Source organism: Lissotriton helveticus, chromosome 1_1 (assembly GCF_964261635.1).
Source record: "Lissotriton helveticus chromosome 1_1, aLisHel1.1, whole genome shotgun sequence".
NCBI classification, from domain to species: Eukaryota; Metazoa; Chordata; class Amphibia; order Caudata; family Salamandridae; genus Lissotriton; species Lissotriton helveticus.
This window is the reverse complement of record NC_136057.1, coordinates 1,867,058,291-1,867,202,469: the sequence shown is the minus strand read 5'-3', so window position 1 is coordinate 1,867,202,469 and position 144,179 is coordinate 1,867,058,291. Positions and strand designations below refer to the sequence as shown.

Here is a 144,179-nt window from a genome sequence, read left to right as displayed (position 1 = left end):
ATAGCCTCTGCCACCCTTTTATCACCATGGGCAAAGATCTGAGACTGTATAGGAACTGAAAAGCAAAAGCCCCCCAGTCCAATGATTACACCTTAAAACTCCGGCACAAGGAGTTGGTCTGGGGACCTAAGTCACCGCAGTTGGCCGGAGGGAGCCAAGGTTCAAAACACGGACGTAACACTCTGCACAGTGCTTAAAGGTGAGATGAGGACACAAAAAAACCACAAAAAAAACCTTCACTTGTTTCACCGTTGTTTTAGTGTGGCAACGCCCAATCCCATACTCCTACGAGTAGTGCACCGCTTCTACCGTTGCAGCGTCTTCATTTCGAGGTTAACAATTCTTTATGCTCCAGCTCTGGCCTGGCTCACCCAGAGAATGCTGCATCACCTTCTCAGAAGAGCTGGCCCCCTGGCATGCGGAGGGCATTCACACTCTAGGGAACCTGCACCGAGACAGTCTTCTCTCAATTGCGATCCTGATAGAAGAAGAGGGCTTACCGCCTGACCACCTTCTCTAAAATTCACTACATGGGACGCTGGGGAGCAAGTGGGGTGATATGGTACAAGAACACCAGATACATCTCAATATTCAGAATCTTCATGTGATGGGAACAGGCAGACACCTAACCTACTGACTAACTGCGTACACACGCTGCACTGCTGCTCACACTTTTGCACTGGTGCAGGTAGACCGACCTTACTCGCCCTACAAGAAATGGGCTGCCCTACTAGAGAGCTCTATCCAAGTTCCACGTAACACTCATTTCAGACTCATTCAATTTTACATTACCCACAGAGGCTGCCTTCCCCCGATAAGATTCATAGTTATTTTTACCGCACGGATGACACCTGCCTCCTTGCAATCTGGCAGGTTTATTTCACATGCGGTGGGTCTGCCCGTCCCTCCATCAGTACTGGCAGGGGGACTGCCCGACATCACATGCCTCTTACAATACAATGCAATACATTTATAGAGCGGAAAGCTACCTAAAAAGGTGTACCAGCGCCAAAGGTAACAGAGGCCACCGAGTTCAGGGTCTGAGACTAGCTCTAGATCGAATTATTAAAGTGTTGAAGAGAAGTGTTTTCATCTTTTTCCTGATATCCGTTTTTAGATGGACAGCTTCTCAAAGCCGCAGGTAAGGCATTCCAAAGTCGGGCTGTCAGATAGACAAAGGTACGACCACCTCTTCTTGATTTAAAAATGCAAGGGGTTTGAAAACGCTTAAGATTATTAGAGCGAAGAGATCATATCTGGGAAGAGAGTTTGAACTGACACCTAATCCTTTTACTGATCGGCAACCAGGGAAACTGGCGCAGGTGAGTGGAGGGAGGCAGTTTAAGAATCAGTCGTGCAACAGTGTTTTGAATGATCCGTAGACTATGGGCCTTATTTATGAAGGCCTTGCGCCGCCGGTGCGTCACTTTTTCCCATTTTAAAAGTGGCGCACCGGCGGCGCAAGGCCTTCATAAATAAGGCCCTATGTATATATATGGCCATGAGATTTCAATCTAATCAGCAGCTCGTTAGGAAGGACTTGAAAAATCATGGCTGATCGCCTACTTCTAGCCCCCCTGGTAACAGAGGCCGTACTTTCTCTCTCATATACTAGCGCTAAGACGCCATGGCATTCGAGCGCTCTATAAACATATATCCTATCCTATAAGAAAGGAAGGGAGTCCATGATATAGGCTTCTAGAATAGTCCATTCTGGAAGTGATCAAAGCATGTACGATTGCTCTCTGCTGAACTACAGGGATAAAATGCCATATGTAAAAAACAAGAACTTGACAGCGATTTAATCGGAGATTCAAAGGTGAGCTCGGCATCAAATTTAATCCCCAGATTTCAGACCACAGTACAAGGACAAGGATGATTGCCCAGCTCAGATGGCCACCAGAGGTTGAAGTCAGGTACGGTTTTAGAGCCAAAAAATAGAACTTCAGTCTTGTCTCTGTTTAATTTCAAAAAGTTGTTAGTCATCCAAACTACTATTAATTTGAGCTAAGTTTTAAAAGATATCAATGTGAAGGGAGCATTTTCATGGAAGGACAAGAATAGCGGAGTATCATCAGCGTAGGAAACCACTAATTCCACAGGACTCCACAATATTGTTCAAGGATGCCATGTATATATTAAAAACAAGCATTTACAATGCAACGGTCTCGGCTTTGCAAAAGTTAGAGCTATTGGCATTGTAAATGACAAACTTTTTAATATATGTTGGTTTTGAAAACAGATAATTAAATGGCATTGTTATTTACAATGAAATTGGTATCACTGGGCAACGGTTGTATGCCAACCCTCTTATAATGGATTTAGTTTATGGGCTGCAAGATCAGCACACGTCCTTATGCCATTTCTGTGCCAGCACATGCCATGTTAGGCTGTCAAGCAACAGCTCAAGGTAAGTAAGATAGTCTTTGTGCTATCTGTATCTCTGTTGCAGGTGCTTAAACCCACCATGTGCTTGGAGGCTGGTTGCTTATAAAACAAAAGCGGGAAAGAAGCTACCTGATGCCGGCAAGTGCAGTATTTACATTTTTTAAAAGCAGTGAAATATTCTGAAGGCAACACGTCCGAGCTCTGCAGAGCAGAGACTTGTGCTCTTAATCCTTCACGCACGAAGCTCTGGCAATAAGCAAATGAAGCTGGAGCTACCAGTTGGCTAACGGTGTATGTAAAAATGCGTACAACATTTGTTTTATTGCAGTAAACAGAAACTTCCCGGTTTGTTTACTGGGGGTGGAATCTTCAGTTAGTGAGTACCCACAGGTCTGTTAGCAGACAACGACACCCCCTAGCCTGCTTTCTTTGTTACCATGTTAGAGATGGTGCTGCATGCAACGTGGCTTAATAGGTACAGCTATAGCGGCCGACTTTTAAGCTGGAGAACAACCAAGTTCTACTCTGGCGCAACACTTAAGCATTCGTCGACTTTGGATAAATCTCCCCGCGCCAAAAAATATTAAGATTCCCTGTGTAATGCAACTGGTAATCACTTTAAAAAGGCTTTAGAAAGCTAAAGCGCTTTAAAGCTGCTGTTCTAGTTAGCGCTATATAAAACTGCAACAACCAAAAATAATAATAATGAAAAGGTCCTTGACTAATCGACATACAGCTCAACAAAATTGGGGGGCAGGTAATTGCAGTACTCCATAAATTAGCACTCTTCGTGTTTCAGAAGTCAGTAAGTCTATAACTTCAGTTGATTTATAAACATGACAACATCAGACAAAGAGACGCTATGGCTGTGTGGCTTCATTTCTATTCAGAAAGTTTAAGGCCTGTTTGCCTATCTGACATCAAGCTGTGTCTGATAATCGCTGGTGTTAGTGCGTTCACTCTGGCACAGCTTAGTTATTTTTTAAGGCGTGTGATAAGCCTACGCCTACCTCCGCCTGCACCAGCTGCTACTTGCTTTGATATGCTTATAAGGAGAGCGAAGGTGAGTGTGTGGGGGGGCCTGTAGGTGCGTGCATGGGCGCTTGTGTGTGTGTGAGAGAATGCAGCGTGGGGGGGCCTGTATGTGCGTGCATGGGAGCTTGTGTGTGATTCTGAAAGAATGCAGCTAGCGCGTTCGCGCGCGCGTGCTCGTTTCGAATCGCCTCCAAGGCGATGCGCGCGGCCAGGAATGTCTCCTGGAAAGGAGACACGGCCACAATAAGTTCTCGGCGGAGACGCGCTTCCGCGCGTTCAGCCGAGCCCTAAAAAGGGTAGGGCTAAGAGCTGAACTCTGAGGAACACAACAGTTTAAAGTCATAGCTTCAGATGTAAAAGGCAGGAGGAAGACAGACTGTATGGTTATAGATAAAAGACCTAAACAAAGAAAGCATGATCTGTAATGCCTATGCCTTACAGCAGAGGTCTTCAAACTTTTGTAGGTTGAGCCCCCCAGCTCACTTTTTTTCAGCTGTTGGCCCCCCCCCCAAAACTTGACAGAAATTTCTGGAATCTGGTACACTACATAATTTACCGCCGCGCCAAATCCGGGGCCATATCCAGAATATAATGTCCAACATAATAAGAGTGTTTAGTTAAGTGCAGGTTTGTGAGTGGGTGTGCTGAAATGACAGATTATTACATAGCTCAAACCACGATTTTCCTAGATAAAATGTGCGCAAATTGTTTTTACTAGGATGCTTTGTTTTACACATGACATTGATTGATAACACCACCAACATAAATGTGACGGGTGTGCCCGTTTTTCGTCACAGACGCTCAATCTGTGGATGGATTTTTGAGAATGAGAAGCGAGTTGTCTGAATGCAAGGTGCATTCCAAGACACTTGAAGTAACTCAGAATGTTATTGAGGGCAGAGTAGGGTTTCACATGTGTTAAACCATGGGTAGTCACAAACTTTCTCTCTGGCCAAATTTACAGTGTGGTTTGTGTCCGAGGGCCGCACCGGTGGGGGCAGGGTAAGTGGGGGAGGGGGCAGAGCTAGAGCAAACAAAAAAAAACTGAGGTTGAACAGAGGTCCCTGCAGCAGACGCCTTTGTCCACTGAGCCACCAGACCAGGCATACCCACATCTCTCTCTCTCTCTCTCTCTCTCTCTCTCTCTCTCTCTCTTTCTCTCTCTCTCTCCATCTCTCTCCCTCTCTCCCTCCTTCTGTCTCACTCAGACTGTCTCACTCCCTCTCACTCCCTCTCTCTCCCTCCCTGTCTCACTCACTCTGTCTGTCTCACTCCCTTTCTCTCTGTGTCTCCCTCTCTCTGTGTCTCCCTCTCTCTGTGTCCCCCTCTCTCTCTGTCTCCCTCTCTCTCTCTGTCTCCCTCTCTCTCTGTCTCCCTCTCTCTCTATCTCCCTCTGCCTCTCTCTCTGTCTCCCTCTCTCCTTCCCTATCCCTCTCTGTCTCCCTCTCTCTCCTACCCTCCTCACTCTGTCGCCCTCCCCCCTCCCTCCCTCTGTCTGTCACCCTCTGTCTTCCTCTCTCTCCCTTTCTCTGTCTCCCTCTCCCTTTCTCTGTCTCCCTCCCTCTCCTTGTCTCCCTGTCTGTCTCCCTTTCTCTGTCTCCCTCCCTCTTCCTCTCTTTGTCTCCCTCTGTCTGTTTCCCTGTTCCCCTCCCTCTCCCTCAGTTTCCCTCCCTCTCCCTCTCTTTGTCTCCCTCTGTCTCCCTCCATCTCCCTCTCTTCGTCTCCCTCTTTCTGTCTCACTTTCTCTGTCTCCCTCTCTCTGTCTCCCTTTCCCGCCCTCCCTCGCTCTCACTCTGTTTGCCTCCCATTCCCTCCCTCCTTTCCTTCCCTCCCTCGCTCTCCCTCTGTCTGCCTTCCTTTCCCTCCTTCCTTTCCCTCCCTCTCCCTCCCTCGCTCTCCCTCTGTCTGCCTCCCTTTCTCTCCCTCCCTCTCCCTCCCTTTCCCTCCCTCGCTCTCCCTCCCTTTCCATCCCTCCCTCGCTCTCCCTCTGTTGCCTCCATTTCCCTCCATCCTTCTCCCTCCCTTTCCCTCCCTCGCTCTCTCTCTGTCTGCCTCCCTTTACCACTCCTCTACTTAAGCACACACAAGCAAGCATTTGCAAACATTTGTTCCAACGGAGAAACTTCGGTGAATTGGAAAGCTGAAAGCCTTGCTACATTTAGTACGTAAATATACGGTAAGGTACTTTTAATATTATAATTTAAGAACGCATACTTGTAGCTTCCTTAACGTTTTTAGGTCTCGCCTGTCGATGCGCATGCGCATCGAGCAAGGCGAGAGTATTGGGACTTATCCACTCTTTATCCACACTGCAAGGAATCGTGGCGATTCCTTGCAGTGCCCGTGACTTTTAAGCTCAATGCGCATGCGCATTGAGCTTAAAAGCGCGTGCACGTCCGTCTTTGTTTACCCGCTCCGCCCCCTCCCCTTCCCGCTGTGTCGCATTTCTCCTCCCCCCTCCCCTCTCTTCCCTCCGTCTTGTTTATTTTACCCGCTCCGCCCCCTCGCATTTCTCCTCCCCCCTCCCCTCTCTTCCCTCCGTCTTGTTTATTTTACCCGCTCCGCCCCCTCCCCTTCCCGCCGTGTCGCATTTCTCCTCCCCCCTCCCCTCTCTTCCCTCCGTCTTGTTGCCTATGGGCGGCTGTGCTGGCAAGCAGCGCTGCTTCCTCTCCTCTTTCTGTTGAAACAAACAGCAGGGAGGGGAGGCGTTTCCAGGGCCAGCTCACTCTCGCTCTCTTCGTCTTGTTAGGGTTTTCACCACCAGAATCAAGGAGTGACAAACCAGCCAGTATGTACATTTTCAATTCAGAACGCCACCTTTTTTATGCACACTGATTTACACAATATTTCTGCGCAGTGTCCCGTTATTATTTCAAGGCGCTACATTTGCTCGTGACAAACATCTCGCAAACCATTTCAGCGAGCAAAGACGCGCCTCGCGCTGCCTGCGTCTATGTGACAGCGCGAGACGCTTCTTAAAATAGAGCAGCGGTCGCTGAGCTCCGGTTCAAGCCCTCGTAAACTTTATTTTTTCAATGCAATACGTCTGTTCCAAAACAAGCAGGCCCTCGGCCCGCCGCTGCCGCTGCACACAGGCTCCGTTGTGCCGCCGCGGTGAATCACTCCTCCTGCAGGCGGCTGATCTCCTGGGGCTGGCGGGAGGCCAGGGCGGCTGCAGCTGGGCCTTGCTGTCTGTTCTCCAGGCCTGGGGGGCAGGAAGGCTTGGCGCTCACCAGCGCGCCCTGTTATGAATGCTGCCTGTACCCAATGTGCCCTCGTTCCTCGCCTGTGCCCGGACCCCGTCTTTTGCCTCTGGCTGTGGAGCGCTTCTCTCTGTTTCCACCTCGTTTCCCCGAGCGGGGGCCGCACCTGGTACCCCCTCCAGCCTCACACCCTTTACGCTTCCTGTCTAATGAACTGTGTTTCCATCACTGCTCTCTCTCCCTGCCAATGTCGCCTTTCTCTCCCATTGCCCTCTGTCTATGACCCTTCACCAGTCGCTGTCTCTTCTTCTCTGCCCGTCACCTCTGCAAGGGGGTCTCCTTTCTTCATGCCCTCCCGTCCTTTGTTGACATTGTCACTCTCAGCTCTCCTCACGCGCCCTCTCTCCTGAAGTGTCAGTAATCGCGGCCGCCGTTTCTCCCTCCCCTCACCTCTCTCCCTACTTCCCTCGATCTGTCTGTAACAGAGTCACTGCTCCTCCCACTCTCTCTCTCTGTCTGCCTGACGCCCTCTCGCCTATCCTCCTATCCTGCCATCTCTCTCACATCCTGACATCTCTCTCACATCCTGACATTTCTCTCACACTCTCTCCCATCCGGCCATCTCTCTCTCCCATCCTGCCATCTCTCTCCCTTCCTGACATCTCTCTCTCATCCTGCCATTTCTCTCACACTCTCTCCCATCCTGGCTGCTCTCTCCCATCGGGCCACCACCCTCACCCTCACTCACCCTCACTCACTCACCCTCAACCCCTCACCCTCAACCCCTCAACCCCTCACCCCCTCACCCTCAACCCCTCACCCTCACCCCCTCACCCTCAACCCCTCACCCTCAACCCCTCACCCTCACTCACCCTCAACCCCTCACCCTCAACCCCTCACCCTCACTCACTCACCCTCAACCCCTCACCCTCAACCCCTCACCCCCTCACCCTCAACCCCTCACCCTCAACCCCTCAACCCCTCACCCTCAACCCCTCACTCACCCTCACTCACCCTCACTCTCACTCACTCTCACTCACCCTCACTCACCCTCACTCACCCTCACTCACCCTCACTCACCCTCAACCCCTCACTCACCCTCACTCATCCTCACTCACCCTCAACCCCTCACCCTCACCCTCACCCACCCTCAACCCCTCACCCTAACTCACACTCACCCTCACTCACTCTCACTCACCCTCAACCCCTCACTCACCCTCAACCCCTCACTCACCCTCAACCCCTCACTCACCCTCAACCCCTCACTCACCCTCAACCCCTCACTCACCCTCACTCACCCTCACTCACCCTCACCCACCCTCACCCTCACTCACCCTCAACCCCTCACCCTCACACAGTGCAATAGGTCTCGGAGCATTTGAGTTAGAGCTTTTAGAATTGTTTATGGCTTTTTTTATTTGTAATTCTTTAGCATTGGCTACAGGAAACAAAAATGCTAAAGATTTACAAAAAAAAACCCATAAACAATTCTAAAAGCACTAACTCTAATGCTGCGAGACCTATTGCATTTCCAATGCTTGTTAAAAATATATTTGTATATTTATCAAAAGTACACTAAAAAGTACATCTATCATTGAGATGCGGGAATTGTTACAGTACTTAGCTGCAACCCTCCAAATAGAGGTGTCCTCAAGGCAGTTAAATACAGCTTTGTTATTGTGCCCATTCAAATGGTGGCCTCTCAGCTGATGCTCCTATTCTGCGGGAGTCAAGCAGCACGGAATGTGTAAATTCGCCCCTAATGCATCTGGACTAGCTTGCCTCAACAGTCAGATGTATACACCTTGTAGCACTATCATGGACCCTTGACTTGCTTTAGCATTTCTCACTCTTTTAAGATGGGACTTTGCCTGAAAGCACCTCAAGGTCATCGTGATTTGTGTGTGCTATAGCCCAGCTGACCCCTCGTAACTTCTGCCAGAGTGCATGATGGTGGTAGGAGGAAACTGAGCGGGTTCACACATCTGCTGGAGAAACGTCCTCGCAGGCTGCAGAGTGTTAGTTTGAACCCTAGCAGGGCCGGCTGCGCACCGTCCTCCCACTGTCTGGAAAATTACTATCATGGAGATGCGGGAATTGTTACAATACTTAGCCACAACCCTTCAAAAAGAGGTGTCCTCAAGGCAGTTAAATACAGCTTTGTTATTGTGCCCATTCAAATGGTGGCCTCTCAGCTGATGCTCCTATTCTGCGGGAGTCAAGCAGCACGGAATGTGTAAATTCGCCCCTAATGCATCTGGACTAGCTTGCCTCAACAGTCAGATGTACACCTTGTAGCACTATCATGGACCCTTGACTTGCTTTAGCATTTCTCACTCTTTTAAGATGGAACTTTGCCTGAAAGCGACTCATGGTCATTGTGATTCGTGTGCGCTATAGCCCAGCTGACCCCTCGTAACTTCTGCCAGAGTGCATGATGGTGGTAGGAGGTAACTGAGCGGGTTCACACATCTGCTGGAGAAACGTCCTCGCAGGCTGCAGAGTGTTAGTTTGAACCCTAGCAGGGCCGGCTGCGCACCGTCCTCCCACTGTCAGGAAAATTACTATCATGGAGATGCGGGAATTGTTACAGTACTTAGCCGCAACCCTCCAAATAGAGGTGTCCTCAAGGCAGTTAAATACAGCTTTGTTATTGTGCTCATTCGAATAGTGGCCTCTCAGCTGATGCTCCTATTGTGCGGGAGTCAAGCAGCACGGAATGTGTTAATTCGCCCCTAATGCAATGTTAGAACATAGTGCTACATAAAACTATAATAAATAAATGCACCACGGACGCTTTTAAAAACAAATAGATAAAAAACAATGCCATTTAAAATACCAACAACTTCAAACTTTGCTAATGCGAGACCTATTGCATTGCAAATGCTTGTTCCTTCTTCCCTCTGTCTCCCTCCCTCTACCTCCCTCTACCTCCCTCTATCACCCTCTTCATCTCATCCTGCCTGTCTGTGCCCAGGATGAGACAGCTTCAGGGCACACACACACACCCGCACCCAAGCACTTCACAGGTCTTTAAAAGACCATTTGTATGTTAATGAGGCTTCTGTATTTCACCTCTGGGGACAGACAATCAGGAATGTGGGTTAAGGGACCATTGGCAAGCACCACAAATCAATTGCTTTAAATGTGTCAAAATGAGGCTGCAACAATATATCCTGTTTCATGGTCTGAATGTTGTGACTTTGCCCAATTTCTGGATGATTTTGTTCTTTACGATTTTGTGCTCTTGGTATGGATTCACTTCATTTCAAAGGGGGGCCGGGCTCCGTGTCAACTTTAAATGCTTCCTGTTTGCAATTGGCGCTGTTCCCATTTTTTCACAAACCATAATTTGCATTTGGGCTCAGTCATCTAAAGCAGCGCCTCCCACGTCACCACAGACCTCTTTTCCTAAATTAAATGTCCTCGAAAGGCAGTTTTCGGTTTAGCAGAGGAGACTTCCTGCCTCCTTGCTGAAGCTGAATGAATTAACCCCCTCCTGGGAGGGTAAACAGAATAAAAGCATGGGCACTTCGTGCCTCGTCGATTTCCCTTCCCGCCTCCCTCGACTTGCCACAGGGAACAAAGGTGAAAATAGAGAGTAGGTGTGAAATTAGAGAGGAGAGCGCGCCCCCCCAAGGATGGTGTCGCGCCCCCCTAGGGGAGCCCGCCCCACAGTTTGAAGAACTCTGCCTTACAGTCTCTCGAGCAAGGTAGCATGAGAGACTGTATCGAAATCCGTCGAGAGATCCAGCAGAACAAGCATAGCTGGGGAATGAAAGTCAATATTAATTTTAATATACCCAGAAACCCCCAAGAGAGCAGTCTCAGTACTGCAGCCAAGTCGAAAGCCAGATTGCAAGTCGTAGCAGAAGGTTTACTCAGAGGAAATAAATGAGCTGTCTGTTCACATTTTTTTCCACCAGCTTTGCCATGATACGAAGATAGGCCTAAAGTTATTCAAAATTGTAGGGTCAGTGGAAGGCTTCTTAAGTAAGAGGAGTAGCAAGGCCTGTTTCCATTCAGCAGGGACCATTGCCTGGGCAAGAGACTTATTTAGCAAGTTTTGCACCCAGGGATTAATCACTGATGTAGCCTTCTTAAGAATCGTTGAAGGGCAAGAATCAAGTGGAGATCCAGATATTCAATTGGCAAGATCTGTGGCCAATGTTTCAGGAGCGATGATATGTAAAATATTTGTAGAGAGCATGGCTGTCCTAGCAATGGGACATCCCAGCGCTAAGCACGTGGAGGAGAGTAATGATCAGCGAAGAGCCAAGTCTTAACTGCCCTTCTGAAGGCCAAGTGGTTGGGGATGCTTCTGGTATAGAGGGGTTGGGAGTTCCAAAGGGACAGCACTATCACCAGGAAAGAATGCCCTCCAGCTCTGGCTCTGCGGACCCAAGCCTGATGGAGATCAGCAGAGCGTAGAGCACACGTGGGGGCATAGGGAAGACACAGATTGCTCAGGATCGCTGGACAAGTGCCAGAGAGCATCTTATGAGTGAAGCAAAGGACTTTAAAGTGGATTCTCTGCGCTATTGGCAGCCAATTTAGGCGGCAAAGGAGACCAGAGGCCAAACAATACCTAGGGAGGGCAGAGTTCTTGCGGCAGCATTATGGGCACGCTGGAACCTTTTAATCACTGACTTAATGGAGCCAATGAACAATGTGTTACAGTAGTCCAGCCTTGCCAAGACAGTAGCCTCGACTATCATCTGACGGGTGTAAGCATCAAAAAGTCCCAATATGGGGTTTATCCCCTGGAGCAGGCCAAAGCAAGCACCTGCCACTAACTTTGCATGAGCATCAAAGGAGAGGGCGCTATCCATCCAAACGCCCAAGTTCTTGACAACAGTTTTTGGCAGGGTCGGTGCGCCAAGCTCAGCGGGCCACCAGTTGCTACCCCAGAGACGATGGTCTCTTCCTAGGAGAAGGATCTCTGATTAGTGGGATTCAGTTGGCTGACATCAATCAGAGAAGGCAGTCAGGTCCTCCTGAAATTTTTCAGAGTCCTGGCTAGGATCATTAGTAAAGGGAACCACCAGCTGAGTGTCAGTATATGAAACCAAGGAAATATTTCAAGCTTTAGCTAGCTGAGCCATCGGCTGGATGTAGACTTTGAACAAGGAAGGGCTCACCGCTGAACCCCAGGGAATGCAGCAGCGTAAAGGAAGCGAATGGGAGTAAAAAGGGGAAGAAATTACTTGAAAAGTCCTGTCAGACACAAAGGAGGAAAACCAGGAGTGCTTTGCCGGCGATCCCGATCTCTAGCAGCCCTTGCAGTAGGAGGTTATGGGAGACCGTATCAAAAGCTGCACTTAGGGCGAGTAGAATCAGTGCAGAGGTTCTGCCCTCATCCAGGGAGGCTCGTAATTGTTCAGTGACTGCCAACAGAGCTGACTCGGTGCTATGAAGGGCCTAAATCCATTTTGGGAAGGATCCGATATAGAATGAGATTCCAGTTACTGAGTCAAGGTAGTACTGACATGAACTTCTGTTATTTTGGCTAGAAATGGGAGTAGGGAAATCAGGCGAAAAATACTCTTGCGGCATCTAGGGAAGGTTTTTTAAGCAAAGGAATGACTTTGGCATGTTTCCAATATTCCAGGATAACTGCCGAAGATAAGGATAGGTTGGTAAGTTCCAAGCATCCAGGTAACACAGTCTAGGAACTTTATTAAAAGTTGGGGTTTAAGAGGATCATCTGGGGACCCGGATTTTACCGTATTAAACAAGATTTGAAGTACTTCAGAGTAAAGTGGAGGAAAAGATGACAGGGAGTGGTTAGTAGTTCCTGAGTGGTGGACCCCCAATGGGTCCGGATCAGTAATCTCCTGGGAGAAACTGTCATAAATGCATTCAACCTTATTTATGAAGTGGGTGGCCAATGCCTCACATTGACAGTTGGATGATATGGTGCTTTCAGGAACCGAAGGGGATTTCACCATGTCTTTTAAAAGGGAAAAGATCGTTTTGTGGGGTTGTTACTCATGTTGATTTTATTGGCGTAGTAGGTGGCCGAAGTCTTCTGAACCAGTTTATGGTAGGTTTTAATAAAAGTTCTGTACTGAATTTTGGGGATGGGGTCGTAAGAGCGCCTCCAAGAGCGTTCGCACTGCTGGGGTTTTGTCAAATCAAGCGTTAGCCAGTGCTTTCTTAGGATAGGTCAACTTGGCAGGGATGCACTTCTCCAGTGCCTGATTGACCCACCCCCTGAAGGGCTCACTGGCCACCTCTATATTAGAAGGCAATGCTGGTGTCAGAGTACTGAGAGTGGCTCGGAAGGTGGTATAATCCAATTTATGCCACAGACATTTGATTATAGGCTTGCGGTGGGGCTGAGCTTTAGAGCCTGCTAGGTAAATGGAGAAATACACAAGGAAGTGGTCAGTCTATGTCATGGGTAAAGGGGCCTGGACCTCTAGGGACGGGATGTGGGGGGGGGGGGGAGAACAGGATCAAGAAGATGACCTATCAGCTGTGTAGGTCTTGGAACCCATTGTGACAGTTAGCACGCTACCATGTCACCTAAAAAACAATATGAATATCAAGAACATCGTGGGACTCCAGATGGAGATTCAAATCACCTGGGATGGTACAATTGGCTATTTTGAGTGCCAGTGTGGTGACAACATTGGCTAGGTCTTCTCTAAATCTTTCAGATGGACCTAGTGGCCGGTACATAAGCAATCCAGAGAACATAAAATTATCCGTGCAATTTTAAAGAGTGCACTTTTGCAGTCCAGGAGGTTTTCCAGGGTGAGAGTGCAGGCGTAGATGGTTTTATATATCATTGCAATGCCCCCGCCTCTCCCCCCCATTCAGAATGTTCATGGTGTATCCGGTGGGTAGGACCAGGACCGCAACAGAGTCCTGAGAAAGCCAGGTCCCCGTGAGAAATAAAATATCAGGGGACTACTCAAATAGAAGGTCAAACACCTCTGCACGGTGTTTTGCCAAAGAGTGGCAATTTAGGCTGCACATTTTGAATTCCTTTGTGCGAGGGGAGGGACTTGGGCAGGGGCTGAGCCTAACAGCACACTGATTGCAGCACAGGGGACCGGCCAGATGGAGACCAGCTGTGACTTTTACAAGGAGGGACTCCCGATTGCAGGGCGAGCAGAGACTCACGCGAATTGTGGTTTCGCTGAATAATTTCACATGCTGCTCGGAGGGGGGGGGGGGGGGGTTTAATAGGCCCAAGTTTCTTTAGGTACTCTTAGAGATTAGAATCTTCTGTTTTCTCGATTTGTATAATATTCAAATGTATCTCTTGATATGTATTATCAAATCGACTTTTATTTCCTCTGAAATCGCTCCTAGAATGGACAATTGACATGGACAGGTGTAATGACCTATTCATTGGGTATCGCCTTATGCTGTTGGACACAACCTGCTGTACTCATTTGCTATACATCTTTGTGAGTGATCACAAATACGTAAGCGTTACATGGATTGCTTAATGTGATTTGCTAAAAATAAAAATTTACAAGATTTCAACAAACCAATTCAAACAAAAACGAGGTGTGGACACTTTCCAGAAATACAATAAAATAGATCAAGTCAAAAATGCACATGTTTGGAATAAAAGGTCAGTCTTTCCCATCATACTGGGGTGTAATGATCATCTCAGTAAGCATGACGTTTCCAGATTTTATCCGCTCATCACTGTAAATATCAAGGAAGGATGCAAATTCCTTTGGTTATCCCAGAGAATGTGTGAGGGCAGATTCCCTTACCTGCTCTATGCAAGTTAACTAGTCCACTATGCTGCAGTAGGGCTCGGAGTGGGAAAAAACAAAAAGCAAAACAGCTTGGCCCAGTAAACAGATCAAGAGCAACACTGACCAGAGCAATTGGATCGCCAAGAGGAGACCACCAAAAACAGCAGATATTAAACAGCATGTTAAATGAGAATGGCATCACAAGTACTGCTGGGAAAAAGAAAACAAGCATTTGTAATGCAATCGATCTCACATTTGTGAAAGTTAGAGATATTGGTAATGTAAATTATATTGTTTTTTTACTTCGTTCTTTTTGTATTGGAGTGGATGTATGTTGTCTGTATTGGAATTATGTTGTTTGAACTGGAATTGTTAGTTGTGGAACAGTGTGTAGTGTATTGGAAGTATGTGGTATGGTGAATAGATAGAAAGTAAGATTGAGAGGGATAGGTCATTTGTATATGAAGTGGTGAATAAACTTGAGATGGAGTAGTAGAAAGAGTATGTGAGAATGAAGGGGAGAGAAGGTTTTAGACGTATGAAGAGGCTGCGCTTGTGTTCGCAGAAGACATTGAAAGAAGAGGAGTGTGAGTTTGCAGTTTAGATTTTTTGAAAAGTTATGGCAAAGAAACTGTGCTGAAAAACCTGAAGTGAGCCAATATGAGAAATGCTGGATCGGTGCAATTATATGGATAGAAATTATGTGGGATTAAGTGTAATGGAATTGTGTAGTGGTATTTTGTGTCATGGAGTGGCATGTATTGAGCGGAATTATGTGGTGTGGTGCTTAACTAAATAGCATGATGTGGAATTGTGTGGTGTGGATTGGATGTATGCGGTGTGTAGTAGAATTATGTGTAATAGAGGTGAATTTTGTGAGGTGGAATGGAATTGTGTTGTGTAGAATCGTCTGGCCCTATTATGTTGGGGGGAATTGTGTGCCATGGTGTGGAGTGCATTCATGTGGAGTGTTGCTATGTGGCATTGAGTAGATTTATGTGGAGTGTAATGTGCTGTGGAGTGTAATAATGTTGTATGGCATTGTGTGCAACTATGTGGAGAGTAAATATGGGGCAAGTTGCAAAGTAGAATTTTGCTGCGTGTAATTGTGTTTTGGAGCTGAGTGGATATACGTGAAGTGGAATGAAGTGTAATTGTGTAGTTTGAAGTGTAATTATGTGTAGTGGAATTATATGGAGTTGAATTATGTTGCATGAAGTAGTGTTATGTGAAGTGAAATTATGTGGTATGGAGTGGAAATTTGTGGAGTTGAATTTGATGGATTATTATGTGGCATGTAGTGGAACGATGGGGATTTGAATTGTGCGGTGTGGAATTATGAGATGTTAAAATGTGGTGTGTAATGGAATTATGTAGTTTGCAATTGTCTGTTGTGGAATTGCATGGCACTTAATTGTGTGGTGTTGTGTTGAATTATATGGAATCGAATGCTTGTCTTCATAAACCATCTGAGCGTGAGTGCTGTCTGCACAAGCCGGCTATATTGTCAATTGATCTCTGCGGACCTTAGATTGCTGTTGACTTTGAGTGCGCTAGGGCCAGAGTTACCAACTGTAAGTGGTGAACCAGGTTGGAGTCTTAGCTTCAGCTCAACATCCTCTGAATCCCCTAGGAGTGCATGTGGTCACTGTATGGTGGACTGTGTATCCCTAACAGTGAAGTGCCCTCTTTTTCAGCTGTTTTCAAGCAACCAAAGCTGAACGTACAGGAGAGGCAAGTTACTGCAGAAAAGCCTTTCACCTGGGACCATGAAATGTAGTCACTGCCAATAGGAATGACACTGCACCAAGCCTCACACAAACGTGTATACATTAAATACATCTCATCCAAATAATATTGTATAAGGCACCTTTTTTTTTTAGCAAACATTCATCCAACTTCAAACTGTTGTGGTATTGTTTTCCATTTTAGCTTTTATTTTAAACTATTTAAGTGCTATGTCTAGCGGTTGATGGTCACATATTTTTAATTGATATGTTTTTTATCACTCCTCTCAGACTCAGAAAAGCACAGCTTAGTCGGAACACTGTAAACAGTCAAATAAGTGCACATTTTCCGTTTCCGGGTAAATAATGTTGATTTCCTATTAAACATTATTACTAAGTACGGAAACGTAATTCTGCAGATAAAGTATACTCTTCTCTGCATAAGCAATCTACACTGCTTACATTCAAAATGCACAAACACGTTAGTGAAAAACACTTTCACGCAGCTCATAACTCAGGGGTACCCTCTAGGATTACCTCTTTCGTAATCCTGAGCAAGGAGGGAGGTACAGAGTGTATCTCTCTCTGCTCACATCCATGGCTGAGCACTTCACGCTTCTCTTCCCTAGCCATTATATCGCGCTGGACGGGGAGACAATTCCCCAATTCGTGAATTTGTAGCCGATTTAAGCGTTCCACATTGATGTGGGCCTGCCATAAAGATCGGTGACATTCCACAGGTTGTTGTGAGACAGGCCTGGCTTGCTTTGAATTTGGATCACTAACCCAGGAGAAAAGCTCATCTAACCCCAGACACTAATAAAAATAACTGATCACAGGCAAAAGCCACGTTAAATGTTTTTAAATGGCACAATAAATACAAGTATTTACCTTGCAGTTCACTCCCAACTGGGCACTGCTCTTATATCTACTGATTGTAACCTTTGATCGGGTTTATGAAGAGTTAAACAGTCAGCATCCTGTGAATCCTACATGTGTACACATGTTCGCTGTGGGGTGGACTGTCCATTTCCCCAACTGTGTAGTCCTGGACAGCGACAGGGATGGGGGCGGGCAGGCAATAAAATACAGGCAAAAGCGGAGGGAGTAAGCGTTCTCATATGTGAGGTTCACCAGTTCAAAATAACAAGCATTTACAATGTAACGGTCTCGCCTTTGCAAAAGTTAGAGCTATTGGCATTGTAAACGACAATTTTTTTTATGTATGTTTGTTTTTAAAACAGATAAATGAATGGCATTGTCATTTATAATGCCAATAGCTTAATTTCTCGCAAATGTGAGAACGAATTGCATTTGCAACCACACACACACACACAGCCACACACACACACAGAGCCACACACACATAGATGTGGTGGATGTGGTGGTGGATGATGTGGTGGATGTGGATCTGGTGGATGTGGTGGTGGATGATGTGGTGGTGGTGGATGATGATGTGGTGGTGGTGGTGGATGTGGATGTGGATGTGGATGTGGTTATGGTGGATGTGGATGTGGATGTGGTTATGGTGGATGTGGATGTGGATGTGGATGTGGTGGTGGTGGATGTGGATGTGGTGGTGGTGGTGGATGTGGATGTGGTGGTGGTGGATGTGGATGTGGTGGTGGTGGATGTGGATGTGGTGGTGGTGGATGTGGATGTGGTGGTGGTGGCGGATGTGGTGGTGGTGGATGAGGTGGTGGTGGTGGATGAGGTGGTGGTGGTGGATGAGGTGGTGGTGGTGGATGAGGTGGTGGTGGTGGATGAGGTGGTGGTGGTGGATGAGGTGGTGGTGGTGGTGGATGAGGTGGTGGTGGTGGATGTGGTGGTGGTGGATGTGGTGGTGGTGGATGTGGTGGCGGTGGATGTGGTGGCGGTGGATGTGGTGGCGGTGGATGTGGTGGCGGTGGATGTGGTGGCGGTGGATGTGGTGGCGGTGGATGTGGTGGCGGTGGATGTGGTGGCGGTGGTGGATGTGGATTTGGATGTGGTGGTGGTGGATGTGGTGGTGGATGTAGTGGATGTGGTGGATGAGGTGGTGGTGATGAATGAGGTGGTGGTGATGAATGAGGTGGTGGTGATGGATGAGGTGGTGGTGATGGATGAGGTGGTGGTGATGGATGAGGTGGTGGTGATGGATGAGGTGGTGGTGATGGATGAGGTGGTGGTGATGGATGAGGTGGTGGTGATGGATGAGGTGGTGGTGATGGATGAGGTGGTGGTGATGGATGGGGTGGTGGTGATGGATGGGGTGGTGGTGATGGATGAGGTGGTGGTGATGGATGAGGTGGTGGTGATGGATGAGGTGGTGGTGATGGATGAGGTGGTGGTGATGGATGAGGTGGTGGTGATGGATGAGGTGGTGGTGATGGATGAGGTGGTGGTGGTGGATGAGGTGGTGGTGGTGGTGGTGGATGAGGTGGTGGTGGATGAGGTGGTGGTGGTGGTGGATGAGGTGGTGGTGGTGGATGTGGTGGTGGTGGTGGATGTGGTGGTGGTGGTGGATGTGGTGGTGGTGGTGGATGTGGTGGTGGTGGTGGATGTGGTGGTGGTGGTGGATGTGGTGGTGGTGGTGGATGTGGTGGTGGTGGATGTGGTGGTGGATGTGGTGGTGGATGTGGTGGTGGATGTGGTGGTGGTGGTGGATGTGCTGGTGGTGAATGTGGTGGTGGTGGATGTGGTGGTGGTGGTGGATGTGGTGGTGGTGGTGGATGTGGTGGTGGTGGTGGATGTGGTGGTGGTGGTGGATGTGGTGGTGGTGGTGGATGTAGTGGTGGTGGTGGATGTAGTGGTGGTGGTGGATGTGGTGGTGGTGGTGGATGTGGTGGTGGTGGTGGATGTGGTGGTGGTGGATGTGGTGGTGGTGGATGTGGTGGTGGTGGATGTGGTGGTGGTGGATGTGGTGGTGGTGGATGTGGTGGTGGATGTGGTGGTGGATGTGGTGGATGTGGTGGTGGATGTGGTGGATGTGGTGGTGGATGTGGTGGATGTGGTGGTGAATGTGGTGGTGGTGGATGTAGTGGATGTGGTGGTCGATGTAGTGGATGTGGTGGTCGATGTGGTGGATGTGGTGGTGGTGGATGTGGTGGCGGTGGATGTGGTGGTGGTGGATGTGGTGGTGGTGGTGGATGTGGTGGTGGTGGATGTGGTGGTGGTGGATGTGGTGGTGGTGGTGGATGTGGTGGTGGTGGATGTGGTGGTGGTGGATGTGGTGGTGGTGGATGTGGTGGTGGTGGATGTGGTGGATGTGGTGGATGTGGTGGTGGTAGTGGATGTGGTGGTGGTAGTGGATGTGGTGGTGGTAGTGGATGTGGTGGTGGTAGTGGATGTGGTGGTGGATGTGGTGGTGGTGGTGGATGTGGTGGTGGTGGTGGATGTGGTGGTGGATGTGGTGGGGGTGGTGGATGTGGTGGTGGTGGTGGTGGTGGATGTGGTGGTGGATGTGGTGGATGTGGTGGTGGATGTGGTGGATGTGGTGGATGTGGTGGTGGAGGTGGTGGTGGATGTGGTGGTGGTGGACGTGGACGTGGTGGACGTGGTGGTGGTGGACGTGGTGGTGGTGGACGTGGTGGTGGTGGACGTGGTGGTGGTGGACGTGGTGGTGGTGGACGTGGTGGTGGACGTGGTGGTGGACGTGGTGGTGGACGTGGTGGTGGTGGTGGACGTGGTGGTGGACGTGGTGGTGGTGGACGCGGTGGTGGTGGACGTGGTGGTGGTGGACGTGGTGGTGGTGGTGGACGTGGTGGTGGTGGTGGACGTGGTGGTGGTGGTGGACGTGGTGGTGGTGGTGGACGTGGTGGTGGTGGTGGACGTGGTGGTGGTGGACGTGGTGGTGGTGGACGTGGTGGTGGTGGTGGACGTGGTGGATGATGTGGTGGTGGATGATGTGGTGGTGGATGATGTGGTGGTGGATGATGTGGTGGTGGATGATGTGGTGGTGTATGTGGTGGTGTATGTGGTGGTGGATGTGGTGGTGGTGGTGGATGTGGTGGTGGATGTGATGGTGGATGTGGTGGTGGTGGTGGATGTGGTGGTGGTGGATGTGGTGGTGGTGGATGTGGTGGTGGTGGTGGTGGATGTGGTGGTGGTGGTGGATGTGGTGGTCTTGGATGTAGTGGATGTTGTAGTGGATGTGGTGGTGGATGTGGTGGTGGATGTGGTGGTGGATGTGGTGGTGGATGTGGTGGTTGTGGTCTTTTCGTTACTTAAAGTTCCGCCATACATTGACAACAATGTGCGTGTCGAGTGGGAAGTCCGCTGAAAGTTTACTTCCCAGACCATTAACAATAACAGAGCCTGTCGCCCTCATTGAAATAGGCACGTGCTGCTGGCAGTAACAAAGCCACCCCTCCGTAAACACTGAAAGCACCTGGTTTTAAACCCACCCCATATTTAACCTCCCAGACACCTACAGCCATTAAACGTGCAGCAGCCTATTTTTCCATGATCTCAAGTGAGGGTTTGCCACAGAAAAGATTGTTTGTTTTCCCTATTAGTTTTCACCGGGTTGAGCAGTGAGCTAAGATGGGCCAAACGAGAAATACAAACGTTTGACCCAAGGGGCCATTAGGAACAGCTGGTTGTTGAAAAATACCTTTGCTCTGCAAAAAAAAACCACGAGACTTTTAATTTTCACAGCTGTGAGAGCAGGGTGGAACTCGCCGCAGATCTTGGGGTAAAACTAATGGAGCTGACGAGACCAGGCAGTGAGTGTTCAGCACTTCGAGCCAAGCTAGCCGCACACTGCTCTTGGGGTGAAAGCACGGAGGATGGCAATAGCGGGTGCCTATAAAATGAAGACATCCATCAAGCAGAGACTGTGCTAACTAAAATGTATACTTACTTGTGCCAGCCTGGCAGACTGAAGGCTCTGAAGCAGGGGAGGGCCAGGGATCCTCCAGGGGCCAGGACTCTCGCAGATCACCCCCACCGTGCCACGTGCAGAGTCTGGACACCTAACTCCCCGGTTAAATTGGTCCGTGTAAGCAACCCAGAGGAGGGGAGAGTCGTGGCTGCCTGCAGCCAGCGCTGCTCTGCTGTTACTGCCCGAGATCAGGTTTCCCGCAGCCTGCCTGCCTGCCTGCCTGCTGCAGGAGCTCTCACAGGACAAACCTGCAAAAACTTGTTTAGAGCGGCGCTGAAGAGGGGGCGCATAGTAATGCATAAAATGAGTTTGTAGAAAAGTGACGGGTAGGAAGAGCAGTCGATGTTACCAACAAGTCGGCCTGGATCGAGCCTTGGAAGAGACACGGGAGGGCAGGAGCGTGACGCCGTGAGCGTGCACGTTGGCGTTCCCTGCGGCTCACGCGTTCACAGACCGGTGTCTGCTCGTGCACCGGTCTGTACCACTTGGGGAGGCAACACAGCGACAATAAGGCTCACTAGCGGCAGCGCTTCGCGCTGCAACGCCAGGCGAGCCCTAAATATGGGGAAAGATGGAGCCAAGGGCGCTCTTGACAGAGGGTACGGATCTTAGTAGGAGGCCACGGGAGCGCACCGGCTTCAGCTCCTGCGTTTCTGTTGCTCGTGCATGTCCACTGAGAATAGCTGGACGGGGAGGTTCGCATTGGATATTTACATTAAGGGTTGTGTCAGTGGAATGGGGTTGGCCAGGAGGGGTGCTTTTGCTGCAACACGTAATGCAAAAAAAGAGAGATAGGAGGAGCAGGAGACTGAGGACCTGAGCGTCCCACTCACGGCTTCTTGGTCTCGACCGACTCTGCCTCAGCCGATATTGCTAGACTGGACCAGAAAGAAGCAGCCTTCTGATTGGATGGTTCCTACTCCTGGATGCAGAGGGGAGGTGCATCGTGGGAAGCTCCCAAGCTCAGAGCATCCTTACTGGCAAGGTGGGACCGGGGCAGGAGCAGCATCCTGGAGAGAGCAGGTAGGGAACCTCAGAAAGAGGAGGAACGAAGTGAGTGCTGGGAAGGACTACATAAAGGCGAGGGAGGGGAGATGGGGGCAGGGCTGCATCAGGGGGGAAATAATGGATGTACTGGAGCTGAGGAGAGCAGTTATGGTCGTCATTTAAGGCCACTGGGAAAGAAGAATAGTGTGAAGCGGCGGGAGCGATAAGTGCAGCCCAGGGAAGGTATTATATGCGCTACAGGAAGGAGTATATAGAGGGAGTGGGAAGGGCGCCCACTGCAACCTGGAGAGGAGCAGGTATGCGCCACAGCACGGGAAGGAGGGGGTGGACGCGAGGACTGCTGGGCAGGGAGGAGGAAGATGCTGGGGGACTGCAGTTTAAAAAGCTGAGGGGAGGCGGGGGAAGGGGCTAGAATAGACGGAAAGCATCCAGGGGGGAAGCAGGAACTGACTGATGAAGTGATGTCTTAAAGGGCGGGGAGGGGTCGGGGTTACTACAGGTGTAGATAGTGGCCTGGGGGAAGTGACTGACATGGACAGTAGTTAAGGAGGGCATGAGCACGGAGCGATGTAGTGCAGTGTGGGAGAGTGGAGTGCAGTATGGGAGAGTGGAGTGCAGTGTGGGAGAGAGTGGAGTGCAGTGTGGGAGAGAGTGGAGTGCAGTGTGGGAGAGAGTGGAGTGCAGTGTGGGAGAGAGTGGAGTGCAGTGTGGGAGAGAGTGGAGTGCAGTGTGGGAGAGAGTGGAGTGCAGGGGAAAGTGGAGTACAGTGTGAGGGAGAGTGGAGTGCAGTGTGAGGGAGAGTAGAGTGCAGTGTGGGGGAGAGTGGAGTGCAGTGTGGGAGAGAGTGGAGTGGAGTGCAGTGTGGTGAGAGTGGAGTGGAGTGTAGTGTGGAGAGAGGAGTGCAGTGGGGGAGATTGGAGTGCAGTGTAGAGAGAGTGCAGTGTGGGGTAGAGTGGAGTGCAGTGTGGGAGAGAGTGGAGTGCAGTGTGGGGGAGAGTGGAGTGCAGCGTGGGGGAGAGTGGAGTGCAGCGTGGGGGAGAGTGGAGTGCAGCGTGGGGGAGAGAGTGGAGTGGAGAGAGTGGAGTGTGGAGAGAGTGGAGTGCAGTGGGGGAGATTGGAGTGCAGTGTAGAGAGAGTGCAGTGTGGGGTAGAGTGGAGTGCAGTGTGGGAGAGTGGAGTGCAGTGTGGGGAGAGTGGAGTGCAGTGTGGGGAGAGTGGAGTGCAGTGTGGGGAGAGTGGAGTGCAGTGTGGGGAGAGTGGAGTGCAGTGTGGGGAGAGTGGAGTGCAGTGTGGGGAGAGTGGAGTGCAGTGTGGGGAGAGTGGAGTGCAGTGTGGGGGAGAGTGGAGTGCAGTGTGGGGGAGAGTGGAGTGCGGTGTGGGGGAGAGTGCAGTATGGGAGACTGGAGTGCAGTGTGGGAGAGAGTGGAGTGCAGTGTGGGAGAGAGTGGAGTGCAGTGTGGGGGAGAGTGGAGTGCAGTGTGGGGGAGAGTGGAGTGCAGTGTGGGGGAGAGTGGAGTGCAGTGAGGGGGAGAGTGGAGTGCAGTGTGGGGGAGAGCGGAGTGCGGTGGGGGAGATTGGAGTGCAGTGTAGAGAGAGTGCAGTATGGGGTAGAGTGGATTGCAGTATGGGGTAGAGTGGATTGCAGTGTGGAGAGAGTGGACAGGGCCGGACTGGCTACCGGGCAGTTTGGAATGCTGCCGAGCTGCTGGCTGATTTCACTGCGAAATAATTAAAGCAAAACGAATTTAGTTTAAAACACGCAGGTCTCCATGAACGAAATGAGCCCCCAGCTCAGCAGCATTCCAAACTGCCCGGTAGCCAGTCCGGCCCTGGGAGTGGATTGCAGTGTGGAGAGAGTGGAGTGCAGTGTAGAGAGAGTGGAGTGCAGTGTAGAGAGAGTGGAGTGCAGTGTGGAGAGAGTGGAGTGCAGTGTGGGAGAGAGTGGAGTGCAGTGTGGGAGAGAGTGGAGTGCAGTGTGGGAGAGAGTGGAGTGCAGTGTGGGAGAGAGTGGAGTGCAGTGTGGGAGAGAGTGGAGTGCAGTGTGGGAGAGAGTGGAGTGCAGTGTGGGAGAGAGTGCAGTGTGGTTTGGGGAAAATTGGGTTGCAGTCTTGGACAAGCATTTACAATGCAATGGTTTCGCCTTTGGAAAAGTTCGAGCTATTGGCATTGCTTATGACATTTTTTTTAACTTATAAATAAATAGCATTGTTGCTACAAAAAAAACTAACAAGGGATGGTCCTTTGTCCGTTTGTATGAACATCTCTTTCTGTCTGATGATATGCTGAGTGCTATAGGGCCTGTGTTTTGCAGTGTCTTGTCCTTTCTTTGTGGGTTGCAGTGGCTTGAGGTGAGTGGTCCTTTCTTTATGTTACCCCTACCGCTAATTGGGTGGTCTTGGGTTCCTTAGTTTGATAAAATCATAAAATGGTGGGGCTTGTGCTATATATCGATGTTTGACCGTCTAGGTCCCTTTTATGATCCCCTTCCTCAGCCTATCCCGGAGCGCTGCTCTGGGTGCCCCTCCACCGCCAGCTCATGAGTGAAGATCATATCAATGAACAAATGTTAAAGAGCAGCGCGAAAGTTGAATAAACCGAGTGCTACACCACATCGGTTATTCAGCGTGTTGACCTCCTCGTGCAAGCGGGGGCACAGCAGACCTATAATTGCAGCTCAGAAGTATGTGTGGGGCCAGGGAATGGAAGGGGTCGCTAGAGCAGTGTCATTCGTGACGGTAGCCCGCACTGATGTTGCATGCAGCTGGGTCCTCGGCGACGGTCGGGACTGCTCCTGTGTTACGATCCTCTGTGCGGGGGGGGGGTCACCCAGGTGCTTTGGGGAACGGATGCGCGGGCAGTGGTGTAAAGTGACCCTCATCCTCGTGCCAAGCAGCCGTGGCTGGCATCTCGGGCAGGGTGGGCACGGGGGCTTCTGTGCGGCCCGTGCAGTGAGCACCACACAGTGGTGTTTTCTTTAATGGGTTTATTTGTTGTTTTCATCAAGAGCGGCGCCTCGGTGCTCTTGTGACACCGGATACACAGGGGTGAAAGATTTTCACCTCTGCTGGAGACCCTTGTGAGCTGGGACTGCAGCGCCCTCTAGAGTCCTGGCACAGATGGCAGCTGTGTGCAGGGAGGGTGCGGGTCAGGGCGTCGAGGCGCCCTCTCTCTGCTCGGCAGGTTGGCACCCCGGGGCGCGCCGCCGGACTCTAACTGACCAATATGAAACTCAGAGCGGGCTCCACTGGACACTGGTTTCTAGGAGCTACATCGTCCTATGGCCTCTGGCTGGACAGTGCGAGCGTCCCCCGGACCCTTCCTCGGGGTAAAGTGTTCAACGGAGGACAACAGTTTGTACCCCCTCCCGCCAAAAAATCCACCCCAGACGACGCTGGTTAGACACTTAAGAAGCGTCGACTTAGGACCCCCCCCCCACCCCCGCCCACCCCCACCCTCGCTGTGACCCCCTCCCAGCCGCGGGTCGCTGCCAATCACCAGCATCGGGCACTCTTATGTCGCTCTGTTTGATGACGGGTTTAGCAGCTACTGTGACATTATTCACCGGACGCCCCCTTTATCATAAGGACAATATGTCGAGGCCTGCGCCCCCTCCCACACCAGCTCGTTTCTGCAGGGGGGCTGCGCCCACTGGGCGAAGATGGCGAGGTGTATTTGCCATGCTGATGGCTGGCAGAGACGGGCACATTCCGCAGGCCTGGCACCCGGAGCGGACTCTCCCGGGAGGCCAGGCCTGTCCACGAGACCTAGTTTCGGGTGTGGCTACCACCGGTGCGGCAGGTGCAGTGCACCGGGGCCCTGAGGGGCCCCTTGAACCGCGATAGTTGCCATATTTCACTGGTCCAACAGAGGCCACAGGGCTCACTTTCCTTGCTTGCACTGAGGCCCTCGCTTCCTTGCTTTGCCACTGTCTGGTTCTTGTATGTGCAGTGTCCACACACGGAGGTATCATGCTACACGCGAGAGGGCCTGTACGACCTGCTGCCGTCCTTCCGCCTTGCCAGGGCGAGCTGGCATATGAGCATGCGCACTTCAGAAGGGGTGCCAGCTGCTTGTGCAGAGGTGCAGCCGCCCGTGCCAGCCTAGCACATCACGAGAGGCGCGAGATCAGAAGGGGTGGGGGATGTGTAAGCCGGAAGTGCTGCCTCAGCTTAAAAAGTACAAATCCTGCAAAACTAAAGTGTGTGTGTGACACTCCTGGCTCTGTTTAAGCCTGCCTTAGGACGTCTCAATAAATATACACAAATACTTTTATGATTACATGCACCGAGTTTATTTGCACATGTGTGTGTGTGTGTGTGTGTTTGTGCATGTATGTGCCCCTTGCATATGTTCATGTGCTTCCGTGTGTGTGCTTGTTTTTGGGTATATGTTGAGTGGGATTGTGTGTTTAGTATGGGCGTCCACGTTTGTATGTGTCTGAACACTTTTTAGTCTGTGTGTGCAAGGAGCGTGTATGTGTTTGTGCCTGTATGTATGTTTGTTTGTACGCATGTGTCTGTGTGCACACTTTCTTTTGTGTGTCTGTGAGCACGTGTTTGTGTTCTTGTGTGTTTGGGCGCGTGTGTTTGTGTGGGGGAGCAGGTGTGTGTATTGCCCCCACACTCCAAGTAGCACAATATTGCTTACACCCGCACACTGAGGCTAGAAGTTGTGAGTGTTTCTACCTCCGCCATCTTCTCCTCACGCCCTAGCGCTTCGTCTGAGGGGAGCGCTCGGGCAGCGCTGCCTGCCGCCTGTGAACCAATATTCAGCCTTAAAAGTCTCCTGTCTGCAGATGAAATATTAAATACCCGAGCTGTGTGTCATGGCGCTTTTATTCCTACCTGGCTTGATGTGCGAGCAGGGCCTGTTAGTGCCACATGGACAGGCCGAGGGAAAGACACGGAAGCGGGAGGGGGGGGCGGGAAAGACACGGAAGCGGGAGGGGGGGCTGCGGGAAAGACCACCCGCACACTGAGGCTAGAAGTTGTGAGTGTTTCTACCTCCGCCATCTTCTCCTCACGCCCTAGCGCTTCGTCTGAGGGGAGCGCTCAGGCAGCGCTGCCTGCCGCCTGTGAACCAATATTCAGCCTTAAAAGTCTCCTGTCTGCAGATGAAATATTAAATACCCGAGCTGTGTGTCATGGCGCTTTTATTCCTACCTGGCTTGATGTGCGAGCAGGGCCTGTTAGTGCCACATGGACAGGCCGAGGGAAAGACACGGAAGCGGGGGGGGGGGGGACGACATCCCAGCGAAGACTCCTCTCTGACTCACGGAGAGGACAATCGCGCAGCCCATTCCTAAAAAATACACTTCGAAACTGACCAAAACAAGGCGACCAAAAAAAATAAAAATAGGAACCGCCCACCGCCGCAATGACGACGTGAAAGAGGCGGAGAGGGAAAAAATGTCGGGAACGCCCCCGAATCTGGTCCGTGAATGACGGACAGATCTCTGTTCCAATGGCTAGCCTCCATTTATGGAGCTAGCCAATGGGACAGGGGGGCGTATTCAAGAGTCCCTAACTGAAGACTAGAGATTTCTCTGGGGGCGGAGCTTACGCTCCGTGCCCCAGGCGAAACCTAAAAAACGGTAACCCGAGCGCAGGCGGGATATATTGGGAGTCATGGTCTGCGTATTATTTACTGATTGTGGCAAGCGCAGGTGTGTGAGGCGCACCATCGCATGTGCGTATTTGAGGGATGCGACCTACTTTAAAATACAAATTATGTATATGCTTCAGTCACTCATAAGCACTCCGAATTCCCCAGGGTTGCGTTCCATCGCACAAGGGGGAACAACAGTTTTCAAACCCTTTTTTCACAACTCGAGAAGGAGTGCAGACCGAACTGCTGAGATCACATGGTGCGTGTTCTGCAGATACCTCACACTGGGATTTTCGCTGAAGTGCAGGGGTCGCAAATGCCTGGCAATATCTCGCGCCCAGGCTTGGTAATGTTCAGTGCTTGCACTGCACTTAACCCATGCCAACGCTGCCAGGGGCGACTCCCTCCCTGAACACCCCCGCAGGTCTGCAGATGGCGCTGCAGCTCCATTCCAAGTGCGCAGCAGCTCTCTGCTAATAATGACCGTTTGCATAACCCCTACCGGAGAGAAGCATTATCTTGACTGGTCTTTACCGAATAGTTAACGGTGTCGATATTAATATAAAATAAACACATATCTCTGAGTGGGTTGACCATTTGCTGCAGAAGTCTATGCTTAATCTGCATTTTACAGTTTAGAATCCAGGCGTGCGGCCATTCCTGCGAGCACGATGGACAGATCGCTATTGGTTCATTAATAGTTATTTCTATTATGAAAAACAAAAATATTGTGGGCAATAGTGGTAGTGTGTTTGTGTCGGCTGAGCCTACAGCAGTCTCTGAGCTGAGATATATTTGACTTGAAGCACAGCATAGCTTTAGAAACAGCACAGACGATGCCTTATTTTCAGGGTCGTTTGCGTGCAGTTCACCTCGAACGCGTTTTACTAATACTGTTAAAGGAGGACGCGATCTCTGTTTGAAGGTCATTTCCAGTCGGTATATCTACAAATCTCGTGTGGATGGACGACAGAGGCCACGCGCAGAGATTACGTCACTAGTGCACAAACTGGGCTGCAGAACTCTTACTGCGTTCAGAATACCTGCAAACCAAAACAAGTCGGCCTGGAGCGCGCCTTGGAAGAGACGCGGGAGGGCAGGAGCGTGACGCCGTGAGCGTGCACGTTGGCGTTACCTGCGGCTCGCGCATTCACAGACCGGTGTCTGCTCGTGCACCGGTCTGTACCACTTGGGGAGGCAATACAGCGACAATAAGGCTCGCTAGCGGCAGCACTTCGCGCTGACACACCAGGCGAGCCCTGAAAACAAGTGGCCCCAGAAATTAACTCCAACCTTCTAGAAAAGCGCAGAGACCTCTCAGGCAGAGCCTAGGTAGGTGTGAGGCCCAGCAGGCGCTCTAAGAATGACCTTCCGCTGGCTTCCAAGAGCTTTCACCAGCCAAGAGCTCTGAGAAGATAGGGGTGCTTTCCTCACGTTCACATTGAGTGCTTCGGTGGTGGGGGAAGTGCTGGGGAGATTACAGAGGCCACCGGTTTGGGTGGGAGGGTGGCGGGGGGTGCACTACCACCATACTCTGAGAGACCCCCTCAGAGTCATGTATGTACAACAAACAGTCAAACATTAGGCAGCGCTTGGCCCCATAGTCACAGACAAGAACAAGCATTTGCAATGCAATAGGTCTCGCATGTACGCAAGTTTGAGCTATTTGCACTGTAAATGACAATGCCTTTATTTATGTTTTGGCTTTTAAAACCTAAAAAGTGCATTGTCATTTACAATGCCAATAGCTTAAAGTTGTGTAAATGCAAGACCTATTGCATTGCAAATGCTTGTTTCTTTTCTGGTTGATTCCTTCTCCGGCTGATTACCATGACAGGCATTTAAGTGGGCAACATTAAAGTGAAGTCACACATTTATAGCACCTGGGGGTGGGGGGGCGGGGGGCAGAAGGCTGAGCTACCGAGGCCTCTCTGTTGATGCTCTGTGGTGCGGAAGGATGGGCCGAGCTACCAAGGCCTCTCTCAGCCATTTGGGAGGAGGAGGCTGACTCGGGACTGTAGTGGCCTCTCTGCTCACGCTGTCCAAGGGGAGGTTGGAAACAACAGCATGCAACGAGTTATCATTTCTCGGCTGCTTTCCATGTTAGATGTCTGTATAATCACCTCACATGTCATGCAGTGTCAGAAACAGAACACAGTGTATCTTGACTGTGTCTTTATCTTTTGTCACAACAGCACCTCGTTGGAACAAGCGCTTCTCTGTGCCATTAAACTTAAATGAAAGCGGGCACAGTGATCGCGCTATACACATCAAAGCACTTTACCTTTTGCCACAACAGCGTTCCGTTGGAACAAGCCCTTCTCTGTGCCACTAAACTTAAATGAAAGCAGGCCACGTGCGCATGCTATACACATCAAATCATGCAAGTGAGCGTGCTGGGCTCCAAAAATCCTAAAAAAAAGTTCCCCTTGGACACAATTAAAACACAAAAGCGGACGAAAACTGTGGTTAGGCGGTGCTGCTTCCGGAAAAACCGGAAGTGACTTATGCATCCACAGCCAACCAGAAGCCTGCTAAGAGCAATGCCACAGTTAACAAATGGCAAGTGGCAGGAAAATTTACCCGGGAGTTTCACCCCCGATATAGATTACTTGAAGTCTCAGAGAGACAGCGCATGCGCATGCGCACTGCCTAGCCGAGACCTGAAAACATTTATTAGTCACAGTTGCTCCAACTGTGAGGCTGGAAAAAAAATTAAGATGAGGTGCAGCTGCAGTCCTGTTTAAGTAAAATGTGTTAGGAAGGAAAACGCAAAAACTTGTGTGAAGAGCTGTTTTGATGTTTTTAAATAAACAAGCAAGGGGTGGGGAGAAAGTAATTTTAAAAAGAACTATGACACAGCACACATTGAATGCGGGGATCTTGATTTATAAAAATCCGAATTTTTTTTAACTGCCAAACCCTTAAGTGGAAGTCCACCAAACCAGCAGACTTTTCCATTTGAGGAAGTGCATCAAATGGGATATTAAAAGGTTAACAGGTGTGGGATTCAAATATGGCTTCGGAAACTCGCATATTCCATACTTTGCCTCAGCGCACATTCTATAGGTCGTTTCCATGCTGCAGGCACTTGTAAATTAACACTGGCGAAATGTTGCTGTGTTACTAAAGTGAAAGCTTCCTCCTCACATCGTTAATGAGGGTGAGGAGGAGGCGGAGGAGGCAGATGCAGCCCATGAGAGGGAGAGAGGGGCCGCTGCTCAAAATACAAAAAAGCTGCAGGGGCAGGAGGTGGTGTTCTGGGAAGAATAGGTGAACTAGGAGCAGCTGGGAGGACATAACAAAAGACAAAGTAGTGCATTGCAGGAAAACATATGGCCCATAGTAAAAGGATCCATGTAGCATGGGCAGTCTCCAGAACAGAACAAAAGGAGGGACTACTAAGTGTATTCACCAATGAAAAGCCAGCATGTCTAAAGGACAGTAAGAGGAACCAATGAAAAAGATGGCCGTTTTTTTGAAGTCCATACCTAGACACCACATGTCTCTTCGAGACAGCGTGCTGCCTAGGCGAGACCTACAAATGATTGCACATCTTTCAACAACAATAAAAGTACCAGGTGTTTGAATGTTCAACCAAGGGATCCACTGAGTGATGTATGCCCCGGTGCTACGAAGTGGGATTTACATATGTAGAACAAAGTATCCCTAAGCACACCCAGCACAAACCATTCCCCCCAATTCACACTATGGTTTTTCCAATAAAGCCTAACACTTTCTGAAACCTCTTAAAAAAAAAATCTCAAATCCATTTCATGAACGAGAATTTTTAATCATGTAAACGATGGGATATTGCATTTCTTTGCCAAAAGGTACGAATCTCAGTGGTATAAGTGGTGGGAGGTTAATGCATGCATGAATGCTCTGCCCTAGGCACAGCTGCTCGGAGGTAACTGGCACTGGCAGCATAATTAAATGTCCGTGATGTTGGATGGCTAACCACATTGGGGGGGGAGCGGGAAGGGGAAGTTTCACAAACATTCTTTCCTTTTTGACAGCAGCTTGATAAAGAAGCAGACGGGGACAACAACTGCGGCTGGAAGCAACTGTCCTAATGCAACTGCGGATAGGTGTTGGCGTTTTACCATCTAGTTGTTGTCACATCTTCTGGTCACTTGGCTATGTACCGTTTTTCGATCTGCCCCCTTCACACTGTATGCCATACTCTTTGTTTTTCCAGCACCCACCTCCAAGCAGTTAAAACAGCACCCAGGTTAACAAGCCACATCTTCACCAAGTGAGGCCAGTTACCTTTTCCCAACTCGCAACTCAGGAGGACCGGTTTCCCACCCTTCTCGCCTTCCCTCATTCATCCATCTCTAAATGATAACAACTCTGCACACCCCCACACTTATCGCACCAGTAGCACCTGCCCGGTTTGCCAATTTAACTAACAAACTGTTGTATATGTTCGTCCTTTGTATACAAATAAAAAAATTAAAAAAGTACTTTTCTGCATGCCTGCATCTTATAACTGGTGACCCCATCTCCCTTCTCTCTCCATATGCCACCTGTATTCTTGGACATTCCCATTTTTCTTAAAGTAGCTCTAGCCACATCCTTCTAAAAACAGTATGCACACAGTGCAGTTTTCAACCATTGACTACACTGCCCTGGATGGGTGTAGCTCAAGCTCATAAATTCAGCAGGGTCCGTTCTTTTACACCTCTGCTAACAGGTTAAGACACTGCACAATATGTGGTGCACAGCCTTATTCGGTTAACTCTTACTCGATAACATTTGTAGTTAACTTTGGTTTAACGACAAGCAAGATGTGAAAGCTGGAAGATGGTGCGGACCAGCAGGGTGGATGTGAAAACCTTGTACCATAACAGAGTAGCACATCTTCGAGATGGAAGAAAATCACTTTATGTTTACAGTTCGTAGATGCAGGCATTAGCTAGATGACAGGAGAATACCAGCCATGTGTAAAAACCTAGGTCGTTTGAGACAATACATTTCCAGTTGCACTGTCGAAAGATCACACCTAAATATGCTGGACAAGAAAAGGCTGTATACAGAAAAAAATTAAAAACATACTTATCAGTGTATACCTACAACGTTTAAATGTGTTCGCTAGGTTTAGAAATAAAAAAGCTGATCTTTCGAGATAAGCCAACAGGTTATTGCACATAAACAAACCCAATAGCAGCCATATCAGTCATACAGTGTCCTCTCCTCCTAGCCTGGCTGGCACCAGACCACTAATGCCTGCTTAATCTTTGCACAACCCTATTAACCAATCTGAGACATTCATGCAAGAAAGCACAGAAATAGAAATCAGCAAGTTACAAACTGACGAGTTTCTTCTTTTTTTCTTTCAACCGCCTGCCCCAATTAATGGTTTTAGGCGGTTTGGAAACAAAGAGCCTTGAAGGTATATTTTCTGGCAATGCAACAGTCCGAGCTCAGATCTTTGCATCACTTGCACAGTGGAGCCTCAGCTGCAGGCAGGTCTCTTCACTTCAGAAATCCATCTGCCCTCTTTCTTGCTTCTCCCTGCTCTCGGACCAGGCCTTGTTTAGGGTTCTTTTCATTTCGTCATCCCCTTCATCGTACATCTTCTTCATCAGATTCATCAAGCTCTCGTTGGGGTCTGCGTCTTTGTCAATTGGGGGTTTGCTGTCAAGAGATGGATTGAAAGAAAGACTATTTACCAACAGGCACAGTAATTCTCAACTAATTCAATGTCCTTCATAGTTCAATAAGCCTCATCCAATTTGTATGGCATTCAATCAGTGGCACCAGATACTCCAAATAGTTGGATCATTTATAAGTATAGGTGGAGAGGTGTAGTAGAAAATAAACTATATAAAAAAAAAGTTTTTAGGACCAGAAGAGGTGCCTGAAACCTGGCTGATTAGAAAAAGGAGGGGGTTACACAATTGCATGGGTGCATTTAAAATGCACGACTCAAGCTTGAGGAATACATTTTTAGGACCAGATGTATAGTTTGGGGACATGCCTATAACAACTATAAGGCAGGCTAATTTTAGGGTCCCCTTTAAAAACTGGTTTCTGTAACCAGAAGCAGGCGAGGATTGAGAAAGGTGCAAATATGTTAACATAGGAGGTGTCAAAACACATTAATGAAGTTGGCTTCTGAACATCTGCGTGACACGCGGATTTAGGCTGCTTAAGTCTTTGTCGAACTGTGGGAGTCACAAGCAATGGGGTGGGTGTTTGTGCTTGGTTGGGTGCGGTTGAAGAGATTTAGTCACTTTGTGGGGCATGCATTACAAAAATACGCACAGTAAGATCAAAATGTGCCTTGGACCTCGGGATGGCATCTTGTGTTTGCTGGCAGATGACTATTTGGCAAGCAACTAAGTAAACTGTAACGAGTGGAGAAAAGGATGTTCTAAGACGGTAGTCCGCAGGGCTTAATTTCAGCCGGTGGATTCATGTGTTTGGCACCGGCACTAAATTGTCAACACCAGAGCTTTACAGTCTGCCAAAAGGTGGCACTGCCTGGTTAATGTAGCGAGTACCACAACAACAGTTAGACATTTTGAATGCATATTGAATTATTAACTATTACGCGCCGCCCAAGCCATTATAATAGTTTTGGGGGCCTGAAATAGTCTGAACTGTCACACTTGTAAAAGTGTGATGGTTAGTAGTTGTGTTACTATTATTGGCAGCATAGCAGGGCACGGTGTGGTGAACGAAGCAGTGGACTCCTGACGAGAGCCCTGGCACTTTATTTGTTTTTTTACATTTAAGCACTGTAGCCGCCTTGGGCTTGCTTTAACTCTGCTGCAGGAAAGTGGGTGGGCATTGGCTGCACAACTGGTTGGTTTTATGAGAAATTAATGTTTTGAGTGGTTGTGGGGCAGGGTGACAGTAAAAAACCAAAACAAAAAGGTGGCTACACAGGAACACAGGAAGCCGCAGTTCACCTCAGGGCAGCTGCTTGCAAGCGGTTAGCCTGTTACCATCATGTTCTCTAAACAGTCACAATTGGTGTAATGTAGCTGAAGAACTTTCCTTTACGTGAGGAAAGAAGCATATGAATCTGTTTTCTATTTCCTTACAGTGATAATTTGTTGTTTTACCGCCATGTAGTTCTGTCCATTAGCCTTTAAAAATAAAAAGACTATTCCGAGACACCTTAGAGGATCCAAATATATTCAAAACAAAGGGGAACTATTAGAGCTACATAAGTGTTTAAGGCTGAACAGCAGATGGCGCTGCTGGTCAAGATTAAGGTGCCTAGGTCTAAACGTGTATTGGTTGCAGTACAACAGCAGGCACTGGAAATAGCAATAGGTCTCGCTTTTGCGGGAGTTGGAGCTATTGGTGTTGTAAATGACAATGACTTTTACCCAAGTGGTGTGAGTGCATGTATGTGGTGTGGAGTGGAATTATGTGGGTTGGGCTGAAATTGTTAGTTGTGGAATTGTGTGTGCAATGGAATAATGTGGATAGTAATTATGTGGTATTGAGTGTGCTGAAATAACGTGGAGTGGAATTGTGTGTCATGGAGTGTAATTATGTGGACTGGTATTTTGTGATGTGGAGCGATATGTAGTGGAGTTGAATTATGTGGTGTCCTGTTGAATTGTGTAGCTTGATGTGCAATTGAGGTGTGGATTGGATGTGTGTAGTGTGTAATTGAATTGTTGAGTTAAATTATGTGGTTTGTTGTCAAACTATGTGGTGTGGAATGGAAATGTGTTGAAGAGAATTGTGTGGCGTTGAACTGTATAGCGTTGAGTGAAATTATGCGGACTGGAATTATGTGGCATGATGTGGAGTGTATTAATGTGCATTGTTGTTATTTGGCATGGACCAGAGTGGAAATTTGTGAAGTTTACTTTTTTTGGTTTGCAATTATGTGGCATGGACTTGAATGATGTGGAGTGGAAGTGTGTATAGTTGAATTGTGTGGCTTGTAATTATGAGAAGTTTAAATGTGTTGTGTGTAATGGAATTATGTGGCATGGATTATGTGACACTTAATCTTGACGGGGGTGAATGTTTGATTTGCTGTTTGATTTGCTCTGCATTCCATCCATCATCTGTGTGTCTTTTGCTTTCTCGCACCAAATTGCGCGAGGTATGCCCAGACGTTGGTCCTGGGCTCACTGTGCCACTGGATTCAAGCTAGCCTGGCTGATATGGGGTGATGCCCCGAAACCGGTCCCAGGATGCTTGTTTCTGGTCCAGGGATGATCTGGCTTGGCAGTTCGTGCTGGACTGTTCCCATGAGGCACAGGGTCAAGATTGATTTGCATATGGCTGGGTCTAAACTGGGGTGGCATGGTGAGCAACAGAACAATGGATTTAACCCCGATCTCTTGACTGGGGGTGAATGTTTGATTAGCTCTGCATTCCGTTCATCATCTGTGTCTCCTTTGCTTTCTAGCACCAAGTGCGCCGGGTATGCCCAGATGTGTGTCCCGGGCTCACTGTGACACTGGATTCAAGCTAGAATGGCTGAGGAGGGGTGATGCCCCAAAACCGGTCACAGGATGCTTGTTTCCGGTCCAGGGAATACCTGGCTTGGCTGTTCGGGCAGCACTGTTCCCATGAGGCACAGGGTCAAGACTGATTTGCATATGGCTGGGTCTAAACTGGGGGGGTATGGCGAGCAAAAGAATGATGGATTTAACCCAGATCTCTTGACTGGGGGTGACTATTTGATTTTCTCTACATTCTGTCCAGCATCTGTGTCTCTTTTACTTAATTTGTTGAATTATGTGGAGTTGAATACTTGTTGTCTATTTACTGCAGTGCTGAGGGAACAGCTTCCATGGGATGCAAGATGATGATGTTCCTCTTTCCTGTCCTCTCACCCCTCCTGTATTTGGTTAAAACAGTGTGAATGGTATCCAGCAGCGGTTTCGGCCACCCCAGCGAGTAAATATAATTGATCATGTTTGTTACAAATGAAAAAAATACAGGGTCAATTTACATTTTGTTGAAGTATGATACTGCACAGTATTGAAATAAATACATGAAGCTTATAAGGGGTTTCAAATTAGAAATAAAAAGGTTTACAGCAGCTTCATTGACTGGGCTCTGTACCAAAAGGGGCGAGTTTTATTTTTTCTTTATCTATTGGTTTTTATTAATCAGCAAGTGGGGAAAAAGTGCATTAATCCTGGATGTGCACACATGATGCGTAAGATATGCTTAACATCTTTACCTTGAGTATATCGCCAAGTGAAACAAACAGGCAACACACGAGACATTGTGCAAACCTTATTGCATTATATTTTACCCCAATAGGGACCACCAATGACCACCTTTTTCTACATCCCCTATCATGAACCTCTTTCATCATCTATTGTCGGTCGATGAGCGTCAACTGGAAGTTTCGGTATTGCGACCAATTCTGAGGTGTACTGTGTTTCTGCAGCAGTGTGCTATTAGTTACTATTAAGGCTAAAAGAGCATGTGAGAGGGTGAATGTACGATACCCCCCACTGTCCCCCAGTTACAGTGTCGAAAAATGCAGAACTGCACAGACATTTAAGAGAGAATTTAAAGACAGATAATGCAGCCTATAAAAGCTACACTGTCCAGTACTTCAACTAGAAATTCCAGCACAAAATCCACAAAACAGCAAAGCCTGTACAGATTTCCCTTGCTTTAACAGCAAACACCCTCTGGAATGATAGAGAGGAGAACCTGGACAGACAAGCCCCATAGGCTGCCATTATGTGGCTCAGAATAGGATACTGTGCCTTTAAGAGAACCTTCCAGAACTTCACAGTATCCCAGAATGCACTGCAGGTCCCAGTTACTTTCAGTTCTTTTTGAAGGCGTAACACGCCAGACCTGTGGCATTCCTTACATGAATATCTCTCTCCACCGGGGAGGAGGGCGGGCGCTTATGACTATAACAGAGATACCCCTACTACAGAACTGGAGTTACAGGACAGAAACTACTCCTTCTGTAGTAGGGGATCTCTGTGTATAGTCATAATCTAGTGAATAGAATGGCAAGCCCATCCCCACACCAAAGCGGCGGTGGAGAAACGAGAAATAACACCACTATTGTGCGAACAGATTTCGCAGCGAAGCCTGCCCAACCTGAGCGTCTGCCCTGGCATCAGTGTCCAGGCAGTAATGCTTAGCAAAGGTATGGACCGACTTCCAAGTGGCCGCCTTGCAGATTTCTGCAATGGGAACATTACGAAGCAAAGCCGTCGTGGCAGCTTTGCCCCTGGTGGAATGAGCCTTAGGTTTGCCCCCTAAGGTCTTATTAGCCTTTTGGTAACACAATTGTATGCAGGACACAATCCACCTCGAGATGGACTGTTTAGAGGTAGCAAGACTCGTCATGACTGATCCATAATTGATAAACAATTGGTCTGACCTACGAATATCTTTGGTTTTATCCAGATACAATTTCAACACCCTCCTCACATCCAGGGAATGTAAAGACCTTTCCGCTGGAGATGAAGGATTCTGAAAAAACGTAGGCAAAGTTATAGTCTGGTTGACATGAAAATCAGAAATAACCTTGGGAAGAAATTTAGGGTGAGTACGCATAACAACCTTAGCAGCATGAAATACAGTTCTTGGCAACACAACGCCTGAATTTCACTCACCCTGCGGGCCGATGTAATGGCCACGAGGAACGCCGCCTTCCAGGACAGGTGCTGCAATGAAGCCTTATGAATAGGTTCAAAAGGCTCCTTCATCAATCTGGACAGCACCATATTCAATTCCCAGGAAGGCGAAGGAAGCCTGACAGGAGGGAATACTTTCTTCAAGCCTTCCAGAAAGTCTTTGATCACAGGGATCTGGAAGAAGGAAGTCTGTGAAGGGCATTTCCTGTAGGCAGTCAAAGCAGCCAGATGAACCTTAATGGAATGGACATTAAGGCCAGACTGCGCCAGATGTAGTAGATATGGAAGGATGACATCTTCCTTGCATGTCGTAGGGTCATAGTTCTTTGACTTGCACCAGATGCAAAACCTCTTCCACTTGTAAGCATAAGAAGTCCTAGTGGAAGGTCGCTTAGCCTCCTTCAGTATTTCCATGCAATCCTCTGGGAGATTCAGATGGCCATATTGCACTCTCTCAGGAGCCATGCCGCCAAACTCAAAGACGAGAGGTTGGGGTGCAACATCCGCCCCCCGAACTTCGTGAGAAGGTCCGGCCTGCACGGCAGCTTCATGTGAGGAAGGAGAGACCGGTGAAGCAGGTCCGTGAACCACCACTGTCTGGGCCATTCCAGGGCAATCAGTATCATCCGTGCCCTGGACTGGGACCGCTTGATGAGAACCGTCGGAATCGGGGAAATGGGTGGAAAAGCGTACAGAAAGCTGTTCGACCAGTCGATCCATAACGCATTCCCCAGCGTCCCCTGCTGGTAGTACCTGGAGGCGAAGTCTCGGCATTTGCTGTTTTCGGCGGTGGCGAACAGATCTACGTCTGGAGTCCCCCACCTTGCGAAGACTTCTCCTAGTACCTCGTCGTTCATGACCCATTCGTGGTTTTCCTGAATCAGTCTGCTCAGTTCGTCTGCCTGAACATTCTGCACACCTGGCAGATGGGTGGCCGTTATCGTCAGTCCTCGGGCCAGAAGCCAGGGCCAGATCGCCTGCGCCTCCTGCGACAGAGTGCGCGATCTCGAGCCCCCCTGCTTGTTGAGGTAATACATCGTGGTCGTATTGTCCGTCTGTACAAGCAGAGAGTTGGTCTGAAGGACGGGTGAAAAGCCTTCAGTGCCAAGTGAACAGCTCTGAGTTCCAGGAAATTGATGTGGTACGTGGACTCCGTCGGGGACCACGTCCCTTGAATCTGTAAGTCTACGGAGTGCGCTCCCCATCCCTGGAGAGAAGCATCCGTAACGATAGTCTGAGTGGGAATGTCCTTGTGGAAGGGAACCCCTCTGAGGAGATTCTCCGCTGAACACCACCACTTCAGAGACTGAAGAGCATGCAGAGACAGTCGTATCTTGTCGTCCCAAGATCCTCTCCTCTGGTCCCACTGATCTTCCAAGCACTCCTGCAGCGGTCTCATGTGCAGCCGCGCATGTGGCGTCAGGAAGATGCAAGAGGCCATCGATCCCAGTAGCGAAGACACCGTCCGCACTGTCATAGATGGAGTGGTCATGAGAGCCTGAACCTTCCGAAGGAGTGATAATCGTCGCTCCTCCGAAGGAGACACGCTTGCCGACAGCGTATTGATGGAGGCACCCAAGTACTGAATGCACTGGACCGGAGTCGGGACAGACTTGGACATGTTGATGTGCAACCCCAGCTTGTTCAATAGAACGCACGTCTTCCGGAAGTGCGTTTGAGCTTCAGAGAAGGAGGAGGCCTTGATCAACCAATCGTCCAGGTACGGGTAGACAAACAACTTGTTCTTCCGCAGGTGTGCCGCTACCACTGCCATGCACTTCGAGAAAGTCCTGGGCGCAGACTTCAGCCCGAACGGAAGTACCGTGTACTGATAGTGATTGGTGCCGACTTGAAATCGCAGGAACTTCCTGTGTTTGTGTGCAATGGGCACATGGAAGTATGCATCCTGTAGGTCTATGGCACACAGCCAGTCCCCCTGTTGCAACTGAGGATAAATCTGATGCAACGACAGCATGCAAAACTTTTCTCTGCGAATCCACTTGTTTGCCTGTCGCAAGTCTAGAATGGGCCTGAAGTCGTTCTTGTCCTTCTTGCGGACCAGAAAGAACCGGGAGTACAGACCTCTTCCTCTTTGAGACAGAGGTACGTCCTCTATCGCCCTTTTCCTTAACAGGATATCGGCCTCCGCCTGGAGCTCGCGCAGCTGATACAGCGAGCTGACCGGAGGAATCGATGGAGGAGGGCTGGTGAACCGAAGACTGTATCCATTGCAAATCAATCAATCAATCATGGCATTTATATAGCGCACTACTCACCCAGAGGGTCTCAAGGCGCTAGGGGGGGGGGGGGGCTACTGCTCGAACAGCCAGGTCTTGAGCTTCTTCCTGAAGGAGAGGTGATCTTGGGTCATGCGGAGGTCGGAAGGGAGGGTGTTCCAGGTCTTGGCGGCCAGGTAGGAGAAGGACCTTCCTCCTGTTGTCGCTCTTTGGATGCGGGGGACGGCGGCGAGGGCGTGGTTGGTCGATCGGAGGTGGCGTTTGGGAACGTAGAAGTTGAGGCGGTTGTTGAGGTAGCTCGGGCCTTGGTCGTGTAGGGCTTTGTGTGCGTGGGTGAGGAGACGGAAGGTGATTCTTTTGTTGACGGGAAGCCAGTGCAGGTCTCTCAGGTGTCTGGAGATGTGGCTGCGTCGGGGGATGTCGAGGATGAGTCTGGCTGAGGCGTTCTGGATCCGCTGGAGTCTTTTCTGGAGCTTGGCGGTGGTTCCGGCGTAGAGGGCGTTGCCGTAGTCCAGTCGGCTGGTGACGAGGGCCTGGGTGACCGTCTTCCTGGTCTCGGTGGGGATCCACCGGAAAATCTTTCGTAGCATGCGCAGGATGTTGAAACAGGACGAGGAGACGGCGTTGACTTGTCTGGTCATGGAGAGGGAGGAGTCCAGGATGAAGCCCAGGTTGCGTGCGTGGTTTGTCGGTTTGGGTGCGTTGCCTAAGGCGGGGGGCCACCAGGAGTCGTCCCAGGCGGAGGGCGAGGAGCCCAGGATGAGGACTTCCGTCTTGTCTGAGTTCAGTTTCAGGCGGCTGGTCGACATCCACTCGGCTACATCTTTCATCCCTTCGTGGAGGTTGGTTCTGGCGGCGGCGGGGTCGTTGGTCAGGGAGAGAATCAGCTGGGTGTCATCGGCGTAGGAGATGATGTTGAGGTTGTGCTGGCGTGCGATGGCCGCCAGGGGGCTCATGTAGACGTTGAAGAGGGTGGGGCTGAGCGAGGAGCCCTGAGGAACGCCGCAGATGACTTCTGTGGCTGCCGATCTGAACGGTGGTAGGCGGACTCTCTGTGTCCTTCCAGCGAGGAAGGAGATGATCCAATCCAGTGCCTTCTCCTGGATTCCGATGTCGCTGAGGCGCTGCACTAGGGTGCGGTGGCAAACAGTGTTGAACGCCGCGGAGAGGTCTAGGAGGATGAGGGCCGCTGTTTCACCGTTGTCCAGCAGGGCTCGGATGTCATCTGTGGCAGCGATGAGGGCGGTCTCGGTGCTGTGGTTGGCTCGGAAGCCTGACTGTGAGGGGTCGAGGGATCCATTCGTCTCGAGGAAGGCGGCCAGCTGCTTGTTGACGGTCTTCTCGATGACTTTGGCTGGGAACGGGAGGAGCGAGATGGGGCGGTAATTCTTGAGTTCGGTGGGGTCCGCTGTTGGTTTCTTTAGTAGTGCGCTGAGTTCGGCGTGCTTCCAGCTCTCAGGGAAGGTGGCTGTGTCGAAGGAGGTGTTGATGATGTCCCGCAGGTGGGGTGCGATGATGGCGTCGGCCTTGTTGAAGACGTGGTGGGGGCAGGGGTCGGTCGGAGATCCGGAGTGGATAGAGTTCATCGTGCAGATGGTGTCTTCTGTGTTGATCTGGGTCCAGGCGCTGAGGGTGGTGGTGGGGGGCGTTGGTGTGGTCGTGGGGAGCGTTGTTCGTGGGCTGAAGCTGTTGTGTATGTCAGCGATCTTGTTGTGGAAGTAGGAGGCGAGGGAGTTGCAGAGGTCTTGCGAATGGGTGATGTCGTTGTTTCCGGCGTTGGGGTTGGAGAGCTCTTTCACGATGTTGAAGAGTTCCTTGCAGTTGTGTGCGTTGTTGTCCAATCGGTCCTTGAATGCTGTTTTCTTGGTGGCGTGGATCAGTTGGTGGTGCTTCCGGGTAGCGAGCTTGAGGGTGGTCATGTTGTCCGGTGTTGGCTCCCTTCTCCAGGCTTTCTCGAGGGCTCGGCAGTTCTTTTTGGAGCTCTTGAGTTCGTCAGTGAACCATGGGGCCTTCTTGCTGCCGGGTCTGCTGGGTGGGGTCCTCAGTGGGGCGAGGTCGTCTGCGCAGTTGCTGATCCACTTCGTGAGGTTATCGGCGGCCTGGCTGGGGTTCGCTGAGCTGGCGGGAGGGTGCTGGCTCAGGGAAGCGGCGAGCTGGTCTGCCGTGATCTTGTTCCAGTTTCTTCGAGCAACCTGTTGCTGGTGGTGGTGGATCGTGGTCCTTCTGAAGCTGAAGTGGACGCAGCTGTGGTCCGTCCAGTGGAGTCCGGTGGCGTGGCTGAAGATGATGTCCTTGCTGGATGAGAAGACGGCGTCGAGTGTGTGTCCAGCGAGGTGGGTGGGGGTGGTCACCAGCTGTTTAAGTCCGAGGTTGGCGAGGTTGTCAAGCAGGGTGGTGGTGTTGCGGTCGTTGTTGTTCTCCAGGTGGAAGTTGATGTCCCCCAGGAGGATGTAGTCAGCAGAGGGGAGGGCATGCGGGCAGATGAAGTCGGCGATGTCTTCGCTGAATTGTGTGCGTGGTCCCGGGGGTCGGTAGATGAGGGTGCCTCTGAGGGTGGTTTTTGGGTCCGTGTGGATCTGGAAGTGCAGGTGTTCGGCGGATTTCAGGGTGTCGTCGGTGTTGGTCGTGATGCGGATGGTGTCCCTGTAGATGATGGCGATGCCTCCTCCAGTCTGGTTGCCGCGGTCTCTTCGGGTGATCTTGTAGCCCTCAGGAATGGCGATGGCGATGTCGGGCGCTGAGGAGTCGTTCATCCAGGTTTCCGTGAGGAAGGCGACGTCAGGATCTGTGGTGTCGAGGAGGTTCCATAGTTCGATGGTGTGTCTGTGGACGGAGCGGGTGTTGAGCAGGATGCACTTGAGGTGGTTGCTGCTGGTGTTCGGCTTGGCGGGCGCTGGAGTGGGGCAGGTCCGGATGCAGGAGAATTTGCAGGTGTGACAGCTGAAGGGTCCGTGGGTTCGTCTCGGGGTTGCTCGGTAGCATCCCGGGATTCTGTTGGTGTTGAGTGCGCTGAGGGTGGCGGCGTCGTACGTCCGGCGGGTGGGCTGGAGTCCGAGGGGGCCAGGGGTCCTGGCGCTGGGCGCGGACGGGCTTACCTATGGCGCGCCTTCGGCGCACAATCGGCGCGCCCGCTGCGCGTGCGCACGGTCGCCATATATGGCCAAGTGCGAGGGAGGGCGGAGCAGCTGGGAGGCGGGAGCGGGGAGGGCACAGAAGAGAAAGGGGCGTGGTTATCGGCGGAGGCGGGAAGCGGGGAGCGAGGAGACCGGGGGGGGGCGTCAGCAGGGGGACAGGCGAGGAGACAACAATGAAAACAATACAATCCTAATACAGAAATACAATTACAATCAGGAAAACGGGGTACACAGCAAGGAAAACGGGGAGCCTACAGTAGATGAAGCAGTGAGCACAGCGCTGGACCGCCGGAGACCACGCCGCTCGGTGGCAGGGGGCGTGGTCACACGGCGGCGGTAGGTCAGCGAGGCAGGCGGGTGGCGGGAGGCACGCAGCAGCTGGTGGCCATGCGGCGCGGGGGGTGTCCTAAGCTAGGACACACTCACCTGCGTCGCACGGTCGCCATATATGGCCAAGTGCGAGGGAGGGCGGAGCAGCTGGGAGTCGGGAGCGGGGAGGGCACAGAAGAGAAAGGGGCGTGGTTATCGGCGGAGGCGGGAAGCGGGGAGCGAGGAGACCGGGGCGGGGGGGGCGTCAGCAGGGGGACAGGCGAGGAGACAACAATGAAAACAATACCATCCTAATACAGAAATACAATTACAATCAGGAAAACGGGGTACACAGCAAGGAAAACGGGGAGCCTACAGTAGATGAAGCAGTGAGCACAGCGCTGGACCGCCGGAGACCACGCCGCTCGGTGGCAGGGGGCGTGGTCACACGGCGGCGGCAGGTCAGCGAGGCAGGCGGGTGGCGGGAGGCACGCAGCAGCTGGTGGCCGTGCGGCGCGGGGGGTGTCCTAAGCTAAGCAAACAATATTCAGCACCCACTTGTCCCGAGTAATTTTTCTCCACTCTGCCAGAAACAATAGATCGCTTGCCCCCACCGGAGCGGGTAACGGATGAAGGGGAAGTAACCGCTCAGGGTCGAGACCCGGCCGGGCCTTTGTTCACGGTAGAGGACTGTTGTCCACCTCTACCCCTCTGGCGTTTTTGGAAGGGTCTCCGGAACTGCTGCTGTTGTTGTTGCTGCTGCTGCTGTTGTCCCGAAGACTGTCCTCGTCCTTTTCCCTGCGAACCTAACCGTCTCTGGAACGGGCGGTAGGGCTTCTTGTCTTTGGGCTTCTCCAAGCCCACCGCCGTCAGGGTCTCCGCCTAAGCCTTCATGCGGGCCATTTCATCATCAGCATGTTTTCAGAACAGAGTTTCTCCGGAGAACGGCAGATTGGCCACCCGCTGCTGTGCCTCCGGCTTGAGTGACGTAAGCCTGAGCCAAGCATGGTGGCGCTGGTTGATCCCGTGACAGTAACCATGGGCCGCCAACAGCGAGATATCCGCAGCGGCGCTGATGATCTGGTTTGAAACCAGCATCCCTTCCATAACTATTTCTTGGAAGTCCTCCCTCCTGTCACGTTGTAGAAGGTCCGCGAACTGTTCCAGGGAATCCCACAGTGCACGGCCGTACCGGCCCAGCAATGCCGAATCGCTGGAGGCTTTCATGGTCGTGGAAGAAGTCCCACAAGCCTTCCTTCCAGCCGAATCAATCCAACGGCTTTCTTTATCAGGCGGCACGGTGGAGGACCGGGAGGTAGAATGCAACTTCCTGGCCGCCGTCACTATCACGGAGTCGGGTACTGGGTCCATCCGCAGGAAGGCTGGGTCCGAACCTGGTGCCCTGTACTTCTTCAGAAGTCGGGAGGGAGCGGCCTTCACCACCGCAGACGTAAGGAACAGCTCCTCCGCAGGTTCGACCAGTCCTGGCACCAATGGCAGCAGAGGGCGAGACAGATGCCTCTTGTGAAGTGTCTCGAATATCACGGACGTCGTAGGTGTAGGAGCCGTCACCGTGACGCCCAATTTCGCAGCCCCCCTCAGGAGAACCTCCTGGAACGTGCTGATGTCGTCTACCGGAGACACCTTTGTCTCCGGGGAGTCCGATAAGGTAGGCGAATATGAGCGAGTCCTAGAGGAGTCCGTACGGGACCTGGATCCTCGCCTCCTATGGCGATGCCTAGATCTAGTGGAGGACCTGTGTCTACTCCTCGATCTTCCTCTCCGTCCGGAGCGTGACCGTGATTTCCTAGGTCTGGGACGCTCTGCCGGCTTCCCCGGGGCGGGCGTCTTGGGCTTGGACGGGACCTGCGGCTTAGAGTCCCTTTGGGAGGAGTCGGAAGCCTGGGCAACGAGACCGACCTCGGTGGAACCGGGGGCGGCCTCTCTGGCATTTGAGGCCGAGGCACGGGTGGAGGCAGAGGAGGCAACGGAGGAGGGGTTGGAGCCCTCGGAGGGAGACCCCTCTGCAACGGAGGCGGGGGTGTAACATGCTTCTGTGATGGAGTATACACCTCGGAGTACACCGATCCCGGTGATCCGCTTTCCTTTCCAGATCCGGACTGTGGAGAGCCTCCCACAGTATCAGGCCTCTCACCACGCTTCCTCGGCGGCGAAGAATGGTGACCAGACGGCGAGCGTAGGCCCCTCGACGTCGAGCGCCCCTTCCTCGACCGTCTTCCATGCCTCGACGGCGACCTCGGCCGCCTCGACGACGACCTCGTCCGCCTTGACGACGACCTCGTCCGCCTCGACGACGACCTCGTCCGCCTCGACGACGGCGAACGGCGGTGTCGCTTCGACGGCGAGCGCCGACGCCGGGCCCGTCGATCACTCGACATCGACGCCGACGATGATGACGACGAAATCATCAAAGGAGACTTCGACGGCGGCCTGTGTAACTCCCTCGACGTCGACTGTCGACGTTTCTTCGACCCAGAGCCCTGGGGAGATGGGGAACAGACCGTAGTCATCCCTCTCGACGTCGTGGTCAGTGCCACCGACCCAGACGGAGAATGGGAACGTTTGCTGGTCTTCCTGCCCCTGGGGAGCCCCCCAGAGGCCTCAGCATGGGCAGAATAAGCCCCTCCAGACCCACCTTGCGCCTTCAGCCTTCTTTCCTCGAGGCCCTGAAGCCTGATCTTCTGTCTTTCCTTCAGGGTCCTGCCAGAGAAGCCTTGACAAATCTCACACTCCTCAGGGATGTGGGAAGAGGGAAGGCAGAGGATACACACCTCATGGGAATCTGATTTTGCCTTCTTCCTGGAGCACTCCGGGCATTTGTCAAATAATGCAGGCATATTTGACATCAAAAGGGAGCAAAAACCAAGAAGAACAGCACTAAAGTACTTTAGAAGCACTCAAATCGAAATTAACAGTGAAAAAACACCAATAAACCCTTGAAAAGGGAGAGCTCACTGCTCCAGGGTCCTGCTTGCAGGAGCCGGAAAAAAAAACCTGAAAGTAACAGTGCATTCTGGGATACTGTGAAGTTCTGGAAGGTTCTCTTAAAAGGCACAGTATCCTATTCTGAGCCACATAATGGCAGCCTATGGGGCTTGTCTGTCCAGGTTTTCCTCTCTATCATTCCAGAGGGTGTTTGCTGTTAAAGCAAGGGAAATCTGTACAGGCTTTGCTGTTTTGTGGATTTTGTGGTGGAATTTCTAGTTGAAGTACTGGACAGTGTAGCTTTTATAGGCTGCATTATCTGTCTTTAAATTCTCTCTTAAGTGTCTGTGCAGTTCTGCATTTTTTCGACACTGCAAGAGATTATTTTTGATTGCTCCGGGGTCCACGCACATGGGCGGGACTATTCACTAGATTATGACTATACACAGAGATCCCCTACTACAGAAGGACATTTGCAGAAAGTTCCCCCACCAATACACGATAGGAGGGACTGGCAGAAAGGAGGTGGAAGTAAAAGTCATGTTTCTACCAGATATGGAGACTGGTTACACCGCAGCACTCTTCCTAACCATAGATCTTTCTCCTTTCCATAGATCCTTCTCCTTTCCAGGTTGAAGTGCTGGAGCCTGGCATGAATTAGGGAAGTACCAGGAGCGAGAAGCACTGGGGGAGGGATGTATATTTGCATGCATTTGCATTAAGTTAGCAGTACTTGCAGGTGTATTAAACCTGCCTTCATTGCCTCTTTCATTAGCTTGCAGCACCCTTCTTTCTGTATATTTTGTACAACAAGGGAACCCAAACAAGTCGGCCAGGGACCTTAGGAGTCAATTATTTTCAACAACAGTGGTGCCCAGAAATTGAGATGGAAACCAAAGAATTAATAGAGACTCAATCGTAGCTATATTTCATGGACATGTCCAGCCGGACAGAGGTCTAATATTTACTTGTAGATTTTAACATAGTAGTACACAAAAATACATAAACTGGGACACAGTCCTGTGTCCTACTCAGCAGATAGAGTGCAAAACATGGAGAAATAACAAACAGGGGGCTCAGGCAAAGCTTGGTTTGTTTCACAAGGAATATCCAGTGTTACAAAAACAAATAATTACAAACACCTTTACATCAAAATGAACGAAAGTTTCTCTGCGTATAAGGTGTATTAAGGTGTCGACGGCATTTCGATCCATTTAAAAGAATGAGCAGATCATCATCCGGACATTAATTCCATGCCTGTGAATTAGAGCCTCTTTAGCCTAGGGGGAAAAATGGGGCGGGGGGGGGGGGATATAGAAGCGAACGTTTAGGAATTGGTAGAATTCCAGGTAGATTAACGTGGAAACAGTCACTGCAAACCGCAGCCGAATTTGGGGTGTTACTGATGGGCATGCATCCAAATCAAGGACAGACTATGCAAGTGTGAGGCGTGATGGGGGAGTTCCAAGAAGTGCGTAAAACATCTTCATAACACAGAGTGCGAACAAGAGGATGCGCGAAGAAGGTGGAGAACGTGCAGGCAGCCACAACGTTATGCCTTGTTTAGGTGGTGAGGATTACTCATTGGTATACTGTGTCGATGTATACGGGGCGTGTGAACTGGTAGGAAGAATATGTGTGAGCGATTGGTACATAGGCAGTAGCCTATCCGCGCAGAAGAGTTCTACGTGCATGTTAAGTTAAGTGAACACATGCCGCATATAGTGATCGCGTGGAACAGTCAAAAATTGCAACCATGCCCGGTGCATCTAGCATGGATTAATCACAGTGGGGCAGTTGGATGGATCACCGTGAAGTATTACCATACTTCACCTACTGAGTCGGTCATTGGGCAGATTTTCACTTCATCTCTCCTACAGTCTATCTCTCCTCTCCCTTCTTACTCCTCCTCTCCCCCATCCGCTCTATTTGTCTCTCCTTCTCGCTCTTTAATGTGTCGCATATATTTATCTATACCCCCTTACCCTTCTAAGCTCCATTTATTACGTCTTCTACGCTCTTGAGAAAAAAAGAGAGAAAAAAAAAAAGAATTCTAGTAGCTGATGTAACGTGTAACTGATGTAATTTTGTAATTTCTGTGGAACCTTATGTAAAGCGCTCTGATACCTCCGGGTCTAGCCAGCGCTATATAAAACTCTCAAAATAAAATAAAAAAATAAATAAATAAATAACATTTCTGTGGTCCCAGCTTAAATTGCTGAAGAAAATAATGAATAGGTTGTTTCTGGGCTGTTAGCTTCCTTTTTAGAGCGGACCAGCTGGGTGAGAAGGGTGGGTTGATTATCTCATGACTCTACCTGTAATGCCTGGAACTTGGAGGTTAAGCAATAAGTCTCAGATTCTTCCATTGTGGCTTAAGTGAAGTTTGGTTGCGAAGCTGTTTGCCTGGCTAAACTCTGATAGTCTATTAATTCACACTGCCTGAAAGAGGCTTTCACCTTGTAACAGTATTTAACTGCTCATAGTCAGAGGAAGCCTTGGAAGCAGATATTGCTGATCCCATTGTAAATGAGTGGTGTTTTAAACCCTTCGGAGACTTGACAGTAATTCTTTTTTTGGCCAAAACTTCACATAAAGAGTGACGCTTCAATAAAAATTTTGCGTCCCTTCCAAGTTGTTCAACCCCCCCCTCAACCTTTCTTTCCACTCCTTCCAGCTCCTCTATTAAGCTACGTAGAGGCAATGTGGTTAGTAACAAAGTGGTGGGAAGCAGCTGCAGTACTCTTTGCCCCTGCTCTTGCCACCTTCCTATGCCTCTTAGAGCTCCTTTTGATCCAGCGATCGTCAGATAAATTGACATGCCTTCAACAAGCACTGTGAAACAAGCACCCCAGTCTTACGGTGTGTTGCTGGCTACGGTGGGCTGCAATGGTTCCCGAAAGTCCTTGTTCTGCGGCCATGCATGGTGGAATCAGACTCCATGCCGCGTCTCTGTGCCACAGTTCAGATGGAGACGCAAGCGCCATCTTGTACTGCTGCTTCCCAAGTGGACCGAGCCTTCTAATCGTCAGCCCCCAAAGCAGAGCATGACGGGAGCTCTACAAGGCCGCCTCTCCAGTGTTAAGAAGAAAAAAATTAAATTGACCTGACCTTGTATACATAATACAGTACTAATGTAAAGCACTCCTGTGCCCTCAGGCAGATTTTGTGCTATATTAAAAATACATGCGAGTGGGGGTGGGGCGGGGGGTGTCACCGATGTAGATGGTCTGTAAAACGATGCACTCTTACAGAGTGCTACACTAGAGAGTAAACAAGATTATAGCAAAAGAAAAGCAAGCATCCTCCGAAAGCAGCCGCAATGGTGAAATAAAATGAAGTGTGGTCCCCATGAAACGCATATCGAAATGGAGTGAGAAGTGCCGGTTTAGAAGGTCAACAACAAAAAGCGTAAATTAAAATAAGATTGTGTGAAGCACAGCATCTGTGAAGCTTGTCCTGCACTGATTCAAAACACAACAAACACTTGAGGGAAGTGCCCGATTACATTGATGCGCGGCGGTCGTGATTCAGGTGCCAAGCTAAGTGGGTAGTGCTCGGTCCGAATGAAATTTAAAAAAAAATGCTCCAAACACATGAAATACTATGACACAAGTGGAAGAGGACAAGTCCCGAGGCGTTACTGCATGGGAGTTAACATTTGTAAAAAAGGTGGGACAAACATGAAACATTAACCACTTAGAAGCAAAGTTTTTTTTAAAGGACACTAACATAAGCCAATCAAAAGCTGTAGGCATGTTGTAAGTCCCCAGAGTGAACACAGAATGCTACAAAGACAGTAGGGTAAGGTTCAACCTAAAAAGCACGGGTTTCTGCAGGTCAGTACTTAAGCGCACAGGAAGATTCAGAGACATTCAAAATACAATAGCAGATGATACAGTTGAGTTAACCCAGCATTCAATACACGATCGCATGAGCTGCTCAAAACTAGCCACATAGTGCACTGGTGGAATTGCCAGCATCTATCGCGAAAGCAGAGGCAGCTGCAGGACACCTATGATATGTATTAGCACAGATAGCGTAGGATTCCACAACATAGCAGTGACGATAAGTTGCAAAAATCTGTTAAGTTGCACCCAAGAGTGAGGTTCGGCTGCAGAAATGTAAGAGTCTAATTTCTACCGTATTAAGAACAGATACTTGCCAGTATGGCAATTAGTAGCATTAAAGAACAAGCATTTACAATGCAACGGTTTCGCCTTTGAAAAAGGTAGAGCTATTGGCATTGTAAATGACAACATTTTTATGTATGTGTTGGTTTTGAAAACAGATAAATAAATGGCACTGTCATTTACAATGCCAATAGCTTAATCTCTCGCAAATGCCACACACAAACACACAGACCCACACAGAGTCCCACACACATACATACCTACAGAGCCACACACAGAGCCACACACAGAGCAACACACACACATACACAGAGCCACATACACATACAGACACACACACAGCCCCCCCCGTCAGGACGCACCCTCCAGGGCCAGCATGGACGGGAAATCCTTGCAGTTTGAGATGCCGGTGGAGTCGGTGATGCAGGTCTTCCACAAGTTGGACCAGAAGGTGGCCGTGGTGATGACTGTGCCGTCGATGCTCGACACCTTCTAGTAGTCGGTGGGCAGCGTGGAGCAGACCAGCACCCAGCCCGACAGGGCCAGCAGGACGGCCACGATCTCCCCCGCCTTGCAGTCACTCACAGGCCATGAGAATCAATGGCAGAAGTGGGCTGACCCATTGTCACATTCTATATGCTAACACGTCACAAACAGAATGGGAGTGATATTAGAACAGACCAACGAAAAGGAATGCTCCATGGCCCCTCTCGAAATGTATATGGATGCATGTTTTTAATAAATTTTTCTGACTACAAGAGCCTGGAAAATAGCTAAATATGACAAGCCGGACCAAAACAATTGGATTAATATACACCCAAAGCTAAATCACATGCATAAAATTGGATTATCACAATGAAAATCTACTCAGGGGGGCTTGTTAGACGGGGCTAAACACCAAAACTCTTGCTGACTATTGTAATGTGTGAGATTCCATGTTCCAAAATACTTCTGCAGACTTTACCACAGTGTAACAAAAAGCCACCCTTAAAGACCTGTTAGCTTAACCTTATGCTTTTCATAAGAAATGTTAGACTACTGCATTTGTCAAACCATTTCATAATAAACAGATTTAATCTATGGCATCAGACATCATTTTTCGATAGGAAATTGGAAACACTCATCTACAGGCTTGACAACAGTGGAATAACAAGCCACCCGTAAAAGCCTTTCAACTCCATTGCCTTTGTTTTAACGTTCCAAGATTACCAGATCCTGGGCATCTAACATGGCATAAATTGTTTATCCCCATAACGAACTTGAGGCCTAGGCTTTCCAATACGGCATAAAGTGCAATTTAAGCACTCTTTTGTAGTGAAAGAACACATCTCCTGCCCAGTCATATCCTGTATTGAAGATAACCAACATTTAGGCAGGGCCAAAGCTCCTCTCTCAGTAGTGTTTCTTGTAACTCTTTTATGTTAATTACATGAGGTATGAGACAGCTGTGCTGTCAAGCCAGCTCTAAAAAGAGACTCCTTATAAAGTTACATCGGTTTAGCGAAGTGTGGGGGATGGACACACATGGGATTTAATTGCTCCACAATGTATATTTGTACATACTTGTGTAGTATGAACCTAGTCGAAAGTGAGTAGAGTGCGGTACTGAGTCAAAGGCAGAGACACAACCAGAAATGTAATCTAGACAACGTTCCGGGTTCTGACAGGACAGGAGTACTAATTATAGTTTGTTGAGGCAAGAATCTACTTACGTGACTCAAACACACAATAATGGTCACCATGTGCTTTTTATCTGGCTGCTGGGCACACCACAAGGGGGTAATGCACATCATGCTGAATACCAAGAACTAGAAACAGCTGCCAATTAGGCCGAGGGAGCCCCTCGGCCGCTGTAGCCCTGGCTTCTGCTCTCCTCTCTTCGGACGGGGCAAGCCTGGCCGGGGGGGGTGGGGGGGGCGAGAACGGACAGCAGGAAGGCAAGGAAAAACAAGCCCTCACCTGGACTTCCTCCGGCGGCGGTCGGCCGCGGAATGGCCAAAACAAACCTCGACCAGCAAAAAAAAAAATAAACCCCGCCCACCGCCGCACTGACGAGACAAAAGGGGCCGGATGAGAAAAACTCTCCAGAAACGCCCACGAGTCGCCTCGCAGGATGACGGACGCCTCTGTTTGCCAATGGCTAGCGTCTTTCGGGGCTTTGAGCGGCCGATGTTCATTAGGAGGTGTGAAAACATCCCAGGATATCTGTACCAGCCCCAGCTATTCCCCCCCCCCCCCAGGAAGGAGTCTGATGAGGGTGGCTGAAAAGGGAAAAAGTGACTCATAGATAGGGAGAAGTGTGGCTCAGGGGTTAGAGGCGGCAGACCTGGAGCTTGAGTTCGGCCCTGGACCAGGGTTCAATTCCCCGCCTCGGCGGATCTTGGGCTCAATAATTCCACGGACTCGTTAATTCTCGCTCCGGTGCCTTCTCGACTCACGGGTTCACACTCTGCGACTCTGGGCAATAGATTGCTTAATCTCCACATCGGCCCCTCGCGGTGGGATGCCTGGCTTTCACCTTGTGGATACCCTTCCAGGGTTATCTCACAGGGGAATACCAGGACGGGTTCCCTAAGCAAGCGCGGAGATGCCCCAGGGTAAGTCCTGCGCTATATAAGTTTCATACATTTACATTTACATTTACATACTTAGGCCACGCCCCCTCCAAGGTTCCACCCTATCATCACATGGTGACTTTTGTTTTTAGAGTGCAGGTCTTCATCTGCTAATGCCTACTGAAAGTAATCTCCAAAGTGGTAGGAAATTACAATCTCTTTACAATAAGGTTTTTCGGATTTTGAGAAGTGTGCTTGCTGCTGTTTGATCTTGAATGCTACTCTTTCCACGGAATCACATTTACATATTTCTTAATGCCATGTGATATTGCTGTATTCCCAGTAACCGACAGAGCGGCTTCACACATGAAGATCTTAATCTCCTATAGGGATGCAAAAAATATAAAACATGACCCTCAGTTTCCTTATAATGCATGAACGCTGGACATCACTCGTGTTATTGTCCAAAGAGGGACCACATATTCATAAAAGATGCTATTGATAAGATTCGCAACCTAAACTTCACATGAAGGGTCCTGGCTGAGAAAGGTTGCAATAAATCCAAATATTCTTGAAATGTATGGTCTCATTTGGTTGGTAAGAATCAGTAGACCCATAGAGGATGAGGACTGCAGTGTCGCAATCGTGCATAACTACAGTCTCTCCTTCAAGATGCAATGGGCACTTGACGTAAGAGGTGTAGTATCAGTCCAAAAATTAGCAAACCCCAGTTCTGTCAGTGTATTCTCAGGCAAGGGTTAATTTGTATGCGGTCTTCTACCAACATCATGCAGGCGTTCTCTATGTGGGTCAAGTTCTTTTGTCACCCAATTTCAAAGCCTGTACAAGATCGGCCTCAGTATGGAAAGTCTGATTATGGATTTCAGAGCCAAATCAAGCCTGATCGGAAGCAAAGGGATAATCTTCGAAAGGCTCAATAGGGATCTTATAGAGAGAAGTTCTCAGCTTTCCCAAGATGTTCTACATCACAGGGTCTCCAAAGCTCTGTGTCTTACAGTGCAACACGTACAGCCTCGGCTCTGTATATCTCAAGGGCCAGACGCACAGGACGGTATGAAGCGTGCCAGGCAAACTTAATTACCACCCTTTGAGTCCAATGGGTGTTGCGCGCCTGATGCCAATGCTTGTTCTCTTTAGTTGAACTGATCGCGATCTCCCTCCCTACACAGCGCTCTGTCACCCCCCCCTCCCCCCATGTGCCTCCCTGCACACTGCCCTTTCACCCCCGTGATGTGCCTCCCTGCACAACGCCACCTTCACCACGGAGCTCTGCTGTGAGCCCTGAATTCATGTGCACTGCCTGCGCCCCAGGGTAGAAGGAGCCCCATGTGCTGTGCCTGCTTAGAGGACCCCTCGCGCATGCTGAGCATGCTCATAGGAGCCCCCCACGATTGCTGCGCCTGCTCAAAGGAGCCCCCCTCCCGTGCCACACTGGGCCCTAAACACCCCCCAAGGCCGCTGCAGCTTCCGGCGAATTATGGGCGCAGATCATCTACAGCGGGAACACCGGCCACCAGCTGGGCAGTGCCACAGGCCCCTCGGGCACCGGCCGTCGTCCCGCCCTGCCGATGCGAACCTGACTACTAGTAAACTAGCGCTTAGAGACCAACGGCTCGACGGAAAGCACTAGACAAAAGCTGAAGCCCTTCAGTCACTCACCAGTGTTCTGCGGTGAAAGGCGCCCTCTGCTGGATGGTCAAGGGGGTGCCCTTTGTGCCACCCCCAGGTGCAGGTCGATCGGCGGCAGCAGCTTCTCGGCGCTAGAGTGCAGGGCGCCTGGACACGCTGGGGAGTCAAGGACAGGGAGTGCGCACTTGCTGCTCACTCAGGAGGGCTCCAGGGAGGGACTGAGCCTGAAACAGAGAGGAGGGGCTCTCCCTGGAACGGCCAATCAGAGTGCGGAGGACGTGCTACACACGCCCCAAGGAGAGACGGGGGTCACCCTCGCCCCATTCACAGCCGGACCTCCCAAAACACAAACTACGTGCTATGTGTACAGCACGTGCACTAAACACAACCACACAAAGCCCAACCCCACACGGAAACAACACACGTCCTCATAAGTGACTGCAGTGCACCCTAATAAACTTTACACCTTCAAACCTCCCACTAAACTCGGACATTTATTTTACGCGTTTTTATATAGCGCGCACTTTACTCGAAGGTGTCAGAGCGCTTCCCAATAGGAACAGTAATGAAACATGAGGAAAAAGTACAAGTCAGCATGTTACAAAAGCAAACGCTACGTTACATAAGGCAATAGTGACAATTGTGCATGTATCAAGAGCAAACAAAATACAAGAGGTAGCAAACGATACTTTACAAGAGGAAAAAAGTCAGGTCCCGGCATGCTGTGATTGGCTGACGTCACGGGGGTGTCCCGGGCAGGCAGCCAATCACAGCGCGGCCCGGGAAATGACGTCACTGGGGTGTCCCGGGCCTGCAGCCAATCACAGCGCGGCCCGGGACACACGGCAACAAGGGGCGGGGCTTAAAAAAAGACCCAGAAACGCCCCCGAATCGCGTTTTCTCTGGAAAACGTGATTGACGGCCAATCTCTTCCAATGGCTAGCCTCCATTTATGGAGCTAGCCAATGGAAGACGGGGGGCGTTCCTGTCTCCCCTACTATACTCATTAAGTTTTCGCCTGCGCGAAAAAGCTGCGCAGAGCGCAGCTTTCGCCAGGCAAAACCTAAAAACAATATTGGAGTCAGATTATGGGACTGGTTCCTTTGCTACTAAGGCACAATCACAAAGCAGCGTGGAATTTATTGCAAGCACATTTTTCTAAAATAAAGACGGAGGTAATGCCATGCCCAGTTTCAGCTAAAAAAAAACAGTAGATGCAGAGGATTTAAAACTCACTTTTTGTCTTTGAGCTGCTTCTCCACCTGGGTTAGGTACTCCCAAGGTTGGTCAGACTTCTTCTTACACATTACAAGAACGGTGTCCGTCTTAATCTACGAACAGGCATAAAATAAAAATAAAATAAAAAAAACACATGGGGCAAAGGGACAGTTTTCTATTTTAACAAGTCAACTCACTATACTTCTTCCATAATATTTATTGCATTTGTCCATGGAGAATTCAAAGATTTAAATATATAGATCACAATCAGGCAGAGATATACACAAAGGAAGGAGATATCATCAAACGTACTTGGAATGAAGGAGGTGGAGAAAAGAAAAAGGGAAACAACAAAGCAAGTGAAGTAAAGAAAAACACGAGCAAGAAAAGGAAAGTACAAAGGAGCAGAATGACGAGACAAAGCTGACAGATGGATAAAAGGGCTATTAACACCATGGTGAATTTAAGAGACATCTATAAATGTTAAATTAAAACATATGCAGCCATTTGTACTAAATACTAGTGCTCGGTTGGTGAATAACATAAAAAGAAGCAAGGCAGAATGAGAACAGGAATATGGTGGCAAAGCGAAAGGTTACAATGGTTTGATTTTGAATCCATAATAAGAAATTTGAAAAAAATACATTTTGTTTGTGATGCTCTCAAAGTAAACAGCAATATCGAAAGGAAAAAAGACGTGCAGAACGTGAGGAGAAAGCATGGCAAGGCATGAATACAGAAAAGAGAGATGACGTTTAGAAGTATGACGTATTTTTGCCTTAGTTGAAAAAGGGTTGATTTGTTGTGTACAGTACAATTACAGCCACCAAACACAGGCCGGAAATAATAAAGGATTGGAGAAGGAAAAAGAGGAATAAATCACATTAAGAATGAGGAAAAAATTGAAAGTGGTGGAGATGGCCTTGGTGAAGGCAAAAGCCAGAGGGAAGGAAGGAGTACTTTTTGAAATCTTTAATAGGTTAAGGGATCAAAAGCAAGCTGTAAGACTCCATTGGAGCCATGGAGCACACAGGTTTAATAGGCCTCGGTTGAGGTGATTTGGTTTGCCTCAAGTGTCCTGGGGCTAATTTATTACGACTTGGAAAACTGAACATTAAGTACGCCCCCTTGGCACTTGACTCACAGGGTAGCGGGGCAAGCAGTCCAAGGCTTACTCAAGGAGGTGGTGGAGAGGTAGAGACTCAAATCAGAGTCTCTCACTACAGTGCTCAATAAATCAGTAAACCAATGCTTTATATTAAAAAAATACTGTAAGTCATATGGAAAAATAGGAAAGCCAAAATCTGTGATCAAGTGATTCGGCCCTCGTCCAAGGCTATGCCTGAAGAGGCATGGCCTTACAGTTTCTTTTCACCAAAATATACCTTTCTCTAGTATGAGAAGATGAAAGGTAGATCAAAAGTCACCCACTTCACTATCGGGTCACTAGGGCCACGCTGGCACGTTTACTTACTTGGTGCTTGCGTGAGTGAGACGCCTCAAGGCCCAGATGGGGGCAGCAAAGGACGTAAAGAAGGCACTGGCTCGTCACTACCACTTGCAGTACCAATCTCTAATTCATACACGGCAGAAATTTCGATCTTTCAGCAGAAAGCGTCATACATTTCAAGTGATGACCCCCTCACCTGACTTGGAAGCTGGCTGTTGGAGACAACAGCTTCAGATCTCAGTAGAAAAGTCCTGGAACAGTGACTCAGGATTTCAGTCCACATTTAAACCACGTTCGTTTATGTATTCCCATATCACAGTTCTATGCCTGGTTTAGGGTGTTCTGAAATCTTGTGTATCAATCTGCAGACACTAAAGCTACCGTCTATCTCCAAATGTCAGCAGGAAGCATGGATGTAGGCAGGAGTATTTTATTCTGAGAATCCCACAATGGAGAACAAAGGGTAGAGAAGTCTTTAAAATGTGCATGAGTATTTTGTGAGTAACCACAGGTGAATAAAAGACCGGTCATGGTCAAAGGATTACGCTTCCCTTATCAAGACATGGTTGTCTTCTACCTAACTAAATCACCCATAACCCTGATGGAGGAGATGCCTGAAGGGATAATAAGAGCAGACCTGACAGAAGGGTCACCAGTCATCCCAAATGTATAGGCTAGGGACATCTGAAATCTGTACAGTCTGGCAGGCTAACCCCGACCACTATTTTGTACATCATACTTACAATAGAAATTCAAGATGGTGTCCCCTGTCCCTACAGCCAACCATGGTTCAAACTTGATTCATCCTACCATGACCACATAGTGCCACACACAGTATACAAATTCACGGCAGGACCAAAAGGACATTACATCCTGGAGCAAACAGGTAAAAAGGACTTTTCTAGCTCCACAAATCACAACACAGTCGGGAGCGGACAGTCACAACTATGAAGGGCATGCATGTTGCCCACTACCCCCAACTACAGACCGAGCTAAGCCACGATCTCTAGGCAGACGTTTTGTGATGGCCAGGGAAATTTTAGACATGCAAAAAAATTCAAAGAAGAAAAAACAGTATAGGAGTTAAAGTAAAACAGTAGGAAAAGGGAAATGGGCAACACAGGTTGAGAAATGGAGACATAAGAGGACACAAGCTGGAGGGAACTGTGGAACTGAAGAAGACGAGCATGAAGTCACCAGATGCATAATGACTCACTTTTCTAGAGCTGCCTTCCACAGAGATGGGCTTCAGAAGGTTATTGATAATTAAGGAATGATTCTTCCCATTCAAATCCTTCACCAGCAGCTCAAAGGATCTGAAAAAAGACCACCAAACATTAGGCAGAAACCAATGCAACATACAGAAGGCAAGCCTTTGATAGCAAAAAACACTGGAGTTTTAAATATCTACAGATATCTATAATGTAAATCACGGATCTAGAGAACCAGTTCAGACGACCACCAACAATTCACCCCTAACCACTCGATCATTCACATGATAACCACTACCCCTCTTCCCAGCCACACAAAACTTTCAAACAAATTTTCACTGGTAATAATACCTTCCTATCTTTTAATGCCTCGTCAATTCAGACTTCTCCCAACATACCCCTAACAAAGAAGGGTTAAGTCAAGAAAGGCTCAAGCTGAATGGCTGGCTCAAGCTGGTCCCATGAGGACAAGAGAGTCAAAATAAACGTGATACCTGTAGGCTTGGCTCAGCTCTATTCCTCCCTGATGCAGTTTTGAAAGACGACAAAATAAATACATAAAAATAATAATAAAATAAAAACACGCTAGACACAGGAAAGTTGAATATATAAAACCTAAAACAATGTTTTGTGCTATGTGTCTGCAGCCAGACAGAGCTGCAATTCCACTTGTGCCACACAGAATATCTACAATTGGAGAGCAAATTCTGCGGGAAGCTAAATTCCTCTTTGATTTGAAAGTCGATTAAATTGCCATAATGAATGTGTTGATGCTGTCCCTCTTAACTGTTTGTAAAGTCAGGGGTAAGCAGTGATATTAATAACGAAATAGCTATCTGTCATATTTTGATATACCTAGTCAGATTAAATTAATAAATGATACTTAGATTTACTGACCCTAGTGTACGAATTAGATTATGAAATTATTGCACAATAGTCACTGTGATTTTAAAGTAAAAGGAGAGCAAGAAGATATTCAACCAGATGCTGACAAGAATCTAACCAGAAAACCGGAGTTCAAAAACATCATAATCCAGATGTAAGATTACTTTGAATTAATTTAGCTCTGAATCTGTGCTGTATAATAAAAACCCTTGCTTATGTCAGGGCCACTGGAATTATGATTGTGTAAGAGGGGCGTTTTCCACACAATTATGGCATTTGCCTAATTTGCCATAATAGCCATCATCTGCTGCATAATCTGCAGATGTAAAAAAAAAAAAAAAAACGTTTTCCTAGCTCAAACGGCTTAAAAGTTACTAAAAGTTCATTGAAACGTTGCGACAGAGTAGAAGGCCCATTACAGAGGTTGCCTGGTCATCTTTCTGTTGCTTATTCCTTTTTTGGGGAGCTAAACGGATACTAATGAGGCACAACCGATACACAGATTGTGTAAAAATGACAAACTAATGAAGTAATACTATCACAAAATGTGCTGCATTACACCACATTAATTTGCCTTTTCTTGCTGTATAATTTACTCAACGCTTCAGCATAATTTGGCCCTCTTCTGCCGTATAATTCCAGTGGCCCTGACTTATGTAGGGTTTAATAGACAATGTTACTCAACAAAAAACAGCAATACAGGCCATTCGAATAGAGAACATGATAAACAGACATTTATTGGTTCACTTATAGCAGTGATGTCGTGGCACTAAGGTATATAAACTTACTTTTGACAGATTTCAATGCAGTACACTCTATTATATTAATAAACACATGGACAAAATCCACCCATACTGCTTGGTCACCTGGATTTTGTATGCCTTTTGCTGGAACCTTTGTTGGCTTTAGAGTTCTGTGAACTTAAACCCTGTTGACTAGTAGTAAAGTGCCTATACCCACCCCCCCTGAATATGGTTTAATTTGCATATTCATCTGTTGAGCACATTTAACTTGCCTGCAAGACCCTAGCAGGGCTCGAAAAATCATATAAAATGTTACAAGACCTGCAGGTCTAGAAACTTTAATGATCTACCCATCCTAACTGTAATGTACTTGGCCCGTGAACTGGTCTCAAATTGTGTGATCCTAGGCAAGTATTTTGTCTTATGGTGCCACCTTTTTCTTAATCACATAAGAGAGCCCCTTCAAATATGCAAGTTCACTATGTCTGCTGTACAAAAAACTCTTTATTTACTAGACTAAATGGTTGGTCCATATATAGCAAGAGGTCGAGCCCATATATAGGGTACAAATGATCCCTGACTTGCCTCTTATTTCACGAATAGCATGGTCATCTAGGCAGCAGCAGTAATGATTCCCAGTTCATGTTTAAAAACTCACTTTTCATAAATATATTACCAAAAGCATGATGTGGTAGTGCACTGTCATTTGCAGGCAGCATATTTTCCATTGAAATGGCCAAAAAACGTTCTCACTAACATGTGGTTTTACTAATAATGGCGCATAAACAATGTTTGGAAATTCATTTTTAGCAAAAGTATTTCAGATTTGCACATCACCAAGTAAATTTCCTCATTTGTTTTGATCCTATAAAATTATTGTTTTCACTACAGAATTACACAAACAGGTCTTCATAACTAGTGAAATATATTTGAAATGTTGAACAGTTCACTTAGCTTTTTCAGCTGTTAAAAAGGCTGACCTCTTACAGCCTTTATTTAACATGCATGGCACATATTTACTTTACAAAATCCTCTAACTTTAGTCACAGAAAGAAAACTAAGGGGCTCATTGGGATGGCGCCCTAACGGAGAACGTGACCGCCCGCCATAAGGGCAGGGGTCCCGTAGGGGGAATCAGGATGTGCCCGCCAGTGTGGCGGGCACGTCCTCCATGTTTTGCATTGTGGCGGGCGGTGCACTCTGCACCGCCCGCCACAATGCAAAACACTTGTGAACGCATTGGCATGTGCAAAGCGGCAGGCACCGCGTGGTGCCTGCCGCTTTGCATATGCAAATGTGGGGGGGTACCATAGGTACCCCCCTGTCCTCCCCCTAAACCGGCTTCACCTGGGGGCCCCGCAGGGGGCTGCCGCAGCAAACACCGCCTGCCTTTCCGTGGCGGCAGTGCCGCCGCGGAAAGGCACCTATATGTGGCCATTGTAATATGGCTGGCGGTGTGACACCGCCACCATATTATTCCATTACCGCTGCGACCGCGGTGGTAAAGCGCCGGACGGTCTTTCCGTCCGCCGCGCTCCCCCCTGCCATCCTAATACGGCGGGGGGGGGGAATCCGGGCATAGGTGTCGGGCGGATTGCCTCCGCCAGTGGCTACCGCCAGCCTGGCGGAGGCAATCCGCCCGACATCATAATGGACCCCTAAATGTAGGAAGACAAACTAACTTTTGACCTGTCTCTGAAAGCCAGCAAATGTGAAAAGATAAAATTCAAAGGCATTTTTATTGCTCTTTCAATATGTGAGCAATTAAATGCCTTTAAATCTTGTTGTCTTGTCACATTTGCTCTGCTTTCAGAGACCAAGGTCAAAAGTCAGTTTGTCTTTCTATATTTACTTAAGTTAGAGGATTTTCCACTCACCCAAAGGGCAAGTAGTCCCTGAAAATATCTGGTCCTGAATAAATCTTGCTCGACAATGGGAGTGGATTTTTCGAGCCCTGCCTGATATATGGTGTAAAAAGTGCACCCAGAGCCTAAAAGTTAAGTCATTTAAAGTGACTGTAGCAACTTTTGTGCCATCCACTACAGTATCAGCGCAAACATGGCCTCGGGCCTACCATTGTAACCTCACTTCTGCAGTTTAAACCTGCAATGCAAAATGTTTACATAACCCTTTGACTAAAAAAAAAGAAGGAAATCACCTTTTTAAATATTAGTAAGTCACTCCTATGTAAGCCTTGTAGCCCAACAGGTGGGGCAAGTATATTAAAAGGTAGGGCATTTAGAAAATTAATACTGCCATGTCCCTACAATGACAGGGTCCTAAAAGCAATTTTCGCTGTGGCAGGCCTGGCTCTCCTGCAAAACAAGAATACGGAATAAAATACTGATATCTCAGATATAAAAGCAGCATGAAAATTAAAAAACACTAGTTGTGATGGGTCCAATTGAATGGTGAAGTTGGATCTTTAATAAATATTAAGGAAAAGTCGTTTTTAGAAAGTTACTCTTTTCCTCCCAGAACTGTCAGGGGGCTAGTTAGCAAATGCCTATGCCAGCTCTCTGACCTGAATAGGTGTGAAATGCCTCCTAGGTGCAAACAGGCTGACCTGAATAGACAGAGAAGACCACTCTGAGCTCCAAAGAATATGCATGGTGGGGGGATGTGGACCTCTTTTTTGCAGCAGTGTCAAATCCTGCTTGACAGGTCTTTTGAGTCACATGTAACACTTGAGGCATACTTGAAAGGAAGAGAACAGGATGCCAAGACATTTCGTATAGATCTACTGTTTGGTTGTTGAAGGGCCATCCTTTGTCGTACCAGACTGGTCTATGGGTTTCTTGTGGGTACAGTGCCTGCTTTAAACTGGACTTTAATGTTAGATGTTGGGGGACGCAAGGATTACCATAGTAACCTCAACACATACCTTCAGAGCCCAATATTAGTGTGGCCGAAAATAAAAATGCCCCGACTCCAGGCATTTTGGGCCTGTTTCAAGTACGATAGACAGGTCTACCCTGCTCCCTCTTGTACCCAAGAAGTGGACTCCAAGAGTCAACTGGCTGACCTCTTGTGCAACTACAGGAAGACAACGAGCTTCAAGGCATCTTTTCCTGAAGTTACCGGCTGACCAGTCGCAACTAGATTTAGACAGGACCCAGCTGTTGGTGTCTACTTCACACCATTCGCGTCCCTACGTGCCTCCCCTGAGGTCCTGGGGGTCTTAGAAGTGTTCTCCTGTGGTTAACTGGGACTTAAAAGACGTAGTCAGAAGATACCATCTTGGAAGGACGAACCTGGTTGGTGTTTCAGACCAGCACTCCATCTCAGTCAACTTGCGTCTAGGCCCCCCTCTAGCACGATCCACTTAGACTACGATTTTTGCCTACAGGTTTCTAGTGTTATTTCCAATTAACGCATTTAAAAATTCATGTCTTCAGTTCCCCTTATTAGATTTTTGCTGTTTTGTACATTAAATGTGCTAATTTTCTAATTCATTTTGGGATTTGTATTGCTTGGCATTTTGACTTTATTCAGGTTTTGGTACTGCATAAATACTTTACACATTGCCATGAGTGAAATCTGTCTGCTCTGTGCTACAGCTAACATGGGACTAAGCCCAGGTAATTTAGTGACTTTAAATGACCACCCTGACAAGAGTTGCCATTACTCTTTGGGGTAGGCAGTCTGCTATGCCAAATAATAATCGCATTTCTTACAACATGCATTCAAGAAATAGTTTTATTTTTAATCTAAAAGGATCTATGATTTTAATATGATTGCAGTATTATTTAACTGTAGAATCTTTTAATGACTTGGCTTATGCTTGGTCTCATTGGGGCACTCAAGACTATTAGCTCAGCTATTCCTAGACAGCTCACTCAAGTTTAAAGTTGCTTTTATTGCAGTTTGCACTTTAGAACTCTTTTCTGACTATTATGTACCAATGTCCTAAAAACATGCAACAGAGACAAAAAAGGTACAGTTCTGGCAAGCAGAAGCTGGACTAATTAACATACTTCTCTGCAAAATGAACCTGTACGTTTTCCGCTGGGATTTTGTGAACTCCACTCAAGGTGATATAGATTTTCACAAATGCATTGGATTGGTCCCAGCCTACAAGAGAACAAAAGACAATAGAAGAAAAAAAATTAGAAACACCAAATGGTCATGTCTAAAGGTTCTTGGCCACAGGATACCCTTTCACTACAGTTCTTTTTGGTCAGGAAATCGAATATGCTGGCACACAAAAACTTCAAATCCCATTCATTCTACTCATCATTTCTGCATTGTCTTAGCACACACTTAACAAGCAACGCATTGTACTGAATCAAATACTTCCACTTTTGCATTTGGACTTTGCTTTAATAGATAAATAAATAAGCCATTTTAAACTTAACAAAAAAATATCAACTAAAATGTTAATATCTTAAAATTAATTTAAAAAATAACGGAGACACGCTAATTATGCATTTAAAGTTAAAAAAAAATTAGGGGAGTGGCTTCCATCAAAATATTATGCTAAATAATTGAATTAAATAGAAATACATTTTGACGAAATTTTGAAAATAAAATATTAAAATTAGTGAAGGTTTAACATCCTAATTAGTTTGAATATATAAATCAATTACATGAAATTAAGGTTTGATCTAATTCTACTTAAAGTACTTCGAAATAAAACAGAAAACTTGACAGTAGGAATTGCAAACAATTCAAATATAAACCAAATATAGAATAATCACATTTAATGTAACTGGCATCAAAAAGTATACAATTATTTGATTGCAAGGATTTGGCAAGCCACATTATTTTTTGAATTTTTTGTTTCAAATAAATTAAAAGTAGGAAAACAAACTGTCCTTTTTTTGGGGGGGGGGTTTCTTTATTGGTATTTATGTCAGCAGATAGAGATAACAACAATAAAAAAAACAATCCAACCCATTAAAATCAAATTATGGCCATTATCCCCAATCTCATATTACAGCGTTATTCCATTTACACACATTAGATCATAAGTTCATATATTAGATCCATTTTGACAAAGGAGACCACAGTTTCTGACCCATTAAGCTTTTTCCTCCTTCCTTTTGATTTGTATACCGCCATCTCCAAATAATATGTAGAAAGTAATCTAGTTTTCCAGTTGCTGAAAACTGGTGGATCCATATCAAGCCACTGAGATGTTATACAAAGTCGAAAGATAGACATACAAATAAATAAAAATCCTTCCTCTGCTACAGTTCTAGGACTAGTTAAACTTTCCTGTAGCCCTAGAATAACCAATTCTGCCGAAAGTTGAATCCGGATACTTAAACTAACATTAAAAAAATATTCAACATCCTTAATAAATTGACTCAGTTTGGGACACTGAAAAAACATATGAGCAGCATCCGCCGCAATTAATCCACACCGATTACATTTATTCCCTCTTGTGGATTTCCACTTTGCTAGTTTTGCAGGAGAATAATATAAATCAAATATGGACATGAAATGTTGACTCTTTAGCGAGCCATTAATTAAAACTTTTGTAGACAGTTCAATTAATCTGTCCATATCTACTTTATCCACCCCCATTTGTTTTGCCATTTATCCTCCCACATCGTCAAGTCATCCACAAGATTTACAACCATTAATTGATAAATAGGACCTATCCTGGATCTTACTCGAATTGCTTCAAGGACCTTAACTTTGGTAAACGAAATTTGACCCAGAGTTATTTTCTGCTCTAAAAAGCTGTGCAACTGGAGATATTTAAAAAATTCTATCCGAGCTAAATCAAATTTCTGCTGCAAAAACGAGAAAGAGGCTATCTGATACCTTTGAAATAAATCTCCCAATTGGCGTATGCCTGCTCGGTACCATCTCAGAGTGACCTGATCTCTAAACACACCTGGTAATACAAGGCAGTTATTTAGTGGAGTGTAATAGTTTAGATTTGAGTACAGGCAAATTCTCTTTTTTATTTTTCTCCAAATTTCAAAAGCCGTCGAAATGATTTTAAATTTAGTTTTTAGGTTTCGCCCTGGCGGTAGCACTGCGCAGCAGTGCTCGCGCAGGGCGAAATCTTATGATCCTACAGTGTGGGGCTTTGTCTCGCCTTCTCTTCCATTGGCTAGCTCCATAAATGGAGGCTAGCCATTGGAAGAGATGGTTGTCAATCACTCTTTCTCAGTCACGATGCGATTCGGGGGCGTTTCTCGGTCTTTTTTTAAGTCCCGCCCCTTGTTGACGTGTGTCCCGGGCCGCGCTGTGATTGGCTGCCGGCCCGGGACACCCCCGTGACGTCATTCCCCGGGCCTCGCTGTGATTGGCTGCCGGCCCGGGACACCTCTGTGACGTCATTCCCCGGGCCGCGCTGTGATTGGCTGACCTGACTTGTTTGAGACAAGTTGTCACGTATGCTTTCCAGTTTCCTTATGGGATACAGCTGCAAGGTGATGGCAGCGCAAGTGACAATCATCATATACTTCAGAGGCCCAGACAAAGGGTCATACGTTATCGACTGCTAATCCACTGCTGGGGGCACAGTGACACCGCTTTTCACTGCGAGATCGTCCCCTTCTCACGCCGGATCCATCGGGGACCCCCCCCATGTGACTACAACAGGCCTGCCTGCGCGGACTAAGCCACCATCATTTCCATTCTGCGGCGCTGCCTTGAGTCTACCCCCACGTACCATCGTATCGCCCCTGTGCAAAGTGAATTAACTCCTCACCGCGAGGACGACCCCCTTCTCACACTGGCTCCAGTGGGGACCCCCCACGTGACTACAACGGACCTGCCTGCGAGGCCTCAGCTACCATCATTTTAGTTCGGTAGTGCAGTCTTGAGTTTACCCCCACGTACCATCGCATCTCTGGGCATGTTGCTGCCTCCCTGGCTGGAGCGTCTCCCACTCTAGGCGCTGCTGCCTGTCCTGGATCAAAAAACTGCCAAAGCTCTTATATACAGACGGCGTATACGAGGTCGACCAACTTACACCAAGACACAGGCGGTGCTCCCCACCATCATTTGCTGTGAATCCAGCGAAGGAATTTTAGTTTCACGGCAAACTCTATGTACTTCTTTGGCTAATTAATGCAAACCGAACGCACATTTTTGTGATGGTATTTGTTTTTTGTTTTTTTATTAAAGGGCTTGACGTTTAGCTGAGATGTCTGTTTACTTTAAAGCAAATCCAGCTAAGGGATTAATTGTTTACTATGATGCAAACCAAGGACGCATTTTTGTCATGATTTTTGTTTGCTTCATTTTCGGTGGTATTCATATTCGGCTGCGCTCTCTGTCTAATTTAATGCAAATTAAGTGAAGGTATTTTAGTTTACCTGCGATCTCTTTGTAGTTTGTTGTCTAATTCACTGCAAACCGAGCCGCATATTTGTAATGGGGTTTGTTTTATTTTTTGTTTTCGATGGGCTTTACGTTTAACTGAGATCTCTGCTTACTTTAAAGCAAATCCAGCTAAGGGATTAATGTTTGGCTGCGATCTTGGTTTACTATAATGCAAACCGAGGGGGCATTTTTGTGATAAATTTTGTTTGCTACATTATCAGACGTATTCATGTTTGGCTGCGATCTCTGTCGAATTTAATACAAATCCAGCGAAGGAATTTTAGTTTGGCTGCAATCTTGGTGTACTTTTTTATTTAATTCACTGCAAAGCGATCCGCATATTTGTAATGGGCTTAGTTTATTTTTTTATCAAACGTCTTTACGTTGAGCTGAGATGTCTGTTTAGTTTGAAGCAAATCCAGCTAAGGGATTAACGTGTATCTGCGATCTTTGTTTACTATAATGCAAACAGAGTGCATTTTTGTGATGATTTTTGTTGGCTTCTTTATCGGCCGTATTCATGTTCGGCTGCGATCTCGGTAGAATTTATTACAAATTCAGCTAAGGTATTTTAGCTTTGCTGCAATCTTTGTGTACTTTTTATTTTAATTCACTGCAAAGCAATCCACATATACTTGTAATGGGATTTGTTTTTGTGTTTTTTATCAAACGTCTTTACGTTGAGCTGAGATGTCTGTTTACTTTGAAGGAAATCCAGCAATGTTACATCGGATACTCCCCTTTCCTAACTCTTGACTTTGTTGTGTTAAAACACCTCCCCCCTCGGCGTTGTGCCCACGGGCACACACTGCCTGCGAGCCAGTGGGCTTTGTCCAGTGTAACGCTTTGTGGTATTTTAGACGCCAATTTCCTAACAGACAAATGTGAGGGTTGCGAAGCCAGAGGTGTGTATCTCAGCAGAAGCAGCAAGCAGGCAGGACGTGGCAGGGATTTGCATCGGAGACGTGAGAGCCCCGAGAGCGCAGTGGTGATGTGTTGAGGAGGGGGAGAGACGAGCAGGGCAGGGGGAGGGCTGGTCTTAATAGTAACAATGAAAATAGACTGTTTTAATTTACCACCACCACTACATCCACCACCACCACATCCACCACATCCACCTCCACCACCACATCCACCTCGACCACCACATCTACCACCACCACATCCACCACCACCACATCCACCACCACCACATCCACCACCACCACATCCACCACCACCACATCCACCACCACCACATCATCCACCACATCCACCACCACCACATCCACCACCACCACCACATACACCACCACCACATCCACCACCACCACCACATACACCGCCACCACCACATCCACCACCACCACCACACCGCCACCACCACATCCACCACCACCACATCCACCACCACCACACCGCCACCACCACATCCACCACCACCACATACACCACCACCACATACACCACCACCACCACCACTACATCCACATCCACCACCACCACATCATCCACCACATCCACCACATCCAGCACCACCACCTCCACCACCACATCCACCAGCACCACCACATCCACCTCCACCACCACATCTACCACCACCACATCCACCACCACCACATCTACCACCACCACATCCACCACCACCACATCAACCACCACATCCACCACCACCACATCCACCACCACCACATCCACCACCACCACCACCACCACCACCACCACATCCACCACTGCCACCACCACATACACCGCCACCACCACATACACCGCCACCACCACACCGCCACCACATACACCACCACCACATACACAACCACCACATCCACATCCACCACAACCACTACATCCACCACCACCACATCATCATCCACCACATCCACCACATCCAGCACCACCACATCCAGCACCACCACATCCACCACCACATCCACCACCACCACCACAACCACTACATCCACATCCACCTCCACCACCACATCCACCACCACCACATCATCATCCACCACATCCAGCACCACCACATCCACCACCACCACCACATCCAAACCAACACAAATAAAAAATGTATCATTTACAATGCTAATAGCTCTAACTTTTGCAAAGGCGAGACCGTTGCATTGTAAATGCTTGTTTTATAATAACTTGGCTCAATTATACGAACTAGACATTGTCGGGCCTCCTCGCCCAAAACCAGCTCATATATTGAGGACTGACTCTTCCATTCTTACATCCTGCAAGAGCAAAACGCCCATATGTTGCAGAAGAGCTGTCCAATAGTATAAACGGAAATTAGGTATCCCCCATCCTCCTCTAGCCCTAGGTAAAATACACAATTTAATAGCTCTCCTAGACCTACGGTAGCTCCAAAGTAACCTAGAGCAAATTCTATCAATTCGAACAAAAAAAGGATGTAGGAAAAAGCAGAGGGATCGTACGAAATAAATACAAAAATTTTGAAAAAATAAGCATTTTTAAAACATTACTAGGCCCATAAAGAGAAAAATGAAGATTATTCAGCCGTTCAAACGTCTTATTTACTGACACTGTGATTGGGTCGAGATTCAGCCGGACAATATCATCTATTTTTGCTGTAATTTTGATGCCCAGATATGTAGCTTCCGATTCAAAATTCATATCATTTGGGCGCCCCGCTTCTGAGTGAAGTAGTCTTTATACCCCGAGTGCTCCCCAAATTTGTCGGCTACTTCCACTATCTTAGGTAACGCAGTTTTGATATCTGAAGTTGTGATTGCAATATCATCTGCGTATGCGAATACCTTATACGCTATATCAATATCCAAACTGGTTCAGTTCCAACTTTATTTTCTAAGCTTTTTAAAAAGGGCTCAATGTACAGAGCGAATAACAATGGGGAGCAGGGACACCCTTGTCTCGTCCCCCTTATTATTGCTATGATTCCAGAGAGTTTACCCAAGATACGGATTGAGGCCTTTGGCTGAATATACAGAGCTTGTATTGCCTTAGAGAATTCCACCGGGAATCCCTTCCAGGCTAGGACTGACCATAGAAACCTCCAGGAAACCCTGTCAAATGCTTTTTCTGCATCTAACAGGGCTACCGCGACAGGAGAATTAGTAGCTTGCGACCAGTCCAACAAGGAAATGATTCTTTTAATATGATCAGTTGTATCTAGTTTCATAATAAACCCATGTTGTCTTTTAGATACTAAGCTAGGCATAAGATCACTTAACCTATTAGCTATTATCTTTGAGCAGATCCTGCTATCAGTGTTTAAAAGAGAAATCGGTCTATACGACCCCATATCAGTATCCTTCTTGCCTTTTTAAAAAAAAATTACTATATTTGCCTCAGACCATGAGTCTGGAGGGTTGCCCAAGAAAGATTGTTGACATATTTCTGCTAACTCTTTTTTAAGCACCTTTCTGAAGGTGCGATAAAACTCGAGTGGTATGCTATCAGGACCCATAGCCTTACCAGGAGATAAATTTAATAAAGCTATTTCCAGTTCTTCCCAGGTTATAGGAGCGGACAGCAACGTTTTTTGCATATCCGTAAGTGCAACAGTCTATAAATCTCTCAATTATCCACCTTCTCCATAACTTAATGCCTCATCTGCTGATTCACTATATAGATCTTGATAAAACCTTTGAAAGGCACCTAAGACGCCTTCTTTAGTTTCTTGCATGACACCGTGTGTGTCGAGAATCTTGGAGATATCATTGAAACTGCTTTCTGCCTGAGCCTTTTAGCCAAGATTCCCCCAGTTTTTTCATTAAATTCATAAGATTCCTCCTTATGTTGGATATATTTTAACGCGATTTGATCAGCAATATTAGCATACACAGTAGCTCTTTTTATGGTAAGATCTCTTTGGGCCGCAGCGACGTCCTGACCAAGTCTAATCATCTCGGCTAGATGTTGTTCAGCTAACAGGACCATTTTAGAGTCATTCCTATGTTTAACCAATAATCCTTTACGACGTGCAATCGAAAAACTAAGGGTTTCACCCCTGACTGTGGCTTTAAAAGTATCCCAAACTATCTGATTCGAGGCAGTTCCTTTATTAACTTTAAAAAACTCCTGTATCACCTTAGCCATAAATTTACAATACTCTTCATCCAATAACAGAGTCCTTTCAAAAGACCAAGCCTGGATTCCCTCTCCTATCTGTGGGCCTAGAAGAAGATCAAGTATTAAGGGATTAGGGGGGGGCGCTAGAGGGCGCACTGCGGGATGGCTGGCATGTAAGTCAGCTCCGCCGGACGGGTGCGGACTAAACGCCTTTCCTACCCCTAACGAAAAAGTACGGCAGCATAAAAAATGAAGATCGGAAGACGGAGGCAATAAACGGGAAGAATTTCGGCTCTGCACGAGCGCCCTGGGAGGAGAAAATAAACGTAAATACAAGTGGAGGCGAGAGGAGATTCAAAAAGGCGGCGCCGAAGAAACAGAATCACAGGTCTCACCGGCGAGAACCAACGTTGGCAGGCTGGCGGACCGCAGGATTATCACCCCAGTAAGTGGGCGCCCCAGCGCTTCTAAGGTCCACGGGAGGGGAGACCTTCCTCGCTAAGTGAAAACTGTGGACAAAGTTGCGTTCCACCGCACGCAAAATGGCGGCGGCGCTGGAACACAAAGACATTGCTGATACCACGGGATGCGGCGGGCGCTCCGATACCACGAGGCTGCAGGCAGGCGGACAATAAGGGAGAGCAAGCTCCTATAGAGGCTGGGCAGAAGCGGCGGAAAACAGGTGGAAAACGCTGGAGGGCTAGCACGCGAGGCACTGCACCAGGTGACCGACTGCGCGCCACTGTTGAAGAGGCAACGGGGGAAACGAGAGGTGCGCAGTGCGAGCACGGCATTTCAGACGTGCAGTGTACACGGAGACCGCGATACTACCTGGAAACCTGGAAGCCTGCACAACTAACTGACTGCCCTACGGGGCGACCGGAGGAAAGGCGAAGAAAACGAAAACTACATGCCAGCACTATAGACAGGTGAGGGCTAAACTGTCTGCCGCGAACATTCGCTCCATAACCGCACGCTAACGAGACCTGCAGGTCCCTAGAGCCACGCATGACTACGATCTACATTCCCCCAGATGCACAGCGCCTGGCATGGTGTAACACGGAGAGAATGAGGCAACACTGCGCACATTAAAAGAATAAGAGCCAAGACACTGCACAGCAAAGCCGGGCAGAAAAGTGAGTGCACGGAGGGGCTAATGCATAGTGCTACAACGCAGTCGGCTACACGAACACATCCACGACGTAATCGAACTACCGCGGTGAACGAGGTCACTAAGAGCCCAGATCCACAGCGATCTACCCCTCGGACTCATCCCAAAGTAATGGAGAAACCCGACAAACAACAGACGAAACTGCCCTTTGAATCCAGAAAGCCAACCAAATCTAACGCACCTACTTCGGAAGCGGAGGGTGATCAAGAACTGGGTGAGGGTGCAGGCATGGAATCTGTGTTGAGGGCCATTCAGCAAAGCTTACAGGAAATGAACAATAAACTAGATAACGTCATGCAGAGAGTGGATACCATGACAGCGAAACTGGAGAAGCACGACGAGCGGCTAGTGGAGGCTGAGCAACGGATCTCTACAGTGGAGGACGAGTCGAGGATCACCACGAAAACTTGTGGAAATATTGAAAAGACACTGGAGGGGCTAAAAGCGAAGGTGGAAGATCAAGAAGCGAGATCACGCAGGAATAATGTACGCATTTCGGGCCTGCCGGAGTCGACAAACACGGGCAAGATGGAGACATACATAGAAGCAATGCTGAAGGACATATTTGGCGCAGGAAGCTTCTCGGAGGTATTCCTAGTCGAACGGGCGCATCGATCTTTGGCGCCAATCCCTAAGCCGGGAGCCGCACCTCGAATGATTATTGCCCGCATGCTGAATTACAGGGATAGGGACACAGCTCTGAGACTTGCGAGGGAGAAGGGTACTATAGAGTATCAAGGCAACACCCTGGAATTCTATCCAGACCACACCATGGCGGTGCAGTTGGCGAGAAAGGAATTTGCCTCGGTGAAAAAGAAACTCAGAGAGATGGGACTTCAATATGCGATGCTGTACCCGGCCAAACTAAAAATCATCAATGCGGGTAAACCGGTGATTCTTCAAACGGTACAGGCTGCACAGGATTACATCAAGACAGTAGGGAAGCGCCGAAAGGAACGGGAAAGAGAAGACAGGATGAGTGATAACAACAGAGGATAAATGGCTGAGACACAAAGGACCGGCGGGATCTCGAAAGTCCGTTGGCTGCTGTTCATACGTTCCCCCCCGTAAATTTAATTTCTTATTTTTCTCCATATCCTTCGCAAGAGCGAATGCGGTAACGCGTAAAACGGATATCTGTGGAACAAGTAGAAGGTAATATGTGGAACGTGGGACTTACTGAAGGACATGGAGTGACTAACCGACGGAGCTGCGAAGAGTGAGAACATTAGTACTGAACAGTGAGTACATTAGCGCTCCCTGCTGTTGGTCCAATGTGGTGCAATTTTGGGGGAGGTCTTTCCTCGGGGTACGTACGCGGCACTCCAGCTGCCAGGAGCCCATGACCTACTGTACTGTGATAATGACTGCATGGGGGGGCTCACATGAGAGAAGAAAGATCCCAAACAAGTTGATAATATTAATATTTCTGGAACAACGAGATCTGTTGACATGAATAGGGTGTGATGGGGAGGAAAGGAAAAGTAATATGTTACTACGATGTTGGAATGAGCACCCGTCCACATCCACAATGTGGATGGAGACGTGTGCACCTGGCGACACCCCCAAGAGGGTGTACCCCGCTTCAAGGTTTGGTACTGGTTTGATGTTAATAAGGGGATGGCTTTGGCAAAGTTTGGGTGCTGAAGTGGGAGGAGGGAGGGAAGGGATGTTGAGAATTGTTCAAAAAGATGCACTGTGTCTGAGAGGCATTGCAACCTCTTTAACTACCAAATCTGCGAGTGTTTGGCTCATGCTCATCACCAGAGAATTTATACGATTGTGTCCATTAAGACACACTGCTGGACGACTAGATGCAGTAGTAAGTCCTGGCATGCTCAATCGACAAGTAGACTTAAAGACGTGGTACACAATAATACACTAAACTTCATGACTTGGAACATAAGGGGATTAGGCAACCCAAAGAAGATACTGCAAATGTTTGCGTTCCTTGACAGGGCACAGGTAGATGTTGCATTTCTACAAGAAACGCACCTGGCACCGACAGGTACGTCCACGCTGGGTAACAGATGGGCGGAATCTATCACTAGCTCAAACTACTCAACATACGCAAGAGGGGTTAGCATACTGATAAAGAAAGGGACACACTTCCAGATTTCAGAAACGCACAAAGATACAGAGGGCAGATATGTCGTGGTGGTAGGTAAGGTTCGACAACGAAAGGTTGCATTAGTGAACGTGTATGGCCCTAACATTGACGACCCTCAGTTTTATGAGACACTATGGCACACTATTGCAGACATACAAGCTGAGAATATAATTTGGGGGGGAGATTTTAATGTCACACTAACAGACGGACTGGACAGAACGCTGAACACACAGGAACCACATACGAATGCGAGGGCGATGCTACTCGACACGTTGACAGACCTACACCTGAGCGACTTATGGAGGATAATGCACCCAGGGGAACAAATGGCGACACACATAAATACAGCACGCGGCAGTTGGTCCAGACTGGACTTCTGGTTAGGCACACAGGATATAATAACATGGGTTGTAAATGTCAAGCACCTCCCCAGAACGCTTTCGGATCATAGCCCCGTGCTATTGGAGATGCGAATCCCCTGCTATACACCACCACCTTTCACATGGCGTTTTAATGCACAAGCCCTGCGTGACCCATTGTATGTGGATACCATTCAGAAAGCGATATCGGAGTATTTTGAGCTAAATTCCCCCACGACGGACGACCCCTGTGGGAAGCTTTCAAAGCCACGATAAGGTGAGTATGCATTAGCACGACTTCAGGCATATTAAAAGACATTCGCCAACAATTGAAAACACGTGAAGAGGAAATACATAAGTTAGAACAGCGATACACACAAACTGGAGACAAAACTGTGTTAGGGGAAATACAGGCACTACTGTCGGAACACCGCACATTTGCAGAGGACGAGTTGAAATATATTTTCAAAAGGACAACTGCAAGGAGGTATGGAGAGGGAGGTAGACCGGGAAGGGCCCTGGCGGACAAGATATGTACAGGTAGAGCGCCTCAACATGTTACAGCAATCCAGACCAAGGCGGGCGTACTCACACACGACATCAAAAACATACTGGCCGAGTTTATGGGCACTTATGAGGCATTATATGAGGCGAGACCATTGATACCGCAAGACAAACTGTTGGAATATATGGCAGATGTGGAGCTGGCGTGGCTGGCCGACGGACATAGGGAATATCTAGCTCGTCCCCTTACGGTCCAGGAAGTATTAGATACCATTAGACGTCTGCCGCACGGAAAAGCTCCGGGGCCAGACGGGTTCGTGATTGAATTTTATAAAAAGTTTGCGGACACGCTTGCTCCGCATCTGATAAACCTGTACGAGACAGCACACGCAGAACAAACATTACCGGTTTCAATGAGGGAAGCGTTAATAGTTGCACTATTAAAGCCAGGAAAGGATCAGGAACAATGCGATTCCTACCGCCCTCTCTCGCTAATAAACTTAGACACTAAAATAATAGCGAGCATACTAGCTGACAGATTAAAACCTCTAATGCCGCTAGTGATCAGGCCCGACCAATCTGGTTTTATATCGGAAAGATCAACCACACATAATACCCGCACACTGTTTGCTTTGGCACATTATCTGGCACCAGACAAAGGCCGTGGCAGTGTTACTAGACGCGGCCAAGGCGTTTGATACAATTGACTGGCCTTTTTTACACGCAGTAGTTATACGAATGGGTTTCCCACCGTTATTCATAGGGTGGATAACGATGTTATACACGAACTTAACTGCACGCATACGGATAAATAGACATCTGTCGGACCCCATAGCGATATGTCGCGGTACCAGACAAGGGTGTCCTCTGTCGCCTATGCTGTTTGCTCTTATACTTGAGCCCCTGGCCTGCAAGATCGGACAGCACCATCACTATTCGGCCATTCAGCTCCCGACACGACCCATTCACATCTCACTATATGCCGACGATATGGTGCTGTATGTTAAGAACCCGGAACAACATCTTAACCCGCTGCTGCGAGAGTATATCAAATTCGGTCAGTACTCGGGGCTACAAATTAACTGGTCCAAGTCCCTTATTCTATCGCTAACAGACAGTACTCATCCGACGGCCCTGGACTACCCACTAGAATGGCAAACTGAGCCTACCAGATATCTGGGAGTGTGGTTCCACAGGGACCCGGAATTGGTTATCCGCACCAACTACGGGAGAACTATATCCACATTGGAAGACAAAATTAAGCGATGGATTAAGCTACCGCTGTCCCTGGCAGATAGAATCGCAATTGTAAAAATGGTCATACTCCCCAAGTTCCTGTACCTGTTCAACAACATTCCTATCAAACCCCCCGCAGAGGTGTTCCGTAACATCAAAACCCTCATACTGACCCTAATATGGGCAGGGAAACAAGCTAGACTAGAATTGAATACGATGACGCTACCATATGCTAAGGGTGGCTTTAAGGTCCCAGATATCTACTTATATTACCTCTGCGCTCAAGCGCAATTTGCGCATTACTGGTTCCATGAAGTGCCTTTCCTAACGCATGTAGCGGTAGAGAAGGGTGACGCTGACCCAATCCCGCTCACGAGCATACTCACTCATAAGAGAGTACGATTACATGACCATGACATTAATCCGGTGAATACCACCACTGAGGCATGGAGGATACTGGGAAAAGTAGCACAAAGCGTGCCACTCTACGCTCCTGCGCTTCCGCTAGCCCATCACCCAGCCCTGTCAGTTACACAGGAGCAAATTGGAATGGAATCACTGAAACACGCGGGAATAGACAAAATAGGCGACTTATACAAGGATGGAGTTTTTCTAACTCTTGACAAACTAGATTACATCAGCAACCCAACACTGTTGTTTAGATTCAATTATTATAGGTTGCAAAGGGCGATGAGAGAACACTTTCCCACATTCCCCGATGAACCACAGGCGCTAGCCCCTTTACAGCTAGTACTTACCACACTTACGGCCTCACATTTAGTATCTAGGTTATATAATAGCGCGCAAATAGACATTGGAGGTAACACGGCGAGGGAAAGATGGGCCACGGCATTGGGTGACACAATTTCGGAAGAGGAATGGGAAGTCACCTGCCTATTGACGGGGTTGCTGACACCTAATGGAAATTTAAGAATTATCCACTATAAATATCTTCACCAAATGTATCACACACCACACAGACTACACAGGTATGGTTTAAGGGACACTTCCAATTGTGTACGCTGTGGACAAGAAAATGCAGACTTTATACATTTAGCGTGGCACTGTGGCCCGGTAGCGAACTACTGGGAACAGGTGATAAAGGCCATTAATTACATACTGGGAGCAACTTTGCAATGTACGGCCAAGATTTGTTTGCTAGTAATAGTACCGCAGCTGCGAGCGCAGAGGCGTAAACTGTGTGTAATAACACTCTTAATGGCAAAGCGGAGAGTATCTCTACATTGGAATAGTATAATGAGGCCCAAGGTACAAAGTTGGTTGGAAGATTTGACGTATTGTTGTGATACGCTTGCCAGATTTGAAGAAGACTTGCCTGTAAGTTCACGCCCCAGGGACTATTGGGCTCCATTTCGACAATACCTGTTAACGAGTACGACGGACTGAAACGTTACTGAAGATCTGAGCAGTATCCGGCCACGTGGAAATGAGTATGGTTATATGAATGAGAATGGAGGAGGGAGAATGCTGTGACACAGTGCTTTGAGAGGGTTTTGTTAATTTGTTTATCTAGTTTACTATGACTTCACATACAATGTATAAAAATAGTAAGAACAAGAACACAAATCCTAGCAATAACAGCATTGTTTACAATCGCACATATCTGATAACTCGCATTCGTATGTGGTTCCTGTGTGTGCAGCGTTCTGTCCAGTCCGTCTGTTAGTGTGACATTAAAATCTCCCCCCCAAATTATATTCTCAGCTTGTATGTCTGCAAAAGTGTGCCATAGTGTCTCATAAAACTGAGGGTCGTCAATGTTAGGGCCATACACGTTCACTAATGCAACCTTTCGTTGTCGAACCTTACCTACCACCACGACATATCATGATCAATAGGTAGAATGTGAAAAAGTTGCGGAAAACAGCTGGGAACATACAGTGTGTTACAAGATTGTGAAGAAGGATAGGATGAATAGAAAGACAATAGTTAGCAGAGGACAATGCTCTACAGGGAGTAAGAAAAACAGGTCATTGAAATTATAAGGCGCGTACTACCCCCGACAAGGCGAATCACTTTTCGCAAGTAGCATGCTACTCCGGAACCCAAAAAGGATTAATGGTGAATTAGTAGAGAGAGATATTAAATTAATTTGAGCGGTGGACATGTGAGTTTGTCATTTAGATTGAAAAGGGATGGTGGAGGGATAGAAGAGGAAAGAGTCTAGAAAGTGTTTTTCTAGAAAGGGTTTAGAAATTGTTTTTTCTTTTTTGTGAGATCATAGCAGTAGGAGGAGGTTTGGGATGGATAATGGAGAGATGGAGAGGGGGAAATGAGTCAGAGGGTACAGCTTAGAAAGGCGTGTTTGAAAGATCTGAACAGTAAAAGTGTTTTGAGATGATGCAAGGTGGAGTAGAGGAGGGAAGAGTCTAGAAAGGGTTATTTTGGGGATCATAGTAGTAGAATGCTTTTTGGGATATTTTGTAGATCATAGTAGTAGAATGCGGTTTGGGATGAGTCAGAGAGCACAGGTAGAGGATATGGAGAGAGGTATTTGGTAGTGCATTGGAGATGCTGAATTAGAAGTAAAGTAATAAATATAAAGATACACTAGAACATGGAAGGTTTATATGTATAAAGAAAATAATATATGTAGATTTAAGTTGCTTTTAATAAACTCAGACTCCAGTATTGCTGTACTTTAAGCTAATTTATTTGATTTTATAATATTTCCTGTAGTTCAATAGGATGCTATTGTAGATAGTTATGATAAAGATTAACTTATTTATGCAGTGATATGTATACATGTTAAACACAGAATAATATAACAATAAGTAATGTTTATAAACATAATTATTATACACATTTATACAAAGGAGTACACATATGTAGGTTCACACATATAGTGCAAATAAATGCTGATCTACTCAGGGATATGGTGCATATTTATGTTTGATATTGTGGTAATGTGGGGCCATTATGGGCCGGTGCAGCGTAAGCTTTACTCACACACAGAACAGATGATAAAATAGATTGTAAAATATAGCTGTTCCAGCTCTTTCATGGAGCACTAACCTTCACCTCCCCTGTTGCTTGTCAAATGCCTCCTCCCCCTGGCTGTGTGCCCTACTAACCCATCACTGTTAATATCGGTCGCAGCCACGGCTTAGCCAAAATAAGAGCCCATCTGCCCCCCTTCACCCCCTCCCCGTTTCAGACAATGAAAAGGATGTACAACATCAATACGGCAGAGCGGCGAAAAGAAGACAACATATGGGAAGGGGTGGGTAAGAAAGCAAATGAACCAATGAAGATGAAATACTAGAGTTTGACACCATAAGCGGAGCACTGTGCAGAAACCAAGGATACTTTAGATGGGAAGATACAAGCAGATGGGTTTAGATGAAGGACTGGAAGCTCAGCCAGAACGCTAAACATACGGATATCCTAACCAGCATCTGAATCCAGAGTCTTTGCAAAACCATTCCTCTGATATCTCAAACCCCTGCATCCCATTTTCTGGGATTCACTCCAAAGCAGATCTCTGGAGGGTTTTCTGATACTGCATTATACAGAGTTCTTTGCAGCATGAACTTGTAAGCCATTTTAACACCACTCTTGTAACGCCAACTCCTCAGAGTACCACACAAAGGAAGCAGATAACATTCTCAACATCACATCTCTCTCTATCAGCACAATACTGCCCTCACTGGAGATTACAAACTCTTTAGTACCATAATTGTTGATCTTCACAGTATAGCCAGAGCTAAGTGGCCCCACAACAGTAGCTGATTTTGTAAGCTCAGAGTCTTCTTTGGCTAACTTCTGATTGACTTTGTTAAGTTCGGTCTCCAGCCTCCGCTGCTCAGCAAGCAGGACTTTGCACACACGTTGCCGGGATGCTTTCGACAGCAGATCTTTAACTTCCTCCAGGTCTTTACGTAGCTTGAGATGATAAAAAGAAAAAATAGCGATTACAGCCTAGTAACAAAACTTTTTTTGTTTTACATTCCTTTATTTACTCAACATGCAAGCCGCTGTCTTACTTTCTCTTTGCCTGTTTTTTTTCTTAATCACTTTCTCTACATTCCAATTCTTTACACTTTTTTTGCATACCATTTCATCAGCATCTACATATGTGAGGTCATGTAACTCGTAGTGCTCTCAAAATAGCATAGTTAAGGGAGACAGAGTTAAGGGTGGTCCACTGCGAAGGGAGCTGGGAGAGAGGACTGATGAATGCAAACCTCTGTCTCAGGAGGGTACACTCAGGACTTCGAAGTCACTCATCCCTATTGTGACAGTCATAGGCAAGTTTCCCATTTCAAGCACACCCAGAGATTACCTCTACCCTTTAAATCCCTTTCTGTCACTATCACATGAGGCATACAGGATAGCCAAGCACTGCCATTTTTCAGCCCTGAAACACAAATTCCTTTGTGTGTGACTTCGAATGTTCATTCAAAAGAAATGCTATATGAAGAGCTCATATAAGTTAGGGTTTGCACAAATGCTACAATAGTGTCATAGACAGGCACCAAGAAGCAGAAGTGATTTAAACCAGGCTTAATGGAAGTTTGCATTACATTGATCAAGAGAAAGGGTATTTAGTTATGTGCATTATTGACTGCCAAGTGTTTTTAGGTCTCGCGACCTGCGGTGCACTGCGTAGCAGTGCTCACGCAAGTCGCGTGAGCTTTTGTAGGTAAAAACCGGTGATTGTGAGCTGCCCTAGGAATCGCACACGCTTGTGCATGTGCGTTTCCTTTTGAGCTCCCCCATTGGCCTTTGCGTGCGTCTTATTGTAAAAGACTGCACGCAATTGGCCCGAAGCACGCGGATAGCTCCTCCCATGGCCTTTTGGTGTCTATTACGCGCACCAAGCGCGTAATAGACACCAATAGGCTGACGGGAGGAGCTATGATTGTGCCCACACAGGCGTGACGTGCACGCCACTTGTTTTTTTTACTGCGTTTAACAACGTAACTTTTTTTTTTTTTAATTGGGCACCAGCGAGGTCAAAGGAGAGGTTTACCTCAGCGTGCATGGACATGAACTCCAAAGCCACGAACGCACCCAGCAAACAGAAACTAATCACTGCCTGTCCGACAAGGTTGATGGCAATGCCTGCCCTGTCCCCACTGTGCACACTAAACCAACAACGTGAGAAAATTGCACAAAAAAACTTACAGCGACTTTGCAGAGGAATTGTTTTATTTTATTTATTATTTGCACAAGATCCCGTGTCCTATGTAGACACGAGGGAACATCGCCAGCCTGCCTGGTAGGCAGAGACAAGCTGCAGAGGGACTTCTTGCTGCACGGAGCTAAAGTGCGTGAGACCGCAATGCCTCGGAATGCCAGGTTGGATACTTTTCTCATGATAAAAGGCCTAACAAGTGCCGCATTCCTCGCAGCGCCCTCCCTCCTTCCCACAGAAAGGTATGAAAGCCTCCGTAGAATGCATCCTGCTCCGTGATGTAAGCGCCGAGGTATCTTGGAAGTACTCGCGTTGGAGCTGTGGGTAGTTTAATAGTAGTTTTAATTCTTTTTGTATGCTTGCTTAATGCTTCCTAGAGCACGCAGGTAGAGTTGTGAATTGTGTACATTTGTGGCAGTCGAATTTTCTCAAAGTCTAGGAGTGGTGAGGAAGGCTGGCACATGGCGCACCAGTCTGCCAGGAGGTATTGAGAGCGGGGTTCTCTTTAGATCCGTAGTGGTCGCCTGTTCCATTGGGACTGGTTATGGGAGCCTCGCTGGCATCTTTAATGTCCTTGCATTCCATTGGTGGAATGCTGGTTTCTGTGGCTTATTCTGCCGACTGTTAGAAGTGCCATGCATGGCTGCTTGACACTGGAGTTTCACTGCGCTGCCCTGGGTGTTTGCTCGTGCAGCTGCACCTTTCAGTAGTGAGCAATCCTACTACAGTGTATCTGCAGCAGACTGTTGGGGTGCATGTAGGAGCGTCCAGTGCAGTCTAGTCCATAATGATAGTACGGACTCTGGTTCTTCCCCATGGCTGAGATGGGTGTTTGGCAGGATCTGTTAGTGAGTTGTGTACATTCAGCGAGATGTCCACGTCTTAAAAATTGAGTAGACTAGTTATTTTTGGGTGGGTGTGTGGTGCCACCCCCTCCCCCTTGCTAGTCTGTGCCTTACTCTGCAGACCGTGTGTATTTATTGGTGCTGCTAGCAGGCGGCTGTAGTGTTCCTGCTTATATTTGCATTCATTACAAAATTGGGCAGACTCTGTTCGGCATTCTACAAGCCCCGCCTTACCCCACTCCAGTGAAAGGCGTGGCTCGCAAAAATCTATTTTTCCGTTCGTGCTTCGAGGAGCATAGGCAGCGTTGGCTCCTTTATATGAGAGGAGGTGGGCAGGGAGTAACGCAGCTCTCTTTGTTTCCTTATTTGTAATGCAATGAGTTTTGTTTAGAAGATGGCGTCTTCCCAGCTTATTGGCACTTTTGGAGGCGGCTTTCCTTAAGATATCCAGTTGTTCTGGTAAGTGTGGCAATCTCCCATGTGCTCTCGTGAATGGTATTGCCACCTTTAGTCAAACTTACTGTGCCAACCGTGTCTCCTCCATATTTACTTTTTCCTATTAGCCCATTCTCTCATCACATTCATTCAATCAGACAGTCTCCTTATTTCCTCTTACCAAATAATTTCACTTCTGTGTACAGCTTCTCTCACCTGTCTTATTCCTCTTACTTCTCCTCTCATAACACCCTATTTTTTTGGTATAGAGGCAGTTTCTCTGCCTCTAGCATATCGTTCCACAGTCTCTTTTCTCCTTCTTCTTAGCTTTTCGTCTATCATGTGTCTCTTTAATTATTATTGTACCCACCAATGTTTAGCTCCACTTCGTGTCTCCATTATACATGTTTTGGGTTTTACTTCACCTGCATTCAGTGTCTCTCTTCCCTATTCATCTCCAGTGCCTCTCTCATTCTCCCCATCCATACTCCAGATTCTTAAAATAAACTTTATACTGAGCAAAAGTAAAAAACATAGTCATTTTCAAAGTCAACAGTTCTAACTTTAACAATTGCAAGACCTATTGCATTGCAAATGCTTGTTTAATGTCCAGTGGCCTTACATCTCAAGATTAGATGGACTCAACATTTGCGTAGCTGACTATACCACCTTTTTTGTTTACTTTGTCACTTTCACGAAGTCGGCAAATGCAAAACAAAAGAAACAAACATTGGCATAGCCAATAGGTCTCGCCTTTGGGACCTTATAAGTGTTTAGCCATGCACAGTTGATGTTGTTGCACCAAGGATACTGTGCTGCATAACTAAATACTTATACAGTCCCAAAACCAAGACCTATTGGCTAAGCAAATGCTTCTTTTTGTTACTGTCATTACATAAAAATAACTTTAGATATCATTGGCCTGCCTTTGTATTTTTACAACAGCTTTTTTGCAGAAGACATATGCTTTTCAATTGTTAATTGTATTCATTAGTCATTTAAAGTTAGGAGTTTATTGCTGTAATTGAAACAATGCAAACAAATTACATTATGAATTGCTATCAATTAACGCTTTAAACATTGTTTTTAACTAGTATGTATTTTTAATAGTACTGATTTTTATTTAGTTTCTTGATTTTTAATTAGGGATTTTTTTATAATTGGTAAACACAAGGGTTGTTTCTCCATGGGGGTGTAGGAGCGTCACCCTCCCCCCACACCCCTTTGAGCCGCCATAAGTCACAGCATATAGAATTTATAATGACTACATATTGGTTTTTTGGTTTACGTTGCCCAGGTCTCAGCACTAGGTTTCAGAGGGGAGGTGGGGGCAATTCTATTGATTGGCAGGCAGGCAGAAAGGCTGCATAATAATGGCTGGTGCCATGATGTGAAGTGCACCTGTCAGGTTGAACTGGCCTCTTACTGTGCCCAGCTTGACATGGACAATTCAGACCCACTGAACTTGCACTGCCTTAGAATCCCTGGGGAGCTCATTTCCATCCCCCCAGTCTCCTTTGGAGCGCTGGGTTCACTGCCCCAACCAATCCTGGCTGTCCTGTTCCACAGGCAGGGGTGGGAGAATAATAGAACGACCAAACATTGTGTGGCTTTATATTGAAGTCACAAAGTCATTGGCCATGTTTCTATTCAAAGATGATGCAATATGCTTTCCTCGCGCACAGCGCCATCGGAGGAATGGATGAGGCCCTCACACTGGACAAAAGAACAGCTTGAGATTTCTGAAGCACTCCGTCAGAGCGTGTTGGTGTTTTCACTCCATCGGCCGTGTGAGTGTTTTGCTGTAGACTCTTCCTCCGTTATCTACGGGGCAACCAGGTTCACTGAGAAATGCTCTCATTTATCCAGAGTATTGGAAGGAGCGAGAAAGGTGTCAGAAATCCCACTTTTTTGGCCAGTGGATTCCCTGTGCTTGAAGGGAGGGGAAGAGAAGTCACCTTCATTCTTTTCCCCAAGTATGTGATTTGAGGTCCCAGCCGGGAGGCGCAGCCTAGGCCTGGCGGGTGTTCTTTTGGACGGTGACAGCATTCGGTCAGTAATGCTTTTTACCAAATTAAATGTAATACTAGTAAAACAAAACACAAATGTGCTGTGAACAGTCACACTAATAGACCTCACTGTGTAAATTACTATTTGGTGACTGTGACCAGTCAGCAGTTTTTATACTGGCAGCGCTTGCAGCAGAAAGGGAAGTGTATTTTAAATGGAGGATGTTGCATTATGGTCAGAGCTGCCAACTTTAAGACTGTGAACCGGGCTTCGACTCTCGGCGTCTGCTCAACATCCTGTGATTCTCAGTTAATCACCTAATCTCCTCCTGCCTTTCAAAAATTAAAGGTGCCCTTGTGTGAAGTAACTGGTGCTCGTGTAAAGTGCTTTGGTTCGAGTTTGCACTACTTAGAACTGAAAACAAAATTATGAAATGTTTGATTTGAAAGAAACTTTCCATTTTTACTGGAAAGATCTGCTTTGTTTACCACTCTCGACACTGGTGTGGGGGGAGGGGGGGGACGCTCATGCCATGCAACAGTTTTATTTCTTCTGGCCTCACTTTGTGCCTCATCATCACACCGCAGTTTCCCCGGACCTATGTCTGGGGAGTTAAGAAACTAGACCGTCTCCATAGTAGAGATACTTGTTATTGCAGCTGAGCTATGGTGTTGTGCTCGTACTCATGCAGCCAAACGCCGTATGCTAGCGCACTCCGAAAGTCAGCAGACGCGGTTAGAAATCTCAGTGATTTGACTGAGTGAGGGAGCTTAGGTACCAAGGGACCCAGGCACCTGTGTGCAGATGCCCGTTCTGGTACTTGGAGATGTATGTAGTTGGCAACTGTGGTGCTGCCGGGGCCATGCACTGCCCCCCGGTGAATTGCTTCTCAGGGCCCAGCAGGCCAGTCAAAAAAGGCATGACAAAAAAAAAAGAAACAACCACTAACAAATGGGATGAGAAGGGAAGGGCTGTGGCAGCCGTCCCTGCCATTCACTCCGAGGAAGACGACACTAAGGGTGCGGGCCAGCGGCGTGTGTTGGGAAAAGAGGAAAAACAAAATGTGATGCCTCATAATTAAGAGGCCTTTAATTGCTGCCACAAGCTGTTGCGCGACAAAGATGAGTGCTCAGCAAAAGATTTAGCGCCAGTGTCAGTAACTGAAATGCACAAGGACTGCAAACAACAATGGAAGAGCTAATTAAACAGGCACATAAGCGTCAAGGCATCATCTATCTGAGAGATGTCAACTATTGCAGGGAAATATGTAGGTTCTATGAAATATAAAGGCCTCCTCTTAAAAACAACTGAGACAAGCGCTGAAAGACAAGCGCGGCCCGCGGCCGCGATAGTTAATCTGTTTACGAGAGAAAAACAACGCCTGTAGACGCCGGGGGCATGTACAGCGTTTACCTTGCGGGAGCGAGCAGCGGCAGGCGCGATAATTGCTAACAGATGGAGCCGCTGCTCGCTCCTGCAAGGGAAACGCCAAACGTGCACGAGTGCAGTGCCAATGGAGAAAAATGCAAAACATGCACGTTTGACCAAAAGTCCTGAGCTATTCCAAGAGGTCCCTCCTAAGCAGCACTTGTGCGCTGCGTAGGCGAGACCAAAAAAGCAGCTGATTCGTAATGCCAGGGAGAGGAGCCTGGTGACAATCTTGGTAAAAACTGTATACTATGCCACAGGAAACATCGTTTACAACTCACAAGTTACAACACATGTCATTACAACAAATGTTTTACAACGCGAAATCCATTACAACGCATGTCATTACATCGCATAATCCATTACAACACATTCTCCAAAGTAACGCCACAGTGGAGTTAGAATAGTAATTGCGTTGTGATGGATTATGCGTTTGACATGTGTTGTAACAACATGCGTTGTAATGGATTTTGCAATGTAAATAATTTGTTGTAATGACACGCATTGTAAAGTGTCATATTCCTATGCCACAACAGACCATCTAAGCTAATCTGCCCGGCTCATGCTTGCCTAAGCTCATGACATCTGAACTCTGTGGTGCGCAATACACATATCGGAAGTCTGTCCCTTTGAATTGATCTGAAAGCTACTTGTAAACACAAGACATCAACATGGGAAAATTGGCCTGTCTCTGGTAGAATATATACCCCAGTGTCAATTTGGCCTCAGTAAGAAGCTCACGCTTTCTAGAGAGCTTATCTCTTATGTGTTTAAAAGATATAGTTTCTGGCATCATTGGAGGGTGAGGGGGTGCTAAAAAGTAAGTGGTCTTGGGTGTTTAAAATTGTGGTTTTTAGCACTGCTTTTTAGGATATTAATGATATATTTTGATAGCAGCAAAAACTATTACTTATAGGTTTTTTTAACTTCTACGCTTTAGTAGAGATTTTTGGCGCTGCCTGTTACAGACCGCCTCGCTACCCTCTTCTAGTTGACTCATTGGTGGCAGGGGGTTCTTTCTCCCATCCAGTCGGCCATCTTTAATGCACCGATGAGTGGAAGAGGTCAGCTGTCTAGCACGGACTTCGGGTTTCCAATCACGCATAAAAAACAGGCCAATGCGTAGATGCACGCCGAAGGCGTAAAACCAGTCTACGCATGGGCGGCGCCAGGGATGCTGGCTGGGTGACACCGGAGGGTAGCGACTTCACTTCTCCCAAGAGGACTTAATGAGCTGGCTTCCTAAAGGGGGAAAGTGGGTCTGTGATATCTTTATTCCTACTATCACACTGGCTCGCAAATGTTCTCACTGCAAATGGAACCCAAAGCTAGCTTTGGACTCTGGCATGCCTTACCACAACTGCAAGGAAATACATAAGGCTAAAGGGACCTGACTCAGGAAAAGCTTCTATGTGCCCTGTTGAATGCATGGCCGATGGTCAAACACAATACTGAGATACATGAACTGATTGTACATTTAGAATTAGCCCAAGATTCGGTCACAAATAATCAGTCTACAGAAGATTCTAGACCATAATTAGTAGAAGCTAGCCCTCCAGGATATTTGATTGTCAGACTAGATAGTGCCTCTGGCAGAGGGAGGGAGGAGGGGGCTGGCAATAATTTCAATAAAATTTCTGAGCTGCACCTTGCAGCCCATTAGCTTTGACTTACAAGATGTCTGTGAGATAGCGCAGTTCAGATTTAAAGCTAATAACAAGCTTCTCTTTTTTGGGCTTTTGTGAATCATCACCCTGGCTCTCGTATGAACCCTTAATTGTTGCCCCCAATTTTACTATTTTAGGCAATTTTAATCTTCATTTGGAAGATCACAAAAGAAAAGATGTTAGTAGATTTTTAAAACTGATGAACAATTTTTGGGATCTCCAAATTGGTTAACTTTCCCACTCATGCGGAAAGCCACGCCCTTGATGGAATTTTCCTGAATCACTCGGTCTTCGAAGTCAGGAAATGTCCTTCTGTTTGGTTGGTCGGACCTCCTAGCAATTACTTTTACCCTTGAAGTACAGATGGAAGTAGTATGGATACAGGGTAAGCATATATCCTATAAAAGTTGGTGGGAAGCGGCCCTAGATGAAATAATGGTGATAAACATCATTGCACATGCTCCCTCGCCAGAGGCTTTTAACACCTGCTTCCATTGAACAAGTGGCCCCACTCAAATCTAAGATGGCCACGAGAGCCAAGGCTTTTGCACCATGGTTTTCGAACTTGAAAGAGCTTAGACAAAGATGCAGTAGGCAAGAAAGCAGATGGAGGCTTGCTCACATTGCAAGAGAGAAAATTAGAAACAAAGAGCTAACGGTTATAAATAAACGCATCATTTGTTATGCTAAACCTGTATATTATATAAGAAAACTATGTGCTGCTAGCAACACCTGTAATTAACTTTTCCATGCTGTGAAAGAGCTATATACTACCCCACCGCCCCCAGCTCAGCAATTTTTAGAGAATTTGCAAAGCTTTTGTATTAGCGTTGCAGATTATTTTAAAGATAAATACAGACAAAAAACGATTTATTTTCCAGTCTGCATTTAATTTCAAATACGGAAAATAAGTCTTCTTTGAATGATTTTTCCTACTGACCATCATGGTATACAGACAGAGAGAGGGAAGATGAAAATAAGACAATAGATTTCCTAATTAAGCTCAGATCTACAGTAATGTATCGTATTCTATAATGCAAGTTTTTCAAATAATGCTATTACACTGTACACTGATGAAACCTTTTGGACATTCAAATAAGTATACACATTTATCAGTTAACTATGGAAAAATACCCATTGTAGCTTCATGTATGGGTCTCGCCTTTGGGACCTTATAAGTGTTTAGTTATCCAGCTCAATATCCTTAGTGCAACAACATCAACTGTTGCATGGCTAAACAAATATAAGGTCCCAAAGACGAGACGACCTATTGGCTATGCCAATGCTTGTTTTTGGTGTGCCCTGGCCAATTTTTAATCCCAATCCAACCCTGCAGGGGAACCCCCACTCTCCCACGCCTCCTGATAGCCCTGCTTTGGGCACACAAACTGCGAGGAATTTAGGACACATTTTGCAGTGTGACAAACTTTGGGCACGTGGACAGGTGAAGAGCTTGGGGCACAATGTGGGCATGACAACCTTTGGGCATATTGCCAGTTAGAGAAGGGCTTGGGACACACAGTCAGTGAGGGGGTTTTGTGGAGTATGGACAGAATGAAGCCCTTATGCCACATGGATAGTCTGGGGAGTCTGGGGCATAATACACGTCAGTAAGTAGGGCCAATATAGTGTGGGGAATATTGGACACAGAAGAGGTGCACTGGGCAGCCTGCGTGCGGTTACAGGGGCAATTAGGTACAGCTCAGCGAGCTTGGGTCACGTGGCTAGGATGAGGCGCTCGGGGCACGTGGGACATGTGAAAAGCTTGGAGAGGGCACAAGTGTGAGGCTTTGACTGGAAAGAAATGTGAGCAACTGGCGCTATCATGGCGATTTAGTCCCCAGCACCCCCAGTGCGTCACCCGATATGATCAACTTAATCCAAAGCGCCTCGCAGCAGGAATGTGAGCAACTGGCGCTATCATGACAATATAGTCCCCAGCAAGCTCAGTGCATCACCTGATATGATCAACTTAATCCAAAGTGCCTTGCAGCGGCGCTACTTGCAAAATAGTCTCTGTATTGTAAGGAAGGCGTCGATCCTGTGCGGAAGAACACTAACACGTTTCTTAAAGCGCTATGTATATAACTCAATATATATAGTCCCAGTGTCCCACGTACCTTCCGAACCCCCTGCGGGCAGTGTGCCTGTCGCCTTAAGATGCAGACTTTCCCCCAAAACCAGTAATTGAAGTACCTGCTGCTGCCGGCGGCTAATCATCCTATCTCCAGGGTGACATCTGTGCCTGCTGTGATTACAGGGCGCATGCATAGACTGTGAGGAACAGAATGTTTCCAGCCTGGTCCCCGTTGAAGGGGGGGGGGGGGGGGAAGAGATGGAGGCGTAGGGGGAGGTGACGAAGGGCCCTGCTGGTGCCAGTCTGAAAAACACACGCCTGCTTCTGAAACACAAGCATCGGCTGCGCTGCTATAAAAATAACGTTGAAGCGCACAAAATGAAATAAAAAAAATGTTTAAACGTGAGTGGTGACGCGAGTTGTGCGTGCACGCGCGATGGGAAAAAGTGCTGTGCACGTCACACGCATGTGTGTGTGTGTGCGCGTAATAGGAAGCAGTTGGCCGGCCTGGGTAGCACTATTAAACCACCTACTAAATTTCTCCCAAGAGCAGCGCATGCGCTGACTAGCGAGATCTAAAAATGGCCCTGGACAAAGGTATTCAGTAACGCTGCACTGGCCCTTACATGACGCGCTTCTCAGCCTAATTACATAGCGCTAGCACGCGTATTTTAAAATCGTCGTTTTTCATTTAAATAAATTGGAACTGCCTGATATTTTAATAATAAGCACACATAGCGCTTACCCGCATTTTAATCTGTTATCTCACCGCTGTTTGGCGGGTCACTTATTCCAATACACTCACGCCTCCAGCCATCTTGGTGGTAGGCAGGGACTAAACGCGGCGCCATTTTGGTGAGCGCCCTAGTCTTCTGTCGGGCTGACCTCGGCTCTACTTAAGACGGCAGTATCCGTTCGCTCGGCCCTGGACAAAGGTATTCAGTAACGCTGCGCTGGCCCTTACATGACGCGCTTCTCAGCCTAATTACATAGCGCTAGCACGCGTATTTTAAAATCGTCGTTTTTCATTTAAATAAATTGGAACTGCCTGATATTTTAATAATAAGCACACATAGCGCTTACCCGCATTTTAATCTGTTATATCACCGCTGTTTGGCGGGTCACTTATTCCCATACACTCACGCCTCCAGCCATCTTGGTGGTAGGCAGGGACGAAATGCGGCGCCATTTTGGTGAGCGCCCTAGTCTTCTGTCGGGCTGACCTCGACTCTATTTAAACCTGCCTTGATGACGCGCAGCGGCAACGCGCAGCGGGAGCGCCAGACTCACGCCGGAGTCCAGCCAGAGTCCTGCCCGTCTGCGCTCGTCCGCGTCGAGGCTGCGGAGGAGGTAAGGGATGCCGTCCCCAGGGCTACAACTGTAGTCAATTCCAGGGAGTGGTTAGGCTCCTTTAACAATTGCTTCCCTTCCTGCCACAATTCTTTATCCCCAGATACATGGGATGGCTCAGCTTCATGCCTGCATTGCAAGATGAAGTTCACTCCTGTGCTGGGCCCCCATGTCAATTCTCATTCAGCTGTACTCCGGGGGGGGGGACTTATTAATGCCAGGTCATTGAGCAAAAATGCACAGCATATACACGATCTAATTATTGAAATGGACCTAGATTGGGTATTTGTCACGGAAACCTGGCTTCGCCCATGGTGCAACCCGGACCTAGCTGTGGCTCTTCCACATGCTTTCTCAATCCAACGATTAGATAGACCTCTGCAGCGGGGAGGTGGGCTGGCAATCATTCATCGTAGTGCTATTAAATGCACTACGTTTGAGTTGCCAGACATTAAAGGAGTGGAGGCTATGGCCTTTTGCCTTGCCATCCATGATTCCTTCTCCTTCTCTGGTGCTTTGATTTACCGTCCACCTGGCCCATCGGCTGATTTCTTGGAAAGCATTGGAGATGCACTGAGCGAGCTTACTCTTAGGTTCGCATACTGCACAGTGATGGGAGATCTTAATTTCCATTTAGAGTCCCCTAAGGAACCAGGCACTAGTGGGTTTATGGATATTATCAATATACTTGGCCTTACTTTGTTAACACTAGAACCTACTCACACAGCAGGCCATGTTTTGGATTGTATTTGTTCTAATGTTGATGGTCTGTTAGTTAAATCTCCACACATTTTAACCTGGTCAGACCATAAACTCATTCCATTTCATCTTTTGGTGAAACAGAAGGCTCCGGTGATAAGCGCAAACTTAAACTCTGTCAGCCGTAAGCTGGACTGGATAACTGCCTTCTCACGGCCTGATCTTTTGGAAAAGTTGAATGCTAGCAAACCTGCTTTAACAGGTTGCACTCTAACAGATAATCATCAATACTGTGAGTGGCTAGCAACATTTGGGTGGTCCTTGGACGTGAGGAAGAAGCAAAGAAATTTACGCTGTCCCACAAATAAAAAGAGTGCCCCACGGTTTTCATTAGCTTTAAAAACCAAACTGAGTGCATAAGATCCTTGGAGCGTAGGTGGCGAAGGAACTATGAGCTGGTTGCTCGTGATTTATATAAATCTGCACGTAGGAATTACCATGCCGCAATTAAGCTGGCAAAGAAAACATACTACTTAGAGGTTATCTCTTCTTCGGATAAGGGACAGAAGGAGATCTTTAAGATAGTTAAGAGTTTCACTAATCCCACTGCACTCTCTCAGGAGATTCCACCTTCCCTCCCGCTTTGCAATTCCATAGCCAACTATTTCGAAAAGAAAATCTCTGATATTGTTAAGTATTTTCCATCTGTGCCATCCATCTCGACAAATTCGGAAAAAATGAGGATAGGCGTTATGACAACCAACACTTCTCGCTTGGACTCATTTACCTATATCTCCCTGGAGGATTCACATCAGGCTATTTTGGCCATAAAATCTGGGTCTCCATTCGATCCCTGCCCGCCTATGGTCCTGCGAACCCTGGTTGAGGAGTTAAACCCAACTATTAACAGTATCATCAATTCCTCGTTGGCTACAGCAGTAATTCCAGGTGATTGGAAATGCGCAGCGGTTATGCCACTACAGAAAAAAGCCCTGCCAGATCCAACTACTCTGTCTAACCTGCGTCCCATTTCCCTACTCCCTGCGGTGTTTAAACTGACGGAGAAATTCGTTAACTATCAACTTACGAGTTTTTTGGAGGAGAATAACATCCTGCACTCCAATCAATCAGGGTTTCGGTCCAAACATTCGACTGAGTCCGCTCTTTTGTTTTCATCAGAGACTTTACGAATGGCACTGAACCAAGGGAAGAAGGCCGTCTTGATTTTACTCGATCTATCGGCGGCCTTCGATACGGTCTCACACTCAATCTTGATTGACCGTTTGGAAAACGCAGGTATAGGAGGAATGGTGCTGGCATGGCTTACTAATTTCCTTTCTCAGAGACGTCAGGTAATAGTACTAGGTGACTACAAATCTGAAGAAAAGGTCATCAGCTCAGGGGCCCACAGGGCGCTAGTTTGAGTCCTGTTCTTTTTAATCTTTATATGGTCCCCCTGATTGAGCTGATTGCATCCTACCAGATTGAAGTCATATTGTACGCTGACGATATGCAGCTGATCCTAGTGCTGGATAGGGAGCTGCCTGGGGCTGAAGAAAATTTGATGAACTGTCTTACGGCCACATTTGAGTGGATGAATAACAATCACCTCAAGTGTAACTCAGGGAAGACAGAAATATTGCCCTTTGGACCCCAAAATCTCTTTTCCCTTAAACAATGGTGGCCTGAGGATGCAGAAGCTCCTCCCAATACTATTGCTTCTGCTCGAAATCTGGGTATTAAATTCGATGACCAACTTTCATTCAAACAGCAAGCGGTAGGCGTAGCTAGCTCATGTTTCCAGATTATCAATTCATTGAGGAAGTTTTTTTGATCTTCTTCCTCTGGCAGCCAGGAAGACAGTAGCAGTAGCTCTTATAACATCTAGATTGGACTACTGCAACAGTCTTTATGCAGGCACCAATAAAGCAGTGCTGCACAGGCTGCAGATGGTCCAGCATGCTGCTGCTCGCCTGGTACTTCGCTGGCCGAGAAGGTCATCTGCCTCGGTGGCGCTTAAGATCTTACACTGGCTGCCCATCCACAAGCGTGTTCTATTTAAGGTCCTTGTTATCACCTTCAGAGCCTTCCAGTCACAAGGTCCTAGATATCTGTTGAATGGCTTTAAACGCTATGTGCCAGCACGCTGCTTGAGGTCCATCAATCAAAATCTTTTGGTGATCCCCAGATTCAGATTGGCAACCAAAGGGGGGAAATCTCTTTTTGTACTAGGATCAAGAGCTTGGAACAAATTGCCAGCTCAGTTTCGGCGTATAGTCAAGGAGAGCGACTTTAGGAAGTCTCTGAAGACATGGATCTTCTCACTCTCCGATGAGGCCTGCAGATCATTAGTGTAAAGCTTGTAATGCGTGAAATTGCCTTTGTCCACCAACCTATTCCAGCGGGGTTGGGTGTTGAGTGCCAAGATGCTCCTTGGAGCGATAGTAGCGCTATATAAATGTGTGCTTACATTACATAAATACAGAAAAAATTAGCAAACAAATATGGATTAATACAGATGGAAAGTCAAGAACAAACAAGCATTTGCAATGCAATAGGTCTCGCATTAGAAAAGTTTGAGCTACTGGTATTGTAAATGACACATTTTTAGGTTTTGCCTAGCAAATGCGCACAAAGTGCGCATGCGCTAGAAAAACCTTATGTCTTACAGTGGGGAACAGGGACTCGCCCCCTGCTCCCATTGGGAGCCGGATCTGTCCGTCAAGGCCGGACCAGATTCGGGGGCGTTCCCAAGAATTTTTCGCTTTTGGCGACGTCACGCTGCGGTGGGCGGGGTTTTTTTTTTCTCTCAAGCCGTGTTTTGTTTACTCTCGTCCTGCCTTTTGCAGGAGTGGGCTGCGCGATTTATGTTGTCGAGCAGGTAAGTGTGTACCCGTTCCCGCCCCCCCTCACGCTGTCTAATTTGTTTTAAACTTTGTTCGTGTTTCCGTTAACCCGCCCCCCTCCGCTGTTCCCGCCGGCCCCCCCTCTCGCCTTGTTAACTTTGTTCGTGTTTCCGTTAACCCGCCCCCCTCCCCCGTTCCCGCCGGCCCCTCCTCTCGCTGTCCATGTTCCCCGTTCCCGCCCCCCATACCCGCTGTCCGTCATTGTTGTGCCCATTCCCACCCCAATGCTTGTTATTATCGTTTGTGAACAAGTTGCAGGGCGAATACAATACTCAATACCGGAAGAAATGAGGAGAGGTTCAGTTGTTGGAAACCTTGGAAAGGACTTGGGGCTAAATCTGCGGGATTTGTCTGAAAGGAAAGTTTGTGTTGTTTCTGCTGCTGGGACTCAGTATTTTACGTTAAACGAGGATGCGGGGACACTGCACGTGAATGACAGGATCGACCGGGAGGAGCTGTGTGCGGAATCAGACAGTTGCTACATCAAATTGCAGACCGTTGTGGAGAATGCCTTAAAAAAATTTCACGTGGACGTGCACATCCAGGATATTAACGATAACATCCCGAGTTTTTTAAAGAATGCTGTTGATTTAAATATATCGGAGTCCACGTTGCCAGGAACGCGCATTGCTGTCGGGAATGCCCGAGACCCCGACATTGGCATCAACGCCCTGCAGGGCTATAAGCTGAGCAGTAACCTGCATTTTGTCCTCGAAGAGACAGAAAGCAATGACGGGTACAAATATGCAAAGCTCGTTCTGGAGAAGGGTTTAGATCGAGAAAAACAAAGCCGTCAAGTTTGTATGTGTGTGTATCTGGCCGACAATTTTTTCATTGGCACTAAATGATTTTCTGCTCTGGAGAAATAGTGATCCAGGGTACTAAGGCAGACCACGAGGAACTGAAACACCTCATTGTTTCCTGACATTGTTGCATACCATGAAGTATTTTCTCCAATGCAGAGTACACAGCGGGCACAGCGGCCAGGACAGCCCTGGCGCAAGTCTTCACCCACCCCGTGCCCAGTGTGAGTTCCTGACCCAGCTAGTGCTGTGCTTTTGAGTACCCATGGGCGTACTTTTCTGATTCTAAATGCAGCATTACATTCACATATAGAAAAGGTACAATAACAATCCTATATTTAGCAAGTCAATGACAACGGGTGGAAGGACACCTGAGGTCAAAGAGGACTCCAGGCTTCTACAACACAATAATAAGAGAAAAAAAGTGAGGACGCAGACCTCCACCCCCCCCCCCTCCCCTTCCCATAGCAGCACCTTAAACTGGGGCAACCTGTCCCCAGCCTGGCTAAGAAAGAACAGCTCCACGAGGCAGTGTAAATGTCAGACGATGCGCTATATAAAAACTGTCTATCCACTCCTTTCTTCCAGTCCACCACCAGTGTTCAGACCCCGCCTCCTCCCACAGACATTGCAGCCTCTCCTGGGAGCAGCTCTTGCTCCTACTAATGGACGTTAATGGGTTTCTCCTCCAGGTTGCGCCTGCATTAGCCCAGCCTGAGCTCTCTGATGGCCGCAGAAATCAGCCAAGGAAAGCGTTTTCCTTTAGAGCCGCGGTCCCTGGTTCGATCCGGGGTATTTGCTAACAGATAACACCTCCGTGGCATCTTTCTGGAAGGGAGGGGGGGGAGTTGGTGTTTACTCATTGCACAGGCCCTATATGTATTGTACTCTCTAGGTGCTCGCAGTGTGTGGATGGGGGCTCGCAGTGTGTGGGGGGGGGGGCTCGCAGTGTGATGGGGTGCTCTGTGTGTGGGGGGGGCTCGCAGTGTGTGGGGGGCTCTGTGTGGGTGTGTGTGGGGGGGCTCTGTGTGGGTGTGTGGGGGGGGGCTCTGTGTGGGTGTGTGTGTGGGGGGGCCCTGTGTGTGTGTGTGGGGAGGCTCTGTGTGGAGGGGCTCTGTGTGGGGGGGCTCTGTGTGGGTGTGTGTGTGTGGCATTTGCGAGAGATTAGGCTATTGCCATGGTAAATGACAATGCCATTTATTTATCTGTTTTCAAAACGAACACAAATAAAAATGTTGTCATTTACAATGCCAATAGCTCTAACTTTTACAAAGGCAAAACCGTTGCATTGTAAATGCTTGTTTATTTATGTGTTGGTTTTGAAAATAGCGTAATTAATAGCTTTGTCATTTACAATGCCAATAGTTTTAACTTTCGTGAATGTGACACCTATAGCATTTGTAATGCAATATGTGTTTTATTTATGTGACTTAGATGTATTGATATTACAAATAACAATGGCTTTTTTTATAATTAATACTTAAATAAAAGCTATTGCAATTTATAATGGCAATAGCTTACACTTTTGGAAATAACTTTTGTGAAGATTATGTTCAGTGTATTTTATTGTGACGAAAAGCCAAGAACAGATGTGAAATATTAACATCTTTTTGTGACATTTTTCATAAAGCTTGAAACATTGAGAGAACATATTTGAACCAGTTGTTGTTGAATGGTTGCACAGATTGATGCAGTGGTGGCGCTGAGTGATGTGGTGGCGAAGAGTGATGCTGTGGCGTTCAGCGATGCTGTGGTAGCGCATAGTGATGTTGTGGTGCACCTGTGTGATGCTGTGGTGGTGCTGAGTGATGCGATAGATAGATAGAGTGTGTGCGATAGATAGATAGAGTGTGTGCGATAGATAGATAGCGTGAGGGCGATTGATAGATAGATAGAGTGAGGGCGACATAGATAGAGTGAGGGCGACATAGATAGAGTGAGGGCGACATAGATAGAGTGAGGGCGACATAGATAGAGTGAGGGCGACATAGATAGAGTGAGGGCGACATAGATAGAGTGAGGGCGACATAGATAGAGTGAGGGCGACATAGATAGAGTGAGGGCGACATAGATAGAGTGAGGGCGACAGACAGATAGAGTGAGGGCGACAGACAGATAGAGTGAGGGCGACAGACAGATAGAGTGAGGGCGACAGACAGATAGAGTGAGGGCGACAGACAGATAGAGTGAGGGCGACAGACAGATAGAGTGAGGGCGACAGACAGATAGAGTGAGGGCGACAGACAGATAGAGTGAGGGCGACAGACAGATAGAGTGAGGGCGACAGACAGATAGAGTGAGGGCGACAGACAGATAGAGTGAGGGCGACAGACAGATAGAGTGAGGGCGACAGACAGATAGAGTGAGGGCGACAGACAGATAGAGTGAGGGCGACAGACAGATAGAGTGAGGGCGACAGACAGATAGAGTGAGGGCGACAGACAGATAGAGTGAGGGCGACAGACAGATATAGTGAAGGCGACAGATAGATATAGTGAAGGTGACAGATAGATTGAGGACGACAGATAGATAGAGTGAGGGCAACAGATAGATAGTAAGGGCATTAGATAGATAGAGTGGGGTGGCCTCGTGGTGGACGTGGTTGTGGACTTGGTGGTATTGGATGTGGTGGATGTGGTGGTGGTGGTGGACGTGGTGGACATGGGGGTGGTGGACGTGGGGGTGGCGGTGGTGGACGTGGTGGAGAACGTAGTGGTGGTGGACGTGGTGGAGAACGTAGTGGTGGTGGATGTGGTGGACGTGGTAGTGGATGTGATGGAGGTAGGTGTGGTGGTGGTGGACGTGGTGGATGTGGATGTGGTGGTGGTGGATGTGGATGTGGTGGATGTGGTGGTGGTGGTGGATGTGGCGGTGGTGTTGGACGCGGTGGTGTTGGACGCGGTGGTGTTGGACGCGGTGGTGTTGGACGCGGTGGTGTTGGACGCGGTGGTGTTGGACGCGGTGGTGTTGGACGCGGTGGTGTTGGACGCGGTGGTGTTGGACGCGGTGGTGTTGGACGCGGTGGTGTTGGACGCGGTGGTGTTGGACGCGGTGGTGTTGGACGCGGTGGTGTTGGACGTGGTGGTGTTGGACGTGGTGGTGTTGGACGTGGTGGTGTTGGACGTGGTGGTGTGAGACATTGGAAATAGCTAGAGGCATAGAGAGATCTGTTCTACCATCCAAGGAGTTTGGTAAATCCAAAGTGTCTTTAGCAGAAAGTGTGAATACAATCTCATAAAGCCAAACCTTCTTCAAATACTAAGGTAAAGTTGTATGTGTGGGTTGGGAGAGTTACTGCTGCCAACTGTCATGTACATGTACTTTGTATTAGGGATGGGGCACTACAAAATATATCTGTTTTGGGTGTTATAACATCAAGAAACACCAATCAAATTGTTACTAAAGAACATCAAAAAGTAATTGTTCGATCTTTCATGACCTGCGTACAGTTGCACAATAAGAACGAACAATATGATGACATCACATCGCAGAGGAGCCGATATTTAAATTGAAAAGTAATAATCGAAGGGTCATATGAACTACTGCAGGGTGACTGCACTATTGTAAAGCTGTATGTATAGTGCATTATTAAAGCTTGGTAAGAAGGAACCTTTTCCCTATAAAACAGGCAACACACGAGGTGTTGTCAATGCTCGTTCTCATTTATTTACTGTAAGGCCTACACATACTCCCAGTGTACAAAAAATACTTTGTTTGGAACCAGCATTAGCCGCCACCACCACCTCCAAACTGGATCATTGAACCCTGTCTATTCTGCAAGCCGAGTGTTGTAAAACTTGCACTCTGTGTAAAGATTTATATCTATCATGTAAACAGCATATTCTAAATGGTGTAGGCACTCTGGAAAGAACTCTTGCCAACCTCAAAACAACATAATTCACAGCAGGCTAACACCCTCGCTGGAAAGGACACCGGATGTTCTGTACACAGCACATTTTATAACCTGTAAACACTTTAACTGTAAAGGACTCGGTGCAGTAAACACAGTATTTCACAGTCTGCAAACAGTCTCACTGTAAACGACCCTACGTGTTACGTCATCTAAACAGTATATTTTACAGCCTCCAAATGCTATAAAGAACACTACATATTCTGTAAAAAGTGCATTTCAAAGCTTACAAACACTCTTTTCTGCAAAGGACCCTACGTGTTCTGTAACTAAGCCTTGTATTCTACAAGCTATAAGTAATCTAAGTAAAGAACTCGAGCCTAAAAGCAGCGTATTCCACAGTATGTAAACAGTCTCTTAAAAGAGCTAAATCTGCATACTTCACAGCCAGTATATACTCTCTGTAAAGTCCTATCTATTCTGTAAGCAGATAATTTCTTTTTATTCGAAGCCGAACTTGAACCTTCTTCCTGGTCTTAATGTGAGATCGCTTACTGTAATCATAGTTACTAAGTTTTGAGAATCTGCTGCCAACCGAGCATAACGCCTTTCACTGGACCTGTAAAGACGTATCCGCTTTTTTTTCCTAATCGGTTTCTATCAGGAGAGACAAGAAAAATATACAAAGGTTAGCAGGAGGACAGGGACCATAGTGGAGCAGTTTCGGAAAAACATAGTGAGAAATGTGGAAGCGGAAAGATGGGGAAATGTAGAAGAAAAGTGGAACGTTGGTAGAAATCGTAATAGTGCGTATTTGCCAGCGTGAAGAGGACAAGAAAGAACAAGAGGAGTGAGGTGGGTATAAAAGCATAGACAAATAGGGAAAATGCTGAAAGCAAGAGAAACGAGCACAGGCTTCCCAAATGAAAGTTACATGGAAGCTACATCTAAAGCGCTAGAATGGATCAGAGGTCCGTGGCACTTGGAAACAAACCCAAGATGTGGGTGTGAGAGTACACAGTGAGAAGGTACAAGACAGCGCAGTTACATAACATATAAGGAGGTATAGACTAACATTATATATTAGGAGCAATGGATCAACATCATATATTAGAAGCTATAGCCCAACTGCACGTTTCCATCTCAGCGACATGGTTAGAACTCATTGAAGACGGGTAGGATGCCCACGTGGAGCTGTGATTAATGATACATACTGGACACTTAGCTTAAGATGTAAAGTAAGCAGCTGCCTCGGTTTAGAGCGGAGCGGAGCAGTAGTCGAGGAGGCAACATCGAGAGTGGCAGTGAGACGGGTGGTAACGCTACATAGTTGGAGTAGCCTGCTGCAGTTTAGATCACGCAGCCGAGTAGGTGGCATACGGCACCATTCAGGCATCGATTCCAGGGGAAGAGCACGGGTGTCGCATAAGGGGCAGAGCCAAGACTCGATGCGGCTTGTAGTTCTGCCCCTATACCCTGCAGACCAAGGACCACAGGAAGGCCGATGAAAAATACTGAAGACCTGGGGGCCCTCCGACGGAAGCTTCCATACAATTTGAGCAAGATAAGGAACAGTTTCACTTGTGTTTGGAAAATGGCACACACAGTGTTCGTTCAGAGCAGAACAGCAGCTATGACCAAAAGCAACGAGTATACAGAGCAAGCCGTGAGCGTGCGCATCCCGGAAGTTCGGAAGCATCACGCCTGTCGTGGGGCGGGACTTCCGTCTGCCGCGAAGCCCGCGCCCATGGAGTGGATGGCCCAGGAGCAGTCATGACGCACAGCAGAAGTCAGGAGTGGTGGCTGTGGCCGCTGACGCGGTAAGTGGGGCGGGGTGGGGGGACGGCGGCGGTATGTGTGTCTGTGCGCGCGTGTGTGTATGCCTGTGTGCCTGCGTGTGTGTTTGCCTGCGTGTGTGTGTGCGTGTTCATGCGTGAGTGCGGCTGTGTGTGCGCGCGCGTGATTGACAGAGGCGAGAGGCTTACTTGCGGGATGGAGCTTCCGAGGCAGGGGATGTGCACGGTGCCGTGCGCGCCCTCGAGGAGGAATCTGAGATAGCGAGGCTCGTGCATGAATGCTGTCTCAGATTCCTCCGAACACGCCGACTATAGGTCCATCGCTACGCTCGACCTAAAAATACCATAAAACCAGGAACCCTAAACATAATGTCGGATTTTGAGGTAAATGAGGACATTTTCTCTCTTGAAGAGGCCATGGAGGCTTCCACGGTTAAGGAGACTGTTGCTACTCTGTCCACCTCCGCACCCCTCCCCATATCCTGTATGCAAATGAAAACTCTATTTATACATCTGAAATCAGGCCCCCCAGAGGATCCCTGTCTGGATTACTACTTTTTTGGAAAAAGTATATAGCCAGATAATCTGAACAGAAGTCCATCCACAAATCCCATTAAAAAAAAACGAATGAGTAGCCAGACGATTTTAAAAATCTACACACGATTTTGCTTTTGCCTGCACCAGCAAAGAATTCTGAAAAATACATTAATCAGACCTTGGACGAGTTTATTTTTACGCAGGACTGCTGGACCCCTCACAGAACGGTTTCCGTAGCGGTCACAGTACCGAATCAGTTCTAGTCGCTGTGGAAAACTACATCCGCTGCTAAGTGAACCAGAGTGGCACGGCTATCCTGCTCATGTTGGATCGGTCAGCAGTATTTGATACTGTGCCCCCTCCCACTTAGTACTAAGACTGCACCGGGAGGGGGCAAGTGACACTGCACCGGCTTTACTGGGGGTCGTTTCTCACTAACAGAACCCAGACAGTAAGCAGTGGTGATTTCATGGCGGAACCCTTTAACTCCCTTTTGGGGTGCCACAGGGTTCCTAGCTCAACCCCACTTTGTTTAATCAGCATGTGGCACCACTAGCAACTCTGGTGCAGTCATTTGGTTTCGTCATATGAAGAGGACACCCAGATTATTGTCTCAGTGTCTGATGACATGATATCAATAGCAGAGAAATTCAAACTCTGTATGTTGGATGTTGGAATCTTGATGAAGTACTACTGTCTGACATTCAATACGGAATTGATTACGGAGAAGACAGAGATGCAGTCTTTGGGGCTAAGCACTTGGTGTGGTCAGAACTGTGGTGGACAGAGACATGTGGCCCCCTACCTACTCCAGTTGCTTCTGTTAAAAACCTAGGAGGAGTCATTGATAACACACTCACTTTTGCTACTCGGGTCAATAGGACTCCAAGCACATTTTTTTTATCATTAAAATTTTGAAAAATATTCTTCCTTTCATTCCAATGGAGCACAGAACTGCAGTAGTCATTGCATGGATTCCCTCTCGCCTTGATAACGGAAACGCTCTTTACTTAAATATCAATAAATCCTCATTTGAACTCCAGATTATTCAAAAAGCGGCTGCTCATTTGATATTGAAAATATCAGCGAGGGAGTCAGTGAGGGAGGGCTTGCGCTCTCAATACTGGCTGTGAGGAAGCGGGTCATTTTCAAAGCAGTGTGCATGGTCCATCGGGCACTGTACCTTCAGGGACCGCTTCACCTCAGCTTACCATTCCAATGGTATTTGCATAAAAGACAGCTGAGATACTCTTCTCAAAGACAAAGGATTGTTCATAGGTTTCGGAAGATGAGCTGGTTGGCCACACCTCTTTGGTAGCAATTGCTAAATTGTCAAACATTCCTGATCCACATTGCTAGTTTAACCTCTCACATAGCCTCCCATAAAAAATTTGAAGACATGGTTATTTTCTCTTCCGTAATAGTTCCTTTTGTGGGTGGCTTGTTTTCTGTTGGTAGGGCTTTGACGTCTTAGGGCATAGTGTGCTTTATAAATCTAATAAAATAATCTGGTGCCTATCCCTTGTAGGGATTCACAGGGAGCTTCGCCAACCACCAAGTGGCCATAATTTTGGATTTCCGAACACAGCACAAACTTTTTTGGCCCACCCTTCTTGTCATCCTAGACTCATCGCTATCAATGACCCAGAAAGTCAACGCCGTCTCCTCCTCCTACTCCGCAAGATCTACAGATGGATCCCCACCAGAACCAGAAGGACGGTCACCCTGGCCCTCGTCAGCAGCAGACTGGATTACGGCAACGCCCTCTACGCGGGAACCACAGCCAAACTCCAGAAATGACTACAACTCATACAGAGCGCCTCCGCACGCCTCTTCCTTGACATCCCCTGCCACAGCCACATCACAGCACACCTGAGAGACCTGCACTGCCTCCCCGTCAACAAGAGGATCACCTTCAAGCTCCTCACCCCCGCTCACAAGGCATTCCACAACAACGGACCAGCATACCTCAACAAACGACTCCCCTTCTACACCCCTAACCGCAAGCTTCACTCCGCTGACCTCACCACAGTTCCACGCATCTACAGAACGACCACCGGCGGCAGATCATTCTCCCACCTCACCGCCAAGACATGGAACACCCTCCCCGTCCACCTGCGGCAGACCCAAGACCTGCTGACCTTCAGGAGACATCTCAAGACCTGGCTATTCGAGCAGTAGTAGCACCCCCCTCCCCCCACCTAGCGCCTTGAGACCCTCATGGGCGAGTAGTGCGCTCTACAATGTTTGCTTGAATGATTGAATACTCCCACAGAAACTTTAAGTAATGGACCACCACAGCCAGTACCCGGACCTTATTTTGGAATAGAAAGCAACTCTGGAACCAGCTCAGAAAAGTTGTTTTACCACTACCAAGACATCCTGTGTTGCTGCTTGCCCCTTCCTTCAAAGCAGTAACAGGTCTGACTTAAGCGAAGCTGGAACTTTTGAGTAGGCAGAATCTCCGTGAGATAAAAAATAGGGAGAATATGCAATTAGCTGATAGTCAAGACCATGCTGGGACAATTAATGGATTGCACCCGATGGTAAACCTGCATTGACCCTTTATTTACGCAACTTTGTTGGATCACTTATTTATTTCCAACTTGAGATTGCACAAGTTTTCCCTTTCATCCTAGATAACTAGAAGTGTCCGCTAACTAAGCAGAGGCTGCCCGCCCTGATTCTGTGCCACTTCCCTATGACCCACAGTTTCATAAATATCGTGGTTGAAAGGTGCAACAGGACCTCAAACTAAAATTTAGTCGTTGGTGGGAATCACTATGTACCCATTGGTTAATTAGCTCACAAATTGTCACTCACGTCACATATGAGCATCAAACTCACAACACCAACTGTGACCAGCCATTTGCATATTGTAAGCCCATGAGGTTTGGTACAGGTCTCCCCATCCCCGGAAATGTGCCCTACATGCTACGCTAATACAAACTCCTTTAGCATTTCCATTGAAACAAACTCAACGGTGCCTTGTGCCACCTGCCAGAAACCATTGGATCCCTGGCAGCCCTGTTAACTCAGCATTGGATCTTTGACGCCAGTCTGTTGTTACCATTTTTATCTGTGTTTCACAGACCCTAAATCACTTTCAGGTGGGCGGAGGGTAATTGTGAGATTTTGCTCCTGCTCTCACAAACATGGGCTTCGGCCATAGTCACCAAGGACCTAGAATAACAGCCAAATATATCATTGAACAGTAGGTACTTTGTAACATTGTGTGGCGCCTATGCGCATACACCATACAACTTTACCTATCCTATAACGCCCAACATCCCTTGTAGTGGAAAACCTGAAGATCTCCAGAGATTGTTACAGGCTCGCAACTGACCACCTCACAGAAAAGTGCTAGGCAAACCCCCCCACGTTAACTGCATTAAGCCTACAGCTGCTGCCTGTCTGACAAAATTAGTCCCTTTTGTGACATCCTATTTGATTTGTTTGCTGCTTATAAAGAAAGGAAGCATGACTATTTGACCAAACCTCCCCCCCCCCATTTTGTTTTGTGGTGGTGGCTCTCTTCTACCACCAGAGAGCAATATATTGAGCCACCAAGGAAAACAGAAGTCGAGGCAACATATCTTTCCAATTCAAATGTATTGATTTTGTTTTAAGATTTTTCCTGCACATTTTAAATAGGAGAGCATTAGGAACACCCTGTGGATGCAAATGTAGCTCATTTCATGGCAAAGAAGATCGAGCCTTGATGTGGTCACAACATTGTAGAATTCTTTCACTGCGCAAGCAGCTGACGGTCTGGTGCTGAGTACTCTTCAGCCGTCGCTGAGGATCTGCGTCTGCTCTTTGCCTGTATTCAGTACAAAATTGGTCACTGCAGAGGCACCACAGCCTGGGTCTGAAGCAGCTATTTATTGGGAAGCTTTATTGCTGAAATGCTTACAAAAATAGATGGATTCTGTGAAGTACAGCAATGTGCATCCTAGGCTGGCAGGATTCATTCCAAGCGATCAAATTTGAGATATAACATGCTTTTTTCCATTAAATTATACCTGTGTTTGTTTCTGTGTGCATCTTTTCTCACATGTTTTACTCTCTCAGTCCACAGCCTGTCCCAGGATCTTTCAGTCCTCAGGTACCCATTCCCTCAGCTGCATAAGTTAGATTTATCACTGTAGTTTAACTCCATCTCCCTTTTTTTCCCTAACAGTCTCCGTTCCAAAATATACTCCTCGTGTCCCATCAGACTGTTTCTTTACCTAAAAATATTCTCAACCCAGGTTGCTCAGGTTTGCAGTCCTAGCTATCCCTTTATTGCTGTCCTTCCCTCTGCCAAACTGACCTGGCGCCTACTTTTTTTAAACACTTAGATATATGTTGCCTCGCACATCTCTAGACAGATCACGCTGCTCCCCCAAACTGTCTCCTCTCCCCCTGCCATCTTCTCCTCCTCCTCCCAAACCATCTCCTCCTGTCTCACTAACCCAAGTCAACTCCTCCTGTTGCACCCACCCACAAACAATCGCCTCCTGTCGCACCCCCAAACACATCTCCTCCTGTCTCACTCCCCCAGCCATCTCCTCCTGTCTCATCTCCCAGTCGTCTCCTACTGTCTCACCACCTCCCACAGCCATATCCTACTGTCTCACTCTTCGGTGCCATTTGCCAGCGGAATGTAAAGCAACAGTTGATGTTGTTGCACCAAGGATATTGTGCTGCATAACTAAATACTTATAAGGTCCCAAAAGCGAGACCCTTTGGCTATGACAATGCTCGTTTTACCTGCAGTCTTGATTACAACTTATTCTGTGTTTAATGACATTCAGTGACCAACTTAGAGAGACTGAGGAAATGGAGGGAGAGAATCAGTCATTTATGTGCTCTGGAAAGTGGAGAAGAATACTCAAAGAGCAGCGGCTGCTGAAGATGGGGAGGAAAAACTGAGGATGCGCGAGGTGTCCTTCAGCTGATGAGGAAAAGAGATAGGCTGAAAGACGGCAAATAGGGAAAGGAAGATGGCGGAGTGTAGTTGGAGCTAGAAGAGGGGGAAGTACTAAGTGAAGAACAGAAAATACCAGCAGCTCAAGCAGGTGGTGGAAGGAAAAGCTGGTGTAAAGAAAGGAACTGCGGTGAAGGTGGGTGGCCTGTGCTCGGAGTTGGGAAAGAAGATCTAGTGTGAGCTTTGTGTTCCTCCCTTTTGATCCGCAAACCACTGATAGTGTTTGCAGCACACCACTAATATCAACCTCATTTAGGTCTTGAAAAGGTAACAGGTATGAGAATGGGGACAGGGCATGGTCTGCACCTGTGTCCAGTGCCCTTGCTCAGTTTTAATTGGGCACAGATAATCCGCCCATTAGGTCCACCCTTGTTTAAGATATGTGGATTCACCCTTTAGACAGGTCAAAACTTACAGTGTCTAGAACAACGGTTCTTCCAAAACACAGTTTTTTGCTCGCTCACCCATGCATTGGCATGGCCCACCCATACTTCATTGTCCTCTTAAATACTTAATGTGGAACCGGGCCAGTTACCAGAACAGTTTGCTGTGGGAATTGGCCCTAGAGACAGTAGTCAGGGTCTCAAAGAGAGAGTAGAGAAGTGTTTGTGTTAAATGTATAAAGTGCTTAGATCCTGGCGCTGTTGTTGATGACAACAGCCAGAGCAACAAGGGAAATGGAATAGAAAGTGATTGAAATATAGAAGCACAAAAAAGTATATAAAGTTACCGAACCAAAAGTAACCGGTCAACAACTCAAGACCTGGCTGTTCGAGCAGTAGCGGACCCCTCTCCCCCAAGCGCCTTGAGACCCTCCGGGTGAGTAGCACGCTATACAAATTTCCTGATTGATTGATTGATTGAAATCTCAAAGGCAGGGCTTTAAGTGGGCCGGGTCTTACCGGGTCTGAGCACCGGCAGTTTTTTGAAGGGGGCCTCGAAACGGGTCTCTATCGGGATCTGTTTTGAATCCTGGCACAGGTGGTCAGTTTTTTTTCCGGACTGCTGTCACTGCAGCCCGGAATAAAGTGCCAGGGCGCAAAACAGAGCCCAATAGAGGACCAGTTTCAAGACAGCACGCACATCGATGTACCCTACTCACACTAGTCACAAGTGGAAAGTTACAGCAAGACGTTATACCAGGTGAGCGTTGCAGGGGGAAGGGAAATCCTGTAAAGAGTCATTTTCTCTCTGGATTTCCCTTCTCTTTTTGAAACGCAAGAGCAGCAACATCGTATGTAGTGTCACCAGGGCTTTAAGTGTAAGCTTTTTCAATATTCTATACAAGCCATAGTTGTTGCTTATTTATCTTATGCAACTAACAACCATTGACAAAGCCAATAGTCCGGACTTGTAAGTATGTTACTTGTTGTATTATTTACCTGGATGCAATGACAGAAACAGCAAATACAAGTTGGGCGGCACTCTATGCTAAGCACAGATTTTTAACATACTGTTTTTAAGCCACGCCCTCAATTACACTGACCACGCCCCTTTGAAAGACCCACCCCAGTTTTTTCATCCCACTTAAAGCCCTGCCCAAAGGAGATCCCCGCCACGAATGAAGAGCAGGATACTAGGCTTTCTATAAGAGAAAAGTCAGAAGGTGGGGAGCTCATGGTGGGATGGCGGAGCAGGGGTTAAAGAGGAAGACGGAAAAACAGTAGCACACCACAATCTTTAAGCAGACCATCAGACATAAAAGTGAGTTTTCTCTGCTAAACATGAACGAAGCAGTTTTTCAGAAGTAACTCGCGCTATACTATTAAAACCTTGGAAATTCTTTCACCTGATTCCACATAGCTAGAATGGTCTATGGGCATTATTGATGACATAGGGCTTAAGAGGTCAAATAAGCAGAAGGCGACGGTCGAGATATCTTCATGGTCTCGGAGCAAAACATACGCCTTGAATCGCCATGAAAAAAGGTTTGTGGGAAAAACAAACAGACTTAACGGAAGAAATCATTAATACACTCCCAAAGATCAATAAAAACTGCATGAGCTTATTTTAGGTTGGAGTTTGACAAATTACATAAAATGAAATACAAAACAGCACGAGGCAACACAACCGGAAGTCACGACTGGGAAAAGGAGGACACTGGGCAGAAAGAAGCACATCTGACAAGTGAGGTGCTGCAGCCCGGCTAGGGGAAAATAAAAATGTCAAAAAGGACAAACAGAAAGAGGGGACATGCACCATTCGTCCAAATATTGATCTCCCCGTTTTAACTATAGGCGTGCTCCCTCCCGATTCCCTACACTGTTCCTATGCTGTTTTTTCTCCTCCCATTCTTCTACTACCTTCACCAACGTCCCTTTCTGCTTTTCCTCTGTTGCCCTCACCCGGCTGTACTGTCACCTCGCCACATATTATTCCCCCTTTCAATTGTCCTTGTTTCCTCCACTGTACACATTAATGTTTGTTTTGCCCCGTGTCCTCACCTCTTCCTCCATCCTGTACCCTGCAAGTGATTTCAGACCTCGCAAAAGTAGACCGCCCCAGACACCTCTGGAAATTTCCCGCACCGCACGTCGCTCTGAAAATGACGTAAAAGGCAGAGGTTTAGACGTCCCCTACTGACAACGAAACACATACGTCATCTATTAACCACGCCCCGCCGAGGTCTTCCTGTGACAAGTGGCACATACCGGGTAGCGGCTTGTCGGCGACGTCACTTCCAGTGACCTCGTTTAACCAATGTTTAAACACGAAAGAAAAGACGATGTGTGGCCGCCAGAATAAAGTATCGAATAGGGCTTGCGTGCAGAGTGAAAAGTCTTGCGACGAACCTGATGGCCTTATTAAAGTCATGAGAGTGTCTAATAGTTGATATTACGAAGTGAACGGCAATTTAAAACAAATTATTACTGAAAGGATACATTTCCCTGTCCAGAGAATTACAAGAGCATCTCTGCTCGGTCTCCAACTTGCGTTTATGGTGATATATTTGCTGGGGCAACATTGACACCTACGTGGACAGCCACGGGACACGGTTAAGCGTTTATAACCCTTGAGAAATCTCTGAAGCGCTTTCCAGGCATGTGGCACGCATGGGTAGTATTTATTTATGCGTTTTGATATAGTGTGTACTCAGGGCTTTAATTGGGATGAAAAAAACAAGCATTTGCAATGCAATAGGTCTAGCATTAATTAAGTGTGAGCTATTGGCATTGCTAAATATTGCAACACCAATTGCAACAAAAGTCTATAAATTGTAGGCCAAAAAAATGTGTACTTATTTTTGTAGCAATGGTCAATCAATCAGCGAATTTGTATAGCGTGCTACTCACCCGCTAGGGTCTCAAGGCGCTGGGGGGAGGGGGAGTCGCTACTGCTCGAACAGCCAGGTCTCGAGTTGTTTCCTGAAGGAGAGATGGTCCTGGGTCAGCCGTAGGTGGGTGGGAAGGGAGTTCCATGTCTTGGCCGCAAGGTAGGAGAAGGATCTTCCTCCGGTGGTGGTTCTGCGAATTCGTGGGACGGTGGCGAGGGCGAGGCTGGCGGATCGGAGCTGGCGGGTGGGTGTGTAGAATGTGAGGCGGCTGTTGAGGTATTTGGGGCCCATGTCGTGGAGAGCCTTGCGTGCGTGGGTGAGGAGTCTGAACGTGATCCTCTTGCTGACGGGGAGCAAGTGCAGGTCTCTCAGATGACCAGAGATGTGGCCGTGACGGGGGATGTCCAGGATGAGTCGTGCAGAAGCGTTCTGTATGCGTTGGAGTCTTTTCTGGACTTTGGCTGTGGTGCCAGCGTAGAGGGTGTTCCCGTAGTCCAGTCGGCTGGTGACGAGGGCCTGGGTGACCGTCTTCCTGGTTTCGGTGGGGATCCACAAGAAGATCTTTCGGAGCATGCGCAGGGTGTTGAAACAGGATGACGAGACGGCGTTGACTTGCATGGTCATCGTGAGGGAGGAGTCCAGGATGAAGCCCAGGTTATGAGCATGAGCCGTTGGCGTGGGGGCAGTGCCCAGGGCAGGGGGCCACCAGGAGTCGTCCCAGGCAGAGGGGGATGGTCCCAGGATGAGAACTTCCGTCTTGTCGGAGTTCAGTTTCAGACGGCTGAGCCTCATCCATTCCGCGACATCTTTCATTCCTTCCTGGAGGCTGGCTCTGGCGGTGGCGGGGTCGTTGGTGAGGGAGAAGATCAGCTGGGTGTCGTGGCATGCTGCGCTTTAGATGAATATGTTTAAATGTAAAGTCCCCACTCGAACCACTTTCCAAATTTTGTGATTACTTTCTTCAGCCTCTGGTCAAGAAGATACCCTCATACGCCCAGGACACTGCGGATGTGTTACGCCTGATTGAGGGTATCAATGGGAGGGAAGGGGTGGACTTATTGGTCACCCTTGATGTGGAGCCGCTTTATACCAATATTCCGCAGCGCGCCACCCTAGAAGCCATTGTGTCCAGTCTCCTCAATGAGGATTGGTCCTCCCCCACACCCATCCCTTTCATCATGCACTGTGCGACCCTAACCCTGATGGAAAACTATTTTGAGTACAACACCCTCCTCTTTCACCAAACACAGGGCACCTCGATGGGTAGTACCTTCGCCCCGAGTGTGGCCTGTCTGTATATGGCCACCTTCGAAAGGGACATCATTCTCAACCCCAGTAATCCTTACAGAGGTAATCTCACCTTATGGAGACGCTTCATTGATGATATCCTCCTATTTTGGAGTGGCGACCCCGAGACCTGCCAGGCTTTCTGTGAGTGGATTAATACACAAAATCCCTTTTTACGCTTCACCAGTACGATATCAAGCACTAACATCCCTTTCCTGGACCTCACTATCAGTTTAACTGACACTGGCCTTCACACGAACCTATATAGAAAGGCAACTGACAAGAACAGCCTCCTCCTCTACCAGAGCCATCACCCCAAATCCTTGAGGGACAACCTCCCTTTCGGTCAGTTCCTTCGCATCAGAAGGAACTGTACCACCCTAGCAGACTATAAAACGGAGGGCTTGACTCTACAACACAACCTACTAGACCAGAGTTCTTCAAACTGTGGGGCGCGCCCCCCTGGGGGGGGCGCAACACCATCCTAGGGGGGGCGCGAACTCCACTCTAATTTTACTATTGTTCCCTGCATCTTAGAGAACTCTGGTATGGCTGGAGGGAGGGGAAATCGACGGGGCACGAAGTGCCCATGCTTTGTTATGTTAACCTCCCGGGATGGGGTTAATTCATGGTGCTGAAATGCTTCAGCTGCAGTGTCTCCTGCCTCTCACTACAGCTGAAGCATTTCAGCTCTATGAATTAACCCCCTCCTGCGTAGCTGCCAAAGTTTCAGATTGCCATGTGTAACATTTTCGTAATTTCAGGGTAATTATTATTTGCAATTAGTTGCAGTTCAATGACGTCACTCTATTATGATGACACTCCCTTCCTACCCTGGCAACGGCGAGAGCGCAGCGATACAGAGAACGGACGGCAACCGAGATAAACTGAATATCGGAAAAAGGGCTTTGTCCTTCCTTGTAGAACTGAAAGTAAGGAACCTCTCAGTCCTCCGATGCTTTGTAAAGAGAAGAAGGCGTGAGCGTAACCACAAGCAAGGATTTCTATTCAGTGAAATATTAAGAAGCCTCTAAAATATTGTTCGTATTATTTCACTGTTTTCTGGCTTTGTGAAATATCAGACAATACGTTTTGTGTTATACTACGAGAATTCCAAAAATAGTTTTCTCTACAGTAATTAAAATTGCATTTTTTTTCCTTACAAACTCACATTGTGCACTTCAGTTCTTTACCAACGACTCGAGTCATTAACAATTTCAATATGGCCACTTAACATGCGCGTCTCGTTTACTTTTGGTTAAAGACAAGTTGCTTCTTTCATCCTTCAGGTGAAATGAAGCCAACCTGTCTACTGTCTTTCCTATTGTAGTATGTGTGCAGGTGCAATTTGGCAGTACAGCCCCTTTAAAAAAAAAATATATCATATTGTTATTTCTCAGAACTACAGTAGCAAAACTGCAAGTAACAGAAACGAAAGTGGGTTTTGATGAAGGAGCTTTAGTTTAATGCACCTCACTTCGTCACATCTCATTATCATACAGAATAAGAACTGTCCCTCTCCAGCCGTTGATTAACTTCCAAGTTCCCCAGGTCCTTGAGTAATGTACTGCTCTAGACCAGGTTTCTTCCTTTAAATTGAACAAGTCCCAAAATTTAGAGAAAACAAGCACTAGCAAAGCCAATAGGTCTCACCATTGGAAGAGCTATAGATTTTGGCAAGGGGGGTTTAGCCACGTTGTACACCAGCGTGACTGCTGTTCAGAATAGCTCAAAGTTATTGACGTGGGATGGGGAAGAGTGGATTGGGGAGATTGTGGTAGAGTGGGGTTGATTGGCGTAGAGTGGAGTGGGGGTAGAGTGGGGCAGATTGGAGTGGGGGAGTTGGGTAGCTTGAGATGGAGTGGGGTAGACTGTGGTATGAATCAATGAATATAAGATTTCTAGAGCGCTAACTTAGCCCAAGGGCATCAAGGCGCTAACCACAGAGCAATGTGCAGGCAGAAGACACATTCTTACCAACATCTAAGGCAGAGTTCTTCAAACTTATTTGGGCTGCAAGTGTGGGCGTGAGTCGTGTGTGTGTGTTTGGAACTTGGAATAGGTCCGAAGGCAAGTCGGGAGCACAGATCAATTGAAACTTTATGACCAGCAAGTACTCTTATTTTACGCCCCTATCTAACTCCAGCGTTAGGCCCACGCTTATTTGAAATGAAATTGCAGCTCGAGAGCAACTGCATTTCATGCAACTCCTACCTGGCTCCCCTCTCTTTGTTGTGACCACCCACCTGCATCAGACTCTCTCGGGCTGGCTAACTGCTCATTGAGGGGTCGAATGCTACGCCGTCCTAGAGGTGGCTTAGCGAGGCACAACGAGGAGAAATGTTTTCATTCCTCCTCGTTTTTCCCTCTTTTAATGCGTGCCGCATTCTACAGCATGCATTGAAAGAGGGAAATGCCTGTAGTGATTGTTTATGTGCAGGAAGGGGCACCTTCCTGCACAAAAACAATCTCCCCATGACGCAGGCATGGTGCAAGGATGCCTACGCCAGCACATGGCTGCAGGTTGTGCACCAGCGCAGGGGGAAGCACAGATATGCGTCATATTCTTGTAAATATGTCGCACCCCTGTGCTTCGGAAGTGCCGCAGCCAAAGGGCTTGCGGTGCCACGCTGCTGCACTTCCTTGTAGATCTGCCCCTGGATATGGAGCACAACCTGAGGAAGGCAGTAGCAAAAATCCATCCACAGATTGACCGCCTGTGGCGAAAAACAGGCACACCCGTCACATTTATGTTGGTGGTGTTATCAATCAATGTCATGTGTAAAACAAAGCATCCTAGTAAAAACAATTTGTGCACATTTTAACTAGGAAAATGGTTGTTTGAGCCGTGTAATAACCTGTCATTTCAGTACACCCACTCACAAACCTGCACTTTACCAAACGCTCTTATTGTGTTGAACATTATTTGCTGGTTATGGCCCGGGATATGCGCGCGGCGGTCAATTATGTAGTGTACTAGATTCCAGAAATTTCTGCAAGGTGGTGGGGGGGCCCAACAGCTAAAAAAATTGAGCTGGGGGGGCTCAACCTGCAAAAGTTTGAAGACCTCTGTACTAGACAGTGGCTACCCCACCCGTAAAATCAAACAATCATACAAACGGGCTATGAACAACCTGAGGGAGAGTCTACTGCAAAGGAGGGACAGGGACAATTCTGACACGCTCACATGTGTGACTTCCTTTACGTGTAACTCTAACCAGATCAGGAAGACCATCAACAGGCACTGGGGAATAGTAAACACCGGCAACCTTGCCATTCCCAAACCGAGATTTGCATTTAAACGCACCACTAACTTGAAAGACACACTAGTCCACACTAGACCTAGGACTAGGGAAGGGAAAACGCAAAGGACTCTTTGGAACCCGCCACCAGTGGTGGGCCACTACCCCTGCGGCGGATGCACAGTTTGTACCCAGACTGTTCCTTGCAAAGCGGTTAAGTTGTCTGACACATTTATGTGGCAACTTAGGAGGCACAGTAGTTGCAACTCTACCAAGTGCATCTACCTAATCATATGTCCCTGTGACATGAAATACGTGGGCATGACTATGAGACATGTGAAACAAAGAATAATTGAACATAAGAGCAACATCAGATGCCAAAAGATAACCACTAAACTGTACACACACTGCAGAGAGAATAGACATACACCGGATAGCCTGAAGTGGTTTGTCCTGGAAACACATCAGACCATCACTCAGAAAGCTCTCTTTAGAATTGAGCAGAGATGGGTACACACGCCTCAATACTGACACTACCGGCTTGAACAACAGTATACCGTGGGCTGCACTTAACAACTGATTGTGCCCGTATCTGTATGGTAAGCCTTTGATTTTGGGATATCCTTGAGTCCACTGTATATCCACTCACTAATCCAGCCTCCAGCACTCATTAACGATACTGTTACCTAGGACACAAATTCGTTATTCTGAGTCTGGCTGCAGGTGGACATGACTCCCCACACCTATGCAGCGTATATCCACATTAGGCGCATGAAGGATCACAAGTAGATGGAGAAGCGTCCACGATACTTATGATTACTACAGATGGGATAACCCTCTACCAACCCCATCACTAATTTAGATATTGACGCCAACCCATTCCTGGGACAACCCCTCGTCTAGATTTGAGTTGGCACAACTGCCTTACACCATGGCAGTATGATCCTACCACTGAATTTTGAGACTGCCACGATTTCTAACGGCAATATTGTTTATTGTTTTTTCATTCTCCAATACAATAAAAGTCTCCAAATGCATGAGATGGGCCACGAGCCTGCCGCATAATACACCCACTGCTCGCGCCATACTGGGCAACACCCCTCGTGACATTGATAACTTTTAATGGTCCGCAGACAACGGTGAATCCCTCACATTTGTGCCTGTGTGTACTCACCTTGATTTATACACAACACTGCAGAGCGTAGCACACTAGCAAATCCCAGCCGGCTCTGAACACTGGTCACTAGCCATTGAAAGCTAAGGCGACGCACCTTTTCAATATGGCCGACACACTCCTCATCGCTATGGGTGGGAGTCGCGAATCAGCTTCCTGTTACCATGACGACTTACAAGCACCGTGAGGACGCGGCGCCACTCTTCCCTGGCCGCAGTCCACTCGGGATATAATGGAGTCTTGGCAATCAAAGGCTCGGAACGGGATCTCCTATGGCTGCGCGGTCTAGGTAGGCGGCAGCATCCCCAATGTGGGCAGGTAAGCGTTGGGGTGAGATTTGGCGAGGCATTGCGCCTGTGGTGCCCTGGTTTGAGCAACTCATTGGTACCGCTATGTGCGGGAGCGTGATGCCGCCGGGGGGCTGTTTGATGGTATAGGGGCTTACGTGTGTATTACTGACCTGAGGGTAGGAGCTCTGGCCGGCCTATTTTGCTACATGGATTGGCGCCTACCTTTTGCTGGGTTTTCGGGAGGCCTTGGCTAATAATTGGCCGTGCCCCCGTCACCCCGTTGGGACACGCGACTATAAGTAGCTATAACGGCGTTGCGGCCTCTCCCGCCCCTGGGTACATACCATTCCGCGTGTGTCCACCTGTCCACGCTCATGTATATATGTTTAGATATATATATAGATATATATATATATACCCCTTGAGCGCAACATCTCCTTAGTACGACGGGATACCTATTGATGTTTACCTAAACCACCACGCTGATTGCAGGCACCTACCATGGCCTACAATCAACATCATGACTTTTGACCATACGGGGGCATATTTGTCTACTTTCTTTCCCGTTACAGGACATTTACTTTGAGGTGTCTAGTCGCCATAGGTGGATCTGTTGAAGCACCCACATCTACCTTGACGGGTGAGTCGCACATTTCCGACTAAGACTGTATACTTCTAGTCTGTGTACCATACCATCTTAGAAATCGTTACCAGTCATTTGTTTTTAGTTGTTTTTAATTGGTACTTTTCACCACTGCTACAAACTGTGGAGTATGCATCCCAGAGCCTCTCCACTTTGACAGTTGATACACATTGAGTGATCCTTCTATGGATGACTATCCTTCCTTGTCTCTTTGTCATCCCTTGCAGGTCTCTACAAGATGATACCCGGCACACAACATTTCTAACTGAAAGGGCAAAATCCCCGTTAGTGTAGATAGTTCACTCTGGTCCTGATGAAATGCTTAGTGATTCGTTACACACCTTAGCATGAAACATGTCGACCATCACCACATAGAGTAGGTTTCTGCTTCCACGGACCCTTAAGCCTGCGGAGTAACCACTCTCTTTGTTTTTAATGAGGTGGGTTACCACGTTAATAAAAGTACCTTGTGGACTACCTGACTTCTTTTAAACCACTTACACACATCTACACCCCTCACCTTTATCTTTAGGGCCCTCACACCCACAGCACCATACGGCAGGAATAAAAGATCCCCGCCAAAGAGCCCCTTTATGGGTGCCCGTCGGGTATTGCACCGCCGACCCGACGAGGGGAAAGGCGATATGATGAAGCATGACACCTAGCTTGCTGGGTGTGTGAGGCCTCTAATTCCGAATAGGAGGATCCCCCTCCTGTGTGTCTTCACTCACATGCACATTCAACTGTCATTTTATTCTCTTTACCTAGGGGAACTGTATACCTTTTTTTGATATTTGATTAAATGTAAAGTGCGCCATACTGCGATTGCTACAATAGTTCATTGTGGATGCGTTAACAATTGATGTGTGCACTGATGGTTGGTGTTGTGTGTGCCTGTAGAAATTGTGCACTGATGGCTGGTGGTGTGTGTGCCTGGTGGAAGGCAGTGCCGGACTGGGAACCACAACCGGCCCTGGCAAAGTGCTCGGCCGCTCTCTCCCCCCCCTTCCCACTCGGTGGATGTGTGGGGGGGAGGGTGGAGTTGCTGCCGAGCCCTTTGCCAGGGCCAGTTTTCGGCCGATTTTGGTACAGGGTCGATTTTGCAGCTTTGCTGCAAAAACGCCCCCCAGGGGCCCAAAACTGCCCCCACCCGTGCAGCGCACCGGGGGATTGCCCGGTGCCCGCTATGGCCAGTCCGGCCCTGGTGGAAGTGTGCACTGCCGGCTGGTGGTGTGTGTGCCTGGTGGAAGCGTGCACTGACGGCTGGTGGTGTGTGACGGTCCGTGTGAGAAGATGTGAGAATCTCAACATGTTTATTAAGGAAACAGAAATATTATGGAAGCATTCAAACACCGAAACAACTAGACATGGTTGAAAAAGCTACCAGGTGTTAGTGAAGAGGACAGCAACAGGAAAGAAACTTCATAAGAACCTGAGAACACATTTTTATACAATGCATACCCCAGCTGGGATGCTTGAGGATAAGGATGGATAGGCCTCTAGCTTAAGAGAATTGGGCCTGAGGGTTGCATAAGAGACACTTTTTTTTTGCTTGTGGGATCGGGTGGAAAGGCAATCCATGAATTCACAAACAATGTTTGGATACACAGGGGGAGACTAGGTTGTAGATAACTTGATGACTTGTCTACTGTGTATTTTGGGGAAAGGAATGTTGTAATAATTATGCAAATAAATATGCATATCAAATTGTGTGTATTTTGTTTTTATGTTTTCTAAAAGTAAATCCGGCCTGAGATCGCAACCTTTTCCCAAAAACATTAACGTGCGTCTTGGGCTATGATCCAATGATGGTTTTACGGAGGCCATCAAAGTGGCCCTTCAAACTGCTGTTGCTCTCTGACCTGCTCTTTTCAGCTCCATTAGGACTCAGTGGCTGCCATTTTGCTGTAGAATAAGGCAGTTTCCTCCACTAAAGGTCCCCTGAAGTTTACAGTCCTTGGATACACGAACAATTTTATTAGGTGGCATTTGCTCCGTTTGTTCTCCTGATAGGGGAAGGAGTCATGACAAAAAAAATGTAGACAATGATGATGACTGAATGCTGTTTCTGACCTGTACCTTCACTCTCTGCTGGCTCGAGGCATCTGGGAAGCGGCGGCAACTGCCGGTAAGAATGTGTGCATGAAATCTTTTAAAGTGTAGAAATGTGGCACGGTGGCAGAACTGGATGACCTATCTGATGGGTCACCACAGGCTCCAGAGACTGCAAATTGGACTACACTACTGAGACACATGTGGGGTCAGTGGCAGCGCCAGGCATGGGGTCTGTAATCAGAGCTCCTGCTGTGTCATCTGGTGGAGGGCCCCCCTGTTTGACTTAGTGCAGATTTGAATGAAACCAGCAGAGACGCCATCAGTGCACTGCTGTGTGTAAAACAAAAGATAAACAAGGATATTGTCCTGGATAACTAAACATTTATGAGGTCCCAAATGCGAGACCTATTTGCTATGCCAATGCTTGTTCCATTTTGTTATGCGTCCAAACACCCATTTGGTAGCAAGTAGCAGGTGTACCTCAACTGCGGGGTATTTAGTAAATATCAAAGGATTCTCTAGTGGGCTGCCAACTATAGGGGTAGTACTGAGATAGAGAATATACACAGGCACCAAAATAAAAATGCTCAATAATAATAGACTACTGCGTAGAATATCTGTGCAATGCAGTCAAAAAAGTACATAGATATGTAATTCAGATTCAGAGGACTATATTAATTCTATAACATGATTCTGTACCATGGGCTGCACAAAAAATGTTAATGTGTACATATTCCCCCATGTTTCATTAAAACTCTCCCACATTGTTGTACCAAAATACATTTAAGCCTTCCTTATTTATGTACACGAGGGCGCACATTGCTCATGTGCTGCTTATATTAGGTGACTCACGATTCATTGCCATTAAAGAGTGGCATAATAGACTTGCAATGTCCCTCTCTGTGCCATGGCAGTATTTTGCGCACTTCTTGAGCTGTGCAGGGTGTGAGCATCTTGAGGTCTAGCCTTAACCCCTTTCGCGCTCATGACGAGCTGCCGCTCGCATACTCATGACGAGCTCAGCTCGTCATGTAATGCGGCTTTTTAAAAAACCCAGCGCACAGCGTGAAAACCGCTAGCGCGCATGCGGTTAAAGTATAATATTAACAATACGTCTGCCAAAGAGGAGCTGTGCCTCCTTTAAGCCCTCACCCAAAGGGAAACAAGCCCGGGAGTGGGAAATAAAAAAAAACACGCAAGTATGCATGAGACTTTTGTAGCCCCAGCAAGCACGGAAAGCAATTCCTTGCTTGCCGGACATTGTTTCATCAGAAAACAAGATGGAAAGGTGTTTCAAAACAAATGCATACCCCCACCCAATGCGGACTGATCAAGTTCCCACTCTGAGGAAGAGGGTACGGAGGGGAAATGACATATGAAATGTGAGTGAAAGGGCTCAAGACGGGTAAGTGGAGTGAGAAATTGTGACAGGGCAGAGAGGAAGGATAGGAAGGAGGGGGAGGGGCAGAGAAGCTGACGGGGAGGTGGGGAGGGGCAGAGCGAGGCGCTTGGGAGAGCGCTGTGCTTTGAGACATGACGGCCTGACAGAAGGCGATACATTGTGGAAAGAGGTTCAGGGGGAGAGCGTGAAAAGTGGGAAAGGAGGAAACTAAGAAGACGAGAGGGAGAGAGAATAGAAAGGCAGACTGGGGGCTATGTGGACGCGGGGGTAGATGAAAAGGGTGTTAGGAGTGAAAACTGAAGCTGGGGTTAGAAAGAAACAGGGAGGAAGAGGGTACGGAGGGCAAATGACAAATCAGTGAATTGTGAGTGAAAGGGCTATAGACGGGTAAGTGGAGTGAGAAATTGTGATGGAGTGGGGCGGAGAGGAAGAACAGGAAAGGTGGGGGAGGAGCAGAGAAGCTGACTAGGAGGCTTGTTGCGCGCTTTCACGCGCACATGCACGCAAGCTTTAGGCTGGAAAAGCTTGTGGGTAGGAGGGAGTGTGGAGGGGTGTGGGGCAGAGGCAGCAATACAGAGACATGCTGAGTGGGAGGAGAAAGGGAGCGAGTGAAAGCACGACAATTGTTGTGCATTTGAAGCTCTCGGCATTGCTGAGGCGGGGACGGGGGAGCGCATTCCTTTGAAGTCGGATGGGGGGGCGGGGGAGCGGCTTCCTTTGAAGTCTGATGCCGAGGCATGGTGTGGGATGTGGCTGGCGATGTGCACGTGCCTGGCTCACATGAACTGTACCGAATCCGCAGTTTGGGGAGACATTTCGGAAGCCTTACTATAATCTCGCCCACCATCCCTACGGGATGGATTAGACGAGACCTAAAAAACTGGAGGGTCTCTCAAAGGGGCGTGGCCAGTGTAATTAAGGGCGTGACTTAAAACCACTTAAACTAAAATACCTGTGCTTAGCATAGTGTGCCGCTCGACTTGTATTTTGCTGTTTCTGTCATTGCATCTAGATATATCATACAACAAGTAAGATCATACCTACAACAAGTCAGGACTATTGGCTTTTGTCAATGGTTGTTAGTTGCATTAGATAAATAAGCAGCAATTATGGCTTGTTGTATATAATATTCAAAAAGCTTCCACTTAGAGCCCTGGTGACACCAGGACAGTGTAGTTGCTCCCGAGTATCAAAAATAGAAGGGAAATCCAGAGAGAAAATAACTCTCTTTAAAGGATTTCCCTTCCCCTACAACGCTCACCTGGCATGACGTCATGCCGTAATTTCTCCACTAGTGAGAAGTGAGCAGTGTGAGCATGCCACATCGATGTGCCTGCTGTCACTGCAGTCCGGAAAAAACAGACTGCAGTGACAGCAGGCACAAAACTGAGCCCGAAAGAGACCCGTTTCTAGGCCCCCTTTAAAAAACTGCTGGTGCTCAGACCCGGTGGGACCGGGCCCACTTAAAGCCCTGTGGGTGCTTTACCCTTACCGTTTGCGCTTTACAATAGAGCGAAGTGAATTCCATAATGAAGGAGCGTGACATGATAGTAGGTAACACTACTGATATGTACAACAGTTACTCCCAGTGAGAGTTACAGATTAATAGGTTACAAATTCACCCAAGGTTACATATTAAGAAAAGCAGGAGCGATTAGTGTTACACAAATATTCAATACATATTTACAAAACTGAGATGGTCCTAGTAGCACTCATAAGTGTCATGAACAAACAGGGGTAGGACCTGGGATGAGGGGACGTGTGCCTGGTGGGGAGCTTGTGAGGAGAGTAATTGATCAAAGTGTCTTTGGAAGAGAAGAGTTTTAAGAACTGTTTTTGAAAATCCGGAAAGAGGCGGTTTGGAGGTGGCGAGTTCAAAATTCTAGTCGTATTATCTGAGAAGGATTATGCAATAAGTCTTTCCCTTTAGAAAGTTGTAGGTTCAAGCAGTAGATTTTCAGCATTGCTTGAAGGTCTGGATTTGCCTGATATTATGAGTTTGTTGGCCAGATAGCTAGAGGTGGAAGCTTGTAAGGCTTTATGGGTGATGCAAGCAGCGTGCATTCATGGCCACAGTGTTGATTTGAGAATGGAGGTTGAGTCTTTTTTCTAGGATGACACCTAGGGATATGGCACTGTCAATAATGGTAGGTTTGTTGTTAAAAATGTTCAGACTATCCATCCATGATTGACCAGGAGGTGTAGAGTTTGAGGTTGAGAAAAGAAGGAATTCGGTTTTAGAAGGTTTCAAAATTAGATGATGAGATGTCATCCATTATTGGTTGGAGTTGAGGGTGGTGGCAAGGATTGAAATGTCGAGTGCGGAAGACACCTTTAGGTATAGTTGGATTTCGTCGGTATAGAGGTGATAATTGAGCCCAGACTTTTTTAGTAGGTTTCCCAGCAGTTCTATATAGACATTGAAAAGGGTGGGCACTGGGATCAAGCCATGAGTGATGCCTTGATCCACAGCCTTTGATGAAGGGAGACAGTTTGCAACTTTAATCATCTGAGAGCTGCCTGTTAGGTATGATTCAAACCATTTGAGTACTGTGCCTTTAAGTCCCATTCTTTGTTTGAGTGTGTTCAAAAGATTGTTATGGTTTACAATGTCAAAGGCTGCAGAAAGGTCCTGAAAGGAGTAGGAGACAGTTCAAAACTCCGAAGATTCTATGTCAGGATTGAGGCTCAGATTATGCTTCTGATTCTTTACTAACTCCAAAACAGCAGCCAATCAAAACATTAGAAAAAACTTTGTGAAGCACAAGACCCATGAACCCTTAAAACCACACCCCAACCACAGTCCCCCAATTATCATTGTTGAGAGACCATCTTGAATGTTTTTTTTGTTGTTGTAGTTTTATATAGCGTAAACTCAACCTGGGTTTCGCCCATCAAAGCACAAGCTAAATCAGCCAGATAGCCGCATGCGGAGACCACAGCAAGGCTATTGCTACAGGTTTTCAGGTAAGGGAACATACATATAGTGTCCAGTCATATAGTGTCCAGTCAGTGCCTCTTGTCCGAAAACTGGATGCCCCTGACCCTCTATATTCCCCCCACTCTGACCTAAGTAAGCCTTTGGGCAGCAAGCGAGCCACTAGCCCCCTGCTGTGAAGTTCGCAGTCCTCTATCCTTCAAAATCCTTGGGATTTTGAGCCAGACAATAACATTCACCAGAGATCTTTAGACTTGTCCCCTGCAGTGGCTGACTACATGCAGGTTCATCTCCACAATGATTTGAAAAGATGGTGTGCAGTCACCTGAGAGTGGAATGTCCTAGGCCTGATATCCCTAATAAGACGGCTGAAACACCCAACATAGATCAGAGAATGCGTACTTTCCTCAAGAAGTATAGATGTAACCCAAAGAAAGGCATTGACCACTCCTTACTCGCCTGCCAGGACAAATTGCTGGACGTCTCTGGTCCATAAACAAAGATTTTGGAACTGGGCCTGGAGGCACAAGAAGCTGGTAGAGGGGTGGACGCTGAGATCCTCGCTGTTTGGGCTCCGCGGGCTATCTGCCTCCTAGGCAATGGCAATTGTGCACTCTCGTCGGAACGGCGCAAATCGATCCTGATGAGAATTGACCCCAGTTTGTTGATTTGCAGTGGCGGCTTGCCGAGGGAGTGCTGCAGGGCGGTGAGGCAGGGCGGGGGAGAGGCAGGGTGGATGGGTAGTGGACTCCGACAAAAGACGGACAAGAGTAAAGGTAAGTAATTAAAGAAATAAAACAATTTACCCTGCGTGCACTGCATCGCTGAGTTAACGATGCAGCGCGCACAAGGTAAATCGTTTTATTTATTTAATTACTTACCTTACTCCTCAATCGTATGTCGGACTACACTAACCCCTCACCCTGCCCCGCAGCACTCCCTGGTGGAGTCGCCACAGTTGATTTGCCCAGTTCGGAAGATGGCCCTAGCAGAGGACAAATTGTTTGGAGGCCACTTTGTTTAGGGCATTGGAAAGTTCATAAACACATTCACCGCCCTTGACAATGCTCAGCCCTCCCTCAAGAAAGTTTTTCAACCCCTTTTCTGGCGTGCCGGTCGATGCGAAGACGCCTGAATGGGCGCTCCTTCTCAAAAAGTCCTCAGAGGGACTTGGCCTCTAGCATTGTGGGGAATGGCAAGACACCTCCAGATCTGGATTCATCCCCTCCAGATCTTCAACCTACTCCCCCTAACATGTTTATATAAGATACTTCTGTTACACTGTCCATTCTTAAAAACACTGAACCTGCTTTCAACTGACTCGTGAAACTGCTTAGAGCAAACAGACCCACAGCCATCTTCAATGAATTAATGTTCTCCTCCCTTTCCTTCCGATTCCATCTTCTGCCAGTTTCCTGACCCAAACACATTGCTCCCCATTCTTCATTGCTCGCAACCAACTCTACCACAAAACCCAGCACTGTATCAAAAAACTGCTCAACCATTCCACGCATCCCGATTTTTCAACCACCAGGTTAACTCCTCTTGTACTTCCTCCATCATCTCCACCATGTCTCCATAACAGAGATCCTTCGATAAACCTGATGCCTATAGGCATTGCAAAACCCTATAATGCAAAGGTCCTGGAAAGACAGCTTGAATTGACAGCAAAAATAACGTGAAAAATCTCTCGAAGTCTCTTTCTTCCTTCCAGTCAAATGGCATACTTTTCTCTTTATCATTTTAATCTTTCTGTCTTGTCACTTTAGCTGAACCTTTACAGTGTCTATATGGGAACCCATAAACTCCAATGACCGAGAAGGCTCAAATATAGGCTTCAGAGGTCAATTCAACAAGGGATACCCAGACAGGTTCTAAAATCGGCAGCCCTTTCAGGTTCCTTCTGTTCCAGGGTCACAACTAGCTGAGTATCATCATCATATGACACCAGCTGAATGCCATGTTTCAGAACAATGTCTGCAAGGGAGTGCATATATATATTAAAAAGGGTTGGGCACCTCATGGTTTAAAGGACAGATTCTGGAATTGAAAGGATGTTGCAAGACCTGAAAGGATCTATTTGCCAGAAAATTCTTCACCCAGGTCCACACGATACCTCCGACCCTGGCTTCCCTTAGCCTTTCTAAAAGAAGGCTGTGTGAAACCGCGTCGAACGCGGCGCTCAAGTCCAGCAGAATCAAGTCCTACCTTCATCAGCCGCAGCCCTCACTACTTCGGCTGCCAGCAGGAGAGCAGACTCCGTACCATGCATAGGCCTGAACCCAGACTGGCTATCGTGCAGAACCCGCCTCTCAGGTGTTTCTCTGCAATGTTAGCCACATTGGGAAGAAGATATATTGGCCTTAAATGTTCAGGAAGAGGTCCAATGAGGGGTTTTTCAACAGAGGAACCACCATTGCATGTTTCCAATGGCTAGGGACCTGACCGGTTCTAAATGATAGATTCAATAGTGAGGTAAAGACAGGAGCAATCATTTTCTTTCTCAGTAGCAGAAATGTTGGGGGGACCGGGTCTAGAGGTGACCCAGATTTTACCACCTCCATCAGCCTGGTAACCCCAGCCTCCACCAAAAGTCGGAGGACAAACATATCCTCAGGCCCCGGAATATCCAAACCAGTTGCAGGAGCATAACTCCTACTGCTTTCTGGAAAGGTTGCATAGATCTTAGCAATCTTATTAGTGAAAAAATCAGCAACCATATTTCAGTAGTCCGTAGAGGCAGGAAACGCAGCTGCCACTCGTTCCAAAGAGGACAGTTGTTTCACTACCTGAAAGATTGCCTTTGTTAAATTTTTAGCTAGATCAATTTGCCAGAATTCCCTACGCACTCTCCTGATCTGACGATGGTATAGCTTTAAAGCCACCAGATATTTCTGTCTATTCTATCCCTGTAGCTCTTCCTCCATTGATGCTCGAGATGGTTACAACTAGATTTCATTTGCACCAAATCTGCCGAAAACCACTTCGCAGAGGCAGCGGTACGCCCACTTTTGCATTATTTTAATGGAATCAGGGAGTAAACTGCCTCCAGCATCCAACTAGATATTACATTATCGGCATTCAGGATGTTGTCCCCAACTTCAGGGAGGCTGCCTACCAATGCTCCTTCAAAGTCATCCTGAGTTTATACCGCCAATTTCTGAACCAATGTCGGGTTTGAGCAGCTTCCAGGGAAGGTCTGACCCGGCATCAATAAGCTAAAGGTTAATAAATAGTTGTCTGACCAAACTACAGGAGTTGGCAATGAGGTGGCTGTCCCTGCACAGTTGGTATATTTGCACCTCACAGGCGATTTCTGCAATTCCAATGGCGGTCCCAATGGTTTGAATATTAGACCTTCCTTTCGGCCTCTCTTCGGCACCTTAAGCCTTCACCAAACTAATAAAGTCGGTGGTTGAGGCACTGAGAGTGAAGGGTGTGCGCCTGATCATCTGTCTCGACGACATGATTATTATGGCTTAGGCTCACTATACCTTACTTGTCCAACTCTCGTGGATGATCACCCTTCTGCTGGAGTTGGGCTTCATTCTGAACCTCAAGAAATCAGTGATGATCCCTTCCCAGCAGATGGAAATCTTGGCATTTTAGGTGGACTTGATCGAGACTCAACTGCTTCTCCCAGCTGCCAAGATGAATTTGATCAAGAGGGAATTAAAATCCTTTCTGAGCAGGCAGACTCTCATTGAGATGGGATGCATGATGGGTGGGGCTCTTGGCCTCTTCCATCCAAGTAATCTTCCTGGGCCCGCTGTACTACAGGGCTATACAACGCTCTACAACGCTTGAAGAGCCGTCACCTCCAACACAGGTTTGCGTATGACTCTCAGATACCGCGATCTCAGAAAGCGACTGTAGGAATCATGCAGTGGATGCAGCACATGGAAGCCTGGAATGGCAGAGCCATCTTCGAAACTGTGCCAGATGTGGTAATTGAATCCAACGGCAGCTTTTGGGATTGGGCTGCGCAATGTGAAGATTTTTCCACAGGAGATCATTCGTAAGAAGAACTCACTCATCACATCAGTTGTCTCGATTTTTTGGCAGGCTCCTTCACGATCAAAACCCTATCCCCCAAGAAGGCCAACTGCTGCATCCTCCTTAGGATGGACAATGTCTCGACAGTTTGGTATATAAACAGACAAGGCAGTCCCAGGTCTCGGATATTGGCTAAGATTGCAAAGACTTTTGGTTCTTCTGTCTCCAGAACAGGATAACGGTAATAGCGGAGTATCTACCCGAAAGGGACAATGCTGTGGCCGATTAGAATTCCAGGTTTCTAAAGGGATCCCAACAATTGAAACCTTCATCCCCTAGTATTTTAAGTGGTTCAGCAGACTTTGGTTCTTTGCAAAGCGGATCTGTTTGCCTCCAGACTGAATTGTCAGTTGAAGGATTTCTACAGTTGGAAGTCGGATCCAGTGGTGTTAGCCATGGATTCCTTTCTTCAATATTGGATACCGGAATTAGGCTATGCTTTTCCTCCTTTTGAGATGATTCCCAGGGTCACTGCCCAGGTCAGACACCAGCGAGTGATTGTGGTGTTGATCACTCCCATATGGAAGAGACAATCTTGGATTCCTGTACTTCTGGAGATGCTGAGGAATTTTACACTGGCCCTTTTGATTTTCCCAGAGCTGCTGTTGGACCTGGCAGAGATGCACAACCCCCTTCTGATGCACGGCCTGCTGGCTCTCATGCCCTGGAAAATCTCTGGAGACACAGCAAAAATGTTGGGAATTCAGAGGAGCCTGCCCACTTTATAAATCAAGCTTGGGCTCTGGCCAACCTCAAACGATATGCTTCGGCATGGCGGAGGTGAGTGGGTTGGTGCCTGGAACAAAATCTAGATCCTGTGGGGGCAGAGTTGAAAGATATCATTAATATTCTATCGGAACCAGTTTAATCAGCAATACTTTTCAGGTTGGTAAACAATTTTCGGTCCGCTATATCTGAGGGTCACTCGCAGCTGGATGGTAAACCAGTAGGTATGCATCCTTTGATTTGTAAACTGGTCAAGGGCATCAGGGTTTCTAACCCACCTAAGCCCAGTTATAGCATGTTAATTCTGTTGTATGATTAATTGAGCAATGATCGGACAATGCTTTGCTGTCAACGAAGCAATTGTCAGCTAAATTGACCATGTTATTGTGTCTAATGTCGTGTGTAAGATAGAGTTTTTGATGTGAGAGCCCTGGACAGAGCAGGTAGGTTATTTTCTCCAGAAGGTGTTTCTTTTACAATTTTGAAAAGGACTAAAACTCTTTCTAGATGCATTTAATACCCACCTTTCCTCACATATTGATAAGCTTTGTGTTGTTAAGTGTTTGAATGTATATGAGGAGAGCACTCTTGCTTGTCGTACTGACCATTTGGGCAATTACTTTTGGCTATTCAGAAGCTGTTTAAGCCGGTGTGAGCTACAACTCTTGCAAGGTGAGTCAGGTAGATCACGGTGGAGGCCGGCATTGATGTTTCCCTTTATGAGGCTTGTTCAGCTAGGGGCGCCATGGACTCCAAAGCTTTTGTGCTGAGATCCAGGCTGGGGGATATTTTATGTGCAACCAACTGGTCGTCTGATTTGATGTTTAAACATTTTTATTACAAGCCTATTGTTTATGCAACTTCTATTGTGGTGGATCAGCTTTGAGCCAGCATAATCTGAGCCTCCAATCCTGACAGATTAATGTCACAATCCGCCCATTAATGTGTGGGGTATGCATGATGAACTACATGTCCCAGAATTCATAGGGCTAGGCTTTCCCACTCTTTCTTCTCTTTCCATGGCTACATAGACTCTGCCTTCCTGGATGCGGGTGCTTGTCGCCTGATTGATATGTGGACCCATTTGGAGAAACTCGTGTTTTAGGAGAGCCTGATCGTTAAAGTTGTTTTTCTCACCTCTTATGCTGTAGCGCATATACGCGCTGGATTCTGGAACTGCAACGGCAAGGAAGATTAAAGTGTTTGCAATTGCGAAGTTTAGAAGGTTGCGCGTGTACCTGAAACGCAAGGACTAAGTTGTTTAGGTGGCGTTTTGTTCGCGCTGACATAGAGACTGGAATCTAGTTAGGAAAGCGCATGCCGCGCTGGATTAGATAGGCTCTGCTTCGCGTTAGCTGAACGTGTGTTCAAAGGAGAACTGTGCAGGATTTGGGAGTCGCACTAAAGCCGCCTTCATTCGTGCCATTTGTTTGTGCTGCAGGACCGCTCGAAGGAATTGAGGAGCTGGTTACTCGCAGACCCAGATAGCTATCGGGTCCAGGTAAGTACTTTAAACGAATGAAAGTGTGGTCATATCTTCTCCTTACAGTAATCACGAACTGCGTCAAAGAAGTAGAAATTACTCTTGTGTTTTTTCTTTTACCTTTTATTTATTTTTCTATTTTTGTGATTTGTGGTAATAGCAACAGTGGCAGTGTTCAAAAGTAAGTTATCTTCACACATAGTTTGATTGATAGAATCCATAGAGGGTGTATGTGTGCATGACCTGTTCTCTTGTCCTTACAGGGTCCCTGGTTAGGAAGGAGTGATTCTAACGTCTTCAACACCACCCAGACCTGCTGATTTACACTGCTGCTACTTTATGGTTTCTTTCTCCACTTTTCCCCTTCCCCCGGTTGTGATACCCTTGTTAGAGTTGTTTGCATTACTGGCAGGAGGTATTTCACACAGGGGAGGTAGGAAACAAGCATCAGACATCGCTCCTGCTGTACCCGGATTTACGAGGTTGGTTAACTTCTGTTCAGCATATGACAGATTGACAAGCCCACGGTATATTACAGCCTGAGCGATGGATACTAACACTGTTTTGACAACCGCGTTGGAATCATTAACGGCCCTGCGAATGGAAGTAGATGCCTTTAGAGGGGAAAACACTGAACTTCGTAATGAAATGGTCACAATGAGGAGGGAGGTTGCTGGTCTTTCCCGGGGTGGTCCTTCTGGAACACAAGGGGGTTCCTACATCAGAAACTGGACACTCCCTCCTCCTGCCGCTAGGGACCCTACACAGGTTCAGAGTGAGGGAGCTAGCCCTTCCACTATCCAGGTCATTCAGCCGCTCCAATTACCTCTCTCTCCTCCTGAAAGATATTATGGCGATCCAAAAAAGTTCGGCATATTTTTTGGGCAGTGCAAATTGCACTTCATGTGTAAGCCTGCTGTCTTTCCAAATGACCAGGCAAAGACCGCATATGTCATGTCCTATTTGGGGGGCAACGCTACCACCTGGTCCTTTCCATTGATAGAAAGGAATGACCCCGTCTTGTTGAACTTCTCTGACTTTTGTGAAGAGATGAGGAAACTTTTTGATAGGAAGGCTCATTCGCTGTCATTAGATAGAGAACTCATTACATTGAGACAAGGAACACAAGACCTTTTGACATATATCACTAATTTCAACCGATTAGTCATAGAAACTGAGTGGCCATTGAAGAAACGTACTTCATTGTTCTATCAAGGGCTACGCAGTGAATTAAAGGATGTGTTGGCACAGGTTGTTCATATGCCCGATACATGTGATGAACTGATTGATCTGACTGTCCAGTTGGATCACCGTTTGCTGGAGAGAAAGGGAGACAAACAGCGTGGTGATTCTAGACTCTTGTTTACCAGACCAGGTCAGATGGTAGATGAACATACCACCTCCGCTGATGGCACCGAACCGATGCAAGTTGGCGGTATACGTGGTCCCATTAGCACAGAAGAAAGGCAAAGAAGGAGGCAGCTGAAACTGTGCATGTATTGTGGAAGGGCTGGTCATTTAATAAAGAACTGCACCGCTAAAACCAAATTCCCCTATAAAGAGAAGCAGGAAGGGAAGAAAGTGTCTGTGGTGGAATGGATGGATGAGCCGGCGGGAAACTAAAGTCCTCAAACATGACGGAGACTCCTTGTTTGAGGTTGGAGAAAAGTGAGGTCTCTCCGCATTAATCAACACCATACAAAATTCTGTGGCTCACATGAATGTGTGTGTAACCTTGGAAGTGTCAGCAGGAAAGGTCGAATTGGTTCATGCACTTTTGGATTGTGGGGCCACTGGAAATTTTATTGACCAGAAGTATGCTCATGAATTGGGCATATCTTGTATTCGGAAGTTAAGGCCAGAACCAGTAAAGGCAGTAGATGGCACGGAGATGACTTCAGGACCAGTGTGTTATCATACACACCCTATTCCTATGCAGATGGGATTGACACATTTTGAACACATTCAATTCGATCTTATCGATGCCCCGAATTTCAAATTAATATTAGGTATGCCTTGGCTGACTATGCACGATCCTCATGTGCAGTGGGCCGCAAGGACCATCGATATGAATTCCTCGTTTTGTGCTGAGAATTGTACAAAAGAAAGAAATACAGCAGCCAATATTATACAGGACAATCCCGCTGTGTTGTTGGCATTTGGATGCAAGGCGCAGAGTGTGTGTCTGGTCTCATCGTTACCTTAAATTTATTCTGAATTCGCGGACGTATTCAGCGAACAGGAAGCAAGCAGGCTGCCTCCTCATAGGGAGTACGATTGTGTCATTGAATTAGAACCAGGTGCAAGTATCCCGTGTAGCCGAATATATGTACTCACGGAAGCTGAGAACACCTATTTGCAATCGTATTTACAGAAGTTGTTGGCCTCTGGGTTCATACGCCCTTCCACATCACCCGCATCGTCGCCGCTTTTTTTTATTCCGAAGAGTGAAGGCGGCTTAAGGGCTTGCATTGATTTTAGAGCGATCAATAAAGTCACAAAGAAGAACAGGTATCCTCTTCCCTTGATACCAGTGTTGATGGACCAGTTAAAGGGTGCCAAGGTGTTCACTAAATTAGATCTAAGAGGAGCATACCACCTGGTAAGGATCAAAAGAGGGCATGAGTGGAAGACAGCCTTCCGTACAAAATATGGGTTGTACGAATACAGAGTCATGCCTTTCGGCCTGTGCAATGCCCCCGCCTCCTTCCAGTTTTTTATGGACGAAGTACTGAGAGGATTGCTTGACGTATCATGTATGGTCTATATTGATGATATTTTAATATACTCCAAGACGGAAGATCTACATGTACAACATGTGCAGGCCGTGTTGCAACGTCTGCAGCAACATACGATGTTTGCCAAGCTTGAGAAGTGTTTGTTTCACGCCAGTGAGGTGGAGTTCTTGGGGTATATCGGCCCAGGGGGCATTTGCATGGATAAAAAGAAAATTGACGCCATCATCAGTTGGCCATCCCCCACCAGTGTGAAAAGTCTGCAAAGCTTTCTTGGGTTCTCCAATTTTTATAGGAGATTTATCAAGGGGTTCTCCTCCATTATTCAACCCATGACGTTGCTCCTGCGCAAAGGAACCCCTTTTCTATGGAATGATTCAGCAGAAACAGCCTTTCAGACGTTAAAAAGGTGTTTTACCAGTGCTCCTATTCTGCGGCATCCTGACCCAGAACAACCGTTTGTGTTGGAGACAGATGCTTCGTACTATGCTTTGGGTGGAGTCCGTTTTCAAAGGCACACTGATACCAGGCAGATTCATCCCGTTGCGTATTATTCGAAGAAACTGTCTCCCTCAGAAATCAACTACAGCATTACGGATAAAGAACTGCTCGCAATAAAACGCGCATGCGAAGAATGGAGACACCATTTGATGGGGGCTAAACACGTAGTTGAGATCTTTACCGACCATCGCAATCTCCTGTTTTTGAAAAGCGCTAAGGCCTTGACACCCAGGCAACTCCTATGGTCTCTGTTTTTCGCTGATTTCGACTTTGTTATTAAATACCGACCTGGACCTCAGAATGGGAAGGCAGATGCCCTGTCTAGACCAGTGCCTAATACTGATTCTCCTTTGCTGAATGAAGAGCCTCCTTCTATTTTACACAAGGCTTCGTTCCAAACCGATATCGCAGCTGTGACAACAACCGAAACCTTCTTGGATGAGGTGAAAGAACAGTGCGACGTCCCAGATGAACAAGCATGGTTGGCTGCAGATCCTTTACATCGCAGTATGAAAGATGAAATGCTGTTTCATGATAAGCAGTTATACATTCCTTCGGGTCCTTTACATCAATTGGTATTACAGTGGACACATGATTCTCCATTATGGGGCCATCTGGGGCAACAAAAGACATTGCAGAATTTGTCTCGTTATTTTTGGTGGGTGTCAATGAAGAAGGACACGATGGAATATGTACCCCAATGCTCCATTTGTTCTCAAGCCAAGACCAGCCATCAATCCCCCGTAGGGTTATTACGGCCAATCCCTGTGCCTCCATCACCATGGCACACAGTTTCAATGGATTTTATCGTTGCAATGCCCATCTCTAGAAGTTATACCACCATTCTTGTCATCATTGACCATTTAACCAAGATGGGGCATTTTGTAGCCTTGAGCAAATTGCCCACCTCAGGAGAATTAGCTACAATATTCTTGCAACATGTGGTAAGATTACATGGACTGCCTTCGGTCCTGATTACTGACAGGGGTACGCAATTCACATCCAGGTTTTGGAAGGCTCTTTGTACCAGCATGAAGATCGATGCTCGTCTGTCTACGAGTTATCACCCCCAAACCGACGGCAAAACGGAGAGGTTGAACTAAACCATAGAACAATATCTTCGATGTTTTACCATCCAGCATAGTGAAGAATGGAGCACTCTATTATGGACTGCCGAATTCGCATATAATAATGCCACACATTCTTCTTTGGGTTGTTCCCCCTTCTTTTGCTTAAACGGCCATCACCCTAACATGTTGCCTATTGATCAACCTATTACTTCCTCTCATCCTACAATACAGGGTCACCATGAACATCTTAGATCGGTCTTGAAGGAAGCTAAGCAACATTTGAGTGATTCCCAAGATAGGGATAAACTATATGCTGACAGAAAGAGAAAGGAAGAGCCTTCCTATCAAATAGGAGACAAGGTGTGGCTTAGTACGAAACACCTGAAGTTCAAAGGAAACACCCGACTGCAACCCAAATATGTAGGGCCGTATGCTATCCAAAGCATTGTGAATCCTGTGGCGATGAAACTCGCTCTTCCTTCTTCCTGGCATATCCATCCGGTGTTCCATGTTTCCCTTTTAAAACCTTGTAATTCTCGTGCTAGGTTGTCTTTGAGGCCCTGCCCCTTTGTAGTGGAAGGGGAGTTGGAGTATGAAGTGAGGGTCATTCTTGATTCCAAAAGAGTGAGAGGGAGGGTGTTGTATCTAGTGGACTGGAAAGGGTATGGACCTGAGGATCGTTCCTGGGAACCTCGATCCAACCTGCGTTGCCCGGCTTTACTGCGGCGTTTCCACGCACAGTTTCCAGGGAAGCCTGGTGGACCGCCGGGACGTCGGTCGTAGTGAGGGGGTTCTGTCACAATCCGCCCTGTAACGTGTGTGGTATGCATGATGAACTACATGTCCCAGAATTCATAGGGCTAGGCTTTCCCACTCTTTCTTCTCTTTCCATGGCTACATAGACTCTGCCTTCCTGGATGCGGGTGCTTGTTACCTGATTGATATGTGGACCCATTTGGAGAAACTCGTGTTTTAGGAGAGCCTGATCGTTAAAGTTGTTTTTCTCACCTCTGATGCTGTAGCGCATATACGCGCTGGATTCTGGAACTGCAACGGCAAGGAAGATTAAAGTGTTTGCAATTCCGAAGTTTAGAAGGTTGCGCGTGTAACTGAAACGCGAGGACTGAGGGCCAGATGTAGGTCGGTCGGTAACGGCCGAAAATCGGTATTTTCGGCCGTTACCGACCGGTATTCCAGAAATGGTATGTAGGGCCCTTAATTTTACAGAATCGGTAAATTTACCGACCGGTAAATTTACCGATTCTGTAAAACACCGAATCGGTATTTTTACCGATTCGGTAAATTTGAGATGTAGGTGGGACTCTTCTGAGTCCCACAAGCCTTACAAAATCGGTATTTTACCATCAAATCCAATTTGATGGTAAAATACCGATTCCGGTGTGCATGCACATGTGTGCATGCACACCTCTGCCATATGACAGGCAGACCTGCCCTTGGGGCATGTATGCCTGCCACATGGCACCCGAGCCTGTTTTGGGGGGGCCAGAGGGTGTCAAAGTGACACCCCCTGCACCCTTGCTTAAATCGGTAATTACCGATTCTGTAATTACAGAATCGGTATTGCCCATTGATTCCTATGGGCTTCACAGCCCATAGGAATCAATAGGAAATACCGATTCGGTATTTCCAGATTCGGTAAATACCGAATCTTAAAGATTCGGTATTTACACATCTGGAAATACCTACATCTCCCCCCTTCATATTTACCACTTCTTAAATACCGAATCGGTAAAATTCGGTATTTAAGAAGTGGTAAATAAGAATTACCTACATCGGGCCCTAAGTTGTTTAGGTGGCGTTTTGTTCGCACTGACACAGAGACTGGACTCTAGTTAGGAAAGCGCATGCCGCGCTGGATTAGATAGGCTCTGCTTCGCGTTAGCTGAACGTGTGTTCAAAGGAGAACTGTGCAGGATTTGGGAGTCGCACTAAAGCCGCCTTCATTCGTGCCATTTGTTTGTGCTGCAGGACCGCTCGAAGGAATTGAGGAGCTGGTTACTCGCAGAACCAGATAGCTATCGGGTCCAGATAAGTACTTTAAACGAATGAAACTGTGGCCATATCTTCTCCTTATAGTAATCACGAACTGCTTCAAAGAAGTAGAAATTACTCTTGTGTTTTTTCTTTTACCTTTTATTTATTTTTCTATTTTTGTGATTTGTGGTAATAGCAACTGTGGCAGTGTTCAAAAGTAAGTTATCTTCACACATAGTTTGATTGATAGAATCCATAGAGGGTGTATGTGTGCATGACCTGTTCTCTTGTCCTTACAGGGTCCCTGGTTAGGAAGGAGTGATTCTAACGTCTTCAACACCACCCAGACCTGCTGATTTACACTGCTGCTACTTTATGGTTTCTTTCTCCACTTTTCCCCTTCCCCCGGTTGGGATACCTTTTTTAGAGTTGTTTGCATAACTCGCAGGAGGTATTTCACACAGGGGAGGTAGGAAACACGCATCAGACATCGCTCTTGCTGTATCCGGATTTACAAGGTTGGTTAACTTCTGTTCAGCATATGACAATTAAAAAAATTCTAGCGTTCACAGCAAGAATCTTAGATTCTGTGAAGGACACAGAGGCGAGTTTTATCCCACCTGATTTGGGTTTGTGTTGATATGTATCTGTTTACCATGTTAATATCAAATTGGTCATGTTGGTTTGATGATTAAGAACTATTTCTGATAAGCCAGCGGAGCGGACTACTGGAACCCGGAGCCTGCTGAGGGAGACAGTGAAACGCCAGTAAAGGAATTCCTTACAAGGTACTGTGAATCAAAAGGAGCACGTCTAGAATTGAGGACGATGAAAAGGAACCTTTATTCAAGCCTTTAGTTGGGCTTGCAGAATGAGGAAAATTAGATGCTGCACTGAGATACTCATTTGGAGCCCTGAGCCGGAGTACCAATGGAATGGGGAAAATGGGAGCATGTGGACATGCTGCTAAGCAGCCTCTCATGAAATACCCTTATAACAATCACCACCCCTCTTGAGAAACAGTGCTGCGGCGGACAGGAGAGGTCAGGCGCCACATAAGTGCCGGAGGTGGATTGGGGTACGGCTGCCCCCGCTGTTGAACATCACCTACTCTGAAGAGGTCTCTGAGGAGGTGAATGCCCTCCATTTTGAAATGGCCAGTTATTAATGTCCCTGAGGTTTAGAAATAGCCTGTGACCACCTCTCCACTCTCTGGGACTACGAAGGTGGTATTGCAAAACCTCTAGGACTTTGAGACCCAATGGAAATGGTACATTTGGCCATCAGATTCTGAATCTCCTCGTCTATGACCACCTGGCCTGGAAAGGAAAAAAGACAGCAGAAGGGGAGGGACACGTTGAGGCGGAGTCCCCTAAAAAACGGTCTGATAGCCCTTCACTTTTTGGAGGATAAAGGCCTTGTGAGTTATCTGAGCTCCATTGTATAAGAAGAGAAACATCTGATCCCCCAATGGTACCTGAGAGGGAGAAATCAGGCTCATCTGCAATTGACAGCTGCGGTTCGCCATGCGTTCCAGATCCGCAGCCACCTATCCCATGCCTGGCTCTGCAGAATTGGCAGTGGGTGGGGTAGAAGGTGCTACCACTGCCCCAATCCTGTCAGAAGTTACTCCGGCGATTGACAAACCCACTTTGAAGGCCTCGGAGGAAGGTATGGCCGAGTGAGCGACCTCAGAAACAAGTGGCTCTGCCAAAAAGGTTGGAGGGAAAGACTCTTTTGAGGTAGGTTTGGGCTTTGACCAGGGCTGTGAAAGTATTTACAAATTTGCCCAGGTCCTTGTTCAAAAATTTGCCAAAAAGGAGGCCGTTGGCAACAGGCCCGGCTTCCACAGAGGCTAATTCTAAAAGTTTCAGGTCTATGCACATAAGGATTTTTTCCTGCATTCCTTAGATATGGCACAGTTAGCATTTCCTACCTGGCAAATGGCACGCTGAGATTACCCCTCCAGGACCTTGAGATCAATAAGAGTCCTTGTTTCCTTGGCATCAACCACTATCTCTAGGGTCTTTGCCAGTGGTCCAGTGACATCCAGCAAGTGATCTTGGCAAGACTGCCGGGCTTTATCAATGCCTTTTATAATGTCTTTGGAGAACTTATTAAGGTTGTTAACAATTTTAGGAGTGTCGGAGACCTCATCCTCCAAAGTCGGTTGGGGCATTCTGTCCAGGCCTAGCTTTAACCTCCTTGTCGAATCTTTTGCATAGGTGGGCATGCATGTATGCGGCGACTCCATGGCATAGGCTCCAGTTGCTAGATCTGGGGTAAGCAATGTCCTCTGGGTCGTAGTCAACGAGCTCTCACTGGGACTAATCCTGCACTGGGGTGGTACGACTCCTCTAGGCTGGGACAGGACTGTCATCTGGGGGAGGGGAAGGGTCAGCCTGAGTGTCACCATCCTGGGGAAGAGGACTAGTGGGAGGGGTAGAAGGGGAATGGGAGCCAGTAGGGGTGCTGTAAATGTGTTCCATTAAAAAGGATTGGGAGAGATGGGATGAAGCATCTGTGTGGGGCTGTTTAGCCCTTTGGGCCTGAGGGGGATACCTGGAGTGGGCTCAAGGAGGTGAGGAGGGATTGGAGGGAGGGGAATAGGGATGTGTTATGAAATCACGTGAAGCTGGCGAGAGAAGGTTTGAAGGGCGAGGGCAAGGGTCTTGTTCACTGAATGTTGGACCAATGAGCCTAATGCCTCAGCTAGATCCTCCCCCAGTCTGAACTCCTTCACATTATAAGGCTCACCTGGGGCCTGAGAGCCAGATTGATCCACAGCTGAATAGTAGCAATAATGTGTTAGACCTGGTATCATTGGTGTAAGTCTCCCTTCCATTTTTTTTACTGATTGCCTCCTCTGTTTTGACCTGTTTTGCTAGTTAGACACTTTGGGCACTGTGCCACCGCTATTCAGTGCCACAGTGCAAGTGCTCCCTATGTTAAATTGATGTATTGATTGGTGACTCCTTGATTGGGTTCTTTGATTTACTTCTCAGACCCTAGTACAGTACACCATGTGTGCCCAGGGCTTGTAAATCAAATGCTGCTAGTGGGCTTGCAGCACTGGTTCTGCCACCCACAGAAGCAGCTCGTAAAGTGTGTCTCAGGCCTGCCACTGCAGAGCCTGTGTGCAGCCTAGTACTGCCATGTCGACTAGGTAAGTGCACCCCCTTGCCAGTCCCTAAAACCTTCCCTTTTCTTCATATCAGACACCCCTATGGTAGGCCCAAGGGCAGGGTGCATTGTAAGTATAAGGTAGGGCTTGCCCTGGTGTGTGTGGCATGACCTAATAGTGAATTACACCCATTTTCGGATTTCACTATTGCAAGGCTACCTGTTCCCCATAGGCCAGAATGGGCAGTTTGATTATTACATCTTATAATCCTAACTGACTCAGGGAACTAGGTAGAAATTCGAGTTTAGCATGCCTGAACTCAGAATGATAAAATACATCTTTTAGTGAAGTTGGTTTTAACATTTTGGGCCAGATGTAGGTCGCCCAATACCGGTCGGTAACGGCCGAAATTACCGAATTTCGGCCGTTACCGACCGGTATTGGGCTTTTTAGATGTAGGTGGCATTTTTGTAGGATTCGGTATTTTACCGAATCGCTAATTTAAGGATTCTGTAAAATACCGAATTCTTAACATACCGATTCGGTAAGTTACCGAATCCAGGAGGTAGGGAGCACTCAAGTTAGTGCATTCCTCAGTTAAGGATTCGTTATTTACCACCAACTACAAGTTGGTTGTAAATAATGAAAACTTTGAAAAAGCATTTTTCTTGCTTTTCCAACAGTGCCATGTTGCAGACATACATGCGCTTAGGGCATGTATGTCGGCATCATGTGCACCCATACACAATTGAGGGGTGCAACAGGGTGTCAAAGTGACACCCTGCCACCTTTCAATGTTTTCCCCCTTTTACCAAATCGGTATTTACCGATTCGGTAATTGACATTCATTCCTATGGGCCTCCAGGCCCAAAGGAATGAATGGCAATCACCGAATCGGTAAATACCGATTCGGTAAATACCAAATTTTACAGATTCGGTAAAATTTACCGAAAAATTACCTACATACTATTTACCTATTCTTAAATACCGAATCGGTATGATTCGGTATTTAAGAATAGGTAAATAGTATTTACCTACATCTGGCCCTATGTATTTGAAAATACCACTTTTAGAAAGTAGGAATTTTCTTGCTTAACTATACAAGCCTGCCTCTGCTAGGCTGTGTATTCCTTGTCTGGAGTTTTAGTGACAGGGGCTTTGGGATTCCAGGAGACAGGGTGAGTAAGCACAAGGCTGAATAGAGAGATCTGCATGTAGATGGGTGAAGTTGCACCTGGGTCCTGAATAGGGCTGTGCCGTCCCTCCGCAATGCTGGCTCCACCTCCTGTGGTGTGTCTGATGTCCCTGGTCTACACTGTGAAAGGAAAGGAGTCTTGTCAACAAAGTGATCCAGGACTGACCAGAACTGGTTTGGACTAGGCAGGGGCATCTCTGCCTTCAGAGAACAAAGAGAATAGTAGTATAAATATGGGGACCCAGACCCCAAGACTTTAGATCACTTCTGGGAACAAGACGAACCTTCTGCCAAGGAGAAGAACCAAGGAAGCTGCAGGAGTTTGGACTGCCCCTCTGCCAGTGGGCGGTTTGCTGGGTTGGCCTTCAGTGATCTCTTCATTGCCAAGGAAAGGAGAAGGGACTTTTAAAGAACTTTCATCATCTTGTAGAATATTTCTCCAAGGGCTTGAACTTGTGCTTGCCTCTTGCTGAAGTCTCAGGGCTACACGATTTCACAACCAGCTCCCCCTTGAATTTCTTTGCTGGGAATTCTATCTGCAGAAGCCTGCGTGTCGCTGGCAGCTGGAAGCGCGACTCAACGAGAAGAAGCGTGTCGCCGCCGCATCTCCCTAGAAGCGTGCCTTCGTCGCAGCTGTTTGCCGTCACATCACCGGAGAAGCGTGTCACCACCGTGAGGGTCACCGTCGCATCACCGGAGACGCGTGTCGCAGGGCCTGTCGCGGCTCCACAGTTCAGAGTTCGTGTGCAGGCATCATCTTCACGTCGTCGCACCAAGGGTGCAATCTTATCGCATCGCACTGTATCGTCGCATCGCATCGAGGCACCATCTTGTCGTATCGCAACCGGAAAGCATCACGAGAATCTACGCATCACCTCCTCTCCGGTAAGGACCGAGACGCATCCCCTACTCTGCGCACGCATCGAGGCACGAAGCATCGTCTCCCCCAAAGCAATGAACCGAAGCATTTCCATTCCTGCAAACCTTTTGTTTGTTTTGCGTTACGCATCCAGGTACTTTTGTGAGAATTTTGTCTCATTCATCATCAACTTGAATTAAGTAACTTCTACCATCTTTAAGGCAATCTTAAGTACAGTATTGTGGATTTTTGTCGTTTGTGGTCTTGTGTTAAGTCTATATAAAGAATACTTATTTTTATAAAACCTGTGTGGTGTGCATCTGTAGTGTTTTCACTGAATTACTGTGTGTATTCACAAATGCTTAACACACTGCCTCTGAGATAAGCCTGTCTGCTCGGGCCAAGCTACCCAGGGGGTGAGCGGGGGTTATCCAGTAGTCTAATCCCCTTTCCCTGACTTAGAAGCAAGGGTCCCTATTTGGTCCAAGGTGTATACCCTTGCCAACTAGAGACCCCCAGTTCTAACATAATGTAAATGCACACCCCGAAAGTATAAAGGGTAGAGGAGAAGGGTGTACCAGGTACAATCAGTGGGGTTGTGAAGGATTCCAATATTGAAGAGTGGCTAGAAGTCAGCAGCTCGACCCCGTTAGGCTTTGGTTTCCAAAAAGTATTGTTTTATGGCAGAAGAAGGGCTAGAACCTACAAAAAGAAAGGGTCTAGGAGCAATCAAGGTCCAACATACACGCGCCCCTGTATGAATCAACATACAAACAGTATGCAGTTCCTAAATTCGTATATTGGGGGAATATCATTGGTATCACACCCATGCCAAGATAGGTCGGAGGAACATGAATATTCAGGAGCAAAAGCCTTCACCCACCCAATTGGGTGGCATGCTTCATCAGTGGGAATACTTCTCGTTGGGCCAGTGGTGCAATGCCCAATGAGTCCATCGAGGGGGCTCTTTGCCGGAGATGTTTTAAGTTGTTTTTGCCATAATGAGGGTAAAGTGAGGGTGCCGAATGTGTAGATTGGAGAGAAGAAGTGAGAAAGTACAACAATGACTAAGACTCACATAAAGACTATTTTATTAAGAGGGTGGATCTTGTCATATATAAAAACAAGGTGAAACACAAATGAAATATTTTTACTTCGTTTCTCAAGGGTTCATTTTAAGTGGAGGTCAATATGTTTCTTGCCAACAGAGTAGTCAAGGATGATCTAAGGCTGTTCGTCAGGACCATTGAAAAGCCCTAATCTACATGGGATCGGGACAGTAGACCAAATTGGTAAAAGGCCCAATCCGAAAATCACCTAGGTAATGTGGTAAAATGAATACCTCTTGTAAAATAGTCACATAAGGGAGAGTCTGACCTTGTTGGAAAGAAGACATGCCCCATAGGTGTTGCAAAAAAAAGCAGTGTACTGTGCGGTTTTGGGCATCATGCATGATCAACTGCCGGTGACCTACCCCTCTCTGCACTCCTGGCGGTGATCCACCATCATAATAAAATAGTCATTAGATGGCTCATGGTCATTTTTAGGTCTCGTGACCTATCAATGCGCATGCGCATTGAGAGAAGCGAGACTATAGGGCTTTAAACAAAGCTTACCTAACTGTGGCGATTTGGTGCTGTGCCCGTGGCTTTTAGGTCAATGCGCAAGCGCATTGACCTAAAATGCGCGTGCACATCACCAAATCGCCGTCTGTTCCCTCAGCCGCACTCCTCCCACACCTTTTGAAGTGAAGCTTAGCTTCACTTCAAAGGCCCCGGCTGCTTCACACCCTCATGCCGCTCTCCCCGCTCCGCCCCCTCCCCTGCCCGCCGTGTGCATTTCTCCTCCCCCCCTCCCCACAGCAATGCCCTCCGTCTTGTTTCTCTGGGAACTTTGCACTCCGATTACGCTGAATGGAGTGTGTTTACATGCTCAAGGCAGGCTGGGCTCACCGGTGGTCCTACACACAGCAGCAGCTGGCTTTTGTGTGTGCCTCTAGCAGTCTCTTTTCTTTGCCTATTGCTAACCTTACTTTCTTATCCAGAAAGCCAATCTTTTTGGTTGCAAACGGTTCTGTGCCACAAATAAGGTTACCAGCCGTTCATTTGTGCCGATCACCATCTCTCTTACTCCTGATATTTTCTACTACAGATAGTTATCGGGCATGGAGATTAGCCTATTTTTTTTTACATATTGGCACACGAAAACTACAACTCCCAGAAGACACTTGTTTGTTAAATCAAAGCTCAGTT

At 47.4% G+C, this 144,179-nt stretch overlaps 1 protein-coding gene across 1 annotated transcript; it reads right to left on the bottom strand.

Moving 5' to 3' along the window:
* Positions 1-31,331: 31,331 nt before the first annotated feature.
* CACYBP (calcyclin binding protein) lies at positions 31,332-110,510 on the bottom strand. Its single transcript, XM_078641936.1, has 6 exons — positions 110,323-110,510; positions 81,038-81,248; positions 64,615-64,711; positions 59,015-59,114; positions 56,367-56,461; positions 31,332-33,202 (listed from the first exon to the last, which is right to left on the bottom strand). Exons 1-6 carry the CDS (start codon positions 110,332-110,334, stop codon positions 33,046-33,048), a joined length of 672 nt encoding a protein of 223 aa, XP_078498062.1. The 5' UTR covers positions 110,335-110,510; the 3' UTR covers positions 31,332-33,045.
* Between the last annotated feature and the right edge of the window lie 33,669 nt (positions 110,511-144,179).

Coding starts and splice junctions, on each gene's coding strand:
- CACYBP (XM_078641936.1), bottom strand. Junction 64,712..81,037: donor TGTGAAGATCAACAATTATG/GTACTAAAGAGT, acceptor GTTCTCTTGTAG/GCTGGGACCAATCCAATGCA. Junction 59,115..64,614: donor CAGGTTCATTTTGCAGAGAA/GTATGTTAATTA, acceptor GTCTTTTTTCAG/ATCCTTTGAGCTGCTGGTGA.